At 42.1% G+C, this 126,710-nt stretch overlaps 8 protein-coding genes, 1 long non-coding RNA gene and 1 pseudogene across 17 annotated transcripts; 5 read left to right on the forward strand and 5 right to left on the reverse strand.

The window, feature by feature from the left end:
* Positions 1–24,794: 24,794 nt before the first annotated feature.
* gpt (glutamic--pyruvic transaminase) lies at positions 24,795–41,911 on the reverse strand. Of its 5 annotated transcripts, none has more exons than XM_064346601.1 (12): positions 41,684–41,911; positions 41,039–41,228; positions 30,535–30,624; positions 30,279–30,387; positions 29,906–30,039; positions 29,381–29,624; positions 28,970–29,049; positions 28,412–28,548; positions 27,950–28,124; positions 27,357–27,512; positions 26,959–27,071; positions 24,795–26,284 (listed from the first exon to the last, which is right to left on the reverse strand). In XM_064346601.1, the coding sequence occupies exons 2-12, from the start codon at positions 41,177–41,179 to the stop codon at positions 26,194–26,196; spliced, it is 1,470 nt and encodes a 489-aa protein (XP_064202671.1). In that variant the 5' UTR covers positions 41,180–41,228; positions 41,684–41,911; the 3' UTR covers positions 24,795–26,193. The 5 variants fall into 5 exon arrangements, with proteins under 5 accessions (XP_064202671.1, XP_064202672.1, XP_064202673.1 ...); XM_064346602.1 differs by lacking the exon at positions 41,684–41,911 and adding an exon at positions 41,484–41,649; XM_064346603.1 differs by lacking the exon at positions 41,684–41,911 and adding an exon at positions 41,596–41,616.
* A 2,474-nt stretch (positions 41,912–44,385) lies between these two features.
* fuz (fuzzy planar cell polarity protein) lies at positions 44,386–47,188 on the reverse strand. The gene is made up of 2 exons (XM_064346607.1): positions 46,944–47,188; positions 44,386–46,517 (listed from the first exon to the last, which is right to left on the reverse strand). The coding sequence occupies exon 2, from the start codon at positions 46,188–46,190 to the stop codon at positions 44,928–44,930; it is 1,263 nt and encodes a 420-aa protein (XP_064202677.1). The 5' UTR covers positions 46,191–46,517; positions 46,944–47,188; the 3' UTR covers positions 44,386–44,927.
* A 141-nt stretch (positions 47,189–47,329) lies between these two features.
* exosc4 (exosome component 4) lies at positions 47,330–49,806 on the forward strand. The gene is made up of 3 exons (XM_064346608.1): positions 47,330–47,609; positions 48,160–48,366; positions 48,786–49,806. Exons 1-3 carry the CDS (start codon positions 47,439–47,441, stop codon positions 49,143–49,145), a joined length of 738 nt encoding a protein of 245 aa, XP_064202678.1. The 5' UTR covers positions 47,330–47,438; the 3' UTR covers positions 49,146–49,806.
* A 448-nt stretch (positions 49,807–50,254) lies between these two features.
* gpaa1 (glycosylphosphatidylinositol anchor attachment 1) lies at positions 50,255–56,516 on the forward strand. 2 transcript variants are annotated; one of them, XM_064346597.1, is made up of 13 exons: positions 50,255–50,400; positions 51,078–51,187; positions 51,466–51,645; positions 51,914–52,025; positions 52,244–52,391; positions 52,495–52,596; positions 52,854–53,050; positions 53,632–53,828; positions 54,183–54,336; positions 54,631–54,702; positions 54,971–55,167; positions 55,250–55,420; positions 55,694–56,516. In XM_064346597.1, the coding sequence occupies exons 2-13, from the start codon at positions 51,114–51,116 to the stop codon at positions 55,935–55,937; spliced, it is 1,848 nt and encodes a 615-aa protein (XP_064202667.1). In that variant the 5' UTR covers positions 50,255–50,400; positions 51,078–51,113; the 3' UTR covers positions 55,938–56,516. The 2 variants fall into 2 exon arrangements, with proteins under 2 accessions (XP_064202667.1, XP_064202668.1); XM_064346598.1 differs by lacking the exon at positions 50,255–50,400 and adding an exon at positions 50,437–50,550.
* Positions 56,517–57,032: 516 nt separating this feature from the next.
* LOC135260894 (ranBP-type and C3HC4-type zinc finger-containing protein 1-like) lies at positions 57,033–65,502 on the reverse strand. 2 transcript variants are annotated; one of them, XM_064346605.1, is made up of 9 exons: positions 64,801–65,502; positions 63,588–63,762; positions 63,123–63,212; positions 62,563–62,704; positions 62,218–62,308; positions 61,784–62,066; positions 61,222–61,334; positions 59,063–59,188; positions 57,033–58,456 (listed from the first exon to the last, which is right to left on the reverse strand). In XM_064346605.1, the coding sequence occupies exons 1-9, from the start codon at positions 65,059–65,061 to the stop codon at positions 58,364–58,366; spliced, it is 1,374 nt and encodes a 457-aa protein (XP_064202675.1). In that variant the 5' UTR covers positions 65,062–65,502; the 3' UTR covers positions 57,033–58,363. The 2 variants fall into 2 exon arrangements, with proteins under 2 accessions (XP_064202675.1, XP_064202676.1); XM_064346606.1 differs by having other exon boundaries at positions 65,099–65,493.
* Positions 65,503–73,400: 7,898 nt separating this feature from the next.
* Positions 73,401–76,244, forward strand: LOC135260346 (uncharacterized). Its single transcript, XR_010331537.1, has 2 exons — positions 73,401–75,666; positions 76,103–76,244. It is a non-coding gene; the product is annotated as an uncharacterized LOC135260346 (long non-coding RNA).
* Positions 76,245–83,962: 7,718 nt separating this feature from the next.
* LOC135260899 (lactose-binding lectin l-2-like) lies at positions 83,963–95,776 on the reverse strand. Of its 2 annotated transcripts, none has more exons than XM_064346611.1 (6): positions 95,651–95,776; positions 95,406–95,479; positions 94,814–94,929; positions 93,999–94,133; positions 84,201–84,321; positions 83,963–84,115 (listed from the first exon to the last, which is right to left on the reverse strand). In XM_064346611.1, exons 2-6 carry the CDS (start codon positions 95,464–95,466, stop codon positions 84,042–84,044), a joined length of 507 nt encoding a protein of 168 aa, XP_064202681.1. In that variant the 5' UTR covers positions 95,467–95,479; positions 95,651–95,776; the 3' UTR covers positions 83,963–84,041. The 2 variants fall into 2 exon arrangements, with proteins under 2 accessions (XP_064202681.1, XP_064202683.1); XM_064346613.1 differs by lacking the exons at positions 93,999–94,133; positions 94,814–94,929; positions 95,406–95,479; positions 95,651–95,776 and adding exons at positions 85,217–85,351; positions 85,728–85,843; positions 86,388–86,461; positions 86,621–86,703.
* A 4,148-nt stretch (positions 95,777–99,924) lies between these two features.
* Positions 99,925–102,053, forward strand: LOC135260315 (uncharacterized; annotated as a pseudogene).
* Positions 102,054–110,585: 8,532 nt separating this feature from the next.
* On the forward strand, positions 110,586–115,149 carry LOC135260901 (lactose-binding lectin l-2-like). Its single transcript, XM_064346616.1, has 6 exons — positions 110,586–110,712; positions 111,027–111,104; positions 111,590–111,690; positions 113,337–113,471; positions 114,740–114,848; positions 114,934–115,149. Exons 2-6 carry the CDS (start codon positions 111,044–111,046, stop codon positions 115,011–115,013), a joined length of 486 nt encoding a protein of 161 aa, XP_064202686.1. The 5' UTR covers positions 110,586–110,712; positions 111,027–111,043; the 3' UTR covers positions 115,014–115,149.
* A 5,099-nt stretch (positions 115,150–120,248) lies between these two features.
* Positions 120,249–124,185, reverse strand: LOC135260898 (lactose-binding lectin l-2-like). 2 transcript variants are annotated; one of them, XM_064346609.1, is made up of 6 exons: positions 124,043–124,185; positions 123,809–123,882; positions 123,100–123,215; positions 121,138–121,272; positions 120,781–120,913; positions 120,249–120,698 (listed from the first exon to the last, which is right to left on the reverse strand). In XM_064346609.1, exons 2-6 carry the CDS (start codon positions 123,867–123,869, stop codon positions 120,580–120,582), a joined length of 564 nt encoding a protein of 187 aa, XP_064202679.1. In that variant the 5' UTR covers positions 123,870–123,882; positions 124,043–124,185; the 3' UTR covers positions 120,249–120,579. The 2 variants fall into 2 exon arrangements, with proteins under 2 accessions (XP_064202679.1, XP_064202680.1); XM_064346610.1 differs by having other exon boundaries at positions 120,790–120,913; positions 124,043–124,184.
* Positions 124,186–126,710: the final 2,525 nt, after the last annotated feature.

Below are 126,710 nucleotides of genomic sequence, written 5' to 3' on the forward strand. Positions count from 1 at the left end.
GTCATTCAGTGATTCATGTCATCCCGCATTGGAGTCCACTATACAGGCCTGTACGAACAATAGTTATTTAAACTGACAGTCCTGGTATTCTGGTTTGCCTGCTACAGCACAGAGAACATTTCGCTACTAATAAAACTTAGAAATGACAAGCAGAGGGAAAATAAATAGCCCAATTAAATCAAGGGAAGATACGTGAATATTTTCATATTTAGCATAACAATCAGTTATGAAAATGTTCGAATGTCTCCGAGAAGGATCGGCGATTAATAATTCATGGTGGAACCGGCGGGAGTGCGTCGTGCTCCGCTTGGTTTTGGGGGCCTTCGGAGGATGGAGAGGCAGGTCGCATCATCTGGGCTCCCAGCTGCCCTTGCGGTGCAGTGCGACACAGCTTTATGTCCTGTGATCAATCAGCATTCGTCCTTACCTCTGACCTACAAGGCGAGTTTGTTTTCGTGGTTGCTCAGCTCGCCGAACTGAGAATGAACAAAAAAAAAACGTCCAAATTTTTCGACTGAACGTGTTTAAGCAGGAGCTGTCAATTGGCTTTTAGCCGATTAACAATGTTGTATGCAGAGTATTTACCATGTCTGAATCTAGTGACTTGACATTTCTCGGATTTCAGTTTGGTTTTCGGCAATAAACGGTTGGGGATAAACTGAAGGGGTTTCCAAGGGGGAACATTGCTATATCTAAAAGCACGAGCATTTGTAAGACATCAAAGAGGTGCTGATGGCTTATTCATAATACTCAACCATTTCAACCCGGTTACGAAATCCCGCTACGCCTCCGGGGTCCTGTTACGCCATAACAAGTCAATACATTTCCGCCGCCGGGGAGAGATCCATCTTCGGTCCGCGCTACCTCTCTTCTGCTATAGGCTACCGTCTGGCCTGCGGAGCGTAAAATAATCAGCGGCTCGCAGGTAAATGTGTTGGAGGAGTGCACGCAATTCAGCTGCGGCCTTCCGTACGTGAATGCGGGGGGCTCTATGACCCCTCGAGAGGCACAGTTAGAGAAATAAAAGGGGAAACGCTTTAAAGAAAACAACAAACAAACAAACAAACAAACAAAAAGAAACGACACCTGATACGATTTGCACTTCAGTTTCCCTCGTCCTTAAAAGTAAGACCCACCCATCCTTAGTAAGAAAAGTAACTCCCTGTGCCCAGGAAGGACATTGGTTAGGAAGGAGAGCTAGCTGGGAGAAGCGCGCGCGTGGTTCATTTTCACTCGGCGGACAGCTCTGACGAGAGCCCTGATACTTGACAAGCGTATCAGCACGCGTTTAAGGGGCATGAATAAAACATGGCCGCCGCTTGTCCAGAAACGAGGTTTACAATATGTTAATGTGTTATGAGCATGGCATCGCTTCCCCCCTTGTCAATCCGCCTCAGATCTTTCTGTCAGTCTAACAAGCTGCCCATGAAATATGGATGGCTGGTGCTTCGTCTGACGAGGCTGGGCAAACTGAAATTAATGCAAGGCAGTTACAACCCAACATAACCCAGCATAACCCAACATAACCCACCCTAGTCTAAGGAGAGAAAGAATAAATGAGCAATTTAGCACTGAATTTTCCCTTTTTTGTTGCCGATATTAATCCTGCCTGAGGAACACTCAAAGATATTTTCTTATTTCAGGAGACACATACACGATACTGTAAACCTGTGCACTGCAGCCCATAAAACGCTTTGTGCATCTGTGAATGCATAGGTTTGAGGCGTGCTCTTCACACGTGTCGATGTACAGTAATCACACATGTAAGTTTGGGAGTCTCAGAATCCTTCTGCATGAAGATGAGGCCATTCTGAGTGGTTAGGTCTGAGTGTGTAGGTTAGGTCAGAGTAATGTTTACTGAGTGAACTGTGTGTAGGTTAGGTCTGAGTGTGTAGGTTAGGTCAGAGTAATGTCCACTGTGTGAACTATGTGTAGGTTAGGTCAGAGTAATGTTTACTGAGTGAACTGTGTGTAGGTTAGGTCTGAGTGTGTAGGTTAGGTCAGAGTAATGTCCACTGTGTGAACTATGTGTACGTTAGGTCTGAGTGTGTAGGTTAGGTCACAGTAATGTCCACTTTGTGAACGTCACTTAATGTGTTCATGGCTATGAATAACTACAAAATGTGTATTGTACCTTATCGGGCCTGTGTTTGTAGTTGTTCCAATGACCTGCACTATGCACTTATTGTACTTTTTTTTGATAAAAGCTGCCAAATAAATATGTCTCTCCCTTACAAACAGCTAATTACAGCAGAGTGGGGAAAAACTTCATGTTTTTCATCACTTGCTGAGTAGGCTAATAAGCTGTGTGGTTTTCCGTGCAAAATTTGCTTAAAACATTTTGCTTTCCACTCCAAACCTAGCAGAACACACCTCATTCAGCAGCTAGAGATCTCGGTGAGCTGCTAATTAGTAGAATCAGGTGTGCCAAATTAGGTTTGAAATTCAAACGCACAGTACATCTTCAGTATTGGGAACGACTGCCTTAAATTATACTCTTGATGTTTCCTTGCCAAGAACAGTACAACCTGCAAGGTTTATTCATTTATTTAGTCATTTTCCCCCCCACAAGTTCAGCGTTTTCATCTGGGCTACCTGCAAACATTTTAGTGTTAGTGGTGACCTTACTAGTGAAAATAAAACCCAGGGAATGTGTTTCTTTGGGCAAGCCAAGAATTATATAATGCAGCCTTTTTTGAGAATTTTCTTGGTCGGCCATGACACCTATTGCTGGCAGTGTATGAAGCGAGGACAAAATCTGACCTCAACATTTTTATTCACCCGTGGCCATGACCATGTGATTGAAAAGGGCGCTTCACTGCATTGCAGGTAGTCAGGCTTAGAACACATTCAAAATTTGGCAGGGGTGACACCACATATTGGTGTAGACTAAAACAGAGGTCTCCAGTAAAAAAAATTTCACTGGTTGTTTTTCCCCATTCATAGGAAAATGGTAGCTGCAACTGTTGACATACTGTGTATCATATCAGACGATTAATGAATGTGTGAAAGTCCCACTTCATTGCTAGTGTAAAATGTCACAGAAAAGTGGATCATAGAATTGTTGCACATGCGTTCGTACAGGCATTAAATTGTGACATTACATAATGTTGCATTATGACGGCATTAAAAATTCTGTTTGAATGAAAAATACTCCATGATGACTAATTCAATCAACATGTATGATACTGTAAAACATAGGATGCAAGACACCTCGTACAATTAGCCTGGCCATTACCTGTGTACATAAGACACTGTAAAATGTAGAAAATGTCAATTTCATGCTGGGTCATAAAACAGGTACAGTCTGTTCTGGTGCACGCACTTGTCATTTAAAGCACACAGTGAGTTTAATACACTTCTGCCAGAAATGACATCTAATGGAGACGCACGATAGATCAGAAAAGCTTATCAACACCACCCCCTCAAAATCTGTACCATGCTGAGAAGAAAAGAATGAGCAAAATTTCTCAAGGACCTAAGTTGCCTGAGGCGATGTTGCAGAGATAAGGTTATGTTAAGTGGTATAGCGGGAAGTCCGAGGTGATAGTACCCAGTAGGGGAGGGGCCCGTATCGGCTGATCCCAAGATTGAGGATAGGCTTTATTGTGGAGGGAAGTGGAAGAGCAAGACCAGTGAAATAAGAGGCCTAGGTTGTCCCGAATATAGGTCCCCGGCGATATGAACTGGAGTATCGTAGAGAACCCACGGACCAAGTAGCCATGTCACTAGTCCTCATTGTTGCCACCTACTGGCAGTGATGAAGACAACAATATATTGTCAGCCTCAACTTTGGTTTTCAAACTTTCAGTAGCGATTTTCGCAAGGTCCACTTCGTGAAATGTTGCGTGTTGGTGGACATATTCAAACACTGACCTTTCTCACTGGGATGGTTTTCCCAGTGAGCTGCACACAATACAATCCAACAAGTTGTGAAATACGAAAAACAATCAAAACCAACACTCAGCAACATTTCAGTTTAGTGGCAAACAGTCCAAAAGAGCAGTCAATTTTGAATAATTAGATTAATGAAACCACTTTGGGACTTCAGTCCTTACCATTCATATGTCTCCTCATCAGTCAGCCAATCGAGTTCGATTTATGAGACGCTGAATTTTTGTTGACAACCCAAAATTTTAAATGATCGCCGAAGTTGATGCCATTGACTGAACATCGATGAAGCTCTCATTTGTCAAACAGCTCGACTGTATTGGCAAAACACTCAAAGACCAAAAAAGTGCAACCTTTCACTTTACGGCATGGGCCAACACATCAGGAAGCAGCTTTCAAACTCCAATTCATACAATAAGGAAATCAACAGTACTGAGGGAAGAGGTGGTGGTGCGGGTATCTAGCTGGCTTCCACTGCTTCCCTGGAGATGATAGCATAGATCTGCAGGTCATTACTGTGAGATACAAATGGAAACACTGCTGAGTGCTTAGCCTGTGAGCAAAGACTATTTGCCAACTGTGTGGTGTGTGTATTGTGAGAGAAGCCATTTTGAATTTGCAGTTTGTCTCTGTGCCTGTCCAATTTGTTCCGTGTCTCTTGTGAGTTCAGTTCTTTTCGCCCGCGTGCGCATACCCCCTCGTAAGTCTTTTGCGCTCTCGGTCACCGGTGAGCCGTCGCGCCTGTTTGTCTGTCCAGCGCGCGCACGTGCCTGTGTCCGCTCTCCAGCGGGAGCGCGCGGCGTTTGAGTCAGCGCACCAGCCGGGCGCCTCGGCGCGCTGGCGGAGCGGGGTGCGAACGCCCCGCCGAGCGCGCAGTCGGTCCGCGGGGGCGGTGCTCCGCCGCGCTCACAGTCAAGCATCTCGCCAGGTGACATGAATGGCACGCGCAGCGGAGGGCTTCATTGACAACAGCAACAGCGCCAGCGCCCGCTCTCCTTCGCTCGCGAGCTCCGACGGAAAGGCAGGCAGGCAGGCAGGCAGGCAGGCAGGCCGCGGAACGCCGGGTCGATGCAGAGCGGGAGCGCAGTGGGATTAGCAGCGGGATTAGCAGCGCGACCCCTGCTACAACCCCTTAACACCCCCTAACCGGAGCGCTGCTTCTACACTGACCTGACCAGTTCCACTATAGCCAGTGTACTGGGACACAGTGACACTGCATGACAGCCTAACCTGGACAGCAAGCAATGACCACACCCAGGACAGGAGTCTCGTTCTGCATGGGGGACACATACACACATACACACACATCACATGCATGCTTCACAAGCCCATCAAATGCAGACACACAAACATGCCAGCGCACTGTATACACACACACACACATACACACCTTTTGACATTGTCTGTCTTTAATCTAAGATACTCAGTAAATCAATCAATCATTTTACAACAAATTTATCATAATAAGCTTCGCAGCATATCCCTGGCCTAAACCCCCACAAAAAGTAAGCCAAAAGTGAGGTAAAACCTCCCAGGTAAACCAGCGCATATCAAACATGTACACCTGGAACCTACAATAATCATTAGAACACCAGTTTTAAAACTGACTATCCATCCTGAGCCGGGTCATTTCAGTTAGGCTATCCCAAGTCCGAGCAGGCCATGGAGTTAAATAAGAGGTGTGTTTGACGAACGAATCCTAAAGACAGGCCTGACACAAAGGCCACCGAATGCATTGAGCATTCCTCTGGCTTCCACATTCCATTCAGAGCCACTGCAATGCAGGTAATGAGAAGTTCAGGCATGCAGTCCCAAAGTACAGCCCAAAATTACAATAAGGCCTGGAGAAAGCCTGCAGGCTAGTCAGCGGCCACTGCTTCTTCACTGCCTCTTTTACATAATTAATAAAAATAACACTTTGGCGAGTAATATGAGTCTAACTTAAGATTACCCCTGTTTTTAAGTCATCCTGGGTTCAATCCACATATGCGACAGACCATCTGTCATCGTTTTAGCAGCCCTGAAGCTGTGCAGTCCTGGCAGAGCCAGGTCTCAGTCCCAGCCACATGAGGGCTGAGAACACCTGACCTGGGGTCAGTTTCATTCAGCAGTTGGGGATGATTATTTTGAGTGAGGCAGATCAGTGGCATTGGCCCAGTCCTCTCAGATCCTAAAGTAAACAAATGCCTTAGTTGCACATAAGTCCAAACAGCCTTTAAGCTTTACATAGGGGAAAATGCTGACAGTAAAATAATAACAGGTTGTGAATACATAAGCAAAATAATTGAGATTTGTGTTGAAGATGTGGATGGAGGTGATCAGTGATTTGCTTCTCCTGGTGCAGTAACTGTGCTGGGTTGGCACTGCTGAGAGGTAGAGCAGCTGAATTTTCTGAAAGGTTACAGAGATGCAGGAGGAATCCAAGCTTAGCAAGTCGCCTTAATGAGAGCCAAAGGTTTCACTGGAGATGAAGGTGCTGGAGTCATCCCACACCAGCAAATGTCTGTGAGGTTTTTATAAAACATGACCTCGTCACACCATCACAGTCACCTTAACTACATGAGAAAGCTAAACCCAAACTTGCATGCAAACACGCACACACACACACACACATGCAGGCATGCACACAATCACACTCGCACATACGTGGAGACACACATACCTGCACATGCACACCAGTGTGCACACACACATATACACACACACACTCACACATTCACAGATGCTTGCATAAACACACGCAAACACATGGATTATTCAGACCTGCTGCATTTTGTACTGTACATGCGTTTACAGAACATGCATCAAAGAAATACCATACAATAGAATGTTCTGTACAATAGCGAAAGCAGCCATTTATTAATATCGGTTGAAGATCTACTTTATGGTTCTGCCTTTACTGGTTCCTTAACGTAATGCTATGCATCCTAAAATAACCAGGACTCTTAATGTAAAACTAACCCATCCTTAGTCTTGTAGGTAGAGAAGCATAAACATTATATAATCAGCAGACACACGACACAAGATAAAAAGTGATGATTTTCCCCCCATTTGATTTCAAAAATCCCTTCAAATGCCTTTCTAAGAAATATCTCAGTTTAGCTATGACCCTCAAATCGTCACTCAAGCAATTATTTCAACAACAGCCTTCGACAGAATTACAGTGGTCATACAGAGGCCATTTGGAAGTTGAAGAGGCCTACAGTTCCCGCCTCTGCCATTTCACCTTGTTTAAAAAACTGGAAGTCGTGTGCTCATTCACTACTTCTAGGTCCCAGAGAAAAAGTAGACAAATTATGGGAGGTGTTGGGCAAATTGTCAGCAAATGGGGTCCTCAAGGGGTATTGCTCCACCTTAAACACCTGTTCAGGGCTTCTGCCACCCAGGTTACTTCAGTTCAGCCAGAGAAATGGAGTGGAAGGCAAATAGCAAGAGGCCAGATGGAGTGAGAGACAGAGGGAAAGATAAACGGAAGGGAGGAGAAGGGGAGGACGGGAGAGAAACTGGAGGGCAGTAGAGGGAGAATGGGGAGAGAGAAGAAAAGAAGAGGGGGAGAGGGATGCAGAAATTAAAGTTCTGACAATGCTCTCCACTGGAGGTCATTGTGTTACAGTACAGCTCCACACTCAGGGGGCTAATTAAACAGCTTTAGGATTAAAAAGTGTTGAAAAGACTGTCAAAAAAGGGCTAAAGTACAGCCAAGCCCCGGCACTCTGCACTACGCCTCACAAACCTAGCAGACAAGCACATTACTCTGATTCACATGCTAACTCAACTTCTCTCCTGCTACTCTAGCTTTGCTTTCAAACGTCGGCAAGTCTAACTTTTTTTTTCAAACACACAGCAAATTCAGCAAGTTGCCTGAAGCTGTTTAAAAGCAATGCCAAATGACACACTAATCCGTGCACAGGCCAATGCTGTCCTAGGAACACTACATAGGTGTCCTTTAGAATGCCTGTGGAAAAAGTCAATGAAGGACCCTACATTGATTTAACTTTTGGGATGAGAGCTGTGGAGGAATGCCACCAAGTAGAAATTTCTTCATTTTTAATAAGAACTCACTGAAGTATGGAAATGTGAAATTAAGAAAAATAAACAAAAACATTCCAGGCAAATCAAAAGCATTAGGCCTACATCACAACAGCAGATATTTACAATGAGAAGGGGCTTTAATTGAAGGGAATTGCAATAGAGCTCATTTTAACATGGACATAAAAAGAAGCTCAAACAAAAAAAGTGATGTAATCTTCTGGACAGCCAAATTTCTGGAAGGGACTGGCAGTTGATGCCTTGGCAGGGCTCAACACAAATCCCCCCTCTTTCTCTCTGTAGAAGACAGCTCCTCTTGAGATCTCTCTTCCACACAGCCTCATTTCCCCCTTTTCTCTCCTGTGTTCATGCTTTACTGCAGACCCTCTTCCTTTCCCCTCTCTCCACTCAGGCTCTCTCTTTCCTTCCTTCTCTCCCCCTCTTTCACATCCTTTGCCCCACTCCTGTCTTCATCCCCTTGGCTCCATCTCTTTTATCAACCTCTGTCCATGCATCTCTCTCTCTCTCTCTCTGAGTAGTACTTCATGTAATTCCAGACAAATGGAGATTTCAGCCTTGTGTTGGTCGCTGTCTGAGAAGGCACTTGGTGAAGGCCCGGCTGATCCTGGTTCAGTGCCTGGCGCTCAATCTCTTTTAGACCCCTCTTCTACCCCCTCCCTCTCTTTCTCCCTCTCCCTCTATCCCTTACTCTCTGTCTCTGTCTCTCTCTCCCTCTCTCTTTCTCTGCAGAACTGAGGTGTGGTGTAGGAGTGTGACTCTGCCGTGTCAGACAGTTTAGGCTCCAGCTATGCCCCCCCTGGCCTCCTCCCCTCAGTCTGCGATCAGCTCTTCATTTCTCTTTATTAAGAGTGCTGAGGAACCAGCCTGAGGTCAGATGTTCCACAGTTCAACCCCCAACACACACACACACACCTGCAATATTTTGGTACCAGACAAAGGTCAGTACTGTACTGTCCACAGAGTGATCGCACTACTGATCCGCACCCATAGGACAGAAGAATTGCATTACATCTCATTTTTAGTGAAGGTCAAAAAGTCACAGAGTATGTAGTATGTGAAATGACTACATGTAAATATGTAATCAATGGAAGGACAAGTGTTCTTAATCAAAATGGGACCTCTCCCCCTTCTCGGTATATAATGGAATCTATAAGGTGACATCAGCAGACCCTGCATGTGTCTCTATTAGGAAGGAAAGTGAATATGGATGAAAGGAAGCCTTTTTGATACATCACTATTGATTGGACAGAACAAAACTAGCACAATTACGCACGCAGAAACAGACGCGTAGTGCTGGATATGCACACAGAGAGCATCAATACAAGCTCTCACACACATACACACGCACACACGCACACGCACGAACATATATAATATGTCCTCATAAAAAAAAAAATCAGGTGCAACCATCACCAAATGAAACTAAATCTCTAGGCTCTAATGTGCAAAACTTGTAAAGGTCAGCAAATAAGAAAAAGAAGAGCAAAAGGAGGAGCTCCATGCGGATTGATTCGGGAGGAGCCGACGACCTGCCCACGGCTGCTGCCCGTCGCCATGGCGCAGGCAGGGAGCGCTGTCAGGCAGCTGCAAATTAAAGGCCGCTGTGCAGACCGGCAGGTGCGGAGGCCGGCCCGATTGATGTGGCTGGTCTGGAGTTGATTAATAGCCGGGGTGGATTGACCCTGGCCAGGCCTAGATTTAGAGGCTCACTCTCTCTTTCCCTCTCCCCCTTTCTCCCTCCCTCCCTCCCTCCCTCCCTCTCCCCTCCTCCCCCCTCCCTGTCTGTGCACATGCACGGGGCGCACCCTGACAGCACCAGGCAGTGTGTGCATCGGGATTCTGTGGCAAAGCGATATAAGGCTTTCAAACGGGGTGTGCAGGTTTAACTCCAGAGCTCTGCTGTTTAACCCTTGAGCGTGCTACTTTACACAAAATGCATTAGCAAGTAAACAGCCGGATGATTCGATTCCATGTTGACTGTTAAGCGTTTGCACACGTCTGATTCATGGATAAAGCTTGTGGTCTTGCCCGGGGCTGGCCACCCTTAGTATTAGTCTTCTTGTGCCTTTTGGTTTATGTATAAACTGCAAATGCGCACATATATGTAATATTTCCAAGTATCTCATGATTTTGAAAAGCGAACATTTTCACACCCTTTGCTGTGGCTGTCCTGGCTGCCTGACAGAAAGCTCTCTGGTATGAGGCAGTGTTGTCATTCTTGTTCTCACTTTATGGTAAGAGATAAAATAACAATCCTCTGCAGTCATTAAGGGTCCAAAGAGTTGTAAGGCCAACAGCAGACTGGTGGACCTTGCAGCTGAAGCCAGAGCCAAGATAATATTCCCAATCAAATCTGTAATCAACGACTCCCCTGATCTAACTGGCCAATCAAACCTGTGATTAACAACCTCCCTGATCGATTCAGCGAATCAGATCTGTGATCAGTGAAACCCCTGATCTAATAAACCAATCATATCTGTGGTCAATGAACCCCCATACATAACTGGGCAATCAGATCTGTAATCAACAAATCCCCTGAGTGGCTCAATGAGTCCCTCTTAACCCACAGTTACGGCACGGCTGTAGTGAGCAGTCCAACTCTCTATTGTGGGTTCAAAATGGTTGTGGAGGATGAGGTGAAGGTGAGTTCCTCTCACTGTCCTGTCTCAACACTGGTTGGCTGGCACCAGTGAAGTGCGCTGGGTCTTTCTATGGTCTGCAGAGGACTGACACAGGCTGGCACGTGGCATGGTGGGAATGCAGTTGCCAAAGCAAATGGATTAAAGAAATGGAAAAGAGAAAAAAGTTTGAGGATTTGAGGACGCCATTTGAAAGACGTGATAGACAGCCTGCGACCCGCCGCGGATTACGCTGCTCGGTCTCCCCCCCCATCCCCCAACCCCCCACCCCCTTTTCCCTCCCTCACTTTTCTTCCTTTGATTGCTTTTCCTGTTCATTAATCAGATCGCTTTAATCTGCCTGCAGAATCAGAGGCAATATCGGAGCGCGCCCGTCATCGCCGTCCTCGAGACGGCCTTGATAAACAGGGAGGCGTGAGGAGGAATATCAAACGAGCGTTGATTACGTTTGAATTGTGATTTCATTATGTCATCGGCATTAAAGTAGCACTCCATTAAATGCGCTCATTTTTCACTTGAGAGCTTGTTGGTGATTGTCAAAGGATTTAAAAAAAAAAAAAACCAAATTCGTTTGCCTACCGCAGAATTGGTGGTGCTGTTATGTTTAGATTGTAGTATTCAGTCGTTTTTAATATGCAAGTGTTAGGAGTCGTGCAAGATATCCTGGAGATCGGAGTTCCCCTTGTCTCGATAAAGCATACATTTTCCTCAGTTGTAGATTATTCCGCAGCTGATATGCAATCAAAAATAAGTTGCATTGTGGAAACGCAACTTGACGGGGGTGTGTTGTTGTGTTTTCTCTGTATTTGACACAAACTGTGATTGTTTTGAGGAGGTTGTGCGTTTCTTGGTGAACTACCCACGCCTGTCAGGAGTGCAGAGAAAACATGACAACAGCAGTTTTGAACATACTACTGAGCAGAGGCAGACAGTTCAATCACAACTGAACACAGACGGTGAGTCTATTGCATTTAATTACTCTGCTTTCGACAATTGGCAGTAAAATAACACCAACGCAGTCACTTTGCTCTTTTATTGAACAGAGAGAGGGGGATATGAGATATATCTGAAGATTGATATTATTTTTCATTATTTGCTCTTGGGTGATATGTACCTTTGGAGCATGCTTTATTTCATGTACACATGGGGATATGACATCTGTGTTGAACAGAGAGAGAGAGAGATTGAGGAGAGATTGAGGGGAGAGGGAGAGAGAGAGAGAGAGTGTGTATGGGTTTTTGTTGGTGTTATCATCAGTATTGCTGCAACTGTCTAATAAGTCTTTCCAGTAAAGCACAGCTAAATGGAACTAAGAGAAAAAGAGATAAATAGTGGCTCCTACGGACTTCAGAAAGAAAGACAGACGCAACCACTCATTTCTCCTGAGCGCACAGAGTGACACTAAACAGCATCACAGCTTATTATGACTGTTTACAAAGTGGAATCGCACCTGTTGTTTGGCTTCAGTCAGAGGCTGGTGACTTCAAACGTGCCACTTCCTCCCCCCTGTCAGGTGGTGACTTGTTTGTCAGTGTAACAGTTGGTGAAAAAAAGGGCTTGAGTTCTGTCAGCAGAAGAGGGGATGTGTAACAATTAGTCCAATGTGAATGTTGCTCTGATACTATAATTAATATATTTTCTGCACAATCCCTAATGCATGGGATAGCTCATCGGTACTGGTAACAGAATCTGAGACCTTCTTGGGTGCTAAACACCAGGCTTGTCAATGCTGAAAACCCTAAGACTAGCCAAGAACTACCCAGTTAATAATAATAATGTTCAGCCTGTCCCTGTAATGAAATGTTTTAATTCCTAATAAAATAAGGGATTTTTCTGGTAAAGAAAGACGAGGCCAGTCTGTAGTTAAACACCTTCCAAGGACCCTTTGCCATTTCAGACCTTCCTGCATCTTTCAATGCAAGACTGAGCTAAAGTGTAGGGACTCCACAGAACAGTCTGAGACACACTGACTAAAATTAAATTCCTACTCCTATTTTCAGCCTACTACATTCACAATTATAATCCAAATAATTGTCAGCTATGTGTCAATTGAAATCGGCTGTACAAGGTCTATAGTTTTGAAAGCCTGAACTGACTTCACGCCAAGGAAAAAATGAAAGATTTGACAAATACAAACAGGTACACAAATATCCGAGGAGATGTGGCCTTTTGAATGCGATGGCAAAGCTTATGTGTTCAGATTAATGCTGGAAATGGCACGTCAGACAACAAATCAATAAAAAGCCCGGGTGCCAAATGTATTCCTGTTTGTACGACTGAGAGAGAACAAAACATTCCTTAATCCTGCATGGCATTGAGGTGAGCTCTTGTCTCCTGTTTCTTGGAGAATGTCATTCTGCTGTTTATTGGTGTGATTAAAAAAATAATGCCAAGGCATATGAAGTGAAAAAGGAAATTTTTTCATACTTGCAATTTTGCATACAACAAGGAAACGTTCTGATCGGACGTATGCAGATTTGAGTGGAAAATTTGACCTGTTCTAAAAATGAAATATGATATACAATATATTTTGACATAATATCCTGTTGGTTAAATGTGTTTCATATGTCAGTGTCAGTATATATATATATATATATATATATATATATCTGTATAAAGTACTTATCTCCTGTTAAAGATAACATATAGGCTAGATTTCAACAGATGGCCAACGCATGTCTTAAACACAAATTACAAATACAAATCTGTGTTACTTCAGATTTGGGTTAAACAAGAATTATGAAATAAAAAATAATCAATCAGTTACACATGCATGTTATTATCAGGTCTGAATGTAATGCATTAAATGGGAATGGCACACAATGCAGGAAACTTGAGATATTGGAATTTGATCAGACAAGGAATTTACAGCGAAAATCAAAAGATTTTACAATCAACTCCACATGCTACTGTTTGGCCTGCAACAGGAACCCCAAATCTGTTTGAAACCAGACGGCGACCCGGCTCATACCTTCTTCGCTCACTCAAGCACGTTCACCAGGGCTGCAATTAGCATCAAGCCGCCTCGACGTCAGCAAGGCTGGCGCAGACACTTGTTTGGCGTTACGAGCTGTTCTTGCTTTGATAAAAAAAGAAAAATCTCCGCGCTGGGGCGACGGGGACTGACCCGTCACCCGGGCGATCAGACGCAGCCTCGCGGGCGACGTGTCGTCCCTAGCCCCGGGGAGGGGATTGGCCCAGGGACGGCGGGGAGAACGCGCGTGCGGGGAGAACAATAGAGGCCCTGATTGGCGATGGAAGCGCTCCGCAGGGAGAGCGGGGGATCGGCGCGGAGCCACGCTGGCACCAGAGCGGCCCTTCCTCTCCCCGCGCGCGGCGCAATTACAGCGCGATGTCATAACACGCAGAGAGGGAGGAAATTACAGGGGATCTGATTACGGTCATCAGGGAGAGAGCGCGCGAGAGAGAGAGTCTCCGCAAGAAAGATGGGGAGGGACAGGGAAACGGCGAGAAAGAGGGACAGGAAGAGCGTAGGAAACATAAAAGGACGAAAACAAAGAGAAGGAGGGAGCTAGACAAATGGAAAGGGGGGGGATGCTCTCATCTGGTTCTTTATCTGAAACTACCTGGTAATCAGTGCCTTGAGTGTCATCAGACCAATGATGACCGAAGGTGTGGCTGCGGTTAGATAGAACACACCTAATTGTATTTAACGTATTACATTTCCCCAGTAGTGAAACTCCAAGAGACTGCAAGGAAATAGGGCCTCACTACAGGCCAACAAAATGCATTAATTAGTCTGTATGTTCAGTTACCAGATACCATCTAAAACAACGGATGAAAAATAATTATTTGCTGCAGCAGTAAGGCTGGATCCTACTGACGCAGTAATTAGAGGGAAAATTTGCAACCTTCAGAGCCTCTCTCGCACTTTTTTCCTCACCGCTATCCAGATCGCATTGAGTTTCTCATCGCGGAAGGGGTGCCTTTCTTATCTATCAACAGCACGATGCTTAACGAGAAAGCGGCGAGAACAATTTGCTGGCTCATATCCAGCGGCTTCATTACGAGGTAATCGCGATGCCGAAGGCTTGGCGTAGGCTACGTACGATCAAACCGTTTACCACGGTAACATTTTTATTCCATAGAGGCAGAATCGCCGACGATGGAAAAAAAAGAAAAAAACATATTGGATGGGATAACAAGATCTCCACTCCAGCAGACACGCGGATCAATGCACGCTCGTTAGCGGCAGTGCATTGGATACAGTGCGAGTACGCGGCGCTGGAATCTTCTGCCTCTGACTGAGGCAGAACGGATTCAGGGCTGAAGCCATATCAGCTTTCTCAGCTGAGCTGAAATGATAGTTTACACACGTCGCGCCAACACTGTCGCTTCCTCCCCCCTGCAGATCCCTGGTGGGGCACTTTTGCAGGCTTGTTTCAAAACTTTATCACTCTGACCGCTGGTAATCCACAACAATGAAACTCTCAGAATTGATTTTCCTCCTTGCCAAACATATCGGAGGCACCTTGTTCCATTCAATGCTCTGCACAATATATTGCTGAGCTTTACACAAACAGTACATGGAGGGGCACCGTCTGCCCACAGAGCTATGGGGAGATGGAGGGGTGTGATATGATGCTATCCACAGGCCTTGGTTGCACCTGGCCTCAAAGAAAAAAAGGCAGCCGTGTTTGTGGCAGAAACTCAATGATTTGGGCTTCGAGTGCGAGATCTCGGTTTCAGGATCATAGAATTGGGTAGTACAGTTATAATAACCTTTACTTTCACACTCTCTCTCAACTGCAGATATTCCCCTTTCATTCCCACTTGCCCAATACCCCCACCATGCTTTGCTGTTCAATCAGAAGGGATTTGGCCCTTACCTTTAAATAATGAAAACAAGCAGGCATTGTTATTTCTTATTCAAAAATATCAGATTCACTACCACAACCACCAAGCCCTTAATATTCCAGAAAAATTAAAACAGCTGAAAGTGAAGGCACCATGTAAACCATCATAAACCATGTTCAGATATTAAGATAATTTTGGGGAAAAAATTAAATGGTATAATGAGAGTAAAAAAACTACAGCTGTAAGACATGAGATGCATCTTCTTTTCTTACAATGCTAGTTCCTTGGAAAAATGGGGTTAAGGGAAAATTAACCAGGCTGACATCCCACTGAAAATCTTTGTGGTGAAATGTCAATGAAAGGTTGGTGAAATGCCACCTAGGTGCTCAAGGTGAAAGCCCAACTACGTTTAGTTGAAAAGTGAAAGTTTTCCGACCAACTAGTACATAGCCAGGCTATACCCAGGTGAAACCTGAGCTATATTGCAGGTATCCTAGCCCATTTGTGTCCAAATGTTTCTCAAACTTGACAGCCCCGTATGAACGTCCGGATTCCCGCCTTTTCTCACTGGGATGCTCTGCCCTGCGAAAGCTGCCCAGGGCGCGCGGGGGTTAAAGCCGCAAGCGGAGAACGCACCCCCGACCACGAAGGATGGACATCTGCTGAGCAAGAGAACAGCGGGAGACGAAGGCACCGCTTCCCATCTGCGCCGAATCACGCACCGGGACACGAGCCTACTGGCGGCGTGCGCTGACTCAGACCGGCACCCGCCGCGCCGCGAGAGCCGCGCGCCCCGCCGGACCTCAAGTGCGGCTCACGAGCCGGGCAGCTGGCGGCCGCTCGGCGCGGAAGCGAGCGCGTACCGAGCCGCGCGGCTCTGCGCTTAAGGAGGCGCTGCCTCTCTGTTCAGTTCTAGCCCGGTGGTGTTTGCATCCTGCTAAATGACGGGTTCGGTTTCACACTCCCAAACCCCCCCCCGCGCCCCCACACATGCGAAAGAGAGGTGCGCCCTAACACCCTGACAACCCGGGTAAGTGTCACACCCCTAGCCCGGCTTGTGTGCTTCTCTCCATTTCATGACTCAGACAGAGGCTAAACTTCTCGGATGTGCAAAGTTAGAGCAGTGCTGCGTCGTGCAAATAATTTTAGACCGAGATCAAGCCATATATATTTTTTTCTCCTTTTGTTTCATGTGTTATCTCGGCCCCACGATCGTGCCGCTGGGAGTGCCACTCATATGTCATGGCTGGCCTGGGAAACAGATATTTTTCCCAGGTTTTACTGCCATCTTTGGGTAGATTTTTCGGTTTGCTGCTGAGACTTTGCTTCTGCTAAAAAAAAAAATGATAAGAATTTTTTTTTTTTAAACGGCCAAACATTACTCAGCGTTTAATCTGTGAAATTTAACAGATGTTTCGAACAAAATGCATCATAGTCGCTAGATATTGGCCAGTATTCAATCAACATTTCTGCTTAATTTTAGCTTGCAAGTAAATGCAAGCCTTAGACTTTTTCTTCACAAACTCAGTTTTGTGATTGCTCAACTTGCCAGCTGTGCTTGTGCATAAAAAAAAAGAATAATGCTTTTAATTGTTAGTCAAAGTTAAGGACAAATGTTGATTGAGTCCCAGCCATTGTTTCAACTGACAGTCTATTACTTGGGTATTCCTTTTAGCTTTGGCAAGCTATCACTTGAACACAACAGGAGGCTGTATATATTGGAAGATGAAAAAGTATTGTACTGCATTCATTTCTAAAGAACTGTAATAACAACAGAAAACTGTGGTGTGTGAAGACATGCAAAAATAAATAAAATAAATAAAGGCCTGAGCCTCAAAGGAATAGAAGGAGAGCATGTTGGTAAAAGTGAAGAGAATTTGATTGATTATGTTTGTTTAAAAAAGTGTTAAATTCAGCACCCTAGCCACCTCCCGGCCCGTTCTTGACTCAGGAGCCAAGGGAAGCACCATAATATGACCAACATTTTGGATTCATTCATTCTTTTGTCTAAACCTGCGATTTAGCAGATAGCCTTCACTGCTCCCAGCACAGGCATTTACCTATTTTCAAAGCTGGCTTAATACGGCTTGTCTTTTCATTAACTGATGCACATAGGTAATTGCTCTTGCACACATGCTTGTATGCACCAGGCATACAACAACAATTCTCATATAGGCTTGCATGGTTTCTGTATACTGCATGACAGGGACAACAATGATCACGTGATAATCAACACTGGAGCTAGAAATCCTATTCGGACTTGAAGGAATATATTTATAATATTAGTTTGGTCTGCTTTTAAAAAATCATGATTCTTAATGGACTGCTTTCTCATATGAAGGCAAGGGGCACAGGACTTCAGCTGTGTCCAGATTTCTCTTCTGTTAGGCAATCAAACCTTCAGCCTTGAATTCCAGGGGTGTCAAATTCCTCCGTTCACTACTGCGGACAAGCAGACAACCTCCGGGAAAGGAGAGACAGGGGTGATATGAAATCACGCCTAAAACAGGCACTTAATTAGAAGAAGAAAGCTGCCATGTCACGGCTAATCAGAGTGGGCACTTCCGAGCGCTAGACCCTGCTCGGGGGATGGGATCAGCCTCGGACTCCGGCTAATTCAGAAGCAGTTCAATGAAACAGTGAGGAGAAGCATGAGATTCAGCCCTAACAAGTCGCGTGCTTCCAAATAGCCCATCAGCCTATTTACAGAGATCAGACACGGTGACAACCGAACAGTGAGATAGCATCAGAAGTAGGCCCGTCAGTATCTTAGGAAACACATCCACATAAACAACCTGATTAGAGGCATGAATTGCCTGCATCATGTGGGGGACTTTCAGAAACATATTATGGTCATTCAGTGGATGTGGAAAACTTCCGTAGTCACCCCACAAGCTAAGTTTCCACGTCCACAGTTGTGCTACCCAAAGAGCAAAAAATACAGCCAGGTGCAAGAAAATATTTGCCTACCTCTGAAAAGCATATTAGACAATATACCTGAAACAGAAAAAGTTGTCATCATCCTGCCTTACTGGCTAAACCTCAGTATGTCCATTTTTTTCTGACCTTTGTGGTTGGGTTTTGAGAGAACTTTGGGTTTGATTTTTTTTTCTAACCTAGCAACACTGAGCCCAGTTACCACATAATCACAGCTCTCACAACAAGAACGAAGGTGCAACAATTAATTTGTGATGGCAGCAGCTGTCACACGTGTTAACAATCACCTCCTGAATGTAACAGATACATGGCTAATCTATGCTGTTTTACTTGCTAAGAATCCTAATACTGTAAAGGTTCATAGAAGTTATTTTTACATTTGAAAGATAGAGGCCTAGTCCACAAAAACCATATTACCACCAATAGTGGCTTGTGAGCTTTGGAAGTCTCACATCAGAGAAACCTGAAGCCATAGCCAAGCACGCCAGACCAATTCAAAGCGTTAATGATGTCCTGGTGAACGAGCTGGTGAACACCCATTTGCTTTTCTTTAATTCCAGTCGGCAGTGGCATGGATTGGATTCGATCTAAGATCATGGTGCTTACCCATGTACCACAAAAACCCAGATTTTATGAGTAAGCAACCCAACAGTCACCTAATTTCAGTACTTTGAGCCTTAGAGAATATATATACAGTGTTAGCATGTTTATTCTCCACATAGAAAACTATTCATTACCTCTACTCACTCAGCTCTGTACCTCTTCAAGCACATGCCTTTACTTTTCTTCCTGTCTCATGTGCACTTTGTCTGACCAAGATAACTATTCATGAGTCAGTTAAAAAACTGATAGTTTAACTCTGATACACCAGATAGGACAGACAGCATGTCCTACTACATTGCTGGGTGTGTGTGTGTGTGTGTTTGTGTGTGCATGCGTGTTTGTGTGTATGCGTGTGTGTGCATGCATGCTTATGTATGTGTGCGTGTGCATGTAAGCTTGTGTATGTGTGTGTGTGTGTGTGTTTACTGTGTAACAAAATAGTGTAGTGTCACATTTTGTTTCCAATTACTCTGAAATACAAATTGAAGTTTTTTTTGTTTTTTTTTCTCAAGATCACGAGTTTCTCTCTATAATTCATTTTCACTGTACAGGTCTCAGAGGGGCCACAAACGAGCACAGGAAAGAACATTTGCATAAACGCGCCACACAAAAGCCCCGTGGTGACCAAAATGAATTTCAGCGCAGAACAACACAGAAAGCGCTTTGTGAGGGGGAAAAAATGATGCTTCGAGGCTAACTTTTAATTCCCCCTGCAGGAGTCTGTATTGATCCCGTTTTCTGTCTTCAGTTTAATATTCTCAGCCTCACATTCAAAACAAAGGCAGTCCTTTTGTATATTTTATATACTGACCAGTACACCACCACCACCACCACCACCACCACCCCCACCCCTGCCTTGCCCCTCAGCCCAGTAGGATTAGGGTGCCCTCCAACCACAGCCCTGGATGGTATGTTGGGGGGAGGCTGCACTCCTCAATGTCTATGTCTTTAGACCTGGGCCTTTAAACAGGGTGCACGCTGGCTCTAATAAGCAAGAGCAGAGGTATCACAAGAGGAAAGGCTTCCACCTTCAGTAAAGCCAGTGCTTCTCCGTCTCCCTCATTACCCAGGCTAGCAGCCTGATCCCGTTCGGTCTAATGAGAGAGTTCGGAAATGTCACCTTGAGTCCTGGATTACCTTGAACGTCTCCGAAAAGGCGGCAGACGTTATTTCTCTCGGGGGGTGCAGGATGAGGGGGGTTGGGGTTGGGGTTGGGGGTGCCGCGTCTGTGCAGCAGTTAGGCTGCGGAGCTGGGAGCAGCCAGCGCTCAGATCTGGCTTTATGAATCCTTCATAGACACCCGCAGATTATGAAACATACCGGGGGATTCAAAAAAATAGCTCGTTTCACATCCAAAGTAATCTCCTCGAGAATTTTTTGTGTAAACATGAGGATAAAGGTGACAGACTCAAGGCATCAGTTATTGATAATTTCATGTAATTCACAAAATTGTATGCACGCTGTGTAATGCATGTAAATGATTTATGTTATAAAATGTGTCCTACACATGTAGGCATGCAGGTGGCAACAACATAATTCCCGCAATGTGTTGCATAATGTGACATATGTATATTCCTGACTTTGTAATAATTCCTGTTTTTTCCCCCCTCCAAAGAATATATTACTTACATATATTATAAATAACTGAATAATTCCAGATTTTACTGGATAATGACAGTTAACGTGAATGTTGGTAGGTTAACATTACCAAAGAAATACATTTACTTTCAGCGTATTGCATGCTCAGAAATACACATGAACATAACAGAGTGAAGGGCTACAGTAATTATGCAAAAACAGTGGATGAGGGCTTAGATAGGCAAAGTGGAGATCAGAAAGAGGCAAAGAGAGAAAAATATCCGGTCTAATCAAGGTGTAGCCATCCTGTTCAAATTTATGCAATTCATACCTACACACACTGACTGACATCAGCTGCAAATGGGAAAGTTTTGAGCTGAATGTTGCTGTCTGCATCAGGGATGGTCAACTCTGCAGGAATTGTAGGGCTGTAAAGCTCACAGGATCTGCTGGTCTCCTGCTTGCTGAAGTCATTTTTGTGATCAGACATCATCTCACTTGCACCGAGAACAAAGCAGTCCCTTTTTGCCTCGTTTATTTATTTATTTATTTATTTTTGCTCCAGCCAAACTGAATGGCCCGCACACATTTCAGAGCACTGCACACAAGGAGCGCTGCAGCTCGAAGCACGAGCACTCTTACAAAGCATGAGCCAGCGACTGCGTTTCACATGCCAGGCCACACAGGAAGAGCTAATACTGCAACAGCCAAAGTAAGCCCAGCAGGCTTAAACCCATCCTACCCCCCCGGCAGGACCGAGACTGTGCTCTACCCCTGCACACCCCCGGTCACACCTGACTTATGAAACAGCCCAGACTCAACCCTCTGATGTCAAAGCTGTAGGGGTCAGCCAGAACTCAAGATGAGTGCCTCTACTGTCTGAGCCCTCGGAAATATAATGAAATTATGTCTTAAATCTTAAAAATCTAAAGGTTGCCTTTCCCCTTTACTAAAATATAAACCCATACCACAAAACCCTTTCTGACAACAAAACTCTTTCTTACTGATTAAACTAATTTGAAGGTGGAGTGGCAGGGAAGTATTATGGTCAGGGAACATGGCTCCTAACCTCAGAGGGTGAAGATTTGAGGCACTATTGATGCACCCTTGAGCAAGGAACTTAATCCGCATTGCTTCAATATTCCTGCATCTCCTACTGTGCAAATGGATACTACAGAATGTAAAAATTAAAGCTGTGTAAGTTGCTCTGGATAGTAGTTCCTGATAAATTCCTAAGTCTACATTGCATTGGAACTACAATAATCAAATTCTCTTGCAAACCCTGGAGTGTGGTTCACAATCTCCTTACCTCGATTAAATAACCTAACTGCACATGCTTGGGGGCAGAGTGGTGATTCTCAAGAGACACCAATCCTCTGCAAATTAATTGTTCAATATGAAAACATCCCTTTAAATATACTCCTGGGCATAAAAATGGACCAAGCCCAAAATGGCAAAATATTAAGCTTTTAATGGTCTTAACAACAAATAATTGGTCAGAAAATGACCAAGAATTAAACAAATGCACTCCTGAGACCTCCTGTGCCACCATTTGCTCATTTACTTTTGCTGCAGTGAACTGTTTGGGGTAAAGCTAGAAACAGGGAAATTCACTTATACGGTAGACAAATTAACATAATGTCAAATAAAAGAGTCATGTTTTGTATTTGGTTGCATATCATTTGCATGCCATGACTTAGTGATGTCTGTGACCTATCAACGTCATCAGAGTCTGGATATCTTATTTTCAGGTTGTCCTACAAGTGATACAAAACCTCTTTACATTTGAATGGATCTCTATGGGAATTGGGGGATGGGACTAGATTCAGCTGTAAATTATGCTGATACAGTATTGTTTCTCCTGAATATTTTTTCCATTGAGTTCAACAGGAAAATTAATCAGGAGATACAATGCTTGTAGTATCTACTGCATATCTGCCATATCTGGTTTGAGGCTCATTTGATACCTTGGACCCTTGATGACTTAAAGTCATTTAGCCAACAAATGTGTTCCATACTGTATCAGCATAGTTTACAGCTGAATCTAGTCCCACCCCCCAATTCCCATAGAGATCCATTCAAATGCAAAGACTTTTTGTATCACTTGTAGGACAACCTGAAAATAAGATATCCAGACTCTGATGATGTTGATAGGTCACAGATATCAGGAAGTCATGGCATGCAAATGATATGCAACCAAATACAAAACATGACTCTTTTATTTGACGTTATGTTAATTTGTCTACTGTATAAGTGAATTTCTCTGTTTCTAGCTTTCCCCAAACAGTTCACTGCAGCAAAAGTAAACGAGCAAATGGTGGCACAGGAGGTCTCAGGAGTGCATTTGTTTAATTCTTGATAATTTTCTGACCAATTATTTGTTGTTAAGACCATTGAAAGCTTTTTTTTTTTGCCATTTTGGGCTTGGCCCTTTTTTTTGCCCAGGAGTGTATATAAATGGCTTAACTGGTCTTGCGGAGGCACGGGGACATTGTCAAAATTGACTCATTGAAATCTGAAGACAAGCATTCATTGACTTCTAATTTATAGGATAGGAGTAATGTAATGTTGATATTTTAAAACAAGTAAAATTCTGCAACAGAACCCCTTAACTGATTTAGACCATCTCACTTGGATATCTACAAAATTATAAGGAACAACATGAAATGCATTTGTGGTTTTATGTCACTCTAAAATCTCTAAGGAAACATAGTCTGCCATTTTAAAATCTTTATTTGATTTCACAGAGGTGTGAAACTAACGATGTGCTTCTGCCTTGCACCTAATCAGAGCCATGAAATACCAAAGCCATTTGTCTCTGGAAAAGGATTTGACATATATGGACTCTTCAAGCTTCATCTACATATGAGACAAATGTACAATTGGAGCTGGTTGACTTTCCGCAGTGCTACTGAACCACACACACACACACGCACACACGCACACACACACACACACACACACACTGTTTTCTGTTGCTAACACTCCCTCATGCACACACACATGACCCATACACCTGAACACACATATATAAATATATAAGTAAGAACTGACATGTACACAGGTCATTATTTGTCTCCATGGAATCACTTATAGCTACTGTTGCTAAGAAGCCACAGCGGATACAAGTGTACCAGACACTGATAGCTAGATTGCCATAAGCCAGTGAAATGTCCTTTTAGAAACCTGTAGTAGAACGATACTGTGGCAAGAGTGCATTCTAGTGGCTAAAGGTGGTATAACATATAGCGGCTTTGCAAAAGTTTATCTTTGATCATCAGATCTAAGAGAACGGTGAGACTCCGTTGATCATGAATCCTACTGTGAATTTTAATTCAAAATGAATAAATAAAACATACACCAGCTGCCCAAACATTATAACCTGACATATGATCTCACATGTAATTGTGAGGTTAAAAAGCTTGAAATAACAGGTAATATAACCTGGTAACATCACAGAGAAACTAGCCACACGTGAACTGTGTAACAAAAAGCTTTCAAAAAGACACAATCCCAAAAACTCCACCCGTAAACCCTGCTGATTAATACCACCCACCAAGGCCACCCCCACCCAGTAAGGCAAAACAGTAAACCATCTCACTCTCCAACTTTCTGTCTCAGCTTGATGTGCTGTTCCAATAGACTTGCAACTTCCAGACCCCTCAACATTTATAGCATACCAAGCAACCTGGGATGACCTGTCTCACATGGTATGAGTTAGTCAGTACTGTACCGACGGGGAGGAGAATGAGAGAAGGACCATACAGGTCCCTGTAGGGGCATAGGGACTGCCACAGGTTGTGATCCCCAGTGCTGACACACATCGGTGACTCAGGGAAATATTTGTTTCTTGAGTTCATAACACATTAGGATGTGTGGGGTTCACTGTCCTGAAAGTTGCAGCAAAAATTCATACAAACAGGTCATTAGCAACGGACACTCTGCCTGATTCCTGCTGCCAAGTGTGGCTGTTGGCACAGTTGGGGTGACAAAGAAAAAAAAAGTCACTAATTAGTGAGTGGTATTGACATTCCCTCCACTTTGATCCTCCAGCACTGCTCCAGAGATAGCACCGTACTCCCAATAGCCAAAGGTATTTATTCAGTGGATGTCTGCACGCACACACATACACACACACAAGCTACATTCATCAAGGTGTACATTTATTAAAAATCACACGGTGGTTGTTGAACACTTTTAAATGAACATTCAATTTAGTTGGCCCCTAATACATTTTCATAATTGAATAAATACCTGGAAAATCACCACTAACCAAACTGACTTTGATACTTTGGTTTATTTGAATTACAAAACAGAGCACGTCCGTTGCTGTCAGTCACAGGATATTGGCAGATTTGAATGATTAAATAAAAAATGAAGACAATAATAATCTGATGATTTATGTTACATTATTTGTACACTCATTGAAATCAATATTTGTTGATTGAAAACCGCTGCAGTGGGTGTCACAAGTCACAAGTTCACAACACACACCGCAATTAGACAGTTACTCCAATCACTTCCAGTTCATGTAGCCAGGTTGTGTAGTCATATCAGTCCCTTTCAAGCACGAGTAGGTGTCCTTGTATGCATGCCAGTACACACCCCTTATAGCATTACAATATCAATGCAATATAAAACTTTCTCACGTGTTAGCTCAAAGTTCATTCCAAGGACCCATCCAAAAATGAGGTTGAATTATTATAGGTTTTATCCTGAGTGGAATGTAGTGTACTGTAAAAATAAAATATTGCTATGAACTCACCTACGCTTCTTTTTTCAATGGCTTGTCTTAAAGGTTAAAAAGTGCAGTTTAACTTTACAAAAAAACTGCTAAACACTTCGACAAAATTAGCTTTAAAATACTATTATTATTATTATTATTAGATAATTGTTGCTGAGATGATCTGTGATAACAGAACCATTGCTCTTGGTTTCCTATCTTGTAGTAACATAACTGTGGATCAGACTGACATGGCATTTGTCTCCTGCTTATACACTCCTCCTACAAAGTTTCCATGACAACCCTGATGCATTATAATGCTTTCTCTACTCATCTAAAGTGTGTTCAGAGGCAGGACAGAGACTGAGGTATAAGGCGTGGTTTTTTTAAAAAACCGTTCTGGTCCTGGGGGTGGATTGGGAGCGGGGGTTGGGGTTGGGGTTTGGGGTGGGGGTTGAAGAGATCAAAAGGCACATTGGAATTGCTGAACAACAGCTGTTTTTTTTTTTTTTTGCTCTTTCAAAGTTTAGGATGGCAGGGCTGATATAGCTAAGAATGCATGCATATGTTCGTCAGTGTGACTGTGTTGTGTATTTGTCTACAAATGTGTCCCTTGCATACAGACAAACACAATCTTATTGCTTTCTCTCTCACTCTCTCTCTCAAAGGTACTTCATATAATTCCAGACAAATGGAGGTTTCAGCCTTGTGTTGGTCACTGTCTGGGAAGGCACTTGGTGAAGGCCTGGCTGATCCTGGTTCAGTGCTTGCCGCTCAATCTCTTTTATCCCCCTCTTCCACCCTCACCACCTCCCTCTTTCTCCCTCTCCCTTGATCCCTGCCTCTCTCTCTCTCGCTCTCTCTCTCTCTCACACACACACACACACACACACACGCACACACACGCACACACACACATGTGGTAGGACTGTGGGAGTTGGGTGACAGAGGGTGTTAAGAGTACTGCTGGGTAAAGTGCTGGTGGAATTCCTTCACCTTGTCCAGCAAGACCTTCAGCTTGTCAGTCGGTGGTAAGATGGTCATTCTAGAATAGAGAACAGGATGTGGTGGAGACCGGGGCTACTCAACAGTCACACAGGGCTACTCAACTGTCATGCCAAGTAGCTCATTACAAAAATGAAAAGAAAACAGCTTATCTGACTCATGAATAGTCCTGAAATGTGAATTCTGGACATTTATTCTTCATGGCAGGTATAGCTATTTCCTAAAATAATGTGACGAGTGAAAATAACCCATCAATAGCCATATAAATATGTCTCATTACTGTAAGGACAATTCACAGCTCCTTACAATTGAGGGCATTCAATTATAGTTGGAACAAAACCAGCAAAAACAGGGGGCCCCAGGACCGGTTTCATGCAACGCTGATTTAAAACAAAGCATCACTGTTGGCAACTGCAACCTTAGAAAGAGGAAACTGGAAAAATGTTTTTGTTTGAGTTGTGAAAATACTATCAGTAATCTCGAGAGCCGGTACTGTGCAATATTTCTCAAGGGTGCTCTTCAACCACATATTCACAAGTTGCACAGCAACATTATCATTACTAAATAAGCTAATAGAGTAAAACAGGCCCCACGTGTACTCAGAGTTAAAAGTACTCTAACAGAGTTGATTTTACACTGAGCATCCTGCTGCGTAGATGAGGGCTAAAAGAGCAGCATGGAGTGCTACTCTACGGGGCACTTAGAATCGCATACCTGAAGTGGTAGGTTCCGTCTCTCTGTCCAAACCCACTTCCTGGGACCAGGCAAATTCCAGTCTCCTCCAGGAGCTTCATACAGTACAGCATGTCGGGGGCCACACCCTTTTCCTAGACAGAGTCATCGAGAGAATAGAACTTTAAAAAGCACTTTCAAGGATTTCAACCACGTTTCAAAAAAATATTCAAAAGACAAGAACCACAACCTTTTGTTTTTCTGTCAATTCATAATAAGCAGGAGAGAAATGTCACAAATTACCCTGCAGTTTAAAACATTTATGAAGGGAAAAAAAGAGAGAGAGAGATGGATGACAGGATAGAAAGAGAAATTCGCTGAATGACTGCCGAAGCGAATGCTTTAGTGAGTGGCAGAGAGCGGGGGGTGAGAGGGCCGACCTTAGCCTCTTGGACGGCGCGCTCGGGGATGGATATTTTGGGAAAGGAGTACATGGCCCCCTGTACAGGGTTGCAGGTGATCCCGGGGACTGTGTTGAGGATCTTCTCTGTGAGCTTGGCCTTCTCCGCTAGGACATTGAGGGTGGCACTGCGTTCCTAGAGGGGTTATTAATGACAAGCATGGGAATCGCTTAAGCATTAGTAACCCTCTTACTGTGGAAGGCATCCCTTCCAACATTTAATATCCCAAACCTATGGAACTCATTTTAAAGTTATTTAAGAAAATATTACACCTCATATGAACAAATATATTCTTCATTGAAACATTAAAATGTATAGTATTGCAGAATATATTGCAAAATGACACAATAAAATGTATTATATAGTACTTGTTACAAACATTATTTTTCTCTTGTGCATTTGATAGAATGATTTTGTAGTCTGAAATTGACATACATATACTCTTTTATATAGTGGTAGGTTTTATATAAATCCATTTTTTTCTTTTTAACTTTATATTATTACAGAAGCTAATTATTATGAAATGGAAACTGAATAAGTTGAGTCTAAAGTTAAGGTGGCTTTCTCCAGACCTTGAGGAAGGTGGTGTAGGATGGCTCGCCAGGTTGGGGCGGATTCACCACCAGGTCCATGAGAGCCTGACCTGTGACGGGGGGGCACAGGCGGACCGACACCAGTTTGGTGAGCTGCTCCTTCACAGCCGGGTCCATGTTGATCACCTCCATGTAGCCTCCGCGGAAGCCACACCTGTGGGGTGGGGCAGACACTGTAGATTTTATCTGTGCTCCTCCCCCATTACATTCAAAAAGCAAAATGGTCACATAAGCAGGAGAGCTGTAACTAGTAGGAGGGATGAATGTAAGGATCATTCAGTACTTCAAATCCATCCCTTTCTCCAACATGTGTGTTGGTGCATGTGTATGTGCGCATGAGTGTGTGTGCACATATTTGTATGTTTGTCTGTGTGTATGTGTGTTTGTATGTGTGTGTGTGTAAGAATTTAGAGAGCGAGAGAGAGCAGATTAAATACTCACTCTCCCATGTAGCACTTGGATGTGGAGTGAAAGGACACCAGCTCCACAGTGTTGGAGTACTCCGGCCCCATGTCAAACAGGACCTTCTTAAAAGAGTGAAACTGGCAGCCATCTGCATACACGTTATCCTGGTACACCTGCCAGAAACAGCGCACGTGAGACAGGAAGGGACAGAAGTAAAGGTGTCTGCATGAGGAAATGAAAACTGAGAGCTGGATGTATGGGTGGCAATAGAAGTAATACAAGGGAGAGGAAGTGAATACAATTTTCTGCACACTGAATATATTTCTCTCAGTTAAACACAAGTTCCCTCAGGGCTCAAATCGCTGAAATTAGATGGCTGATGGGTAAAAGCAGCGCTTGCGGCACATGGGTTGATTAACAGGACCGTGCTCTAAATGTGCATGTGTAACCAGTCAACCTACCCTGTATAAATAAAGGTTTATTGGCTAATTGCTTGTACATAGCTCACAGATTTTTTAAAATTGATTTCATATTAGTGCTGTAATTATGCAGAGACAGGACATCTCCACCCACTGTGACATCACAAAGTGTTACCTCATCAGCCATGAGGACGAGGTGTTCCTCAGCGGCAAATTGGATCACATCCTCAATGCACTGCCTGCTCTGGACCTGACCTATCACACACAAGCAAGAAAAAATATCATTGGGGATGCGGACAAATTTCTGTTATATGAATTTGTAGTCTTTTTATCATTAAATTTTTAAATTACATTATACATTACTGTCTGAATTTGTCAGGATGGTTCCTTAAACTAGTATTCTGGGACCTACTGGCAATACCCCTTTATGCCTTAGGATATACTGTATGTGTACTACACATATTGGTTGGTATCAATGGGGATTTATTAGTGATGGACTTCTTAAGGGTTTCAGTGTGTTTGATTGGTCAGTGGCAGGCATAAACAGGATTTGATTTGTCAATCAGAGAAAGGGAGCAGACGGTACCGGTGGGGTTGCCGGGGTTGATGATGCAGAGGGCGCGGGGGTTGCAGTGCTGCCGAGCGGCAGCCAGGGAGCGCCGCAGCTCGCTGATGTCCAGGCTCCAGCAGCTGTCCTCGTTCAGGTAGTAGCTGATCTGCGTGGCGTCCAGCTCCATCAGTGCCGCCGAGTACAGGGGGTACTGCGGGATGGGGATCATCACCCCCGTGCGCGTCCGACCCTCCCCGCACACCAGCAGCTTCAGTATTGTCTGGCGGACAAAGAGAAAGAACAGGAAGAGGGGAGGGAAGGGGAGAGGGAAGGAAAGAGGTGGAGAGACGTCAGGAGAATTGAAGGGAAATAAAAAGAAATGGAAAGAAACAGAGAAAAATAAAATAAATAGCAAGCCTTGTGGACGATATACTGCGCTTGACATATGCAGCTCTCAGAAACACACAGACACACGAACAGACAGATCGACAGACAGGGAGAAAAGACTGCAGGAGGTAACTGTGACAGACACACGGGGCTGCTAGTGAAAGCAACGCGTACCACAATACCATCGCTGGCCCCGGTGGTCAGGTAGATGTTGTCAGGGTTACTGGCGATACCACCGTCCCGTCGCTCAATGTAGCGAGCGACATCTTGGCGCACACAGTCGATACCCTGACTGGCACTGTAGGCCCCTGAAAGTGGGATCGCAGAAGTCAAACTCTAAACATAACAAACACAACATCACGTTTCCAATAGCATCAACTGCAGTAATGCCAGTGTATGATTATGCAATGCTTGTTTATAGACCCATTAAGATACACATCACTGCAGTCACAGCCATTGGGATGGACAATAATACAATGCAAACTGCTTAAACACACTATATAGTCTCACACACAAACAGGTATTTTTCAGAGGGATGTCTCCTCACCAATGCTTCTACCTCCACAGGACTGGAGGATTCGACGTGCCCGACTTTTAGCATCTTCTGGAAAACTGGGGTCATCCAGGAGTGCTGGATAGGAGCATAGTGCTAACACCTGAGAGACAGACATTGAGAGAGAGAGAGAGAGAGAGAGAGAGAGAGATTAATGGGGTAGAAAGGGGCGGAAAGAAGTGGAGAAAGGTCCACTGGGTGTCTTCCTATTGGGAGTTGTCCCAAATTAAAGAGGCAAAGAAATCCTTACCTGTCGGAAGAAGGTAATTGGCTGCTGGCCCATTGCATGAGCATCACCAATGTTAGCCTTGATAACCTCTGTGAAAGGCTTTTTAGCTCCCTAAAAAAGAGAAATGACAGAGGAAGAGACACATGGAAATAAGAGATCATAATGGATGACAGATCATAAAAATCTGTGAATCACTTAACACTGCTTGTCACTGTCTTAGGGAGAGTGAACTCAGATGCAGGGCCAAACAGTCCTTCTTTCTATCAGTAAATGTATTAAATGTTGTCATTGAATTCTACTATGATCCATTTAAAAATACTGTATTTAGACCCTTTGTCAGTTTTCCAGGGGAAAATATCAAGTTCAAAGGAACCAATCAAGAAAGCATTGTTACAACACTGTTCTGCTCAAGCCACTGTCATGTTTTTGCCAATCAGTTACAGACCTGGCTCTCCTGCTCCCCCAGGAGATATATCTCAGCCAGAGCCCACATCAAAGAGCAAAAGCTAACGGTAAGGGACCTCAGGAAATAAGTAGGATTTTACAAATGACCGCATCACAATATTTCACAATAATCCTTCTGTTGGGGCCAGCTGAGTGTATAATCACTTAGAATAACACGACAGCAGCACTGTGTTTACCTCAGTAATTTGCTCAGTACTAGGGCACACCCCTGTGCTCAGGCTGTGTGTTTAATCTTTACAAACTCGAACAGATTGAATGGATACTGCTGGGAAACCGCTCATATTATCAGGAGAGTAAACACTATGGTGGAAAAACAGTTTCAGTCAGCATTTAAAAAAAATCTTCTGTTGTTTTTACTGATGAAGGCAGAAGGCAGTTCATTTTTGGCCAACCCGACTCTGATATCAGCAAACCTGTTCCTTTCTCTGTCACTCCTACACACGCTTTCTCTTTCACTCCCTCTCACAAATGTTCAAAGTCACAAAACACTAAATACTGACTATATTTGCTGGTCAACAGCACAACAATTATTCATTAACTCCCTCTCTTATTGATTCTATTTTTTCTACTTTTCTGCAGCCAATATCTCTCAGATAAAATAAAACTGTAAATAAAAAATTCAGAAAAGACCATTTTTTTCTGACCTATTTTCATGAAGGAAAATGTTGCCATTCCATATTTTTTCAATCATATTAAAAACGTAATCTACAATACATTCTCATTGCAGTTGATTCAATAAATGTTTCAGAATATCTATTTCATTTATTGTTTACAGTACAAAGCCATACATTTCTCATGCTCAGTAAATATCAGATAACATCTATAAAGAAAAAAAACTAGCTGGCATTTGCAGATTTTCATTCCACATTTCATTCTCACATTTGAAACAGTGCAGTATGCCTCCAAAGAATGGGACATGTATCCAGAAAGTCAATATCTCCGGTAGAGCACTGCTGTTGTACCCTTGCTAGATAATTGGCTTGAATTGTCCCCTGAAGCATCAGGTTACATGACTGAATAATAAGAAAGAAGCAAGATGTAATTTACAAATAACAAATTCAATTTAATGGTGACACGCTGTCCCGTATGGTCCTCATACTAAATTCATATGTTGAAAAAAAAGATCTGCTTATTTTCCATTTGCTTATTTTCTATATACCCATGGGCCTTTGCATGCAAACATTCAGTATGACTGTGAGGTGTGATGTGTGTCAGTTGTAGCAGGCACAGGGGTGTTGCAGTCACTGAGCTGAAAAGGCCAGCTCATATGGGAGACAGATAAGACAGCGCAGCCCCCTGATGGCACCGAGCCAGCAGCCAAGCTCCTGCACGAGGGGCGAACCTGCTACAGACTACAAACATCCAGCAGGGCTGCTCACTGATGCTTCCATAATGCCCTTCCTCCCCCCAAGAGTTCAGGACAGAGAAGCTACAATGAGGCGATAATGGCTCCACAGCTTTACACAGAATGCACCACTCACTCTTTTTCACACTAAACACTGGTGGGGAGAAAAAAAAACAGACAGAAGGCCTGTTATATGAGCAACTGCTCAAGACAGTTTATTTTGCTATGTTCACTCATTTGTAAAACAGTGTGGGCGAAGACAAGCATTGCTGAGTTTAAATGACTTATCTGCCTTTCCCTCACTCCTCAACCCTCCGCCTCCCTCTTTTTGTTTCTCACTCGTTTTCTATATTTACTTGCTTCTAAAATACACAGAGGACATCCAGATTATGGTCAGGTCACAGTTGTTTTTTCCTGAAGCACGTGGCAATTTAGAGCTCTGTGGCCAGTGTTGAGACACATTACAGAGAGTTCAATTTCTGGTATCTTATATTGTATATTATATCAGTTCTTATATTATATATTATATACAGCAAGTTTTAGTGCATAGGTTTGATTGCCCCAGTGTGCATGTACCACAAAGGGCATTTTAGATATTTACAGAAGTTTCTGATGGCCTGCTGGCTTTATGATGGGTAATCTATGGCATTCGAAGGTTCATTATCTAAAGATAAAAATAAATACAGATAAAAAATACAGTTCAAGTTTCTCAAAAGCAGATTATACAGCAATGCTATGCCTCCAGTGGTTGTGCATATGGACAGATAAATTGTATATTAATTCACAATTATAAACATCAGTTTTTATATTGTGTTGGTACTTTGCTTGAGCACTGCAGTCTCAGCTGCCATGCACCATAGGAAATACATCCAACCAAAAATAATATTAAAAAATAATGCTTTGAACAATAGGGTAATAATACATACATACAGCCTCTGGAGGAAAAATATCACTGTGCAAGCTGCTTTGCAGTTACCTGAAGAGTATTTCTCGCTTTAGATCACAAACTGCCCAAATGCCCCAAACCCAGCAGTGTAAAGCAGGCAGGTTGTCAGAAACTTCTGTATCTGAAGTATACTTCACTGCAGACTAAATCTGTCAGGTGCCAATCTAAACACACACTAAGAATTAAATGGCACAAATTCCAGAAAGTGAACTATCTCTTTAAAGAGCTAAAGTGATCCAGATGTATCCTGGAGGCAGTGGAGGGGTAAGGGGTTTACCCACTACCACCACCCCCACTGACAACCGATGTCAGCAATGACAAGGGCATCCTGTCCATGTCTCACATAAACCCCTCACCCCACAAGAAACCTTCCTCCGCTGCCATTGGCTGGATATCAGAGGTGTTCTTCATTCTCAGCCAATCAAAGAGAAGACAGAAGCTGACACCCACTTGCAGGGTTCAATGTAGACCTGAGTCTACATTTTTTGAGAGGCTGTTTTGTTATCAACAAGAGAGCACAAAAGCTGCAGAAGAGCTTACAGTGCGAAATGCTTTGTTTTCTCTGTATTCCTCCCTATGGGTAGTGCTGGCTTGTAACCCTTCCAAAGAACAGCTGCAACTTCCAAGGTGTATTTGAAACCCATGTTACAATCAAACAACAGGGACTACAACCCCCTTACCCCACCTCTTCGACACACAGCTCAAGAAAATAATAATTCCTACCAAATGCCAGATAACTGTAGGCCTAAATTTTATTGATGATGCATGCCCCATATTATTACTGCTATACTGTGGTTAAGGTTATGACATGATTTACACAGTAATAGTCAGTGATGACTATAACAGAATGTGTATGTTTGTATGAGATTTTATTTGAGCCACTCACAAGCCATGTTTGTCCTGCGCCCCTCCTGTCTTGTTTTGATTGGATAAATAAAAGTCAAAATAGCACTTTGCAAATCATCATACTAAAGTTACGGTAACAGGGTGGATAAAGGTCACCTGTTTCGATCATAAATTAAAAAAGCAATGCTAGCATAGCCAGCAAATTGTTGGCTATACTAGCATTATAAACCTTTAAAAATATAACTATTACTTGCTGATATTTGTCCTCTTTATGTAGCAATATAAAAATAATGTGTTCTTGCATTATGTAATAAGAAACCTGAATATGAGTAAATATGTTTTTGTTTAAGTTTTCTTTGTGGCCGATGCTATTTTCATTGATGTACGTTTATATTCGATGAACCCAAAGGTAATGAGTAGCAGTAAAAAAATATAGACAAACGAATACGCTGAAAGAACCAGATGGCCTGTTGAAGAAAATCCTGCATCAACTCCTCACAGCTCACATAAATATTCAGTGCCATCGTAATTCATAAATCTTCCGTACTTTACCTTTGGTTCTTTATCTGCTTCACGCTGCACCTGAGAGAGGTGTTCCCAGGAAACATCTATGCGACTTTTCACTTTGGTTCTGTACTCTGTAAGTCCAGGCTTACTCAAACTCCACTCCCACAAACCTCAAATTACTTTACCCACACGGCACACTGGGTAACCAGCACCCATTATCCCACTAATGTTGTTCACGTCATAGCAAAATAGCAACAGAATATTCTTGGTAGTGCATTAAATTAATGTGTTTTTGGCCCAGGTAATGTGGTACAATACATGCTATTTATATGGAGCAAAAAAAAAACTTACATAAAATTGGTGACAAGAGATGTGAATGCTATATTTTTGTATTTCTTCTTCAAAGTGTAACTTCGAGAAGAAACACACAACAATCACTAAGTGTGTGTAAATGTGTGTGCATTGTCTGTAACTCCCAACCAGCCAGCTAGACTTCCCATGTGTGCAACTGGGTTCAGACCAGACAGACTGACCTGAAATCTGGTGAATTCCAGAAACAAAACACATATTAACAGTTTTCAGGGCATGAATAAATGCCAGAGAGTCCAGGTTCTCTGGCTAAGCGCAGTGAGAACTCTAAAGTAATTAATTTACCCTACAGGACAGGAACCTGTATAAGAAGATTTTACAAGGTATCGCTTGAACTGCAGGTAATCCTTTCACACTGTGGCCAAAGAGAAAAAAGAGAATGCCAAAATGGCTCTCCTACAAAACATAAAGTAAAATATAGAGCAACTGACAAACCACATTGTGACAAGAAGGCATATCAGGTAACAGGAAGGAGATGACTACACTCAAAGTGCCCAGACTGTCTGTGATTCAGATTCTTTGCCAGGTTCCACATAATGTATGCTTTTTTTTCCTAAGAGAAAGGTGGTGAAAGAATGCATTGTGCTTGACTACCTGCACAGAAATGATACTCTCTGGGAGTTCACAATGGAAGCAGTCAGGTATAAACACCGGCAGAACATTTATACCCCTTTTGCACTCGCACATTTGAGCAAAGCCATATTTGACTGGAGTAGATACAACCCCTGTGGGCAATGGCTTGGAGTGCTTTTACAGTATACTCTGTTGGCCTCCAGCAGCCATACATGTCTATGGCTATAATGACCTGATTTTAATTCTGGTGCTGGTGTTTGGTGACACCAACATTCAGTTTTGATTGATTGAGACTATGTAGGCTCTAAATGATAATCAGACAACAGAAGGAAAGGGTGTTAGTTTTACGGTAAAAGTATGCCTTGTGTTCATTCATGCTGACTGTGCTATCTCCAAGCCTGTAAATATAATCCAGTCTTGTGGAACAAATTATCAATTCAGTTCAAGATTAATCAAGGATAAGAATTGCCATGGTAAGAAAAAATAACCTGTTGTGCCCTTGAGTCAGACATTTAAGTAAAACTCCAAACGCAAAAGAAAAAGCTACCAAACTCCTGATTTAGGAGACTGACAGAGCTCATGAATAAAATAATCTATAATGATTACCCATTCTTTTAGTCTTTTCCCAATAGTCTTTTCACCTGGGTTAACAGCTGGTGTTTTAACAGCTGAGAATTTCTATCAGGTCCTTACAGGACAAACCCAGCCCAACGCAGGAGTTTCATAGCTCACAACTGCAGGTGCACAGTGATACCAACTGCATCAGTCTGACCCAAATTTTCTGGTCTTGTGTAGCCATAACGCGAACACCATTACCAAAACCACACCAATGTGGCTTTAGAATAATTAATCAATAGCAACAGACTCTGTTACATTTCACTTTGATGAATGCACTTAGCTGAATGAACACTGTTCTAAACATCAGTCTGCACCACGGCCTGGGTTTATTTCAGCCGTGCCCTGCACGTATCTCACTATTCAACATCCCGAATGAATTCACTTTGCATCCTTCTGCAGTTACAAGGCTGTACTGGCTAAAAGTTCTGGGAAAGCAAGATGCCACAGTCTTGCAACCCTATTTCACACAATCAGAGTTCAAACATAATTTCATTTAAGGTGTGGTTACCGCACCAGAGAAAGCCTGGCATCAAAGTCTGAATAGACCTGTCTCGGCATCAAGTTTGAGTGACAGGGTTATGGGGGCACACTTGGGCCCAACTGGTTATGCAGAGCACCAATTCGGCACTGCAGAACCATCTGGTGGGTGCCATTCACTACCCCCCCTCCCCCCTTTTCTCCGTCTCTTAAAGTGGCTCAGCCTCATGCACACACTGGACATGACTCTTCCAGGAAACCGCACTCACCGAGGGCACCCATTAACAAGGGCATGTGATTCCACAAACAACTCCGCTCTGAAGTTTCCATGACAACTCTGAACTATCCTGACGCATGGGGTGCTGGGGGGAAGAGGGGGTGGGGCTGGGGTCATCTTGTCTGCTAATGATTTATACCACTAACCCCTTCCACCCCGGCACAGTAAAGGAAGGAGGGCCATGACCCTAGAGTAGAGCAAGCTCTCCTTGCCAAAAGTCTGGTTGTCAGTATATTATTACTCAACATGCCCATCTTCCCATGCATATTTATAAACAAGGAACATTCTAGCACAGACAGTAATAACTAAAATGGGGATTTATTCATTACATATTCAACGTGCAAACACTTGAATGCTATAGAGGTTTACATCTGGGAGTTCTACAGGAGGTAATTAATGGGGTCAAGCACATAAATGGCTGTTCCAGGAAGCTCCTTCAGTGTAAAGAAACATGTACTCCTCATAGGTGGCCAGTACTGGCAGAAACAACTACTTCGCCTATTCGCCATTTTTGCACAGCTCTTTAAGACAGCCATGCAATCACTACAAGAAGGAAGAAGACGGCAAAAAAGGAAACATCCTGCAAGTTTCATGCTCCCAAAGTGAATTTATTAACTGCAATGCAAAGACAATATTTTTTTTCTTTTGCAATATTGTTTCATTATTTTAATGCAAATAATGTCCATAGGATTTAACTAAATTGGCTATGTTCAAACCATGCAGAGTGGAAACTGTGTGCAGGATATTTTAATGTTTTAACTTTTGCTCAGTATCAGTGCTAACTTGTGGATGAGAACATTGAATGTCCTGATAGGGAGAAGTACCGCAAATGCCTCTTTAACTTTCAGATCGTAAAGGAGGGCAAGAAGGGAGGGGAAACCGAAGATGCATTTGAGACAGCAGGCAAAATGATGTGTCCGTATGATGGGCTCAATGGCCGTTCCACTCATCAAACATTCCAGTAATCGAACATTTTGTTCCACCGCAAACTACACAGCTCACAACAGCTGTGGTAAAATGTGGCGGAGGGAGTCAGGATTGCTCAGAAATGAGGACGACCTGAACGTTCACCTGACCGGACAGGACTTTTCCCTCTTGACACAGTTCAAATACTTCACCATTGGCCCAGAAAATTGAGCCTTCTGACGGCCTCTGTGAAACTTCAACTTGGACTTAAACCGTCTCTCTCTACGGCAAAGCGGACTTTCACCTCAGAAGCAGTGACGGCTGGAGAGTGGTGCCGCACGTAGACAGGAAGGTGATAACGACAGGGACAAGGGCGACCTTCAGACCCTACCAAGCGCTCCACAACTCCGCGCACCAAACACACGGAATTCTGCAACTTACGCAGCTGTGTTTGAACAGACGCAACATGAACTTATCTTTGCCTGCAGTGTTATCCCTGGACATTGCTGGAACACTTTTCTGTTCATCTGGCCCACAAGCACACTAGAACAGCAGACCACACTTTGGATCCTGTTTTTTTTGTATCATATTTACTATTCTAACTATACATGTTGTGGTGCTGATTCTTTCATTAATTCTGTCATTCATTTATTTGTTCAATCCTTCATTAATTTAGTTGCTTGAGAATAATCCCACATCCTCTTCCCCGTACAAAAACAGTCCCTTGGCTGGACTGCGTGAGGACAAAGACAATGCACACATGGACTTTGAAACCGGGATGGGTAAACAAATGCATTGATAATGGCTGTCTGCCAAGAGGAGTAGCTGCTTTCAGGCAGGGAGAAACATGGGGGTTTGGGACACACAAACACGTAACATGGTTCACTTGATTCAAATCACCAGAAACTCATCAAGCTTCCACCACAAATTAGGCTCACGAGATGGCCTGCTAACACAACAAAGTGTTTTAACTAAATTCAGACTGTGCAGCCTGCAAGCACAACTCCTGTACATACTGAAAAGAGCACTTAGAAACTTATCACCACTGAATCAAAGACTGTAATCATACCAGCAGCAGCTTTATCCAAATGCAAGGACTTTTCTATTTCTCTATAGATGAAAGATTCTTTTTTACACCATAGGCTACAAGAAGGAAAATAGTGAAGTATTACATTACATTACATTACAGGCATTTAGCAGACGCTCTTATCCAGAGCGACTTACATTGTATTCATTTATACAGCTGGACATATACTGGAGCAATGCAGGTTAAGTAGTGTACCTTGCTCAAGGGTACAACGGCAGTGTCCTCCGAAGTAGGTGAGGGAGTTATTAAAATTCCAATTTTTTGTTAACAGGAGTATGATTAAAAAGCCTATCAAACTCTGTGGAGGAAAAAAGTTTAAAACCAAGAATATGGACCTTCATGTTTAAGGATATCATGAACAGGCCACGACCGATATGTAAGGGCAAACAGCCTTGAGGCTGTTTTGCCGCTACAACAAAGTAGGTTGATCTTAAACGCCCCACAACTTTCAGTGTATGTGTTTGCTAACTCTCTATGAAAGTGAAATGGTTTGTTTGAAGGTCATCGGATTTTACCCAGGAATCAGGGGAAACGTCAGAGACCGGATAATGATTTAACGCACATTACACTGCGCAAGCTGGCCATGAACACGCAAACAGCTTGGATTGCAATTTTCGTTATCCAAGAAAAATAAAAATGTAGGCTACTGAGTGATAAATAATGTTTAACGCTTCCCTTGTCTTGCTGATTCAAGACATTCCATTCCTGAACTACGTGACAGCATCCAAAAATAAAAAAATGAGCACGTGAGATCTGCCTAATTTGCCTGCCCAAGTTATAAAAGAATATGCCATTTAATATCAGTAGCTTGTGATATAAGGTATGATATATATTTGACAAGTAGCCCACAAAAATAACGCTTATTTTGGAATTAATGTGTAGCCACATAGGCTACTCTATCAAAGCGAATGCAACAGCTTTGTCATAAGTAGCTACAGGAGTGTGGGTATAAATATTACATCATAAATGTAATACGCACAATTAAGTCATCTACGCTGTGCCAAAAAAAACGGAGCAATTCGACAACCTTCGCGGGAAATATTTTTAGGGGAAAAAACTGTTTTTGAGCGAGAAAGTAGGCTAGAAATCTGTTACGGAAGTAATTTTCGGATATAAGACAATATTTTTATTGACAATAAATGAAATTATACATAAGTTTAAGCAGTCATCTGTCCTTGAAAAGTTTATGACTTTCTGAATCCATTTAGCATTTGCTGGATGACCAAAATCACGATGTCCCCGTTCCCCCTCTGAGTTGCTATAACAAATAACGCGCTTTTTGATGTTATATGTTTACAGAATACCATTTAAAGAGAAAACGAGAGGGCTGGTACCCAGGGACGTTATGGAGAGGGCTTGATTTGGAGATTAGGGACATTATGGTATCGAAAACCATCTAGGCCTGCATTTAGTCCTTCTGGGGATACGTTGGGCATTTTAAATGGTGCTAATATTTGTTAAAGAAATACATTGTAGGCATACTCATGAACGTGTTTGAATTTTTTTGTTCAGTGTTCAATGTTAAATGTGTTCCGATAATTTGCTCGCGGTGTTGTCATAGCCTCATCTTCTGGATGCTCCAAGTGATTAACAGAAAAGAAACAGCCATTTATAATAAGCATACTAGATTGGTCTGTATAGTAGCCTACTCGCTTTGTAAAAGCTTACCTGAGTATTAAGAAACAAACAAAATCAGCATTCCTCATCCATTTGGGTAAGTCACAGGCTGATCTCACGTTACCACAGGACATGTGATTCTTTAATTAATATTAGTATGCGCAGAAAGGGTGTTTCCATTTATTGTTACAAATATGTTGTCCCTATGTTACTATTATATCGACTAGTTTGTATGACTGTAACATCGGACTGCTTGTACTTGTACTTGGTTTAAACTGATCGACCCGAGCGTAATGAGCGTAATTGACACGGGCCATGACTACCGACATGTCAAAGCTATTCGAAGTCAAATGTATTAGTTCTAGGCTAAATATTTCTGAGTAAATTAGCAAAATCCAAACAAGGTTACATTTATAGTGATTCTCCCCTATTGGTAGGTCACGTGCCCATGTGCAGGTTCCAAAGAAAGAATCCCATTTATTGCGTGCATACCTCTTTGAGTTCTTTCTCGATCTGCACCGCACGTTGCACGATTGGACCCCTCACTGCGTATTCAACCTTTTTGACACTGGGGTTTATAGTGTCTATGGTCAGCACCTTCCCTCGTCGGGAAGTCACGCCGTTCTCGGTCATCTTCCGTTGAATGAGTCCGCACCTTGTAGCGGATAGCCCGCAAACAGTTCTGCGGGAGAAGGAGAGGGGGGAGAGTCGAAGTGGGTTGAGCATCACACGGCCAGCGGACTTGTGAAGCCAAAAAGCAGAAACAAGCGCACAGCCACCCAGGTCTTCCTGTCGCAGCAGGCCAGCAAGCGCGCTTCGGAGTGGCAGCATTTGTGCGCTCGAAGTTGGAGCGAAGTTCGGAGAAACAAAAATGTAAAGCGAAAGCAATAGCCAGCCAGCCTAGTGTTTTGCAACTCCAGGATACGGCTAAACAGACCTTTGTACCCGCAGACGACAGAAGCAGATGTTTCAGGAGATGAAAGCGAGAGTGTAAATCAATTGGAAGCGATAGGGTAGCGCTCGCGCTTATGCGAAAGGCAATCACCCACTCTCATCAACTATTTTCCAACATCTGGACAACTGCATACATTGCCGTCGTTTCAAATTTCGCCCTCCCCCTCTTTCCCTCCTACGCACCAATAGGCTAGTAGTAGCCTATTCTGAGTCCAATCTCCGGATGGATGACACGGGCGATGCAAGCCCCGTAATCGGCGAGTGGTCAGAATTCACAGAAAACTTGTCCGCCTCTCGCAGCCAGATGAAGTCGCCTATTCTATATGGGAGGGGACTGCAGGCTAAACATTGCTGAAGAAGTGCAAGGAGCTCCTCCTCTCGGAAAGTTCATATAGGCAGATCCTACCCCTCAACACTGGATCGGTTTCAGCTTGTCCCTCACAATAGCCAAGGTTAACATGGGGGATGGGAAAGATGTTCCTGGGTCGGTTGTTAGTGGCAGAGGAGTCAGGCAGCAGATACAAAACGTTCTGTCGTGAAAGTTTAAGCACTAACGTTTATAGAGTGTGGAGGTCGAAAACGGGAGCGCATTGAGGAACACATTTCCCTTGGCAACGCAAACGCATGGAAAGATGAAAACTCGAAGTGTATTTTGTGTATTTTTCTTAAATGCCAAAACAGTATTCGATTTTACTCAAGGTCAAACCATTCCTGGTATCAGAATACACTGGATATATTTAAAATAATAATATGACGCCCAACTGAATTTCCACACCATATCCCACTACAAACATTAGAAAATAATAACACTCAGAAATAAAAATCAAAACATTGATTTTAAAAATGTTCGGTTCAGCCAAGCAAATATTCTTCCTGAGTCCTTCTCTCTCACATATTCTACCAGTCTTACAAATGCACCTACTGAAGTTTAGTGTTCTGTTATGGTGTCTGGAAGGGTGGTTTGAAAGTGCCATTGCCATACTCTGTGGTTGCCGGCAGAAATGACTCTATAATATGCATTGTAGAAGATATACTTGGGGTTCTCCCTGGGCAGCAATGCTATCCGGTGAGTAGGCTTCAGTAGCCCTCACCCCAGAGCCTGCTGGGTTCTGGAATGCCAGGAATTCTGGAGAGCAGGGTTCTCAGTCTTTGAGGTCACACTACAGCTGTCAAAGTGTTTGTTGAAGACACTGAACACCTGGCAACTCTCAGGGGTGACTGCTGACTTCAGTAGTAATGCAGTGCACCACTCACACACAAATACTTCAGGAATGACAAGCCATCTCACTGTCATATGAGAGAAGTCTCATATTCTCAGCTGTGAGGGGTATTGTTAGTGTTCAAACCAAATGTCCTATCCCAGAAAGTGCAGTAACAGTCACACTCTCGAGCATGAATGGAAATTGCTTCAGTAATTGTTGAGCAAAATCAATGGATAATATAATTTAATCCTTCTGTTGAGCTCTGGTCAAAATTGATGTCATAGAATGACCCATAAACTTTTGCAGCATGCAATAAGGACATCCTCAACAGTGTGGACATGGAAAATTGACAATTAATCTGATGTTTTTACAACATTGTTAAACCATCTGGATGCAAATTTACTGCTCCAGGACATATGTGACCCAGTGGTACATAATTTTAATTGCAAATGCAGCAAGAACAATGTACAGAAAAAGTTTTTGACTACCGGTAAGGTTTGCATGGAGACACACACACACAGCATTAGAACTACTGGGCAACATATGGTTAATGCACAGATCCTTTCTTATGTTTCATTTCTTCATAATCCCCCTGCTTCTTTAGCTGATACATTATTGCATAAAGTATTCTATAATATTTGCACAAAATTGCATTGCATTTGCAGGAGTAACTGATGTTAGTTCTACTTTACACAATGACTATATGAACTACATGACTTCAGGTCTAAAGTCAGAGGGGAAAATTGCTTTTCAGCATGTTAAGTACCAAGACAACGCTCATAAAAGTTGAATCATTAAACTTGAATCAATTAGCCTTGCTTTTCACATCATGAGACTTGCGTCTGGCACTCTGGCATTCTGAATATCCATTCTTAGCTCGGTAGAATCTGCTCCATAATCAAAAATTCAAATGATCAGATGGAACAGGTTCGCAGCTGCCAGATCCAGAACTGGGACTGCATTCTGAATAATAATTAAAAGAGGGACTGCATGCAAGGTTTAGACTAATAAATGTCTTTTTTTTTTCTTTTCTTTTTTAAAGAGCAAATGAGCTTGAAAAATGAAAAACAGCCACTTCAAAGAAAAACAGTTTTCATTTGAGAAACTGTTAAACTAAAATGTTCACATTTTATCAGTTAAGAGAATTTTATAGCATGTTTAAAGACATGTGGGTGAAATTCCACTGTGTTCTTTACGGGTTTACCATTATATCAATAGCCATGCCACGTGTTGCTTTTACCCTTATCTGTAATCTCAAATCAAAAGTCCTGACCTCTAAATGTAGGTTTTGTCAAATTGCAAAGGACAATTTTTCAATATAAAGTTAAACACTCTAATCAGGCCACAACATTAGCTGAAATAGGAATTAAATGTGTACCCTCCTGCTAGCAAGTCCAGTTTCCTAACCATGCAACTTGCTAGCAGGAAGGTACACATATGCAACACTGAACTTCAGTTATGAAATTAGCTATGAACTGCACACAATCTTAGTATTAATTCTGCTTTCTCAGAAAAACATTTCCAAACCACAAAATAACTCAAACATTAAAACATTTCCATACTTACCCAGAAGAGGGAGACATGCCATGACAACCCAATCAAGTGCAGTATAAAGAATATAACTTCTGTCATGGAGTTTACTTCTTCTTTTCCAAACACAGACGGATGGATCAGGTCTCGATGCAAGGTGTAAATCATTTCTCTTTTTATTTACCTAAGTTCAAACATTGTTCACAAATATCAAAACAGAGAATAACTGATTGATTAAAGTTAATTTATAACATTATTACAAATACTTTGAAATAGGACAAAGCATTACATTCATCCAAAATATTCCATTAAGTCACAGATTCAGACCCGCTATAAATAACATCCACAATTACTGCAGATCCCACTGAAATAAATGCTATAAAAAAAACAGAAATGTATAGTCCTGTGTTTTTCCTTTAATTGGTAGCCACGATGAACAACAGTGTTCTGACAAAAATCATTACTTTCCAATAGCTCCTCACTTTCCTCAAAGAGCAGCTGTTATAGCCTACCTGTCATAATTTGTTATAAGCTGTTATGAGCACTGAGCTTTTTCCCTGCCCAAATACTGACACTGCACTTACAGTGTCTGTAACTGGGTTGCATTGTGGTCATGTGAGTTCCCACATCTGCAAGTCATTTCTGATTCAAGTATTAGAAGAGGGCCCCACATGCTTATCAGTGCCATCGTTGCCCTAAAAGCCGGTGCTGCTGGTGATGGCGGAGAGGGTGCGGGTGGCCAGGGAGCGCAGGGCGAATGTTGGCACGGAGATGGGCATCAGCAGGTAGAGCTGGTGCTGAGGGGTCTGAAGGCCGAAGAGCTTACACTCCTCCGTCACCAGGTAACACTGCACAGGCTGATGGGAGAAGCCCAGGGAGAAGTCCTCCTTGAGCGGGTCGCCCCGCCGCCTCTCTCCCAGTGCCCCCACCTCCTCGGGCCCAAAGTACCGCGTCGCGGCGAAAACGTAGAAGAGCCGGAGCAGTTCCCGGCACCGGGCGGGGCGGGGCCGGCCGGGGGGCATGTCCCCAGACCGCACGGTGGAGACGGCCCTGCTGGACTCCCGATTGATGAGCAGCAGGCCCAGGACGTCTCCGTGGAGCGCAACCGAGCCCGGCAGGCACCGCCCTCCGAGCGTCAGGCAACCGCGCAGTGTCTCCACCAGGGGGCACCAGAAGCGCGCCACCAGCTCGCTCTCGGCTGTCTGCAGGGAGGGGGCGGGGCCGCACAGCACACACAGGTCCGCCCCCGGCAGCAGCTGGAACCGGAGGAGGCGGAGGGGCACCGTGGGGCTGCCCTGGGGCAGGAACACGGGGTGATCGCAGGAGGCTGACCCGCTGAAGGTGCGCACCAGGGCGGACAGGAGGACCACCTCCTGGGGTGCCAGGCGCCACCACTTCTCCGTAGCCACCACGACCTTGCCGTGGACCAGCAAGCAGCCAAACTCGCTCTCGGCGGCGTGGGTGAAGGCGTCCAAAGCCTCCTGCAGTGGGCTGGGCTGCGGGGCCAGCAGGCAGTCAGCGCAGTGCGTCAGGTCCCCCATCCCGTCGCCAGCGCCCTCCAGGAAGAGGTCAATGAGCCGGTAGCAGGACCGCAGGTCCCTTTTCAGGCGCTCCACATTGCGCACGGTCACCAGCTCATCTTGCCCCAGGACCAGCACCATGCAGTTCCACGTGTTCTCCAGCTGGCGGCGCAGCTGGAGGTCGTCCACGGCGCCGCCCTGCTCGCCGCTCACCGCGATGAGCATCACGCTCTCCTGGAAGACCTTCCAGACCACGCGGCCGCCGCTGTCCGTTTCGCAGCAGGACAGCGTGGCCCCCTGGCCCCCGCCGAACATGTGCACCCCGTTCAGAGACCCGATGACAGAGAAAGGGAGCTGCCTGGAGACGCCCCGGGAGAAGAGAGGCACGCCGCTGCTGGCCGTGAGGCACAGGAGCTGCACAGATCCCGCCTGGAGCATCGCGCACTGACATACAGCGCACAGCGGAGCAAAATGAAAAAAACACTACTCGGACCCACACCCATGTGCGTGCAGCTATCAGTGCAAGAACATCAGCAGAGATGTTCAGAAAACCAATGTGCAGAACAAATGTCTACATCACTGCACTTCATATAGCTGATGATCATTTGGGTTCCCCAAAAGAATGTGTATGTTTCAGAACCCTGGCGTCTCCAATTTTGGGTCAGCACACTCCAAGCAGATAAGAATCAAAAAATAAAGTTACCATACCAAGGCTGAGAATCATTAAACCAGGATAACTGCAGAGTAGTCTTCAAACGCGAATTCCTGTCATGGAGAGGGAAAAAAATAATTAGGGCCGTTATGAATGAATGAAATGCGTTCACTGAAGTGAGTGTAATATTAAGGTAAACGGACATGCCCTTAACCATGTCTGAACCTAGTAGCAGCTATGACAATTAGTGGTCACTAACGTTAAATTTGTCTTCCTTACTCACAAACAAGCTAGCTATGATATGGCCTCATTATCAGGTAACGAGTTAACTTGCTGAGTGGTGGTGTCAATCTAAATTAACTAGCGCTAGCTAGACTAGCTAACTAAGCGATAGTATGATGAAACTTTCAGAAGCTTAAAAATTCAGCAGCTAACAATCTGACGTTTATTTTCTCAACTGCATGCTGCGAACCAGTGGTTTTATTTTATATATGTATTTGATCTACATCCGTGGAAAATGACTGTAAAGCAGTTTTTACCTTTTCTCTGCTCTTCCGCGTCACTCCACTGTATGATTCGTTTCCACAGTAACCAGGATTTCTCTCCAGTATTTCCGTTTCCGTTGCAACAAATTTTTCAGCTGCATTTCAGAGATACTTGATACCACTGAGCTTTACTGTAGTTTACAAGTTATTCCTTTATTTAAAGTGGTTATTTTAAGGTAACACTGTGTTCCAAAATAAATTTTTGTAACTTCATCTTAATTTTTAACGAAAAAATAAATTTACCCATATTATAAACAAATCAAACTATTATTTGTACTTGTTAGCTAATTGTTGAAATATGTTTGCTATAAAAACAACATTCCAATATGTATTTATTCTAAAAGTATAGTTTTATTGTTTTGTGCTCCGAAGTTAACGGCGAGTACGAAAACGACAACCGCTGTGCCGTAGGCTATTGTATTATGGGTATTGTAGTTTACAACCACACGTGCGCATGTGAAAGTCTGACTCGTTGATCTCAAAGCAAACATGGCTGGCTTGGAGTTGTTGTCGGACCAAGGGTACCGACTGGACGGGAGGAAACCATCCGAACTTCGAAAAGTGCAAGCCCGCATGGGCGTTTTTGCACAAGCGGATGGGTCAGCCTACATCGAGCAGGGGAACACCAAAGCCTTGGCGGTGGTATATGGCCCTCACGAGGTGAGATGCCGGATAAGGGAACGGGCGACTGGCGTTGTAATTAACCTGGCTGTCTAGATAGCAAACAATTGTGTACCGTTGTTGCAAATATGTGCTAGTTAGAAAGCTACACATGGATAACTTAAACTTGCCAGTTACCTAACCTGTATAGCTAGTGTATAGAATATTACCATCCGCGATGTTTTTATATTAGATAGCTAAATTAGCTGACGAGATAGCCTGCTAGCATGTAGCCAATAAACCTTTTCAACATGTCAGAAAAGTGACATGCATCTTGAGATAAGTTACCTGCCCCAGATATCTACCCTGGGTAGCTTGATTTTGATATCTAGAAGAAAATAACAGGGGAGTGGCAGGTAGACATGAAATCCACATTGGCATATATAAAATTATTTTAAAAAATAGCCATAATTGCACGAGTGGCATTAAGTTATGGGGGGTAAGAAGTGAAAGCACTAATTAGCCCAGCAGTTGCGTTAACCTAATAACTGACTTATGAGATATACAAGGTTCAGAAGGTATCCTCTTGACTCTCTATGCTGTTTCTCAGGTGCGTGGTTCACGCAGTAAGACTCTGCACGACCGCGCTGTCATCAACTGCCAGTACAGCATGGCCACCTTCAGCACAGCAGAGAGGAAGAGGAGGCCTCACGGTGATCGCAAGTCAAGTGAGATGAGCCTTCACCTCAAGCAGACCTTTGAGGCAGCTGTACTGACTCAACTGTACCCTCGCTCCCAGATTGATATCTACGTCAAGGTTAATAGTAATGCCAATAGTATTGAGATGAACTCACTGGTGTAATGAGCTGCTTTACTGGATATTATTCTATTCTACTTAAGATGTAGTAGTTATGTCCTAGTCTGTGCAACCTTTTAGGCCTCTTAACCCTCTAGCACCATAAATTTTTTTTACAGTTCTTGGTTTTTAGTAAACTGTTACACAGATAACTATTTGTGGCCTCCACCTGCTCAAAATTGTTATGCCTTAAATTTAATAATGAAGTGATCACTGTGAAATGTTGCCTGTTGGAAGACATGAATCTGAGGACAGTTGCTACGTATGCCCTACCTGTGTACAGTATGATGAATCAGTTTTTTGCCAGATGTGTTGTGTAATTGCAGTGAGAACTAGAACACAGCAAGCCATGATGCCTGAAGCTATTCTCCCTCTCTCAGATCCTGCAGTCAGATGGGGGGAACTACAGTGCATGTGTGAATGCTGCTACCCTGGCGGTGATTGATGCAGGCATCCCAATGCGAGACTACGTGTGTGCGTGCAGCGCTGGCTTCGTGGAGGACACGCCCCTGGCGGACCTGTGCCACGCGGAAGAGAGCGGCGGGGGTACCTCTCTTGCCCTTGCTCTGCTTCCCCGAAGCGGCCAGATCGCCCTCCTGCAGATGGACGCTCGCCTGCACCAAGACCACCTGGACACGCTCATCGAGGCAGCCATGACTGCCTGCAAGGGTCTGAGTGATGTGCTGGACAGCGTTGTCAGGCAGCATCTACAGGAGGTCTCTGTTCTGACCAGGGACTGAGGGGAAGTCTGGAGAGAGTAGGAAGAGTTAAAGCTTAGAGATAGAACAGGGATAATGAGAGGGGTATGTGTTAAGGAAAGATAGAGAAACAAAGTGAGAGAATGAGCAACTGCTATGAAAGAGAAGTTTAGATATAAATGTAAAGGGTAGTAAGAGCTTTTGTTTGCTCCCATACACTTCAGAGTGGATAAAGATCGTCTAGGCCTAGGCACAAAGAAAATAAGGCATTATTTTTAATTTCTGTATTTGAAACATCACTGATGCACACAGTTGTTAATGACTGGGTGACTTGCTGTGCTTGTATTTCATGGCTTGTTCTGGTGAGGGATTCAGGCAGTTATTAATGTGAATGTAACTAGCAAAAGGGCAGAGGACCAGACCCCAACTGGAGGTTGAGTGTTGATCATATATACTACTAGTCCTGAAAATTCTTCCTCTGTTTAACTTATGGACACATGCCCATACTTGCAAGTCAAGAAGCCAAATATCAGGAAATTCATATGAGCATAGACTTACTCCAAATGTTCATTTCAAAATGCAGCCGTGTCATTCGGTTAAAAAAAAGTGGTCTTGTCGAGTCCACTTGTTTATCATAAGGCTAGTAGTTTTAGTGTTCTGTAGTTTTTTTTTTTTGTTTATTTGATAAACTATACTTACATAACTTCTGTTTTGTGTATTTGTTCAGCACCCGTGTCAGTTAATTAACAAAAATTGTATGTGCATTTGATAGTAAATCAGATGAACCACTAGTGTGAATCTCGCAGAGCATCTCATAAGTATAGGTGCACAGCATATTGTACATCAAAAATACTGTGTTGGAGTTATGCTCATGTAGTCCAGTTTTCCATTTAAGTTTAGAAGTAATATCCCTGTCATACACCCCGTTCAAAACATCGATAGCATACCGATGTGGGCAGTCAGCCCATACGGTATACTAAGGTATCGTAACAGAAAAAACGACACGTTGGCTAAAAGCGAAACGTAAAACTAGGTGAAACAAAAAAAGTTCCAGTTTAAAAAGAACGAGAAACTGGTAGGGCAAGAAAGTGCACCTAGTATATTCCTCCAGTCCAACAGATAGCGTAACATCAAGCCACTGAACTGTATAAGAACATTGCATCAAGCATATTTTCGGTATTTACCGGAAGTGGGTCCGAAGCGTTACTTAGCCGGCTGGAAACCAGGAACAAGAACAGTAGCTGCACTTGCTGCAGTCTGGGTGTTTTCTGCTTCGGCGTGCATTTTGCTTGGGAAGGTAAGACGTTTAGGAAAATGTTTGCGTTTTGTATTAGATTCACAAACACGTAATGCGTTCGATATTATAACAAGTTGCATTTTATGATTAGCTGATGTAGCACGACACTGTTAGCTGGCGAGCTAGCTTCCAACGAAACCAATCAATAGGGTAAGCCAGGACGTTCCCATCACCTATTCATTGAAATTCACCTGCTTTGCTGAATTTTTAATTCTCGAATAATTAAAATTTTGTTCTTGTTGCTGGAGATTTATACTACACAATGTATACCTTGTGTGACTTTACCTCCAAATGTCACCCTTTTAATAAATTATGCCATCCCAATGAACGCATTCGTCTCGTCACAGGCGTGGCTTGAGAACATTCGTTTGAATGTGTGTATGAATTCTTTCATACACTTACTACTTTAATTGCTTCTCATTTGTGCTAAAGCTATTACCGTACGGGATCATTGATGCGTTAAGAATATTGATAACTTTCCTCCTGCTCTAAATGATTTTCTTGCTACTCTAATTGACAAGGCGGTAAGTAGGCTTGACGTGATAAATTATGCGCGTGATGAAACACTAGATAGAAGAAGCTGAAGAGCAAGGTAGGGTGGACGTTCACACAATTTCCACACAATGGAAGGTGCTTCAGCTGGACTGATGAGGTGAGGTGTGTTTCGGTGTCTCCAGGCTCCTGCTCTGCGCCTGCTCAGAAAGGCCAGTGAGATGGGTCTGCTGTCAGATCCCAATCGCAGGAGGGCCCTGACCAACCTCCTTACTCGGCTCAACACCCCACTTTGGTGAGTCTGGTTAGGTCACCTGGAGAAGGCTCCATTATGTACAATTCAAATGACTTTTTCTTTACGGGTATTCCTGTGTGAAACCATTTGGTCCATAACTCTGTCTGATATCTCCCTCTCTGCACTATTCTGTCTAGCTTCTCTTTATTTTGTTATCACGCTGTGGAAAGGATGTCAGTTGGGCATTACTAGGGTAATTTAATTGAAAATGATAACTTGTCTTTTCTCTCCATCGCTCTCTCTTTCCCCCAACCCTGTCTCCTCTCTGTTCCTTTCAGCGTGGTGTGCTACCTGGCAGGTGTGGCATGGTTCATGGGCCTTGCGTTCGAACCTTTCACCCTGCGCACCTACATGTCTGAGAATGCCATGGGGTCCACTATGGTGGAGGAGAAGTTTGGGACGGGCGAGAGGGCCCTGGCAACTGCCAGAGAGTTTGCTGCTCACAAGAAGAAGGCAGAGTGAGTATCCTTTTTTACCCACTTCCTAATGAGAGAGACGGGCAGGAACTCTCCTGCCTCTTTCTCTCCTTCTACCTTCTCTATTCTCTCTCTGCATCTTTGCCCACACCCCAAATTCAAATTTATATTCAAACTGAATATGCTCAATGGTAAATTAATCTGTAAATCTATTAATTCCATGTTCATCAGAATATAACTATCAATGAGAAGGGCACATAAAAGTCAATGTTTCTTTCCTATTGTTTTCATGTCTCTCTCTCTCTCTCAGTGGGATGCCAGTAGACTGGCTGGTGAAGGCTATGCAGTCAAGGGGTCTGGAGGTTTTCACACAGAGCTTCTCTCGCACCCTGCCTTTCCCTGATGAGGACAAGGAGAGATACGTGAGTACACCTGAAGAAACACACACACGCATTGCTGAATAAAAAACTGAGTTAGGAATATTTCACATTGTCTTTATTGCCAATTGCCAAAATTACCATTTTGATTGTATTTCAAAGTTTTTTTTTACCATCTATTTAAATTTCTTTTATATTTTCACGTCTCATTCTGGTACTAACTGGTGTTCCTTTTCTCCTTCAAATGGACACCCTACCCCCAGATGGTGCGTGGGACTAATGTGTATGGAATCCTCCGGGCCCCACGAGCCCCACGTACTGAAGCGCTGGTTTTGAGCGCCCCCTGCAGTCCAGGCAACAGCAACAACCAGGCTGTGGGGCTCCTGCTGGGTCTGGCACAGTACTTCAGGGGTGAGAGCGACTGACTGGAACACTGCTTCTATTCTCCCATACACATGCTGTGTATGTGATCAGTGTATACAGATGTGTGTGTGTGCGCCTGTTGCTTTTGCAGGTCAGATTTACTGGGCCAAGGACATCATCTTCCTGGTGAATGAGCATGACCTGATAGGGATGCAGGCTTGGCTTGAGGGCTACCATCACACCAACACTACCGGTGGGTTCCACAGCACTCCTACCCTGTGTATATCTATTGTAATATATGTGGCTTTGCTGATTCTTTCTCTACTGTATAAGTTCTGTCATATGTTCTTTTGTAAGGACGCTGTGCTGTTCTACTTGGTAACAGCTGTAACTGAAAGCAGTGTGTTTTGTGTGTGTGTTTGTATCGTGTGTGGGTGCGCGCTCGTGTGTGTGATCGTGTGTGTGTGTGTGTGTGTGTGTGTGCGTTTGTGTGTTTGTGTATGTACTCAGGGATGAGCTGGACTCCACTACATGGCAGGGCGGGCTCCATCCAGGCAGCTATGTCATTGGAGCTCAGCAGTGATGTGGTCACCAGTTTGGACCTGGTGCTGGAGGGGCTGAACGGGCAGCTGCCCAACCTGGACCTGGCCAACCTGTTCTACGCCTTCTGCCAGAAGATCGGCGTGCTGTGTACTATCCAGGGGAAGGTAAAGACTGAGCACCTTACACATCACCAATGTTTACTCCACAAGGGGACAAAACCCAGGGAAATTTTGGATTGTACTTACCAAGCTTTGATATGACAGATGCCTATAGAATGTCCAACTAAACACTTTCCCCTGGTCAATTTTCAAATCATGTACAGCCCTTTTCTAGAAATTACCAGTACAAATAAATACCATTTCCAATTAGACTTATATTCTACATTATATTTCTGAAGTAATGAAATGGGATGCTGACAATTATCTGTGCATGAGCTAAGAGTGCACGACACATGAGATGGAAGAGTGCAAAGAGCAGGGTTGTAATTCAACTGAATTTCCATGAAGTGGGGATATTTTAACCAAAACCTGCTCAATATCTAGAATCACCTTATGTGTATCTCACCTCAAAAATGATTCATTACTAGAAGCTAACATTGTATATTGCGATTGGGCAAAATTTATTAAATTCCCAAGCTTAACTTCACATGGAAAGTTTCTGGAAAGTTTCCAGGAATTTACTGGAAATTTTCCAACCCTTTGCTATACTGGACCACTGTAGACTTACCCTGCCCCCTGCCCTCCAGCTCCAGAGAAACGACTGGGACTCCTCCTCAGGGTACAACCACGCTGTGCAGACCATGCTGCTCATGGTGCTGAAGCAGGCCAGCGGGCGGCCCTGGGGCGACCACGGCCTCTTCCTGCGCTACCACATCGAGGCAGTCTCCGTCCGCGGCATCAACAGCTTCCGCCAGTACAAGACCGATGTCACCACCGTTGGGAAGTGAGTGTCCATTAGGTGGGCCAGCCCTGTTCAGAGTGGGCGTGTCCTTGCGTGATGCACTGACACTAAATAGTTGTGATCTGAATGGCCCTAGTGACACACTCAAACCCATGTACACTTGTTAGTTTCCAACGTTTCCAGTCTGTTAATTGGTCCATAGAGACCGAGTTTCCCCCTGTTCTTCATACAGGTTCAGACATTTGGCACACACCACTAATATACTGTATGTATCCAAAACTTACACACATACATTATGTTCACAAACTAATTGACACTGATACACATCTGAGACATATGAATTAATTTAATGTAGATTTATAACTGTGTGTGTGTGTGTGTGTGTTTCTTTCTCAGGCTGCTGGAAGGAATGTTCCGGAAGCTGAACAACCTCCTGGAGCGGCTGCATCAGTCCTACTTCTTCTACCTGCTGCCATCGCTGTCGCGCTTCGTCTCCATCGGTTACTACATGCCGGCCTTTGGACTGCTGACCCTGATTCTGCTGCTTCGAGTATCCTCTAAATTTTTCTGGGTTCTTCAGCTCAACTCATGGGAACATTCTGGACTAAGGAGATTGGAATGTGTGTGTGTGTGCTGCAGGTCAAAGTGCTGATGGCGGCTGAGCCCGGAAAGCTCAAGAGGAGGGGGAAGTAGATTCAGGATAGCTGGGAAGGGCTGGAATGAACAGATGGTGAGAGTGGGACAGTGTAGAGGAATGAGAGGGAGAGATTGAAGGTACAGAGGAGGATGTTGGGTAGTGGTGTTCTTCTCAAGTTGGTCAGCGTTGTTCTTGACTGCAGTGTATGCACTGGACCTGTGGGTTCAGCTGGGGACTCTGGCCACAGGCATGGAAGATGGACTTGCTGAGGGGGAGCAGGTTAGTCACTCAATGAATATCACTGTGACTGCCTTACACTGCTACTGCATGTAACCTTGACTCTATTACACTGCTACTTCATGTAACCTTGACTGCATTACACTACTACAGCATATTGACGACTGCCTTGCACTGCTACTGCATATAACTGCCGTAGATGAGATCAAGCGTGTGTGTATGTGTATGTGTGCTTGTGCACCAGCCATTATAACTTTGTAGACTTGGAGTGGCTTGTCTTTTCACCCCCCCCCCTCCCCTCTCGTGTCAGGCATCCAGCACCGGAGTTCTCTCAGTCCTGACCCCGGTGGTGATCAGTCACCTGACGGGCGGGGCTCTGTACATGCTGCCCGTCCTGTCCCAGGAGACGGCCGTGGAGCACTTCCCTGTGTCCGAGACCGAGGCCGTCGTCCTGACCGCCATCGCCATCTACACAGCTGGCCTGGCCCTGCCCCACAACACACACAGGTACGCGCACGCACACCCACACACCGATACGCACACACACGTACACACACATGCACACACGCATGCTCTCTCTCCCCCTCAGGGTGCTGTCGGGCGAGGGCACTGAACAGGGCTGGAGGGTGCTGAAGCTGGTGGCGGTGCTGTACATGGCCGTCCTGCTGGGATGCACCGCCCTCATCAACTTCTCCCTGGGATTCATCCTGGCCCTCACGCTGGTGCCCATCGCTGCCTTCGTCACCCCACACGTGCCCAGGTAACACACTCCCTCATTCTCTCACACAAGCACAACTCTGCTTTCATCACCCACACCTGCCCAGGTAACACACTCCCTCATTCCCCCAAGTGGGGGCTACAACTGTAATGTGTTTAGTAGTATTCCACATTCTCTCTGGCCTGTTGAGGTGCTCTGTCTAAGTGTAGTAATGTTCTTATCTGTCATTACAGTCACTCTGCAGTGAAGGTGCTGTCCAGTAGAAGATGCTCTTTGTGAATGTAGTAACATTGTCTCTCTCCCTGTCCCATCCAGGGTGCTGTATGCCTTCCTGATGGTGGCTCTGAGCCCTGGCTTCACGCTGCTCTACTGTGTGTTCGTGTACCAGGAGCTTCAGGAGACTCCGGTGTCCCTGCTGGACGGCTGGAACATCTTCCTGTCCGTCATCTCCCAGGGCATCCTGGACCACAGCCTGTACGGCTCCCTGGTCTACCCCCTGCTCTCCCTGTTTGTCTACCCCTGCTGGCTTCTACTGTGGAACATCCTGTTCTGGAAGTAGACCTGACAGGGGAGGAGTCAGCGGGAGGGGCCCGGCTTCAAATGGGTCAGGGCGGGAAGGGGAGAGGGGTGTCTGGCTGGAGTACCACATGCTCAGATCACCTGGGTTAGGAAACTAATTACAGCAGTGAGTTCTGTGGGACTACCGAGGCTGAGGATTGGGTGAATTTTGAGGGTAGGGGCCTAGACTGAGGGTGATGGCTGTGGAGGAGATCAGGGGAGAGGAGTGATGGCTGTGTGTGGGGGTGAGGTCAGAGGTCGCCCGTGTGGTGGCAGTGTTAGGCTGTGTTAAGACTGGCAGCAGAGGGCCATTGTGCAAGCTTTTACACTACAACCAAAACCGGAGTCAGGCCTGGCTTTGATGAGCATCTCATTAAGTCAAGGCTATGTAACTGATCATGGGAAATACATCGCCTAATCCCCGTCCTTTACCAAACACCGGACTGCCGATCGCCTGGGAGACAGCCACTGTGGCAACTACTGATCACGAGTTTTAATGTTTTTATACATTTTTGTTTTAACATTTTCTGTATCCCCATGATAATTTATAAATAAAAATTGTTTTTTTTCCCCCCTGTAACAGTGTGTTGTAATTTTATCACAACCGGACTGGTCATGTTAAGAGACTGGTCCCTCCCACCATGTACTCCATGATTTTTAGATTAATGTTCCAGGGGAGATTTAGTCAGTTATATTTAGCCAGTTAATGCATAGCCTAAATTAGTCTTCACTCCAGATGTTAAATTGCTGATAGTCTGGAAGTTGACCTTTAATAGCCTAATCTTCCTGCAGTCTGGCTTGCACATGCAAACCCAATGAGTGGTGCAGAACAAATACCATGACCAATCATAACGTTTTGCACATGCTAAGGTCTCAGTAAATCAGGCCTTTGGTTGGGTTGAAAGTGAATAAAGCAATGCTGCTTGGCTGCCTAGAGGACATGGTAAAAGGTTCTATTAAGCCTTACCTGCAGTATACCCTTTCTTCTTAAATAATTATTTCAGCAATTAATTTACGTTGGGGATAAGGATAAGAGTGTTCTGGAAGAGGTGAACAGTAACATAAGGCATAAAAAAGGCAGGATAATGCATTTACATAAATTTTAAACATTTTAATAGGTCTTTTACAATAATACATGTTATCTGCATTTCTCCTAAGGAACTCAACAGATGATGCATCGTCATTTCTTTACACGCATTTACATACTTTTGCTCGTTTTGAAAGCCACAGGCCTTTTCCGATTGCTCCAGAACTACCCTGCAATGACTGGCGCTCACAGAACTATGCCAGTGATTCGTGCACACGACTCACCGGGCATGTCCTTGACTCATATTTACATAATACAACACTTAATACAATGCCATTTAAAATAAAAGCACTTTAAAACACTGGCAATGAGCTGTTGGTCCTTTGGACCAACCACCCCTCCTCCCCTCAGATGAGCTGGCACCAGTACACATGACATCACCGGGAGGGTGGGAGGAGCTTTCAGCACACACGTTCACAGTAAATTTAGACAGAATGACAAACAGAAACAATACATCTCGTATATTACATATCCACATATTATTTTTTCTTGCACAAATAAAACAACCAGTCCTTACACAACTGACAATACTCCCATGCTGAAAAGAAATCTGTTGCCCGCTCTACAGCATGAGTGTTATCAGTCAGTACAGGGACTATCGTAGCACAGTATAAACCGCGGTTCCTGCTTTGGGCTGCAGGGGGTACCTATGCTTCAGTTTGCTTCGGTCTCTGCACCAGAATGCAAGTCAACCAACTACTGGCGATGGTTAGTACACCAAGTACGTATTTGCAGTACAAGGCATGAGTCTGTATATGTTTGTGTATACATACCTGTGTGGTGTGTTGTATGCCAGTCCTGTCTTTGGGCAGATTCATGGTATCCAGTCTGTGTGTGAGTGTGGTCAGTAGTCCTGTCTATGGGCAGATTCATGGTATGCAGTCTGTGTGAGGGTGTGGTCAGTAATCCTGTCTATGGACAGGTTCATGGTATGAAGTCTGTTGTGTGGGTGTGGTCAGTAGTCCTGTCTGTGGGCAGATTCATGGTATGCAGTCTGTGTGTGGGTGTGGTCAGTAGTCCTGTCTGTGGACAGGTTCATGGTGTGCAGTCTGTGTGTGGGTGTGGTCAGTAGTCCTGTCTGTGGGCAGATTCATGGTATGCAGTCTGTGTGTGGGTGTGGTCAGTAGTCCTGTCTGTGGACAGGTTCATGGTGTGCAGTCTGTGTGTGGGTGTGGTCAGTAGTCCTGTCTGTGGGCAGGTTCATGGTATGCAGTCTGTGTGTGGATGTGGTCAGTAGTCCTGTCTGTGGGCAGGTTCATGGTATGCAGTCTGTGTGTGGATGTGGTCAGTAGTCCTGTCTGTGGGCAGGTTCATGGTATGCAGTCTGTGTGTGGGTGTGGTCAGTAGTCCTGGTCGTGCGGCGGGTTTTGGTTATACTGCAGCGATCCGTTCAGTGCTGCCGCCCCACCCAGCTCTTCCCTCCTCCCTTTCTCCTTGGAAACGGACAGACAGGAGCGAAGCAGAGGTAAGTATGTGGGACTCTGCTTCAGCCCTAGGAAATCTGTACAATCTCACAGGACAAACAATGCCGGCTACAGACCAATGCATACTTCCACCTGAATGACTGACAGCATTCATTTTATATTCTTAGTTTCGAATGGACATGCACATATGCCATTGTGTCTTTGAATATTTTAACCTTTCAATGAGGTCATCCATTATTAAAACATATTGTCCTTTGCCCTTGTTTTATGAAATACGGACACAATTTATAGAAGGAAATGTGTTGGTTTTAAGAAGAAATTACTTCCTTCCTTCAAGTGTAGTAGGAGTATTTACTCCGATCCCCCCAGCTAGACGGGATAAATCTAGACCTCAGTGCAGGGTTGTAAGCCCAGAATTCTGGGCCCTTTGCATATGCAGTCTCTACGGGCCCCTTTCAAAGCAAACCTTTCAGTCCCAGACTTCTGAGCCCCACCCCCCCCTCATTCCAGGCCTCCCTGTTTGGGGCCCTCCCCTGCCCACATCCAAGCCTGATGCACTACCATCCGAAAGGCTACGCTGATCCTGGATCAGCACGCCTGCAGGTGAGTCCCTACCTGGTGCAGGCGGTGTGGGTCCGGCGGGTCCTGTCTGTAGCTCGGGGGCCGGTCAGTGCTGCAGATCTCACAGCCGGGACGAGTGGGCTTGTTTATGAAGGTACACGAGGGACACGACCATCCCAGCTGGAGAGAGGGAGGGAGGGAGAGAAGGACAGAGAGAGAGGGAGGAAGAGTGCGACAGAAAGAAGTAGGAAGAGAAGGACAGAGACAGAGGAGAGGAGAAAAGACGGACAGAGAGACAAAGGGAAGGAGAGAGGCAGGGAGGAAGGGAAGGACAGAAAGACAGAAGGGATAGGCAGAGAAAGCAAAAGATGGAGAAAGAAAAGAAGGAGAGCAATGAGAGACAGAAAGAGAGGAACACAAAATAATTAAGATGACAAGAGTGCGAGAGATAAGAACACGTAGGTGTGTTTTGGTGTGTTAGTTAATATCTGTGTTTGTGTACTGTATCTAGGGACAAGGGGAAATGTTATATGTTTTTATGCTAAAGGTGAGCTGCTATCAAGCCTGCATTTCATGACATTTAACTTCCTGTATGGGTACTGAACATCAGTGCTTTGGTGTATACAAGAAGTAGCTGCGTATCTGTAACTATAAGACAACTAAAAAACTACCTTGGCGTTTAGGTAAATGGTACCCATGTATCATATTGAACAGTTATTACCTGGATAAGCATGCCATAGGGTGGACTTCTTGTTTAATAAGAGCAGAAGTGTGGCAATGTGTAATGTAGACAGGTGTGTTTTGGTTGTGTTTACAGTATGTAGGTATTTTTGTGTGATACTGGAGTGTGTGTTTCAGTATAGCCGCGTTTCCACCAAAATTACCCGGAACTTTCAGTCCCAGGAACTACTTTACCAGGAACTAAAAGGTTCCTTCAGCCAATGGTTGTCTGCGTTTCCACCGGGGTCTAAAGTACCGCGAAGATTAGGCAAATTAGCCCACTGACGTTGTCGTCGGTCCATCTGTCATATGATTTCTTCTGTAACCCCATATTACCACCGAAGTAGCCTACATTATTTTCTAATAACCGGGACAGCCCGGAGGGGTTTATTCCACTTATATACAACGGATTACCAACAATGACTATATATGGTTACTTTTGTATTTATTGATTTTCATATATCCTCTCAAACACATTCATTAACAGCAGAAAACATGCACACGTTGTAAACAATTTGCTGTTTTATTACTTTCTCGTCGTCAATTCCATATAGGCTAATCGCAAAATGACAAGAATAGAACGAAAACTCGGACTTGCGTGAAAATGTAAATTAGTAGTGGTACAGCCACCGTTTGCCTTCCTTCGAAGTTAGGCTACTGCTAGCCGAGCAGCGAAGTGTGCCCTCCAGATGCGAACCATGCACCATAAACGAGTCCATAGTCTTCCTGGTCTTTTCGTGCAATTGAAAAATGGCAGTAAAATTGAGTAAAATTACGGCAGTCTGAAAAAGCTAAAGGGAAGATTACTAGAATTAACCTGTTATTTTACCCGGATAAAAAGTGCGGAAGGTGATTTCCAGTTTGCTTGTACTGTATCACCAATGTTAATTATGCAGAACTACCGCATACCTCACATAACTGTATCAAACGTTTTGAGTCAATTACAACGGGCTAACAAAGAAAATCAGGAAGAAAATATTCAGCAACCGAATTAATCCGTTTGAATGTTTTGGTAGCCTACGTAATCTGCTGTCCCAGCACGAATGCTTAGCATTTTATAAAAGGAATACTAAAGCAAGAAAAGAACAGAAGAGCACACGTTATAATTCCAAGACGTTGACAGGCTATAACCAAAAGTAGCCTACTGCGCCGCATAACATACAAGTTTGATTTGAAGTTATTATGAAAATAAATTGGTTTGCCGCTGCATATTTTCAAACATGGCGGGTAATGGCGGAAAATAAATACAACACAAATGCTACGAGTACTCGACCAATCAGAAATGTTCAGCGCTGCAAGCTCCACCCAAAAGGTTCCTGTACTTTCGGAAAGTACTACCCCCCGAGCAGGAACGTTTTGGGGGGTAAAACAAAGCCCCCAGAACTAAATTTAGACCCTAGTTCCTGCGGTGGAAACGCACTGAGTTCCTCAAAAGGTTCCTAGTTCCGGGGTATAGTTCCTGCGGTGGAAACGCGGCTTATGTATGTAGGTACCTGTGTTTTTGGATTATTTGGGACTGGGGCTTCATTCAGATGTAGCTGGTCAAGGTTCAGGAGGTCCCGGATTTCACCAACACCAAGTCTCTCAGACCCGCCCCCACTATTGCCTAAACAACCAATCACAAGACATAAATACAACAAAGAAACGTAAGCACGAATCAGCAAATTTCGTACCTGCAGCTCACTCAATGTGTGCCTCTCCACTGCTTGTGTGTTAGTTGCTGTGCAACAGCGTGTTATGGTGCAACAGAGCATCAGGCTGTTACAAGGTGTTGCAATGCATCAGGGTGTTACAGTGTTACAATACATAAGTGTGTTACAGGGAGTTAGAATGCAAAATTATGTTACAGTTTCACAGAATATTAGTGTGTTACAGGGTGTTACAGTGTTAAAATGCATCAGGGTGGCACAGGGTGTTACAATGAATCAGTGTGCTACAGGGAGTTACAATGCAAAATGGTGTTACAGAGTCACAGGGCACTGGTGTGTTACAGGGTGTTACAGTGCTAAAATGCTTCAGGGTGTTACAGTATTACAGTGCATCAGTGTGGCTCACCCGTGGTGCCGTGGGACAGTCTGGAGGGCAAGGTGCTGTAGCCCCTCCAGTCCTGGGACGCGGGCCCGTTGCTGGGCGGTGGGGGGGCCAGCAGGGCGCTCTCCTGGTCCTGCTGGCACATCTGGCGGCTCAGACGGGCCTGGCGCGCCGAGAGGAGGTACAGGAAGGCCGTGTCCCGGTCCCGCCGCACCCCGTAGGACGCCAGCGAGCGCGGCTCCGCGCACAGGCACTGCCCGATCACCCAGCGCTGCACCCGCGGGTGGAACCCGTACTCCAGGAACACCTGAGACAGCGAGACGCGCGTCACCCAACCGCTCACTGAGCTCATCCCACATCCGGCCAATCAAAACACTGGAACCCAACAGCGGCGAAAGCCTTTTTCACCACAGGCACATTTAACGTAGGTAAGCCCTGGCTGGAGAATTTGGCCGAACCTGCTGCTTGAGCGACGCAATGGTCATGTGGGGGAAGACTTTCACCGTGATGCAACAGGAAGAGGAAGCGTCCTCCACCGCCACAGCCAGACTAAAAGAGAGAGAGAGAGGTCGGTCACACAGTGCTCTCCCATTGGCCGAAACCCCAGCGATTCTGATGACCACACAAATTGGGCCGCAACCATTGATTACTTTGGAGGAATGCTGCGCTGAGCACTTGTAGATTCCATTCTTACAGTTCCTCCTCAGGACTTCAATCCTTGGTCATCAAAGGGCTTCAGTCATTAGCATTTTACAGAATCCGGCAGTGGGTTCGGTGTAGTGACTCGGGCACCCTTATCTCACCTTATCTCTGTGTCCATGTAGTTCTTCTCAGAGAGCTGCATCTTGAGCGCCACCTGCTGGCGGGCCAGGGTTGTGGCCAGCTGTGAAGCAGCCTGCGTGTCCCCTGCTTCGATGGCTCGCGTCAGCTCCACACACAGCTCCTCTGGAGGAATGGAGAGAGGCAAAAAAAAAAAAAAAAAAGGGCCAGAGAGCAAAGGGAAGTGGGATAGCATGAGGCATCAAGGCACATGACTAAGACAAAGGCGCTGAGCATAGCCATATAGTCCGGTAAACTCAAATCTGGCCCTGGAGGCCCGTGATATAGTTGGTTTTCACTCATCCCCTCTAATCAGGACCGATTTAAACCTGGGACACCAGCAGTACTACTGACCTCGAGGGCCAGATTTGAGTATCCCTGCAGCAGGTCAGTCAGGAGCGTAGATGGGCTGAATGGCCTGTTCTTGTCATTGCATGTTCTTGTGCGCTAAATGCGACAAAGCACAGGGGGGAGAGGCAGGAAGGGGCCGACAGGAAGTGGGCAGCAGAGACAGAGCAGGGAAAGAGAGAGGGCCACAGCTGACCTGTGCTGTATAAGGGGAGAGAACCATGCTGTTCTGCAGGCTCCGGGTTGGGCTGTTTCTCATCGACCAGCAGGGGGGAGCTGTCTGCCACTGAGAGAGAGAGACAGAGAGAGAGCGAAGAAACAACGTGGCTGGGATTGTCAACTTGAGGGAATGTGGGGTAAGTGACAGTGGTGGATGTGCAGCTATTGTGCAAAACGCGTTACCAGAGGCAGAATCAAACTAACTCAGCCTCGCAACAAACAGACAAACAGACAAAGGGGACCCAGGGTACTACAGAACAACTCTGGTGAAAAGTGATGTGTGTATTTAGTCAAGAAGGATGGTGCGAAACATGAACACTAGAAGGGACCAAACAGCAACAAAGGTCAATGGCGAGGTAGCAGCTGGACTCCCAAGAGAACAAAATAAAAGCAACATGAACTACCTTGTCTTTGTCCACCCTTGCACCCGCAACAAACATACCTCTGTGGGCCTCCCTCAGGGATGACATCACCACGGTGGCCCACTCCTGCGCCTCCTTCTCACAGCAGAAGTTGAAGCTGATGCGGTCGTGGGGGGGTGTGTCCAGACACAGCTCGTGACAACGCGGGGACTTGACCTCGTAACGCACAGAGCGCAGATCGAACTCCACGATAGGCTGAGAGAGAGAGAGATGAAAAAAAGTGTTAGGGAGCAAGAGGAAACAGGGAGTGATAGAAGACAGACAGGGAATGCGAAAGAATGGGGGATAGTGAGGAGGGAAAGTGGTTTTCACAAAGATGCTTCCCATTACTGACAACACTGAAGAGAATCTTTAGCATACCCTCTAAAACTATTTTGGCCATCCGTTACTTTTCCAGTGAAATAAAGGCATAAAGTTATCCGCCAATCATTTATACTTAATTGAGTTTTGGGATAATAAATCTGACTCACCCACAATTAACAAGTCTTTTGTCAGAAATAATTGCACCTAAAGAACATTTTTGGCAATACAAGTTTTTAAACGGTGTCAGTTTGAGATATACTTACTGGTATAACCCTCCAACAAAATAACCTACTACATAAAAATTCATTGGCAAGGGAAATGTCTACGCATGTGGGAATCACAATTATGCATCAGATGAAATGTCAAGACTTCTAGTTTGCTGAGTGCATGCAGAAGACCTCAGAACATCACACGAAGAAACGAACACCTAAGGTGACAGTCGTAACAATACCAATGGTCACTCTGAATGACGTGTAGATGGAACACATCGTCTCAACAAACACAGACTCAAACAGCATGCCACAGCAAAGATGATGACGATATGCAGTCATTTTAACTCACTGATCTACCATATTATCCAAACTGGTAAAATAACACTGGCGAGAGTCGTACCAGCTCTCAGGGTCTCCAGTGGTTTATAGTCCACTGAATTCTGGTCGATGTCACACAGATCTTACTTCGTGAGCGTATTGGTGGCAAACTATCACGACACGAACCGCCGAAGGGAACTGTTGGCCCAATTGCTAAAAACAACACATGATTTACCGTTGCTGTGTTTCGGTTAGTCTAACCGTGTTCACTTTTACTAAATGTCGACTGCGACAACGTTACGCACATAGAGGCATACTTGTGAACACGCCACGAGCTACAAATTACACTCGACCGAAAACACGCTAGCAACACAACAACCACTGCACGACAGTCTCTTACCACACTCCTACGGGTACCGTTAGCGTCCCTCAGGGCAAGGCGGAATTCCCCGGCCCGGCCCGGGTCCATGCTAAGCTGAAGGCGGAGGCACTCATCTCCGGCTCCAGGAAGACATAACGGACGGATCCCTGAATGGCACACTGACACCCGCACCGACATTAACACGGTGTGGCAGCTGGCCTGCGAAGGCATGGCCCGGGGTACAGGCGGGGATGGTGCCGGTGGAGGCGTGTGAGCCCACCCGCCCGAGCTCAGCGCCATGACGCTGGCCCTCCAGGCGGGGGAGGGGACGTCTTACCACGGCGTTTAAATGATGACTTTCTCCACCGCGGTGACCCAGCACGTCTGACGGTATCCTTTGTTTATGTGAGCGAAGAAATGTGCAGGCTCCTCCACTTCATTTCCCCAGTCAGATATCACACAGGGCGTCCCAAAACAACAGGAAACCAGTCCGCCCTTTCTCTGCCTCCCATGAAACTCCGTCCTCGAAGATACGGTCCTAACTTGGTGCAGCGTAAGCACTCGGCCCCACCTGCTTGTACTAGGGGGAAATTAAGTCATTAGTTGACACTAGACTGAACTACACATCGCGCTCCTCTTCCTCATACAATGCAAGAAGAAAACCTTGTATCCAACGAGCGAGTTTGCCGTGAAGAACGCGTCCTCTTATTTCACATGGATAGTGCATCGTATTATATGCAAATGCTTCTTTTTTTCATTTTACCATCTGAAGAGAATGTTAAAATTCAAACTCTACATCGAAGTGTCAAATAATTAAAATTTCCTCATGGATCCCTCAGAGTCAGAGCAGTGTGGGGACTCCTGTCCCGAAGGCTAGAAAGGCTTCTCCTGCAAGTATTTTGGTATCAAGTATTTTGGACTTCAGAGTGTGCGCAAGTTCAGAGAGTGCAGCCTGAACACTGAGTCTGTACCACTTGTGGTCCGTTTCAGAAACAATACTGACCACACACACACACACACACACACACACACACACACACCTAGCAAAAAACATGAATTGTCAAGCTAGTTCTGCAGAACAACTAAGAGCATAGAATATGTACATTCACATGTTAACAGCTAACTAGTGGACCTGGAACATGTAGTATGATTCTCTTTGATATTTCAGATTGGGGGCAAAATACAAATACAAGGTAAAATTTGGTTTAAAAAACCTTGTGTCCCTGTATAAAAACCTCAAATACACACCTATATGTCACCAAGGCCTGACCATTTTCCATGGAGCATGGCTGCACATGAAGAGTGTTGAGACAGTGAGGACTGAGTAAATGTTTTTATGTTCTGAATCCAGCAAATTTAATGGGTAACGCCCTCCACTAACTTCCGGCACGCTGTATACTGAACAAAAGTGCATCAACAGTTAAAACTTCTCACTTATCCAACATATTAAATATTTGTGTTAGATTTAATTTGGTCTTTATTATGAAAAATATTTTCAATTAAATTGCTGAATTTGTTGATTGGAAAAGCAACCTGTTGAATCAACCTTTATCAAAATGTACAACTCACGACCAGATTACCAAACCACAGCCTGTTTCTCCCAAAATAGTCCTAAGGAAACCAAAATTAAAGCTCAAAAACCAAAAGACAGCCAAATATTCTAGAAAGCCAGATGAAAATGTAAAAATTCTAGATGAGCTGTAAGACAAAAATGTCAGACCCTGCACACACCAACACCAATAAAACAACAGGCCCACGGGCATGGTTAAACAGCAGATATGAACGCCCAAATGTCCACCGCAACTGGATGAACGACCCCCAAAAACGCCTAGTCACCAGTAAAAAAGTAAAAAAGGAAGTTTCACATTTTATCTATGCAAGAGGGGAGATGGATTGGTTGAGAGAGAGGGGGGCAACATGGCTGTGCTGATTGGCTGAGGTATTGGAAGGGTGGTGTGAGAACAGGGTCATCTGAAAGGGGAAACATTTATATTTAAAAGTTGCCTTATGTAGTTGGAAGCAGGGCTAAGCACTATATTATCAAAAGATTCACTGTGTCATTGTCTTATATGTATAAAGAACCAAACATGATTATGTTAGGAGATAATCCAGCTCAGCTTTAGCATATCTCTTTAAAAAATGGAACTTTACTTCTGCTTCTAACAAGGGATGATATTTGTCAACAAATAATTGTGAAATCTTGCCATTTGCAATCGCCACCTTGAGGCAAAAGAATTTCCATGTAACAAAACTAAATTGTACCATTGCTTTCCTCTTGAAACTGGAACTGCTCCAAAAAATGCAGATTTCAGATATCAGGCCTCAACAAGCATCTATTTTGACTCAATGATTTTCAATCAATGATTTCAATCAAATATCAGAGATTGCATTCAAAGGAAGATGATCCTTTTTAAGAGGATTCTTTTGCCAGCTGGGTTGCTGAGTCCATAGTTTGGGTGTCCTGTGTCATTTTGTGTTGGTGTGGGTGCACTCTCTCTCTGTCCATGTGGAAACCAACAGTGTTTTTCATGGAACTGCAGCATCTTCCCCCAGGGGTGTCACACCGGTGTGTGGCAATAGACTAAGGGAAAATGTATCGAGGCGTATTACAGGAACACTGAGAAAAGCACTAAAATGCGCATGAGTTAAAGAAATACAATGTTCAATATTTTTAAAAATAATTTCTTCGGTCATTCAGCATATTTCTCCCTCCCTTCTCGTGGGAGTGCGCTTTTACATAGCTTTTACATAGCCTATGCACTGTCGCTCTCCTTATCAATTCCACAGAGAACGCACAGCTGTCGTGTAGCTATTCTGTTCAGTTTGTTCAAACTCTCGGTTTCAGTGAAAACCTGAAAATTTGTTGGTGGTGTTATGTCCGCAGATTTCTAAGCCCATCCTTTCTATAACTACAGCATCCACAATTATTCATCCCCAGCCTAAAGGCTTTATCAACTTCATCACAATTGCAGTGAATGAATTTAATCTGATTATATGTGCTAAAATAGTTTTGATAGTACTTCAATTCATATCAAAGCACTGGTCATTCAATTGTTGAATTGTCGGCCGGAGTAGACAGTGACATGTTCGCACTTGGGTAAAAGCACTTGTTGTTGTCTATTGTCTGGTGGAGGGTTTTGTGGAAAAAACAGCACAGAATGCCTGTATTTCTTTACTGAGTCGATTTTTTTTGTTGTTGTTGGAATTTTTACACAAAAAATACAGTTATTTTAAGCCCAAATATTTAGGAAAGTGGTGGAAGGAGGAGGATATAACATTTATACCACTGGAGTAATTTTAATTTTAAAGTCCCCAAAGCCCCATGGCGTCGCTCAGGCCTATATAGTGTTAAGGGAAACTGTCACTCACTGTCTCTATGCAGGTGTGTGTGTGTGTGTGTCTAATTGAGCGAATGGCATCGAAGTGGTGGGATGAAAAGATTGGAATCTGAATGATACTGGCCAAATTTGGAGGGAAACTTGTCGAATATGTTATTTGTATTTGGCGCAATTCCTACATTAAGCTCAGAAGAGCCTTTCTGTTTACGCTGAATGCTGATATCCAGATTCACTATTTCTTTTCTGTTCAGCCATGATAATGTGCTTCTTTAAGCATTTCCTCCTTGTATTATCGTTTTTGTCTTGTTATCATGGGGTGAATTCCTACACAGCACCTTTGTGAAGATTGTTTTCAATATTGCTATCTAATCCTTTTATAAGGCAGAGTGAAGCAATGTGAGTGAGCTGGGTTCATGGCACAGCAGAATAGAACTACAGCTAGGCCGACCTGTCTATCTCCTTCCAGGTTGTATTGACAGATAAGAGAAGAAACAGACCTTCTGGCCTCATACAGATTTTCTTTTTCTTGTTGCCTTTTTCTTTTGTTGGGAGACTGAGCTTGTAACTGATAGATTGCTGGTGTCATTTCTAGCTACCTTGATTGTACCCCTGAACAAGGTATTTAACCTGAATTGAATGCCAAAATGCAATGTATTGTAACTATCTCTGTGTGTACTACTTAAATGTCGGGGGAAACAATTAGAAACATTTTTGGCAGAAATTAGTCATATAGTTGTCCTCTTGGATTGGTGTATGTCTTTTTTGGGGAAGCTGTTGTTTGAAATGGAAAAATAACAACTGTGTGTCTGTGGTGTTTTTGGCTTTGTATCTGTGTACTGAACCATTTACCTTACATTATGGCTGATATGGAGATCTCTTAATCCTCTACCTCTCTCGACTCTTGAAGATCCATCATTGTCTCCTCCCAATAATATCAGTTCACTGTGCCACTGGAGATAAAAAGCCTTTGATTAAATAATAAAAGAAAGAGGGGATGGAAATTTAACTGTTGTCTAGACGTCTGTTTTTCAAATTTTTTTTTTTTTACATAATTCAGAAAGCCTTCAAGGCATTGTAACATTGTGAGAATGAAACTAAAAGCATTTAAATGGGAAATCAGGAACATTGTAGAACAACTCTCTTACACAAATGTGTCACAATGTTGCACCACAGTAATGATCTTATCCTGCTGTCTGGCAGAGGAACATGTTAGACCATTCATCCATTTTCTAACCCGCTTATTCCAGGTCAGGATCATGGGGGGCTCGAGCTTATCCCAGCACGCACTGAGCGAGAGGCGGGAATACACCCTGGACAGTTCGCAAATCCATCTGAGGACACACATACCATGCACTCACATGCTCATACCTACTCATACACACAGAGCATGCAAACTCCATACAGAAAGGTCATGGCCAGGATTCGAATCCAGGCCCTTCTTGCTGTGAGGTGACAGTGCTAGTCGCTGCTCCACCGTGTCACCACTATGTGCTGCCCAATAATTCTGAACTGAAGACCAACTAAATGAGAAAGTGAATGTTCTGGAACCCCCCACATTTTAATATCTAAAACAAAAAATTAATTTAACTAATGGGTGTATACCTTTCAAAGCAAAATAAAGAAAAACCACAATACTGTTATGATATTATTTAACAATTACAATAATTTAGTTAATAACATGATTTATGTGCACATTTTCACAAAATAGCTTATTTTAATAAATTTCTATTTGTGTGTGTGTGTGTGTGTGCGTGTGTGTGTTTTTAAAGCAGTTTGTCACCTGTGACAAATATCACAATGCGCAGATTCCACAGATTCATATCCAGTATGTCTCAAGGTAGACAATCGATGTGATAAATTACCCTTGACTGTCAAATCTCATCTCCCATGTTCCATTGGAGAGCTATGTGTCACTCAAGGAAGAAGCCTGGCCTCAGTGCACAGCCCTTCAGTCAGTTTCTCAGGAATCTCGCTAAGGCCTCAGATACATGTGAGGATAGGGTTGACAGACTGTCAGAAGGTACGCGACTCGAGTGGCATGCCATCCACTGGTACGCGACTCGAGAATTTCCGGAAGTGAATCAAAGGAATCAGGAGTTGAAGGAGTCAACTCCGTCCCTATTTAAAAATGAAAAAATAAAAAATAAATAAAAGAATCAGCTGGTGCCACTGTGCGTTAACAGACTGGTAATAGACCATTCATTTGGCAATATAAGAAGGAATCATCAAATGATGATTTATCGAAGAACACTGAAGACTATTTTAACATGATTGAATTATTGTACAATCAAGATTGTGGTACCCATTAATGTTAGCGAATATAATTACATTAATATCCCTCTTTTGAGAACATCATTATGAACGATATGGAATTGAAGTACATAATCTTTTTGTTATGTTCAAAATTATTTCATGTCATTCTGTCATTCCTGAACACAACTAATTTACTAGTAATAATACACATTCACACGCAAATCACCTTAAAAACAAGGTGTTCTTTATTGCAAATAAAATATGCTGTTTTACATGACAGTAAGAATGGCCAATTCGAAAAAAAGTGGGGCAATTGAAATAAGACCACTAAGATAATTACTTGATTTACATCATGACAGTGCTTTCCAACAGACAGTACCTTTTAAAATGGTACTGCACTGTACATGACTCAATTTAAATAACAGTGAGGAAACAAATAGTGATTTACGATTACACATAGTTAAAATACAACTAAGTTCACAAAAGCCATCTTTGTAGAAGGGGCAAATGCATACTGGACTGTGTTATTGGCACAAAATGGTTCCTAGAATATTTAGTGTGGTTACACATATAATAAATGACAGAAGATATTGAATTGACCCTCACAGAACACTGTTATTTAGAAAAAGTGGTCAACGGTGTCAAAGGCTTTTGAAACCTTTTGATAATTTTGCCTTAAATGGTAACAAATAAATTAATTATGTTATAGAATTCTGAGTAGAGGGACTCCATTCAAACAGGAATTTATTGCCATTTATTGTCTTTTGCCATAATTGCCTTTGGCAAAGGAGTCATCAAAGGAATAAAATAGAACATTTTGAATTAGAATTTGTGCAATCAATTACTGCCAATACTGTCAGCACTGCCAGCATCTATTTTGCCAAATTTGCTTCGTCCCTATTCAGGAGGGTAAATGGATTTGGTCAGATGGCTCTAAAGTGAACCTCATGCACTGGACCTATTGAGGTGGATTCAACTGGATTTTACTGACTCTACAGCACAGAGAAAGAGGTATGATGTCCCCTGCCCATGGCAGCTACAGATTTGTCTGTGCTTTGAGTTCAGGTGCAGCTGGGTGGCTCTGAAGTGGAAAGCAGCTCTCCGACCTATCAGAAGGATGTGAGTTTGAAGCTCTGATTTCTCACCCTCTATTACAGTTACTTCTGTCACCTCTGGCCCTCAAATAAAGCCTTCCTAGGCACAGGAGGGGCCCAGCCCAAACAATATAAACCAGCCTCACACCATTATTCCTCCTTATCCAAACTTTGCAGATGATACCATGCACTCGGGCAGGTAGCATTCTCCTGGCATTCGCTAAAACCAGGTTCGTCCATCAGACTGCCAGAAAGAGACACATGATTCACCACTCCAGAGAACCTATTTCCACTGCTCATGAGTCCAATGGTGGTATGATTTACATAACACTAACCGACACTTGGCATTGCGCATAGTGATCTTAGGCATGTGTGGTTGCTCGGCCATGGAAACCCATTTTGTGAGGCTCCTAAAAACTTTTAGTGCTGACATTGCTTTCAGAGGCAGTTTGGAACTCGGTAGTGAGTTTTGCATTTTTGCAAATTTTGCCATTGTTCTTTTATGTTCTGTCACCAAGGCCCCTTGTATTATCATGAATTAAAACTTATGCATTGCTAATCATATGAGGTAAAAACAAATTAATTAAAAATAAGAAAATACTCACCCATAGAAATAATAGCAATACAGAGGATTACTGACAATGTGAAGGAGGCCATGATGGCTCTTCAGCTACCAGGAGAGACAAACAGATTCACGTCATCTATAAAGCAATGCATCAGTCAGTAAAAAGAAACAAGGTCAACGGCACTATGAATGGAGGGGCTGTTTTTACAGCTTCTCTGGTGCTTTACAATGTATCAAAATAACCCAACAATAAGCGCTCTGTTACCTTTTGACAACACGTTGAGTTTGGTGATTACGAGAGAGGTTTCCTTCTTTTGGTTCTGACTGAACCAATGCTGGTCTTTTAAATCTTTTGGGAAACTACCCCTGACTGGAGGGGTTGGGCTTAGGTATGGGTGGGGCAAAAACTGCCCGGGAGCACAGATGTATTGGATGTGCTCTTCAGACCAGCTCAAGAGCCACATACGCTGTTGAATAAGGAAATTCAAGGCCTGCTGGTGTCAAGCAGTTTGCGCCAATTGGCAAACATTAGTCAAAGGATAAAACATGCTGGAACATGCTGGATCTTTGCTACACGTTGGACTAAAATAAAATGAAATATAAAAAATACATTAGTAGAGATTAATACAGATGAATGTATGTCATTGGCAAGGCCTTTTCTAATTAATTATTTGAATTGATGAAATGAAAACAGGGTTAACATTAATTTTTAATTAATTTTAGAATTTAAAAAATGTGGTGATTTTCTGACCTTCACATATTGTATGTTTGGTTTAGGGTGATCATCAGCATACTAACATGAGCTGTGCCTTTTAAAAATTATTTTTACTTACTTATGTACACTTCATAGTCAAAAGTATGTGGAGACCCATTTTAATTGGCCATACCTATTGCTAACAGGTGCATAAAATCAAGCAAAGAGCCATGCAATCTCCAAACACTGGCAATAGAATGGGTCAAACATTGGCAATAAAATGGGTCGTACTGAAGAGCTCAGTGACTTTCAACGTGGCACTGTCATAGGATGCCACCCTTTCCAATAAGTCAGTTTGTCAAATTTCTGCCCTCCTAGAGCTGCCTCAGGCAACTGTATGTGCTGTTATTGTGAAGTGAAAACATCTAGAAGAAATAACAGCTCAGCCACGAAGTGGTAGGCCACACAAGCTCACAGAATATTACCGCAGAGTGCAGAAGCATGCAGCATGCAGCATGTAGAAATAAAAAAAATGGTGCCTATGGTTTGTCTCAGGGCAGGGGGCACTTGCTTCAGCATATGTTAGTGTCCATCTGTGCATGTCCCAGTGTTTTTTGAATTTTTCACTATATTTAATCTTTTTTTTTTTTTTTGGTTTCAACTGTTTCATATAGCCATTACAACTGTGGCACCGGGTTCTCTGTCATGGGTCACTGGGAGCGAAGAGCTTGGGGTAGGGCTGGCTCAAGGGCAGTCACCTGGGGTACAATCTGTCTGGGTGATGTGCCAAACAAAGGGAAAGATTTTAAAAAGTCCATGTGTTCTGTCCATGGTATTTGGCATATATATCTAATCGCTTAACTAATTTCTCATATTTTACACTATTTATATATGTTAAAACTGCAGTGATCTCTATAAATCTCTGAAATTCTATACAATTTAAAACTGTATGATACATGTGAAAAATATTGTTTGTAAACACTTAATTAACAATACTGTATTATAAAACTTCACTCAATTCAGTTCAATTTAAATGCTTCACTGGCATGCTGCATACTGCAAAATACATATTGCCAAAGCATAGTGATAAATGATCAATCATAGTAACAATACATCAAAAAGAACAAATATACAAAGCTGCAACAAAAACAGTATAAATAACAGTAATATTATATTTATTAACTGTTAAATATTATGTGATTCAGTTTATTATTATGTTTCCAATATGCACTGATGCATTATTGATAGATGTTAACTCATTGTCCCTCAGATTGTGGCACACCAAAACATACAGTTTTGAGCTGGGAGTGAGGTTGTTGGTCATTCCTGAAAGAACTCAGTTTTTGTTCACCTTCTCAGGGAGGGAATTTTGTTTTGGAATTTTGATGCCTTATTAAAGTATGTTTTTCTTATATTTTAATATTTTTCTCAATACAGAAGGAAGTGCATCTCTGTATCTACGTCTCCTGTCTTACAGTAAACACATATGTGTGATTTGTGTAACCATGTTTTTTTTGCATCTACCTTTTTCAGTTGCTAAGGTGTGGTCACTGAGCCTATGGTCTCTCTCTCTCTCTATTTCTCTCAGTTAAACTGTTTGTCTCTTGGAGGAAATCTGGCTTCAGTGTGGAGTGAAGAAGATGATCAGTTTCTTAAGGACCTCCAAAGGCAAACGGGCCATGACAAACCATTCTGCATTGGTCTGTCTGACACACGGTATTGTCATAATAATCAGCACAATTTGTAGAATCTTCACTTTTTACAATATGGTAAACACATCTTTTCTTTTGTTGTCATAGGAGGGAGAGCAGTTTATCTTGGGCATGTGACCCAAAAATTGTCCCAATTATCAGAAAAATGGTACAATCAGTGATCAGTTGTGACCATCATTAAAGCAGTTGTTTGAGATGGAACACTGAGCGGGAGGAAGGAATGTCTGACTGGGTGCAACAGTACCCTCCTGGTAAACTGTGCACTGACAGAGTCAATTTAGAGGTACAGTCATGTTGTTCATGGAATATGGCAGTCTGGTGGGAAAGATCAATTTGTTTGAGAGTAGAGAGATCAGAATACATGAAACATACAATTAGATTTAACAGCTGAAAAAAAATGACAAAAAATTGTTTTAACAGGCACACAGCACCACATTGCTTCAAAGCAATCTGCTTCATTCAAGTTACTGAAAAATGAACAACATACATTCCAAAAGAAACCATCATTATGTTTGGCATAAGACAAGGCACTGATATTGATATGATATAAGTTTTGCAACAGAGCTGAAGAAATCAAGAAAAAAACATTGTGCAGAAGGAAGTGTATTCATAATGTTTGAATCTTGCATTTATATTTAATCTGTGTCAGCCTTTCAATGTTTAAGCCTACACTGCTGCAAACTATTTAATTGTAATGATCAGTGTTATTTTTTTTAAAAACTATTTTTGTCCAAGTCATAGAATTTACATTTTGCTTAGAAAGAAGGAAGGTGACTGCTCAGCAGAATAAAATATCTGCTGTCTGTGCTTCTATGTACTGAAAGTAGAACCTGACAGTGTGGGAATATTACTGTCAATTATCACACATGCTTAATTAGTGGCGATTAAGGAAGATTACTTGGGAGGGGAAATGACCTCTTGGTGAGTGATGACTATTGCAGGTGAGAAAACTACCCAAGATAAGCTGTGTCCCTAGACATAGCCTTTTCGTACTCATCTGTGTGTGTGTGTGTGTGCCTGTGTCTGTGTCTGTGTATGTTGTTTTGATGCATTAATTGACTGATATTTTATGTGTATCTGATTTTTTTTTTTTTAGACAAATGTATATTGTGTTACTGCATTTTCCTCTCCCTTGTTCAGGAGGGAACATGGCTGTGGTTTGATGGTAGTCGTGTGGAATTTACAAGCTGGAATTCTGAAGAACCCAACAACTTGAATGGAGAGCACTGTGTTGTTGCAAACTATGGAAGTAAGCATTGCCTCCTTCTACCTATCATAACCTAGAAATAGTGGGTAGCACTGTCACCTCACAGCAAGAAGGTTGTGAGTTCGAATCTTGGCTTGGGGCCTTTCTGTGTGGCGTTTGCATGTTCTCCCTGTGTCCGCGTGGGTTTCCTCCGGGTACTCTGGTTTCCTCCCACAGTCCAAAGACATGCAGGTAGGCTAATTGAAGACTCTAAATTGCCCATAGGTATGAGTGTGTGAGTGAATGAATGGTGTGTGTGCCTGTGATAGATTGGCGGCCTGTCCAGGGTGTATTCCTGCCTCTCGCTCAATGCACGCTGCCTCTCGCTCAATGCACCCTGGGATAGGCTCCAGCACCCCGACCATGCTCAGAATAAATGGGTGTAGATAATGGATGGATGATAGAAATGCACGGATTCCTCTCATTTGTTTATCCACAGAAGAGAAGGGTTGGAATGATGTGCCATGTGACACAAGTACTCATGCTTCCATGTGTTCTTTGCGGTTGTTCTGATTTGGGCCTGAGCCGAGGATAATCAGCTCACTGATACCCTCTTTTAATAAAGTTCTCCAAGCATTCAATACTTTCTGTCCATGTGTTTGGTTTATATTATATTACATTTGGCTTGTATTAGAAGACAAAAAGTTAAGCTGTGGTTTGTGAATATATAGGTAATTGTTGTGGACAGAGTGTGGGCGGAGTGTAGCGCAGTGGGTAAGGAACTGGGCTTGTAACCGAAAGGTTGCAGGTTCAATTCCCAGGTAAGGACACTGCCGTTGTACCCTTGAGCAAGGTACTTAGCTGGAATTTCTTCAGTATATATCCAGCTGTATAAATGGATACAATGTAAAAATGCTATGTAAAAGTTGTGTAAGTCGCTCTGGATAAGAGCGTCTGCTAAATGCCTGTAATGTAATAATGTAATGTTGTGTTAGCTTATTGCACAAAGGAGACAATGCATACTTAATGGCAATTAACTACTTTGTACATTGAAAAGAAATAGATGACATACCATTATTTATTCAATAAAGTTGGTTACAGTACAATGGTGCCATGGTGGTAAGAGGTGACAGCATAGCAAAATGTGCAACTACCGCATGGCAACTACCGCATTTGTGGAGTTAACATTGTATTTGAGTTGCTTTTCTACCCACAGGAGGTGGTGAACCTTGCGACAGTTTCACTGCATTCCTTTTCGCGTACGTAATTTTCATAAGTGACTGTAGAACGGGGCTGTTTATTTACTACTGATATTTAGTTTATTTAGTTTATGTCCGTGAGACAAATGCAGTGACATGATTGGACTGAGGCTTAAGTGGCTTGTTATTGTATGCTGAAAAAGAAAATGGACCATGGCCTGTCACTGTATAATAAAAAGTAGGGTTCCCAGGGGAGGAGCTATTGCCATATTTCCACTAAAGTCCACCCACATTCTTCCTTTGCCAGTGCTCAGTCTTTCACAGAGCTTTCCCATTTTCATTTACAGGTACTGGCAGTCAGAGCTAATTAAACTGAGTTAACTCTTATCTAACATACGTTAAAAAAAAAGACCCAGGTCGCCCAATATCTTTACCCAATAGAACAAATAAAATAGGCATTAAAGATACAAGACACAGGGCTAAAGAAGGTAGATAAGGTCAATAATATTTCAGTCAATTTAACTAGCCCTCCACCTCCCTCCAACCCCAATTTGAAAAATGATTGGATAGACTACAAATAATTTAATTGTAATTAATGCAAAGGAGGCTATTTTAAGAAAAGTTGTGTCTAAGATTGAGTAAAATGTATCTTTTTTGGGTAATTGTAGGTAGAATTAAGTTTTTAAAAGTTTATACTTTGGATTGTTATTCAATAAATGGTAAATGGACTGCGTTTATATAGCGCTTTACAATTGATGCCTCTCATTCGCCAGAGCAGTTAGGGGTTAGGGGTTAGGTGTCTTGCTCAAGCACACTTCGACATGCCCAGGGCGGGGTTTGAACCGGCAACCCTCCGACTGCCCGACAATCGGTCTCACCTCCTGAGCTAAATCGCCCCGCCTGAGCTAAGTCAATGTGCATATATTGAATGAATTCTTCTCTACCTAAAGTTAAAAAAAAATGCCACATGTGGCCTAATACATTTGGCCTGTATATCTTTGAGGTGGAAGAGGAGAAGGGGGTTTGATGAGTCGAGGGCCAAAAATCATTTTTAGGTTAGGAAAATAAGAAAATTCAGGCCTGGGGGTCTGTGCTGACCTCCATGTGGTTTTTGAAAGAAATGTGGAGATGAAAAGCAATAAAAGGTTTCTTGTGCATAGAAGCTGAAAGTTTTTTTTCATAACATAACATAAAATGTATTCAAGGATGGAGTATATTTTTTATTTTTCATTGCTTTATTCTGACAGAAAACATGTACTGCATTAAATTCTCAGGGCTTTCACAAGGGCCTCTGGTTCCAAGCACCAAACTTCCCGAAGACAACAACAAGGTGTAAAATAATGCATGCATGTGTGTGTGTGTGTGTGTGTTTCTCTCTCTCTCCCATACATTCTAAGGAGACCAGATGGGTGAGATTGACCCTTCCCTTATCCTCCCTCTTGCATACCTGGGAGGAACCTTCTCACATAATGTGGCTTAAGAGGGAAAATAGTCACTCTAAACATGAAAAGCATAATTTAGAAAAATGAACAGCGTGTTAAAATCCTGGGATCACATCGGTGGTCGCAATGAATACCAGAATACCAGAACACAGTGGTTTCCCAGGTCCAAGTTTGGGAACCCCTGAACTACACTGGCACGTGAAAGGAAATTTTGTGTCGCCAAACAAAACATCTTACAAAAAACCAGACTTGACAAGCTGGCTTCCGTAGAACAACAAAGAGCCCAAAAGAATGTGCATTCACCTGTTAACAGCCAGATGGTGGGCTTGGAACATGTAGTATGGGTCTCTGTCTCTCCCAGGTGGCCAATGTAGTGAACAGCAGCCTATTCTCATTCACGAGGGAGGAGTTCTTAGGGGTTGCAGCTGAAAGTGCCATTGATCAAGAGATCAATGTGACATATACAGGTATAGTTGTGTGTGTATGTGTGTGTATGTGTGTGTGTGTGTGTGTGTGTGAGTCTGTGTATTCTCAGGTGCGCCTGTGTGTATATGTGTGTGTGTGTGTGTGTGTATACATCTGCAGGGTATATGAAGGTGTAAATGGATTCAATGTTCCTGACTGGTGTACTGTCTTTGAGTTAATCCTTTTCTGTCCACTGTGTGCACTCAGTGTGTGGTATTTCCTATATTACTCCAACAATTATTTTCTGCAATAAGAAGCTGAAAGGGATCACGATTTTCAAATGCCATTCTCTCAGGGCAGGACTGCACCACAAAGACAGAGTGCGCTATGCACACATCTTTTTATTTATTTATTTATTTTTATTTTTTTGATGCGAAACACCTCATGGACCTGGCTTGTAACTCATTCACTCATGTTTAGAAAACTGGAGATTCTCCACCAGGGGAAGCTATTATCACTCATGGTGCTTTGCATCAATGACACTGTGCCCTTGTTTTACAGTACTACTGTTTGGCCACCAGGGGGGATTTTATTCAGAAGTCAGGTGCCGCTATGTTACACAATTGTCTCTCACGCTGTGGCAGGCAATGCGTGGCAAATGTTTTGTGATTCCAGGGCCACACAACTTTCTTTCTTTGAAGAGAGCCTCATAATTTGCCTTGCATTTTGATACAATTTGGTTGACTTTAATTGACTAAATGAAATCTCTCCCTCTTTCCCACACTACTGTTGTCAGAGGTTACAGCCACAGAAACCTGGAGATAGAACTGGCCGACAAAGAGGACTCTGATGGGTTGTCACATGACAGATGTGGGCATGGGACTTCCTGCTCCTGTAGGAAATGCATAAGCCAAAGACCACAGAATAGGCACATTGGGACAATCATGGGCCTGAAATTTGTCCTCAGAAGCAATGAGGAAGTGGGCTGCTGAATAAAAGTGGCTGGCAGTGTGACCTGTGACCTTTAGGTGACAAGACCAGATCCTTACCCAAGGCAAAATGCTTTCCCATAGAGCATAGCAGCACATATAATTTATGTCTGTTTCTGGAATATGTAGATATAAATGGGGAAAAACAAGTAAATTGTGAAATTCAGGAAAGGCTGACAGTGTTCTTCTAATTCTCTTGTTGATTTTCTCTGCAGATTCCAAAAGCCTTTGTGTGTTTAAGCCTTTCTCTAAGCCATGATCTTGCTGCTGTCGGCTGAGTGATTAGCGCAAGTTTTATTAGTAACCTGTCAGGGTTCTGTTCCTGTTTTTTTCTTTTTGGGCTGCCAGAGGGCAGTAGTTCTGTGCCTCCTCCCTGTGTAATTGTATTATTGGTTCCTATTATTCTATTATTGTTTTTCAGTTGTGTCTAGTTGTCCCTTCCCTCTGTGGTCTGATTGTGCATTGTGCCCTCCTGTGTCTCATTAGTGTCTGGTCTATTTAAGTTCTTGTTCTCCCTGATTCGGGTGTTGGATCCTTGTGTGTTTCTGATTGTGTTCCACCCTGTGTGTTTCCACCCATGTTCTGCTTTCTACACATTTTTGGATTTTTTAGTTTTGCGTTTTGAAGTTTTATTTTTGTGTTTTTTGAGACTTACCCTGCGTGGCTTTGTTTTTGTATTCCTTGGTGTTTGTTCTTATTAAGAGTAAAGTCTTGTTTTGGATTTACCCCTTTTGGATTTTGAGTTTTTTTTATTTTTTTATTCTACGTTTGGGTCCATTCCCTCGCCTTACCTGACATAACCTAGGGATGAAGGAAAGAGTGCATCTATTGACAACCGTGATGAGGAACCACACTTAACTCCACAAGCCACTACAGGTAAATATTGGCTGTCTTACCAGGGTCATGTACACACAGGCACACTCCAAAAATGTATCATCCCACAATAGTGTGCGTGGATAGATGAACAGAATACAAACAGGGAAAGTTTCCTGTTTGCAGTGTCAAATGTTTGCGCACAATGTTACAACTTATTTCCTGTTTCATGTTGCCATCTTCAGTTAAGTAGAACAAAAGGTGCAGCAACAAAAACCCATCCTTGCTTACTTAGCTTTTATTTGTTCCTGATAATCCAGGAACACATGTTTTCTTTTGGATTAAAGGTTTAAACATTTCTGCTGTCAGTTTGAATCTTGTGGTACATTAATAAGCAACAGGGGAATAAGGCCCAGAAGATATTTCCTGTTCATGAGCTTGCCAGTGAATCTCCACCTATCTCTAACCATGAAATTAATTATGAAACAAATTTTACACTTGTTTTTCTGAACTACTTATATCCACAGTTTTGAACACATGTCATTGAGAAACTGAAAAACTAAGGACATCTGCGGTCAAACAGCCGTGTTCTTAAAAGAACATTATGACATGTCATGTTTTGTATTTTGTTTGTCACCCTTTTTGCCGCCAGACGGCAGCACTTCAGTTTTGTTTCAGTTCATCCCTGTGTTAATTGTATTGGTTTTCATTATTCTATTATTGTTCCCACCTGTCTTATCCCCTCCCTTTCTGGTTTGATTGTTCTTTGAGTTCACCTGTGTCTTGTTACCCATGTCTATTTAAGTTCTTTGTTCCCTGACTCGGGTGCTGGTTCATTGCGTTTCATGTGTGTTTCTGCCTGCCCGTGTTTTGACCTGCTTGTGTTTCTGACTATTTCTGCCTGTGTTTCTGTGCCTTTCTGCCTTTGTCTCTGCCTGTGCTTCTGCTGTTTGTTTTCTGTACTTTGAAGTTCTGTTGTCCTGAAGTTTTTTTGTATTCTTTTTTTAGTGTTCGTTATGTCCCTCGTGGCTCTGTTCTGTTTTCCTTTTATATTAAATTCTTGGTTTGAATTTTCTCCGCACCTGGGTCCTTTCACAAAACCCGACATAACTTCCTCCCTTTGTTTCATACTGTGAGTAACTTGTACATTCAAAAACCAGTTTTTCCTCAATACTGGAGATGTTCCCTAATATCCAATTGTTCAATCCGGTGATGCAGAATTAGTATCTAATTATAGATCCATTAGCATTTTACTTTCCTTCAAAGGCTCTTAGATTTTTACAGTAATTCGCTAGCTTGAAAATCAACATCTTCTAAATCTAAAAGACCATCAGTTTGAATTCCAAAAGCAACTCTCAACTGTATCTGCTGCTTAGCTATTCACTGCACACATCCACTTTTCTCTTAACAATGGTCACATCTCACAGCAAGCATTTTTCCTTTCTTCCTCCCTGTTCGTGAGGGTACATAGATTTGGCCAGATGGCTCTAAAGTCGACTTCATGCACTGGAATTATAGGGAGCCCTACAATGCGTGTGACAAGGACAGTGTGGAATGTGGCTACAAAGCATAAGCGCACACTCCTTAATACTACTGGGTGGACTGGATAAACTGGATCTTTATTGACTTCACTCTAATGTTGTAATGAAAGCACAGAGCAAAAGGAATGATATCTCTTGCGCATGGCTCTTCAGATTCATCTGCACTATGCATTCTGATGCAGCAGTTCTCCAACCCAGCAGTGGCCAACTGCAATAAGCTTTGCATCCTTTGGCAAGGGCTTATTACCTGTATATACAGTGAGGTGTGGGGCATAGAAGATAGAATCTCAATTTGTTTCATACTGCCCATTTAGTGAGAAATGCAAGCTTTGGGCCGTGCCAGTGATAATTCAGCTCAGCTGATGTCAATCTTCTTGTCCTGTTGCCAGTATAGGACAGCCCTGAGCCCCTGCTCTAACACACAGGCGTGAAACGCAATTTGTAAGTCAAAGTTTGGGTTTGGTAGCAGTAGTGGATTTGCATGCATGTTCACAAGTCACTCAAAGGTGTCCGGGTGTTTACTTGTTCATTCCACAGGGGTCCTGGAAGACAGCAGCAGGCCTTGTATCTTTTCTCTGTGCAGCTGAACTCGAGACTTTCCTGATTTTACTTGGAGCAGCAATCCGTGAGTCCTGGATGTACGACCAGTAGTAACTGAGGAAGCTGGCGATCCTTCTGACATCACTATCTATGGTGCCTTGGTTTTCAGGAACATCACAGCCTCTAGGTCCTTGGGGTCAATCTTCACCCCTTAAACTAACACTAGATGCCTCACATATTGAGCCTCCCAGCAGAAGGGTTCATACATCCCTGGTCGCAATTTCACACCATGTTGTTAGAGAGCCTGGAGGACTTGCATAGCACAGGACTGCATATTCCATTCACATGCTTGTCGAAGGACCTTACATAGCACGGGACATCCAAGAGTGTCATGCAACATTTGTCCCTGAGGGCACCCAGCATCACTATACTTCGCTTGAATGCTGCTGGTGTATTGGATAGTTCGAAGGGGATCCTCACTCATTCATTCAAGCCCCAGGATTGGGTAAAGGCAGTACAATGTGAGGAGCCCTCAGCCACGTAGCTCTGATGATAAGCTTTCCCCAGGGCTAAAATGCTGAACACAAATCCCACTTTCATGACAGCAGGTCACATCTATACACCAAGGACAACTGGTTTAGCTGGATGTGACCTCCAGGAAGATAACCCTCCATTTTTTTGCCCTGTCTGTGTAGATTCTCTGGTTTTTCTGGAAAAAAGGAGTTACATAGGGACCTGTATCTCAGGCTAAAATAGAAATACACCAATCTCAAGACCCAAAAAAGCAAGAAAGGTTGTTAAGTACCATCAAAGTTTGAGATTTATAATAAAATAAATAGCCTAATACAAAATAAGCCAATTTCTACAGTCAGTAGAGGGCTGCCAATGTCCCAGATAAATATAGTTTCCCCCAGAATAACCTGAACGTTTTCAAACACAGCCCCATGCAAGAATATCATGGCTTGACCACGCCTCTTCTGATGTGTCCCATGGCACTTTTGCCGAAGGCAGAAGCCATAGTAGTGTTTTGCAATGGAAATGAACTAAATATTGAAATTACGGCAAAAAGTATCCTGACATGTTATTTGTCAAGTCTTTGATGTACGATCACTTCAATAGCTTCATTGAAACATGCTGGGGGGCACAATTAGAGGCATATGCAAGAGCCCAGCCTTTCTACAGGATAATATACATGTTTTTGTGATTCAGGTGCAGTCGGCAGGTTTGAGTATGTTTTGAATTTCGGTAATTTGTAAATTAAATATTCTCTCAATTCTTTCTCATTATCACATATATAGAGGAGATACAGCTGTTTCAATCAAATGTAAGTTCCAGCGCAGCCTCTATTCTCTGGTGAACTCTGCTGTACTTCATAAAAGGTTTCTGAGTTTTCTGTTTTAATATAAACATAAAAAAACCCAGACAGAAAGTATTGCATTCTTAAGGAACTTTATTAAGAGACACACAGCAGCCTCTTCATGAGCTGATTCGCCTTCATGCAGGGCCAAATCAGTTATTGGATCTCAAGGAACAGATGGACGGATACTTTCGGTCACATTTAACATCGTTCCAGTTTTTCTTGCCTATGGGTAAAAAATAAGAGAGAGGAATCAGGTTACGCCCATCATATTTCTCCTGCAGCGATGGAGATAAGGAGAGAATGCCTACCTCCATAGTTTGAGTGCACACAGTCCTCTTTGCCCCCAAAGTTGTTTGGCTCTGCCGGATTCCACCTTGTATAGTCTTTACCGCTTGCTCTTGTACCATCGGACCACAGCCATGTTTTCTCCTGAACAAGGCAGAGGCACATCAAGATGCATCAGCAAAATGTGCATTTTTCACAGAAAAGCATTTACATGTAAAGTGTCAGTGTATTTATTAAGGGTGGGTACAGGCAATGGATTTATCGATTACTCGTCGGATACGCGCCTACTTAATATTCTCATGAAGCTTATGCATGTACAGATATCTATAAATGAACTTGGTTGCATTTATTCATTTATCATACAGTATGTAAAAAAGAAACAGGATATTCATCTAATATGAACAGACCAAAGCAAATACATATTTTTAAACGCATGTTTTGATTGAAATTATACTTTCTGTGGGAAAGCCATGACATATGTGGCTTGAGGTCTGAGGGTCTGAGCATTATACAGTTTGAATGCCCTGTGCTGAGGAAAATTGCCCCAGGCATATTTACTACCCCCATCAATTGTAGTAAAAACTCACATTTCAAAATATGTGATTCCATTGCAATGGAATAGTTACTAACTGTAAGTATTCCAGCAAATATCTCATAGCCTATATCACTTAGCAATGGATATATTGTTCTATTACCTCAACTGGTTTACCTAATATTAAAGTTCTGTTTTGTTTTAAGTCAAAATGGTCTCAATGCTTGTTTATCACAGATGGCTAGCAGGCCAATATTTGAAACAGAGCCTAAACTTTAAGAAAGAAGAAAACTGATTTGGAATCAAGTGCATTATGAGATCACTCGATCTGTGAAATAACTGAAAATCACCATCCCTGGTATTTGTGCATCACATTTAACAGCACACGCAAACACAGATTTAGTAAGTAATTAAATACTATTAAAGACAAGACAGAATACAAGATGTCTTTACCATATTCTAAACAGCGAGGATTCAATAAATTGAGCAGAAGCCCTCCCACAGTACCTTGTGGGCATCTGACAGTCCAATCCAGAATGGGCCATTTTTATCATCCAGAGTCTTATGGAGATGCTTAAGAAACTCATGTTCATCTTCATTGTGCTCTGAGACCAGATTTCCCCCAAGATGCAGACAGTTTAGCTGAGAGAGGGAGAAAATTGTGTTTGTTTTCTGTTTCTTGTCATTTTCATAAAATTGCAAGTGGCCAATATCTAATGCATGTGTAGCTTTAATGATAAAAATCTTTTGGGAAATGCGTAGTGAAAACAAACTCTTTGTTCACGTCATTTAGGCTACATTGAATCATTCAATCAAACAGTAGAAACTAAGCTGTAAGCTATTTTTTTTTAAATTTTACTCAAACATTGATCGTCATTGCAATATGCAGACATCAGGGAGAGGGTAGAGGGGAGAGAATGGCAGCACTGCAGTGACTGGGCCAACATATAGCCCACAGCACAGCAAGAACAGCATCTTTAAACACCGCAGAAAGTGAACTGCTCCTTTAAGATTTTACCTCAGCATCAAGCCATGTCTTCTTTTCAGCCACGTGATGGAAACAGCGGTCTTCGTAGTTAAACCAACCTTCAGGGCAGGAACCCTGACAAAATTCTATCGCAGCACCTTGACACACTGAGAGCACACACACAATATAACATCACTGGTCTGCTGGCTAGTTTGCTGGGAACATCTCTGACATAAAAACCACAATAAGGATCCATGCCTTGTTGAAGAGTCTCATATTTCTTTCATACAGTGTGCCCTCGCAAAACTGCTATAATGTCCAATGAATGTAGTTGCCAATGACCATGTTATGCACTTTTGTACGTTGTTTGGATAAAAGGGTCTGCTAAATAAATAAGTAATTTAATGTAATAATGTCAGGGAAAACTGTCATGTCCAAACATGTCATAAGAACCATTGACTAAGAACTGACATTATGCATGTTACAATAAATCAGCAAGCACTCAAAACATTTGAATCCAGGAAGGCCAGGTTTCGCCACTCCCACATAGAATGTGGCTTACAGCTAGAACATCAAAGAGATGAGTATTAGAGTATTAGCCGTTTGTTGTTTTATATTTTGTGACCAAGTCCTTTCGTTTTTTGTGAAATACATTGTGACAATATTAGACTCTAACACTTTCACCTGGAAAGAATGTAAGTCAGAACTCACCCAAAGTCATGCTGGACACAACAGCAAGAAAGAGGAATGCGGACAGTGTGAAGGAGCCCATGATGACTCTTTAGCTGCCAGAAGAGATAGATACATCGACATCATCCATAATGCAATGCAAGGTCAATAAAGAGACACAAGATCAATAGAACAATGATAAGATGGGCTGTTTTTACAGCTCATCTGATTTTTTATATTGTATCAAAATAAGCCAAGAATAAGTGTTTCGTTACCATATGACAGCACGTTGAGATTTTGCGTTTTCTTCTTCTTGTCCTGACTGAGCCGATCCTGACCCTTTATATATTTTGAGTGGGGGGCCTGACTGGGGTGATGGGGTTAGATATGGATGGGGAAAAAACCATACAAATATGCATTTTATTCAAACCATCCACACAGCCAGATCCGCTGTTCATAAAATAAGAAAATCCAGGGACCTGAGGGTGTCTTCCTCAGGCCTTGAGTTTCAGGCTGTGTTGCTGCTTTGCAAACAAGTGTCTGAAAATTTTCTGGTGGAGAAACTTTCTATTGTGGTGTTGTATTCAGGAAATGTGTTGTGACTGACTTAGCAATGTGCAACTTTATTTGAGTGTATATCATTGATTGGTTAACACTAAAGTTTTTTCCTGCATTTATGTTTTTGTTTTCTTGCCTTGCTCATGCAATCAAAGAATGGGAGCTGATAGTGTTACCTAGCAACTCAATTCCAGCTTGGAAAAAAAAAGAAAAATGACAGGCTAGTTTTCATATCAATTACCTCTTTAAAATCTGCTGTTATGCAGCAATAGAGTAACTTTGACAATAATAATAATAATAATTTGAAAGTAATTTTCACAATGATGCATTACCCTTATCTCAAGCAGCTGTCAAGTCTTTCCAAGTTGATTTTCATACCGTACAGAAATGAATGGAAATCGATGGCTGTCTGGAAGGCACCAAGCCTAATTTTAAAGACAAAGTGTGAACAAATGTGCTTGCATTTGATAAATTTTACTGTTAGATCAACCAAAACAAATAAGAGAGCCAAGATGAAGTAATGATGTCACTGCATAAGTATGTGTATATGCTCACGTTCACTATTTTTTTATCATGGCAGGCTGGCAGCTATTCACTAGGATGTAGAGTTGCACATTGTGTCGTCATACCTGCTGTGGCAGCTATTGTGTGTTTTTCCTTTTTGCTTCTTGTTTTGTCATGCTCGTTGTTGTAACTAGCTCTGAAAAGTGAGTGAATTGATGCTATAGGGCGTGCATGAAGCCTTAGTATGGTATTTGATTATTGGGGCTTGTTGTCAGTGCAGATGATTATGTTAATTGTGTACATCTTGGTGCGTCTTTGGGTGTTGTGGGGCACAACACCCAAAGATTGGGATACACATATATTTTAGTATCCCAATCTGACCCTGCTAAACACATGAACTCCTACTGTGTTACTGGGCAAATTACTGAAAGATATTTTGCACAGTGTGTCTGAGAGAGAGAAAAAATTAACCTGCACAAAGCATTATAGTCAGATTTGCAACAGGCTATAAATTCTAACTTCAGGGTTATTATTAAATCATATCTGCTGAGGAAATATAATTAGGCTTTAAATTGCATTGTAAGATATTCTTTTGTAATAAAATATAGACTGGTGAAATATAATGCCACTATATACTCAAATAAGTTTACAAATAAGCAAAAGAGTTACCATTAATACCTTCTTGTGGTAAAAAAACAAAAAACAAAGACAGTGTAGATAGGGAATCTAATTATGCCTTCACTATATTTGAAAATTCAGGTCATTTTAGGTTGAAGTCAGTGAACAGGTTACAGAAATACTAAGAGCAACATTTACAGAAATGCTATTTGGTCAATAACACATTAATGTTGGAGCAGGAATGAGAGAAGAAGTAGGCAGGGTTGCAAACTTGTGAAAGTTGAAAAAGGTGGCAGGTTTGGAAACCTGACTGTGTAGGGGGGTTGGCGGCATCATCAACCGGATGAAAATTTTAACAATTTTAACAGTCAAATGCAGCATTCTGAGGGGGGAAATGGGGGTTGGGGGGCTGACATAATTCAGGTCTAAAACTTGTTTTAAAATTACATTTAACATTTATAACTGGCAGACACAGATAGAAACTAAGTCGGTAAGTTCGTATTGGTATCCCTAAACGAAATTCAAGGATATTCAAGCACTTTTTTTTTGCAGAACTATTCGTAAACAATATGGGAGACAATATGAATGCATCACTACCTTCAAATAAGTGTTTCAAATGCCTGAGTGGAAAGTTAAAAGATATAATTTCAAACTGACAGTTAATTAAACCACAACCACGATCCCTAGCATGTCTGAAACTCATCTGATTAATGTTTTAGACACTCCAAGGAACCCATTTCTCCTTACGTTTATTCAGTCAGAATAATTTGCTTTTGCAAGATTTGCATGGAGATTTGTATTACCTTATGTTCAAATAATGGCAATTTTTTGCCGTTCCTGTAATATTTACAATCCAGCAACAATTTGAATTATAATACAACAATGTGACACTTACTTGATTCAGAAATTAGACATTTAGAAAAATCTGATTCATCACATTCCAAATCATTTAGTATCTGTTTTGGTTACACTATTTTAAATTCCCCACTGCCTATGAGCACATATGGGAATTGTATTTTTTCCCATTCGCTAGTTTAGCAATGTTTGTTCACGGTGCATAATTTGCTAATTTAATAATTCTATTTTATTCTACTGGAGCTCCATAAAGCATTTATATATTTGTATTTAAATTAGTACCACTGGTTGTACCAGCTTACTCCTACCCTCGAAACAATGAGTAAAGAATTCGGAATATATTATTTTTAATAGTTGACTATAAAAATAATAAACAGAAAACATTAATTCATGCAGGAACTTTAAAAAATGTGCTCCCCCCCCCCCCCCCCCAAAAAGGGATGTAATAACATTGCACCTATCAATACATATAACACTTTCATTGGCTGTAGTAGTAGCCTTTTACTGTTTTTATAATATCTCAGGTAGCAAAAGAACGTTGAATCAAAACTGAATTTAGATCGTATGGGTTTTTATTAGTTATCGATTAATATTCACATTTGAATCAACATTGTTTTTTGGGTGGATATGTCAGTATTGTTCTTCGTTGAAAAAACTGTATTGAATCAACATTGATTTTATGTTTGGTTCGTCAACATCTAACTTTGGTTAAACACATGTTATTGAATCAACATTGAGAGTTATTAGGTTGATTAGGTCATTAGGTTGAGAGTTTCTTGGCATATCGAATGGAACTGCACAGTAGATGTAATCATGGCATTTTTCAGTTTGAACATCATCTCATCTAAACAAGAAGAATTTACATGACTGGGATAAGTGGGCTGTTTTTTATATTGACCTAAATTTATTTCATATAGCTCATTAATTCCCTGATAAAAATACTTCTGGTTTCCTATAGGATCAGATTCCCATAATACAAATCCTATAGTCATGTATATGACTGTAATATAATATAATAATGTGCATATTGCAACAATACAGTTTAGAATTTGCAACATAAACTTAAGGTGAATTGTCTGTTTTGAATGAAACTCTGTACTCTGTAAATAATAGATGCAGAGAAATGTCTGGAAATGTGCACATGGGGTAACTGCATCGAAGGAAATTCATCTACAAAAAAACCAATGCTATATTTTGTGGCAATGTGTGAATCCTTGTGGGTTGAGATAAAACTAACCCCTCTGAACTAAATTAATATAACTAGCTACACAGTGGCAAGCTTGCAAGCAGAATTACATCTCTTACCTTTAAAAGTACCTTATTGATGGCAACTGAAATTAAATTCCTGTATACTGTAATACATTACAGTGCAAGCTTCTCACAAAAATCTCAGTTTCACTCAAGTTGAGTCCTGAGCAACAAACCCAGCCACGTTTCAGGCTATACTGAAACACTGGCTTTTAGATAACGTACCCCTGTAAAGAAAGTTGTATAGGCAGGGTTGTATGTAGCTCACTCTATGGACCTTTTTTAGTATAATAGGAAGTGTGTATTTTAACCTTTTGTCAGAACAAAGCCTGTTAATGCCCAATGTGAATGTTTACAGTATATTGACGTTTTTTGTGCTTTTATAATGCGCTAATGCCGTACTCCACCATCTTGTACGCGCACGCACATACACACCTCCATGACATCTAGCTACAGCAAGGACCACAATGGAAATAAGTCTTGTGACTTTTTGTGTTATCCTTGATGCTCTTTTAATTGTGCATGTACATTGGTGTTAGCAACCATGTAATTGTCCTTTAAAGTGAATCGTAAAATAAATAAACTAAACTAAAAAGCTAGCATGACAGGGTAGCTACATGAAAATGCATGATTCTTTTACTGTCATAAACCAAACATCTTTTAACAATGTATGAATTTGCATGTTTAAGTACTGTCATGATGGAGACAGGTTATGCCAAAACCTGGCTGGAGGTACCAAATGTGGTAAATGAAGTCACATGCGTCACTCATGGGGGAGACCGGGGATGATTGAACACTTTCTGTTCCAGCTTGTATATGTAATGATTGTGCTAGAGCTCTCAATATTTACTGTAAGCTGTTGCATCCATCAAGACACCAGAGATGGCACTAAGATAAGAAGTAGGTTTTTACTGAACATTAGGAATTAACTTCCATGCTTGAACAACACCACTTTCTCCTCCAGTTCTCTACCAGCTTCCTGGTTACATGTCACAGTGACATATTATGTGCGTTATTTGAAACCATTACACCCCTTTCCCCCAGTTCACAAAGTCCTCAAAGCCCCATGGATGGTGGAGCTCCCTTGTAGTGGGGTAGTGGGCACAGGTGCAACCATGGCCCCAGAAGGCCCTCATCAGGACCAAGGGGAATGGCTACCTCCAGTGCTTTGGACATTGGCAACGTGGGCAGAGCTGACTCGGGATGATCTGTGAGGTGATGGGTCTGTAGGAACATAAGGCTCCCGTGAAGCAAAACAGGCATGGGGTGCCACACAACCACACAGCTGATCCATGTGGCGATGATCCCCTTGCCATGTGATGTCTTTCCTCTATATGACACTGGGCCAGTAGCATCCACAATGACGGCTGGGACCCATTTGTGGCCACCTGTATAACTTCTCATGTAAAACTTTTCCTCTGGCTGAACGTTCCTGGTCGTACTCTGAGTTTTCTCAGTATTATATTTTGATGCAGCTTATCTGTGAAGTCGGGGTCCAGTCTATCCAGGGCAGTGGCCATTTCCTCAGAAGTTTAGCAGGGCTTTTTCCAGTTTAAGAATTATGGGTGACATGCTTTGACATTAGGAACCTGGCAGGGCACAACTGCCAATCACCAACAGTGATTTTGGATAAGGCCTTATAAATAGACTAGAGGATGGCAAAATCACGCAAGTGAATGGGACCAGAGGAAGCACTGGAATTACTGATGAATGACTATCATGGACGTGGCATGCGAACTATTTGAAAATTACATGAAATTGAAGACAGCAGCAAGCAGCAAGAAAGAAAATAGTTTTGCAACATAATGTTTTACGATCTTTATGAAATTAGGTCGATGTGGGTGCTGAAATTGGTACTGTGATGCTTGATGAGCCTGCCGCCACTGGGCGCCAGGCTTGGCAGTTTAAGACCGTAAAAAACATGGCATTTCATTGTCAGAGACGATCATGTCTGGCAACCCATGGGTCATAAATAGGAGCTCCTACATTTCAGAATTAAGTGTTACAACCAGACCCGTACCAAGCAGCCATTACATAGCCAACTATTTTGGCATGTGGTTTTGAAGCTAGCATGAATTTTTAAGCGTCACATTTGACTAGAGAAACTGCTTATCACTGTCATAGAAGTTGAAGCATTTTACCTATAATACTATACTATACTATGCAAACCAAAAAATGTGCAAGTGCTTTATTTTCAAAGTAAGTTTTTTGGTGTAAAAAAAACCCCAATATTTCAGAGTCATCAAAATTCTCCTGTGAGCTCAAGGGGGATATCTGATGTCTTCAGCAGTTTCTTTTGGCCTCCATAATTTGCTCTTGCCATCACTCTGATACAAGTGAATCTTGGTCTCATCTGTACACAATACATTTTTCCAGAACTCTGCAGGTTCTTCTAGGTACTTGGCAAGCTGTAACCTGGCCATCCTGTTTTTGCAGCTAACTAGTGGTTGCATCTTGCAGTGTAGCCTCTATAGTTCTATATGTGTAGTCTTCTATACACAGTAGTCTCTGACACATTCTGGCCCGCCTCCTGAAGAGGTTTTTTTTTTTTCAAGATGGTGAGAATTCTTCAGCCAGAAACTATAAAGGTCTTCCTAGGCCGATAAGGGCCTTTGCGATTACTGAGCTCACCAGTGCCCTCTTCTGAATGATGTTCCAAACAGCTGATTTTTGTAAGTCTGTCTCTGCGTTTTTTTGTTTTCTTTTTCATATTTCTCAGCCTCATCATGGCTTCCTTGACTTTCATTGGCACAACTCCTCATGACAAATGTCAATAACAGACTCCAAAGGCAACCAAAAACCTTGAATCAAGATTAGGTGCTGAATTTTCTCATATGTTTGCACTAAGGAAGCAATTGAACACACCCAACTAATTAGAAACTCCTGTGAAGCCAATTGTCCTTCACTAGTTGGTTCCCTGAAATGGGATAAGGGAAATTAAAGTGTCTTTTCTCTGGTGTTGGTCAGTCTGTACTTCATAAAGAGAATCTGTGTTTTTTTAATACCAAAAAGAAGAAGAAGAAAAAATATATACACACACACACACATATATATATATATATATATATATATATATATATACACACACACAGAAATTATTCAATGCATCAGGAACTTTATTAAACCATAATCCCAGAGATTTCATTTTAAAGCATCTATAGTCATCCAGAAAATATTCACAGATGGAAAAAGAGTGGTGGAGACTTTGGCAACTTTAGTTGCCACAACTTAAATGGGTGTAATGTCACCACAAGAGGCCAACGTGACAGAATAGAAAGCAAGCTTCTGTATTACGAGCTACATGGTATTATGTGACAATAGTAGCAAGGCCAGTGGATAAAATTTCAAATCTCATTCCAGATGGTTGGTCGCTAGGTGGTATTCTGCTGGACCTGCTGGATGTCAAGACAAGATGGATTTACGTACTTGCGTCACATACAGTCTTCCAGTGGTTTTGCTATGGGTAAAAATGAGTGAATTAATCAGTACATTTCCACCAGTCTCTGTGGTGATGGGAGAAGAAGAGAATGCCTACTCCATATCCAAATTATCGCACACAGTCCTCTTGCCCACGCTTGTTGGGCTCTCCGAATCCCATTGAAAAGTCCCCTTCAACGCTTGCACTTGTACCATCAGACCACAAGCCATGATCTCCTGAACAAGGCAGAGGCAAATCACAATGCATTACACAATTTGTATTGTCTAAATGCACTCAGTGTAAGTATCATGGATTGCTACATCACATTTAGCAACACACACAAACACAGACTAAAGACTATTAAAGACAATTTACAACAGAAAACAATATGCCTTTACCATGTTCTAAACAGGAAGAATTATACAAATTATTCAAATCCCCTTCCAGAGTACCTCGTGCACAGCTGACAGTCCTATCCAGAATGGGCTGTCTGAACTGTCAAGACCCTTATGGAGCTCTTTAAGAAACTGATGGTCGTCTTCACTGTGCTCTGAGGCCAGGTTTCCCCCAAGATGTAAACAGTTTAGCTGAGGGAGGGAGAGGGGGAAGGAAAATGTATGTTAATGGTAGAAGGTCCTGGGTTCAAAACCAGGCTGGGCCTTTCTGTGTGGAGTTTGCATGTACTCCAGTTTCCTCCCACAGGTAGGCTAACTGGAGACTCTAAAGTGAGTGAGTGAATGGTGTGTGTGCCCTGCGATCGATTGGTGGCCTGTCCAAGGTGTATTCCTGCCTCTCGCCCAATGCATTCTGGGATTGGCTTCAGCACCCCTGGCGACTCTGCCCAGGATAAGTGGGTATAGATAATGGGTGGACATAATATCTTATTTTTGCAACCCGTGCTCAAGGAAATTGTGGAGTGGGGCATTACGACTCGAGTCCTCGGGATTGAACAGTTTGGTGCTTGATATAGATTGCAATATAAATACAGAGTTTTATGTTCATACATGTGAATAGATGATACAAATGAATCTGCTGTTATGTATAACCTCTGGAACCATAACAATGTACAGGCTGGTGTGAAGTCAATTTGCGTGTATTTTCTTGCTTTAAATTACAAATCCAAAACAGACACTCAAGTGCCTTTAGGTCTTCAGACACTTATGTAAGTCTCGAGAATACCCTGCGTTGCGCAAAAAAGTGGGACAATAGACACTTCAATGGAAACAATATCTTTAAAAGCTCAAGGAAGTGAACTTTAAGATTTTACCTCAGCAACAATCCATGTCTTCTTCTCAGCGACATGCAAGAAGCATCGGTTATTATGTTTTGCCCAACCTTTAGGGCAGGCACCCTGACACAATCCAATCACAGCCCCGTGAGATACTGAGGAGCACATACATACAATATAACACTGTTGGATTGCCGGTCGGTTTTTTGGTCACATCTCTCAAACCCACAATAAGGATCAATGCCTTGTGGATCATATTCATTTTACACAGTGTGCCCTCGCAAAACTGCTATAAATGTAAGGGCAAACTATCACGTCCAAACAGTTCATCCAAACTATTGACTAAGAACTGACACGATTCTCGTTACAATAAATCAGCAACAACTCAAAGTAGTTGATTTTGGGGAGGCCAGGTTCCACCATTCTCTGTGATTTAGCAACTGGCTTATACCTAGAAAATCTACTTCCTGTCCATTTATTGACTTCAGCTAAACAGAGAGGTGAGCATTAGAGTATTAGCCAATTGGTGATTTATATTTTGTGACCAAGGCTTTTATATTTTTATGATATACATTGTGACAATATTATAGTATGACACTCTCATCTGAAAACAACATGAATCAGGACTCACCCAAAGCCATGCTAGAGAGAACAGCAACACAGAGGAATGCTGGTAATTTGAAAGAAGCCATGATGGGTCTTTAGCTGCCAGGAGAGTCAGATACATCATCATCACATAATGCAATGCATCGGTCAATAAACAGACACAAGATCAACAGAACAAAAAGGAGGGGGCTGGTTTTTTTTTTTTTTTTTTACAGCTCATTCAATGTTTTATATTGTAGAAAAGTAAATAAAGAACAAGTATTCAGTTACCGTATGATGACACGTTGAAATTGTGTGAGTTTTCTTCTTGTTATCTTGACTGAGCCGATCCTGGCCTTTTATATATCTTGATTGGGGGACTTGACTAGGGAGATGGGTTTAGGTATGGGTGGGGCCATCAGTGACTATGGATATATGCCTTATTCAAACCAGTCACATTCAGTGTTCATCCACTAAGCAAATTCAGGGCCTGAGGGTGTCTTCAGTCACAGGCAGTCGGTGCTAATTTTCATGCAAGTGTCTAACGATGGAATTCAAGAATGTCCTGTATTTAAATTACTAATTTGTCTTAAAATAAGTGATCTTAAAAAAAAAACTTCATAAGGAATTCAGGGAATTAAATAAATTCTGTTTATACAATGAAAACCAGCCCTTATGTTCTGTGGTGATTTTTCAGTTAATTAATTGGAATTCTAGTTAATGTCCTGATTTCACTGAAATGATATTCTCCCCAACCCTGTGATGTCTGACTCTGCCAAACCCTGTAAAATAGCTTTCTTTGACAATGTAATATAGGTGCTTTCACTCATCCACACACAATAAATGGGGTTAAGACATTTTGTAGTGAAACATTAAGCAGACATAGGTCACAGCATCATCTGCACAAGGTAATCAAAATCATAAATACGACGTAGTATTTACAGCATTTGCTCACTGACCCTACATCCCTGCAACGTCGGGCCATTGTGTAAATGCTCAAAATTGTCAGGAAACGTGGGACCAGGACCCAAACGCAGAGTAAAAAACTCAAACTCCAAACTGAGAATTTACTTTTAATAAGAACAAAACCGAGGGACACAAAAACAAAGCCACGCAGGGCAAGTCTCAAAAAAGACAAAGCAAAAAGTCCTTCAAACACAAAAACAAAGAAAATCCAAGAATGCAAAACAAATAGAAAACGTAACTCGGGCAGGGCAAAAACAGGCAGGAGCGCGGATAGAAACACTCAGGACACAAAACACAGAGTTAAAGGCACACGCAGAAACACATAAGCCGTGTTTCCACCGCAGGAACTATACCCCGGAACTAGGAACCTTTTGAGGAACTCAGTGCGTTTCCACCGCAGGAACTAGGGTCTAAATTTAGTTCTGGGGGATTTGTTTTACCCCCCAAAACGTTCCTGCTCGGGGGGTAGTACTTTCCGAAAGTACAGGAACCTTTTGGGTGGAGCTTGCAGCGCTGAACATTTCTGATTGGTCGAGTACTCGTAGCATTTGTGTTGTATTTATTTTCCGCCATTACCCGCCATGTTTGAAAATATGCAGCGGCAAACCAATTTATTTTCATAATAACTTCAAATCAAACTTGTATGTTATGCGGCGCAGTAGCCTACTTTTGGTTATAGCCTGTCAACGTCTTGGAATTATAACGTGTGCTCTTCTGTTCTTTTCTTGCTTTAGTATTCGTTTTATAAAATGCTAAGCATTCGTGCTGGGACAGCATATTACGTAGGCTACCAAAACATTCAAACGGATTAATTCGGTTGCTGAATATTTTCTTCCGGATTTTCTTTGTTAGCCTGTTGTAATTGACTCAAAACGTTTGATACAGTTATGTGAGGTATGCGGTAGTTCTGCATAATTAACATTGGTGATACAGTACAAGCAAACTGGAAATCACCTTCCGCACTTTTTATCCGGGTAAAATAACAGGTTAATTCTAGTAATCTTCCCTTTAGCTTTTTCAGACTGCCGTAATTTCACTCAATTTTACTGCCATTTTTCAATTCCACGAAAAGACCAGGAAGACTATGGACTCATTTATGGTGCATGGTTCGCATCTGGAGGGCACACTTCGCTGCTCGGCTAGCAGTAACTTCGAAGGAAAGCAAACGGTGGCTGTACCACTACTAATTTACATTTTCACGCAAGTCCGAGTTTTCGTTCTATTCTTGTCATTTTGCGATTAGCCTATATGGAATTGACGACGAGAAAGTAATAAAACAGCAAATTGTTTACAAGGTGTGCATGTTTTCTGCTGTTAATGAATGTGTTTGAGAGGATATTTGAAAATCAATAAATACAAAAGCAACCATATATAGTCATTGTTGGTAACCCGTTGTATATAAGTGGAATAAACCCCTCCGGGCTGTCCCGGTTATTAGAAAATAATGTAGGCTACTTCGGTGGTAGTATGGGGTTACAGAAGAAATCATATGACAGATGGACCGACGACAACGTCAGTGGGCTAATTTGCCTAATCTTCGCGGTACTTTAGACCCCGGTGGAAACGCAGACAACCATTGGCTGAAGGAACCTTTTAGTTCCTGGTAAAGTAGTTCCTGGGACTGAAAGTTCCGGGTAATTTTGGTGGAAACGCGGCTATAGGGAAACACAAGGACCCAGCACACGAGTCAGGGAAGCAAAGAACTTAAATAGACACAACACTAACAAGACACAGGAGGGCACAATGCACAATCAGACCACAGAGAGGGAAGGGAAAACGAGACATAACCAAAAAACAATAATTGAATAATTGAAAACAATAATACAATTAAACAGGGAAAAGGAACAGAACTGCAAACTGAGGTGCCGCCAATTGGCGGCCCAAAAAAGGAAACGCAGACAAACACAGAACCATGACACAAAATACTAGGCATTCAAACAGTGATGCAGTGGCGACCATGTGTGCTTACTGGAAAAAAATTCCAAAGATTCACTTTAAATGGGGATTCTTAGAACCCATGGAGTAAATTACTCAATGGAATGGAAACATGAATAAATGCTCTTGTACACTGATTGAAGGCTTTCCAGGAAAAAAGATGTCAACAAGTGTCTGCAATTTTCACTGCATGATATGAATTTAGTTAATTTCCTGAATTTCTTATAAAAAGTGTTTTTGTCTTTATTTAACTTCTTTTAATACCAATGTGTAATTTTAATTCTGGATGTTCATGTATTCCATTTTAGACACTTTCAAACAAATCTGCACAGAACTCAGGAAGAGACCCCAGGCCCTGAATTATTTTATTGGACTGTGGCTGTGTGGCTGGTTATGCATTGTGGTCCATAAGTATTTGGATATCTATTAAATCTATATAAAATTAAAACTAAGGGGGCTGGTTAGTTTTATTTATTATTATTGCAGAATTCTAAATAATCTCAAGGAGTGTTGATTTTGGTGAATTTTGTGAAACCATGCTTGTAAAACACACATTGTTATGTGCAAATTAGTTTCTTTGTTACAGTTAAAATCTACTGTGCCTTACTGAAACACAAAGCAGCAAGAAACTGAAAACAAAGGTATGTAAGAGAAATTGTGCCAACACCTCCTTTTCATAAGAAAATTGCCAGACATTAGTAACACCAGTTACATGGATACACAGAAATGCCTCTTACAACTTAGTAAAATGTGCTATATAAATACATTATAATTGATTTGACTGGCTGAGAACAGCTGGTGGGTGTTTGCAGTTCTCAGTGAGTGAAACTGTGTTATTAGGGTGCTTTTAGGATAGTCTGTAACCATCCATGTTTGCATGTTGGATTGCACTATTAATAACAGTCACATAAAATTGTCTTGGAAAAGCTTCACAGGAGCCATTGTAAACCACTGATTGATCAACGATACTGGCAAACTTGCTGACCTGACGTCACTTCTGGGTGAAGACGCGAAGACTGGTAACTGGTACTGGCACCCTGTTTTACTAACTGTTCTTTTGTCATTTGTTTTGAACAATGTCTCTTGAAGGGGAACTGCAGGAACTGAGAGAAATGTTGAAAGCTGATAATGACTGTTTGTTACGGGAGCGTACAGCACCCCCGGCTCCTAATGATGACCCTAGGCCCTCTACTAGTGCTCCCCCTACAGGTGCTTTCCTGACAGAACGGCTCTTCTATATCCCTAGAGAGAGGAAGTGTCCGGAGTAATTCTGGAATGGGCATACTGGTTGTTATGGATCCCCCGGTCCCCTGTCCAAGCCTGATGTGCCTGGTGTGCTGGGCATGAACATCATACGCGAGTGCTATGATGAACTCTTTGGACAGCATAGCCGTGCCCTTTTTGACCTCCCCTTAGTGCAGCAAGCCCTTAAACCCTGGCAGCAAGCCCTGCAATACTGTCATCAGGCTCATCTTAAGGCAGCGCAGGATAGGGCAGGCATAGTCACAGTACGTGGTAGGAGGTCAATACATGTCCCCGGGGGCACCGCAAAATTAGTGCCCACAACATGCTCCCAGAACTACTTTGACCCCGCTAGCGCTGGGTTCTTTGAACCTTTAAATTTGGAGTGTTCTCTTCCAGCTGGTCTACTAATCTTTCCTGCCATGGTAAAGGTGATTAGAGGCACAGCATACATTCCAGTAGCCAACGTAGGGGTCACCGATGCTACTCTCTACCCCCGCCTGCCAGTCGGCATGCTGAGCCAAGCGCAGGTAGTGAGCTTACCCGAGGGGGTCACTGAGGTGGTCGAGGGGCCACCCAAGCTTCGGGTTCTAGCCTCTACCCCCTCCCATACTGGTCAGGTGGGATCTGTACAAGACACTGTACAGTCCTTAGATCTGGCAGTGCTCATTGAGCAAGAGCAGGAGAAAGTCATGGCTCTTATTTATAAATATGAATCTGTTTTTTCTGCCCGTGAAGGTGATCTAGGGTGTACAAATCTCATTTCACATGACATCCCCTTACTTGATGACGTGCCAGCCCATAAAAGGTTCAGGCACATTCCTCCTTCAGATTATGATGCAGTTAAGGTTCATATCCGCCAGCTGTTGGATAGCCAGGTTATCTAGGAGAACAGTAGCCCCTATATCTCTCCTATCATCCTGGTCAAGAAGAAGGACGGCAGCCTTCGCATGTGTGTCGACTATCGACAGCTAAACAGCAAGACACGCCGAGATGCCTTTCCTCTCCCTAGGATTGAGGACTCCTTGGATGCGCTGTCAGGGGCCTGCTGGTTCTCCACCATGGACCTGGCAAGTGGTTACAATTGCCTACGCCAACTTTTCACTCCCTTTCATCCAGGAGTTTGACACCAGTCACAGCGGCTTGGGGCAGTGGCTCGCACGAACAGGATGGCAAGGTACGGCCCATCACTTACGCCAGTCACGGGCTGAGCCCTACTGAAAGAAATATGTCTAATTATAGCTCGATGAAGTTGGAATTTTTAGCCTTGAAATGGGCCATTACGGAAAGATTTTGTGAGTACCTGCTGGGCCAGAAGTGCATTGTCTGGACCGACAACAATCCACTCAGTTACTTAAACACTGCCCAATGCTGCTACTGAGCAGCATTGGGCAGCCCAGCTATCAGCCTTTGACTAACCATTAACCATTGATTTTACCCTCCTGGAGCCTTCTCAGGGTGGCAGAGAGAACGTTTTGATTATGACTGACATCTTCTCTAAGTTCACACAGGCCGTCCCCACCCGGGATCAGCGGGCATCCACAGTGGCCAACGTCCTGGTGAATGAGTGGTTTGGGGTCCCAGCACGCATTCATTCCAATCAAGGCCGGAGCTTTGAGAGTGCCCTAATTCGGCAGCTGTGTGACATCCGGGCAACCGGAAGACCCACACTACACCGTACCACCCCCAGGGGAATAGTCAATGTGAAAGATTCAATTGAACCTTGCACGACCTTCTGTGTACTTTGCCTTTGGAGAAGAAGAGGGATTGGTCCAAGTACCTGCCTCAATCACCTTCTTTTGTAATACAACAATTCATCAGTCCACGGGTGAGTCCCCTTACTTTTTAATGTTCGGGCAAGAGCCTCAGCTTTCTGTCGACTTCCTTTTAGGCTGAGTCAGTGCGCCCACCCATGGCAGCGTCAGTGACTGGGTTCAGGAGCACCAGCGGCAGCTCCAGACAGCCTTTTATGGAGCACGGGAGCGGTTGAAAGCGGCTGCAAGTCGTCGAAAGGAGCGGCATGATCAGACTGTAACCAACATCGACCTGAAAGCGCACCAGCTTGTCTACTTGCGGGACCATGGCGTGAGAGGGTGATGCAAAATTCAGGATGCTTGGAGCTCTAGGGTCTACAAGGTCGTGAAGGCACCCAACAATGGGGGTCCTGTTTTCTCGATTGCACCACTCGAAAATCCTGAGCAGGTAAAGCATGTACATAGGACGATGCTGAAACTGGTCCCGCCAAACCTCTACCCTGCCCTCCCTCCTAGGATGGAACCTGCAGAACAGGAGATTGTCCATGCTGGCACTGAAGAGGAGGAAGATGAGGTGAATGGAGCCCTCTCGAGAGGAGGCCCATCTATTGGTGGCCCCCTCAGGCCTTCCGGTCAACTATCCAACATCTGCTAATCCTGTAGTGACTTTGTCTGCGTCCCCTTCACCCCTGCCCTTTGTGGCTTCCACTGAGGATGGCCCCAGCACCAGCCGAGTGGTCCCAAGAAGAACTGCTTGTACCACGGCTGGCCATCATCCCAACCCACACCATCTACCAGAGACGGTATGGAGTAGAGTAAGTGGGGCCGCGATTCCCCGGGTACCTGGGTCCAGTAGCATGGCAACAGCTCTTTTTAGGCCTTGGAGTTAAAGTGTTATTTAATCTGTCTCTTTTCTTTTTCTATCGTCGGGCCACCGATGCAAAAGCTGGGGGTAGATTGTGACCGAGCCTTCAGTAATCCTGGTGAGTGCTTGTGCTACTTCACTCTTAAACGACTATTGAAACTTGTACTATTTTATAACTCAAACTAGGTGATTGACCCTGTTTCCATGCTTGATGGCAGACCGCTGTTCCTAGTTTTGCATCGCCATAGGTAGGTTCATGGTGGTTTGTTTACATCTTTTAATGCGGCGCACTGAGCGTCTCTTAATTGCCATTATGGTAACCACAAATTATAAAGACCATCTAAATCATTCTGTGCCATTGTTATCATTGCAGGGAAACTCCACTGCTGTTTTCCCTTTTTGTGTTGCCCTTACTCTTGCCTTGCAGCTTGCGCTTGGAGCGCGCTAGCTGTTATTGTCTTAAGCGTAGGAATGTGTCTACGGTTTTATGCTCCGCAATTGTTTGCTTTCTATTGCAGTTTGTCTGTATCTGCTATATGCATTCTTGCTGCGCTCCTGAAGACACCGCGTGCCCGGTGCGTGATTGGCTGAATTATCTCTGCACCCGCACTGAACCTTGCGCTGGAGCCTGATTGAAGAAATGTTGGTTTTCTTTATTTTGTTGTCCATTTAATTTGATAGTATTTTGTTCCTTTCTGGTTCAGCCAGGTCCAGTGCACCTTTAAGGGATATTGTAATCTTGAAGACAAACCAACTGTGTAACTGCCTGCTTTTGTTTTTGAAATACATTCCCTGTGTTCTAGATCTCCTTTGGAGCAGTGGGTAGCTGTGCTGTGGGTATTGCCAGTTTAGGGTCCCCCTCTTTCTCACACGCATGTGGCTGAGTATTGCACTACACCTTATATTCCTTCCGCCTGACTCCTATATCCATTTGCCGTAGCTGAGATCTTTCGACTAGTGATATACGACCCATGCCTGTATAGTATATATAGTATTAGAGCAATGGAGCATGTGTGCCGGTGTGGTTGTGAGTATGGTTAGCGTCTCCATGGTTTCCCATAGTAAGCTCCTACTCCCTGCGGTCAGCCTGCCTCTCTCCATAGTAGAGTATACTAGTAATTTTAGGTCCACCTCCTATTCAATGCATTTTGTAGCTGTTCTAGGCAAAAACCTATTTAAATAATGGATTTATCTACTTTTAATTAATTTTACTAAAATACATCATTGTGAATGAGAATAAAATGTTTTTTTTTTTTGAACTAACGTTTGTTTCTTCATAGCCTCCTTTTCTTCTCTTCACAGCAATAAATAAATTGATACTTATGTTTTGAACTTAAAATCACGTCTCTGTTCCTCTTTTACAAACTTACCTGAATGGGGTAAACATTGTGTGTGTAACAAGTGTTCACAACTAGTTCCTTGGGTGAAATCCCCAAAGTCGCGTAGTCGAGCTACTTAATCTTTCTGTGCTCTAGCCGGCCTGGTCACACATGGATGTTTTGATTTTGTGGCACTGAAAGACCACAAGCTGACAGCTCCATGGTCTTCACAGAGACCAGTCGCATCCACTGCAGACAAGGGCAAGAGAGAGATTTCATGGTCCCTAAATGATAACAGTGAAATTCTGTGAGCTAACCTATAAAGCCAGCAAGCTTTAATCAGACCAAATTTAGCTAATATCTATTCTATGTTAGTCCATTACCAGAGTCTGATTGGCCATTGGGAGAGGCGAGACATTTTCCTGTGGGCCACTGGTTTTTTAGTCCTTAAAACATGCCGTTAGTTTGATTATTTTCCATACTCAAAACCAATCATGCCTCTAGGAAGGACAGTGCTACCTCCAGGTTTCAGGAACTAAAATTGCAATCTCCACACTGTATGCCCTTTTATGCCAAAATGAATTATTAAAAATAGCATAGTAAATGGAAAAATGGCTATTTTTTATTTATCCTATTTTATTATAAACACAAAGCATAAACCCCTAAAATGTTTAATTTATCTCTTGCATGTGATGGTAGACCTAAGTCATAATAACCTTTGAACTTCAAACTTAAAGGACCATGGCCATAGCCCATTTATTACATATTTCCTGCTGACAATTATGTCGGGATTAAGAGAATTGCTGTCATGCCCCCGTGTTTCGGTTGTCTTATGGTTTCCCTTGTGTTCCAGTTATTTCTGTTCCGCGTGCCTTATTCCTCACCACGTCTTTGCTTTTCCCCACAGGGTGGGCGTGATCTTTCCCCATGCACTCCTTAATCACTTCCAGCCCTCAGCAATTTTCACACTCGTTTCAGATCACATTCCTCACACCCTCCCTGATTAATTCCTATCAGCACCAGGTTATAAAGCCACACTTTTTGTTTCTGTCTTTGCCAGATCGTTGATTTGTTGCCCAGCGTCACTCTTACTATTGTGTATATCCTAGCCTTGCACCATTTTCGATACCCTGTTTCCGCTGCACCTTCCCTGGTTTTCCTCCCCTCGCACTGTTTCCTTGGCAACAGATTGTTGTTTGTTCATGTACCTTGTTCAGTGTTTCCCCGTCTGTCGTGCCTGCGTGTTGTCTGCGTTGTGTCTTGTTCTGTGTTCCCTGTTCTTCCCTATTACCTCCCCAGCTCCAACCTCCCGATCCAGCCCGTCCTTCGCCGGCCTCCCAGTCCCCAAAGTTTACAGAATTAAAGTAAGCATGAGAGTGAAACATTAACTACAATAGCAGTATATAAAGCATGAAAGCTGCATTAAAGCTCAGTAGTATTCTCTCAACAATGATCACCAACAACATTTTTAAACTCCAAAAAAAAAAAAAAAAAAAAAAACACAGGGGTTGGAGGGTCCATTCTCAGGGCAGAGAATCTAATTGCAGGCCCTTGTCCCCTCCAGGCCCAGGTGCGACTGCACTGCCAGCACCCTGTCGTGCTCTACCAGTGTGCAGAATAGGCACATTGGGACAATCATGGACCTGAAATTCATCCTTAGAAGCAAAGAGGAAGTGGGCTGCTGAATGAAATTGCACAGAGAGGGTAAATTTGCTTTAATAAATTGCCATCTTATATTTCTATTTAAAAACTTCAGATGCAGACCTGCATGTCACTGAGGCCAAACTCTGTTTCATACAAAATGGCACAGATGGTACATAATATAAATTATGATTATTTCTACAATGTATAGTTATGAAGTAAATGGTGAAATTCAGCAATGCTAACAGTGTTCTTGTCTTTTTTTGTGGTTTTTCTCTGCCGATTCTCAAGACCTTTATGAGTTTAAACCTTTTTCTAGGATGAGTCATCAAGCCATCCCTAGCCTAGTGGCTACTGCAAGGTTTAGTAATAATGCCTAGGAATGAGGAAAAGAGTGGATCTGTTGACAAAAGTAGTGCAGAACCTCACCAAACTCCACTGGCTGTACAAAATAAATATTGGCTGACTTACCGGGATATGTACACACAAACACACACATGGTCACGCTCAAAAATAATAATCCATAAAATGAACATAAAACAAACAGCCAAATAATCCTGTTTGCATTGTTAAAATGTTTGCATGCAATGTTTTAAGTTGTCTGAAGTTTCACGTCCTTGTCTACCTTTTTTTGTTCTTTGTAGCTGATATTCTTGGTATACTAATAATCTTGTGGAACATTAATAAGCAACAGGGGTATAATACCCAGGAGGACATGCTAAATAACGTGAAGACACATTTCCTTTTTGCAAAGTCAGTGATCAAGGGTACCGAGAGTATTTTAATGTGAAAGAATCATGAAAATTAACTGATATTTTATATTTAAAACTGGAACATCTTTGCATGTTTAAGAACATCATGGTACCCGTTGTTCTATGTGTAATTAGGGAACTTTAAGCTGCATATGGGAATTAGATTTCATCCAATCTCGAGACTGAAAACAATCTACACTGCGTCATCTTGATGCCAATCAGGGAAAAGATGTGCTTTTATGACCAAATTTGAATATGGTGGCTACATGTACCCTTTTCCTTATTAGGTTTTACTCTTTGAGCCCGAAGGTGATTGACATTTTTTCACTACCCTCAGTTTTTTTTACAGATTAAAGAGGTTTAGTCAGTAGTTAAGCCCTCATTTAACCACTTATTTTATTCACAAGATTTGTCCCTATCATACGTCAAGGCCTGGATATGATAGGATATGATTAGTTGGTAGGCCCTAATATAGGAGGAAAGAAAATAATTTCCGCTTTGTTAAATAAATGTGCTCTTTTGATTATATCTTCAAAACAAAAAGTATCAGCTCTGGTATATCATCTTACATTTTGAGAATAGATTTTATGGATTGATATCATCATATCATTAGGACATACCATTGCTTTATAATCAATAAAAATATTGGCAGAGTACCAGGTGCTCAGAGAACCAAACTGGTTAAATAAGTTATTTTATTTTTATGAGACCGCAACTAATTCAAACAATAATAATTATATTTAACAATAATAAATTACAAAATAAATAATGTATCACTATATAACTATAAGATAAAGCAAAAATAAAAACCTCTATAAATAATTATGCATAAAACGGCTAATTATATTTTTTGTCATAAACTGAATGATTAGGCTACAAGCAACTGAGGCTGGTGACAGCCTACAAAATGGACACAAATCCCAATGTATCAAACACAGTTTGAACAGTAGGTTTTGTTCATAACAATGGGTATGATGCAATAGTTATTATTGTCAATATAGTCAAAGAATATATACATTGTATATATACACAAGCAGTAAAAACATGTAACCACTTAGAATAGCCTGCATATCTCATCATTTACAGTAAGGAAGATCATTTTTGATTTTAACAAATATTAAAATTTAAATTTATTTCTGATCGCCTACTTTAAATACTAATTATTTTATCCTCAAAGAACTGTGAGATTTGCCCCCACAATAAATGGGCTAATAGAATTTAAAGGATAAGTCCAGCGTATTTTTGTATTTTTCTTATGATCAAATTATTATATGAAAAAAATGTGAAAGATAGATCACAGGCTATATTTTGATGCATTAAAATTATCTGGGCTGCATTTCCCAGTTTTGATGAACATTAACGTTCTACGAAGGTTTCTAAGGTATACCTTTCAAAAGGAGCTCGCTTCTCTGCAAGTGTTTCCCAAACTATACCTTAGCAGTTGCCTAAAGGACAGTTTCAAAAGTACGTTGTAAGTTGGAGCTGTCCTTCACTGTCATGCTGAAAAGTGTATCAATCGATGCCACGCAAATTGAATGTCTCACTTGTAAAAGCTTATGAATGATGTTTTAATATAACAAGTGTTGTCATAATCATTGCACTTCAATCTAATATTGCAGAAGAGGAAGCTATGCCTACTAAAGATCATCTGCTAATCTCTTTAAGAGTCAAGACGAGACCTTGTGGTAGTTTCAATAAATACATAGGTTACAAAAGACAAAATAAAGAGCATCAATTGGGACATATAAGCCATAGTCTGGGACTTCTTGGAAGCCCAGGAAAAAGGATATATGGGTGAATTATTTTGTTCTTATTGAAACAAAGTTCTGATGTGTGGTGTGGGGATGGCTGGTTTAAGCAGCCACACCTGCCCTGGGTCAAGCTAATTAGACCTGGCCAATTGGATAATTGGTTAAGAATGAGATAATTGGCCAGGCTAATTAGACCCAGGAACAGGAGTGGCTGCCCCTGTGCGTAGTGAGGTAATCACTGCGCACAGGTTAAATCTGCCATCCCCACCCACATCAGGAGCTCTCTGTCATGACAGGGTTTAACATCTGCTCATTTGGCTATACCATCTTGCCAAACCCTCGTGGAATAAATGTGGACTGTTTTAACATCATCTCCCTGTGTCTCTGTGCTGGAGGGCCCCAAGGAAAGCCACTTCGGTGGCCTGTGGCAGGCGTGTTTGCCACATGATGTTAATTTGTTTTTGTCACACAATATATAGGCAACTGTAGCAGCATATCAGCTGATTCCTGCGGACTTTTCTCTGCAGTGCAAAAATTATCGTAGATGAAAGGAAAAAGTGCGTCTGTGGAAATTGATCATGATTAATTCTATACTGGGTATGCCTTATGAATAGGCCTACCTGTTAAAGTGATATGTTCATCCACCTTGATTTGCTGTTGGATAGTCTTAAGTTTAAACAAGAATATCATTATTGGGTTGTTTACTGAAAATCATAAAACAAGAAAGAAATGTCCTGTAATGTTGATATTCACCCAGTGCTATTTTGTTTTATATAGGAGGTGTGAGCTATAAGGAAAGGGATGTAGATCACTTGGCTAAATGATTGTCCTGTTTGTTCATTATGAGCCACCGTACCTGTATGTGTGCTTATTGCTAGGCCAATCAACGTGCTCTAGTTCCGTCTAGTTCGATCATGCAAGTAGACTCACTCAATGTCGGCTTTGCTCACACTGGTTTTATATTCTTAATAGACTGGCGGTTTGTTCCAAGTCAGTGTGATCATTGACTCACAACAAACAAACTAATTTATGCAGGTTATGCAGTCAGAGGCCATATCCTCAGTTAGCTCCACTACATAAAAATAACATATTTTTTCTCAAATTGGATTAGTATTATGGATAGGCCCTATACTTTATTACCATCATGACGGGAATAGGCAGGTGAAACGACAACATTCTCATGATGTGCTATGCACAGAAACGTTTGGATAATTCATTTTCATGAAGTTAATATTAAACTATCTATGTCATTTGTGCATGCAGTTGTAGGCTCTTCGATGCACACTGTAGTACAACTGTTGATTTGAAAAGCACAAATGTTGGCCTAATAAGGCTAAAATTGTGACAGGATGAGCGGAGCGCATCGCTAAGGGACAGCTACGAGTACCCCAGACCACCCTTCTAAAGGTATACCTTTCAAAAGGTATACCGTAGCTAAGGAGGCTCTGGAAAACATCTCAACATCTAAAGGAAGACCTTAAGGTAGACCTTACGATGCACGTAGCGCTAAGGAGGCTGTGGGAAATGCAGCCCTGATCAGTAGATATCTCCCTATAACCTCAGTTAAACCATGTGAGTAGCAGGTTTAACTTAAACCTCAGTTAACTGCGAGTAGAGGTCACTCTTAATAGATGTCAGCAGGACACAGCAACTGTGTCTAGAACACAGATGCGCATTAAATCACAGGTTCTGAGGACACAGCAACCAGGTTCACGAGACCACATGACCTGTTGTGGACAACACAGGTTTGAACTTGCTTTAAACCCTAAACTGCTGCCAAGCTAGACAGAGCAACATCCCCAAGAAGTTTAATCTACAGATGATGACTGGCCTATTACATTGCAGCTCTGTCATCACATGCCTGCTTTAAAATGATTTGACCGACTGGTGTCCCTAGTGAACACTCAAGAAATAAACCCATTTTCTGCACAATTCGCTTTAAAGCTTCACTGCTTCAGCTAAGCCTCATTTCCCCACCACTACAAATAAAGCATAAACACAAGAACACAAGACAAAATGAACAGGAGTGTACACAGAAGGTAACTAAACTGGAGAACATGAAACAGCAAACTGGAAAACTAGAGAACACAAGTGACGTGCAAACTGAGCAAAAGCAACTGAAAAAGCAAGCACAGTAGTACTTATTGAGTTTTATGATAGTTGGCAAACAACTTTAGTGTGCAATATCACCATCTTACCAAAATAATTATTGCCTTCTACATCTAATTATTGAAAGTAATGTGTTCATATGCCACAGACTAGACCTGCATTCTTTAGGAAGTGAAATTTGTACTTAAAAGCAATGATGCTGATGGCTTCTTTTGAGAATCTCAATACACTGCGCTTTGTTTTCTGACAACTTCTCAAACAGTTAACAAACAAAGACACTGGGGAAACAAGGAACGTAAATACACAGGGAAACAGATTCAGACAATGAATCTAACAAGCAGACACATGCAAACAGAACAACAACCAGTAATTTGAAGTTAAATTTTAACCAATTAACAAGACAAGGGAACAGAAACCCCAAGGGAAGGAAAGCAGGCTGCTTCTGGTAGATATCTAGGGGAATCATGACAAGAAAGGCTGACATGGCTGACTACAATTATAGGAAAATGTGCTTGATTATGAATCAGTTAAATGAAAATAAAAATAAAGAAGTTTAACATTTTAAATGTGATTTCTTCCTTAAATAGTCACCATCTTCATGTTATTTTTGGTTTGAAATACTCTATAAATATTAAATGCAAAACACAAAAGCAGCATTTTTTTTCTCTCTGCAGAGACACAGAATGATGACACCAGGATGGGATAAAGTGTATCTGGGGCAGATGTAAACTTACATTAAGCTCACACGAACCTTTCTGTTTACATTGAGTGCTGAGAGATGGATTCGCTATTTGCTTTCCATTCAGCCATGACAATGTGCTTCTCAAAGCAGCTCCTCTTTGTATGCTTTGATTAGCCTGACTAAGATGCAGTAATTTCTCATGAAACACTATTGTTTACAATATCACCGTGTAATCCCTTTATAAAGGTAGAGTGAAGCAATGTAAGACACGTTCATCACAGCAGAACAGAACCACGGATCACACACAGCTAGACCCACGCATCTATTTTACTTTCAGGTTGTATCTGATTTTCTTTTGTTTGGGAATAAGGTATTTAACCTGAATTTAACATCAAAATGTAATGCAATAATACTGTCCCTGTGTGTACTGCTCTATGTTAAATGTGGAGGGGCGGGGGGATATTTAGAAGCATTATATTGTTTCACAGAAATTAGTCATATGCCTTTTATGTATGGCTTTTTTGGGTAAGCTGTTGTATGTACTGGAAAGACGACAGCTGTGTGTCCGAGGTGTTTTTGGGGTTGTTACACTGAACCATTTTCCTTGCATTATGGCTGATATTGTGATCTTTTAATCCTCTGTCTCTCCAGACTCTCGAAGATCCATCATGGTCTCCTTCCCCATGGCAAAGCTCATTTTCATGGTTGTTCTTTCTGGCCTAATTTTGGGTGGGTGTTTTTTTCATCTCAGATGGCTAGCTATACACAGGTTATGATGTATTATTTGCAGGAAGCTCTATAGGTGTCTCATAATGACAGTTCACTGTGTGGGGGGTGAAAATGTAACTATTTAACTATTCTTTTTTATGTATATTTAAGTTCGTCCCCGGACAGGGGACAAAGGTAATTCAAAAAGCTACTGGGCATTGTAACACTGTGACCATACAACTAAACTAGCATTTAAATGGGAAATTAGGAGCAATCTGCTGATTGAAGAACACTTGGAACAACTATTTTACTCAAATGTGTAACAATGTTGCACCACTGTAATGAACTTATCCTGGGGTCTGTGACAGAGGAATATGTTAGCCCAGTGGTTCCCAAAAACTCTGAGCTGAGAACCAACTAAATGAGGAAATGCATTGTCTCTGAGTGAAAAATGATATGCCGTAATTTTATTGCTTTATGCATTTTTCTCTGTATTTTTCCATCAGCATCCGAACAGTGTCAGGACAGCTGCCCTGATGGCTGGAAAGGCTTCAATGACCGCTGCTTCAAGCATTTTCCACAGCAGTGGGACTGGGTCCAAGCTGAGGTAACACAAAACAGCACTAATATGTCCTTTAAAATTAAATTTTAACAGCAGCAGCAACAGCAAGACCAAGAATAAGAATAAGAATAAGAATTCAGTGAATATATTAATATATGTAGGAATTTCTTATAAGAAATTATGGTGTTGAATATAAAGATAAAAAAAACAAGTCAGGAGCTCCTTTTGATGTTTTAATAAAATGACAAAAGTATAAGCATAGTTTTTTACTTTCTACCTACAAGAAGCCAAAAAATTAGGTTTATCTTAGAATATATCCTAGACATAACTTTCCTCACAATAGCCTCCTCTGGCTTTAATTACCATTAAACAAATTATTGGAATTTTGTCCAGTCATTTTGCAATGTGGGAGGTGGAGGGTTGAGAGAGATGTGGAGGGGTATACATTACATTACATTACAGGCATTTAGCAGACGCTCTTATCCAGAGCGACTTAGACAACTTTTTACATAGCATTTTACATTGTATCCATTTATACAGCTGGATATATACTGAAGCAATGCAGGTTAAGTACCTTGCTCAAGGGTACAACGGCAGTGTCCTTATCCGGGAATCAAACCTGCGACCTTTCGGTTACAAGCCCAGTTCCTTACCCACTGTGCTACACTCCGTCCTAATTAAACTGAGTGAAATCTTATCTACCTTTTTTAAAACTTAAAAATCTTTTCAGGAATCTGATTTAAAGAAAACCCAATTACATTCAATTGTAAATGTGTTAATTCATGTGGCTGTCAGGATTCTGCCTTTGTCTCTGTTTTTCCTTTTTGAGCCGCCAGATGGCGGCACTTCTGTTTTGTGTTCCGCTCGTTCCCCTGTGGTTAATTGTATTATGGTTTTAAATTATTCAATTATTGTTTCTGTCCATGTCTTGTTATCCCCTCCCTCTTTGGATGATTGTTCTTTGAGTTCACCTGTGTCTTATTAGTTGCCCTGCCTATTTAAGTCCTCTCTTTGCCTGACTCAGGTGCTGGTTCTTTGTGTTTCTGCCTGTGTTGCTGTGTGTTTCTGCTTGTGAGTTTCCGCCTGTGTGTGTTCTGCCCTGCCCGACTTCTGTTCTGTGTGTTCTTGGATTTTGTGAAGTTTGGCTGTTTTTTATTTTATTTGCGGAAGTTTTTGAGTAATCTTGGTTTTGCCCCTCGTGGCCCCTTTGTTTCCAGGTTTTTTGTAATTAATGTCTTGTATTTTCCATTTGGAGTTCTTGGGTTTTTTCCCCCCCACTCTGCTTTTGGGTCCATTTCCCTGCAAACCCTGACAGTGGCATTACCATTCTCATCTTTTGATGAATGTCTTATTGCAATTTTGTTTTCCTAGTATGTTTTTATAGTTTTCTGTAAACTCAGCACTCTTCAAGAGGAGGACACTGATCCCTCAATGTGTCCCTGAGTACAAATAAAAATTAAGAATTATTTAAATAATAACAATTATTCAATTAATAAAATTATGTATCGGCACATTTTCAAAAAACGGGTGGTTTTAATGAATTTCTATCCGTGTCTTTTTAAATTCAGAAGAACACAGTTAATTTGTCTACTGCACTAACTGTCTAATGCACAGACTCATTTCAGTGTCGAGCAAAATAATCAATATAAATTATAATAAACTGACATCTCATGTCCTGTGTTCCATTGCAGTCATTCTGTGTGAGTCAAGGAGGAAACCTGGCCTCAGTGCACAGTGCTGAGGAATTTCAGTTTCTCAAGGACCTCTGCAAAGCCGCCGATCCACAGGAAAATCCATTCTGGATCGGGCTGACAGACTGCCAAAAGGTATTATGGAAAAAGATGGCAGGTGTGCACATGCCAGCCAGACTTGAGAATTTCCTGGAGGGACTCAAAGGAATCAGTTAGGAATTGATGGAGTCAATTCTCCATTGAATGAATGAATTGGATTGAATGGATCAATTTAAAATGGGAAAAAAAGGTTGATGCCACTCTGTGTTAACAGACTATCAGACCACTTATTTAACAAAATATAAAAAGCTATTAATCAACATATGATGATTCATGAAATAATATTGAAGACACATTTTCATGAGTAAGATTATTGAATTATTGTGCAATTAAGAATGTGAAAACATTTAATGTTATAAATAATATGATTACTTCAACATACCTCTTTTGAGAACATCATTATGAATGATATTAAAATTGATATATGATATGATATGAAGTACATAAGTGCCCACTTTCAAAATTAGTCAAAAATCTAAGTGTCATTCTGTAATTACTGAATACATTTTACTTGTTATCATTTAACAGAAGAAAATACATATTTAAACACAAACATAAATGAGACAATTACAGCAACTTAAAAAAAGACTTTCTGCATCACTGATAAAGTAAACTGCATTTTAAGAGGCAATAAGAATTGCCAATGCTGAAAAAGTGAATTATGCAAATGCGGTGTTGCCAAAAGCAGTCCCTTGAAATAGGGAAAATTACCTACAGTTCCTTATTATAAAATAAATTAACTTAATTTTTATCAGTCTACACTCAATACCACACAATGGCAAAGTTAAAACAGGTTTCAGTTTTTTAAAATTTTTAATAAATTAGCAAAAATTCAAAACACCTGTTTTCGCTTTGTCATTATGGGGTATTATGTGTAAATTGATGAGAATAACAATGAATTTTATCAATTTTAGAATAAGGCTGTAACGCAACACAATGTGGAAAAAGTGACGGGGTCTAAATACTTTATGAAGGCACTGTACCTATACTGTGTCATTGGTATAAAAATGGTTCCTGGAATATTTTTGGTTTGGTTACATAAGTAATAAAGGACAGAAGATGTAAAATTGACCCTTGTAGGACACCCTTATTTCAGTGGTCCACAGTGTCAAAGGCTTTTGAAAGCTTTCAATAATTTTGCCCATGTTACCTAAATTGGAACATTTAAATTCATTATGCTACAGAATTCTAAGCGGTGGGAGTCCATTCAACCAGGAATGTATTTGTATTTGACTCTGCTGTAGTGCACACTAGTACTGTCATCACCGCAAGCATTTTTCCTAACTTTCTTCCTTTCGGTTCAGGAGGGTACATGGATGTGGTCAGATGGCTCTAAAGTGGATTATCAGCGCTGGAATAGTGGGGAGCCCAACAATTTAAGTGATGAGGACTGTGTGCACTCAAACTGGTCTGGTAAGATTAAGCAAATTCTCCTTAATACTGCCTGCTGGATTCAACTGGATCTTACTGACCTTTCATTTTTATCTTGTATCTACAGTACAGAAAATGTGGAATGATATCCCCTGCACATATCAGTACAGATTCATCTGTGTTCAGCGTTCAGCAGGGAGAGCGTGAAGTGCTGGCATCAATGAAGACAAGCAGCTCTCTGACCTGTCAGAAGGATATGGGTTTTAAGCTTTGATTTCTCACTGTCCATTTGAATTATCTCTGTTACCTCTGTCTCTCAAATAAAGCCTTCCTAAGCATCTTATCGAGGTCTTGAGGTCATGTTTCTCTGGTCATTTGTGGTCAGTATCACCTCCTGTTTTGTCCAGACTCTCAAACAGGGACCACGGTCACAATACCTCATAAGTTCCTCCGCATGTATACATCTTATTAAAATAGCATGCTAGTCATCCCATTCAATAACAATCTGTGTCCAGGAGCATTAGGGATAACAGCATACATGTTGGCTACATGCACTGTATAGGTTTCACACATACAATTCATCAGAATGTCACTGAATATACATCCTCAAGGTACTGATAACACCAAGTTGGACATAACATTTATTATCAGAACCAAGTTATGACAGTTCATTTAAAAATGTGGTTTTAAATATCTACATAAGTAGAAATAACACAGTATTACAAAAAACCTTGCCCCACTGTTGATGGCCCTAAAGCAAACATACGGTATTTAATGGAAAGATAGCAGCTGTACTGATTTTAAATGAATGCCAACTCTTTTATGTCAATCAACAGATTGACATAAAAGAAATTAAAAATTAAAATTGAATAAACAGAAATTAAAATTATTTATTGGAAAAGGCTCCTGATTATATATATATATATATATATATATATATATATATATTGCTTACTGTCAGCTCAAATCTAAAATATGTCAGTCTCAAGAATCTGGAACCTCCAAAAAAATGAGAAAGGATGTTAAGTACCATCAAAGTTTATGAGATTTATGGCAAACAATTAAAAAAAAATAAATAAGCCCATCTCTCCCGTCAGCAGAAGGATGCCAATGTCCAAGATAAATATGGCTTCTCCCAGAATAATCAAAATGTGTTTTAAAACACAGTCCCATCAAAGAACATCTTGGCTTGGCCACGCGTCTTCTGATGTGTCCCATGACACCTGTGCCAAAGGCAGGAGCCACATCCCTGTTTTGCAATGGAAAGTCCTGAGACTAAATGCTGAAATGATGGCAAAAATAACCTGACATACCTGTTATTTGTCAAGTCATTGATTTAGGATGACTTCAACAGCTTCATTGAAACATGCTGGAGGGTACAGCTAGGAATTGATGCAAATACCGAGTCAGCCATTTGTTTAATTAATCCTTTGAAGTGTAGATTTTTTGGATTTTTTTTTCTTTTTCTTTCTAATATGTCCTATCCACCTTATTCCTAGCTCCCATGATACCTTGCATGAATTATGGGCGCGACTTCCACTTTGTTACACCACTGAACCGGAACCGGTGTTTGCGCCAGCGATAGCAAAATAACAAATCGATATGTGGGAGCAAAGCCTGTCAACCCTGAAACGCGACAATGTATTGGTTAATCTCGTAAAAAAACATGTTTTCAACGTACAAAAATGCCAAGTTACTCACACGTACAAGACATACACCGTCTATAACTCATTTATTCAGACTGCCAAAATCCAGACCTGCCATTAAAAGTATCGATATCTAAATGACGCCAAGTTACAGTACTACAAACAATATAGGCTATCTTGCCTCACCGAAATTAAATAAGATGTATTCCAAAGCAATGCTACCCAATATTTTCTCAATTCTTGCAAGTCACTTGGCCCTGTGTGTATAAGCATGCACTACATGGACAGGCCAAACATATGTGGATGGCTTTCTCACAGTCAAGATTGATTGAATAGGCGTCTATATGTCCAATTTGTATTGGTGTGTATGTATTTCGCTGTCCAGCCTTTCTGTTGCGTGAATGATTGTATGTTTCTTGGTATAAATGTCTGTTCGTAAATGTGAATGTAACATGCTGCCAGGGAAATGTCCCCATGAGGATAAAGAAGTTCTCTATGTATGTATTTGACATGCAGTATTTATTGTACGTAGAAGATATACAATAACTTGTACATTTACTAAAATTCAGTTCAGAAGCAAGTATAAACATATATTTTGTGGAGAAATATGCTGCCTGTAGTTACTCACCAGCAGTTTTCTACATGAATTTCAATGTGTTCCATGAGGCAATGCGAAATATTTGACACTTTGATCTGACACAAAGTTGGCATGACATTGTAAAATGGTAAGATTACAAAACACAGGGCCAAGTGACTTGCAAGAATTGAGGAAATATTAGGTAGCATTGCTTTGGAATACATCTTATTTAATTTCGGTGAGGCAAGATAGCCTATATTGTTTGTAGTACCCTAACTTGGCGTCATTTAGATATCAATACTTTTAATGGCAGGTGTGGATTTTGGCAGTCTGAATGAATGAGTTATAGACGGTGTATGTCTTGTATGTGTGAGTAACTTGGCATTTTTGTACGTTGAAAACATGTTTTTTATGAGATATCATTTATTTTTGCAAAGCGTTTTATTATGAGAGTTCGAAATGCGAAGTGACCCTGTAAGAAACGGTTGTGGATTATGGCTATTGTTGTGTGAATTTGTACAGACTGATGAGCGTGTACCGTTTAGCAGTTTCGGTTTGCTATTTATGTAAAACAGTGGCTGTGACAAAGGGTGCGGTGGCGTAAGCGTAAACGCATCAGAAACGCAGGTGAAATATGGCCAGTGTATATACTCACGGATTTGACGGCCATCCAATGAGCCTTGATTGACCAAAGAATCAGCAAGCCCGTAGAATTAGAACTCCCTAGGTCGCAACTTGTGTAGCCTTCTGTCCTGCTCCGTTGTCTGTTATTTCGTGGAGATGCACCTTTAGTGTTTGTAAGGTTTACAAGGCATTTTGATAGGCTTATCTGCAGGTAGGAATCCTCTTCGCTGTTTTGCTAAGCTAGAACCGGAAAACTTGATAGTGGAGAACAGGAGCTGACGCATATGTCCCAGCAGGCTTTGCATATGAGAAAATAACAACAGTCTGAGAGGAATTAGGAGAAATGATGAAATTACGCAGTTGAAACAATATGTTTTTAGCAGAATGGGCATGTAGGTGAAGGTTGACATGATGACAGACTATAGTGCGAAGTAAATGAAGTGACCATGAGCGAGCTTAGTTTCCTTGTGGAACGATATATTTAACAGTCTGTATAAAACAGTGATTGTTCAAAAGTGGAGGGTTAAGTAAGGTGAACTCTATTGTACTGATGTGCTTTTTCTCATGTTCAGTACTAGTTATATTATGAGTGAGTCATGATTTTGAATGTAATGTTTTAATGGGGAGTTGCAGAACATACATACGTAGTAATTGTTTGTATGTGGCTAGATAGAGAACAGGGTGAGGTAACATGAATGTAGAAACGTGGCGTTTCCCGATAAGAAGGTTTTGTACGGTAGCCAAGTGAAGAAATATAGTTAGTATAAATGGCACAGTGGTGAACTGGTGTAACTTTTTAATAAAAGGAATACATTTGCCGTCATGAAATGCATATAGGTGGCCGTGAGTGAGTTTTCGTAAAGCAAATATAAGCGTAAGGAAACATTAGTGTAAATGAGGAAATTATCTGCCTGAGGGCGAGGCGGGATTCAATCCTTAAACCGGACGTTTAGCAGTCTGTGACTTTGCTAGTGCAGCACCATGACATAGCTATGCAATGCGTGAAATATCATTAGCAAACCTGTCCGTGGTTTTGAAGAAGAACACAGACCAGTAAGCACAGAAGAGCTCCCGTTGAATCCATATGGCTTTGCAATATTGTAGCCGGTTAATAACTGAACGTGCAGATGGTACGTCATAATGCAGTGTATACGTTCAGTGAACGGCGGGTAGATATGGTGCAAAAGCAATAATTGAGAAGTAGCAGACTATTATTAGTGAGGGTAGAAGCAGGTTGAATAAACATGTTCCTAGCTGGGCTTGAACCTAGGACTCAGTGTTCCCAAGACTGTAACCTTGCCCACTAGGCCACAGCAGACTAGCTGTTAAAACTGGAAATGTTTCAGAGTAAAAAGTTATGGGTATTTTGCGTGTGTATGCGAGTTTTTGATTGGGTTGTGTAGGTGAAGATTTGGCTGGTGTTGGTAGAATGTCCAATGGGGAGACATGTTGTTAGTGGGATAGGCGGCAGGAAAAATAAGAAGAAGAAGAAGAAGAAGAAGAAGAAAACGCAAAATCCCCTTAGTTTGGGGCTTTATTGTGTGGACATGTGAAGTTGTTTATGATTCTGTCTGTTGAAATGGGGTGAGAATGTACAGAATTTAATGTTTTTAAGGGCTGAGTGTCAGTGGCTGTTGTGGTTATTTCTGTGGGGAACCCTGAAAAGTGCCAAACTCTCAGTGCTGTATAGGTATGGGGCATGCCCCCACCAAGGCGTAACTTCCCCAATATGAGGAAAGGTGGCCGCTAGCAGCACGTTTAGGAATCCGTACATATTCACTGTTGTAACCCAAGTCGCAGGACGCAAAATAGCCGTTCGGAAAGCGGTTTGAAATTATGAAGCGACGTCTGCGCCATTGGATTTAATGGGTCGCGATGAGATAATTCCAAGTGTGTTGCTTGTCTTAAAGTTGATATAGTAAATAAGGCTGTAATAATATAACTATATGTATGAAGTTGGTTTTTTACATTTAGACAGTTTATTATTTTACAGGACATACATTTCTGTAACGATGTCCAGTTCTCTCTGATAAATACAAAGTAAATACACTAGCGGTTAAAGTGGTTGATACACGTCCCATACCTATTTAGAGTCTCCAGTTAATCTACCTGCATGTCTTGGGACTGTGGTAGGAAACCGGAGTACCCAGAGGAAACCCATGCAAAAAACCAATGCAAACTCCACACAGAAATTCAAGATTCAAACTCAGGACCTTCTTTCTGTGAGGTCTTTCCACTGCACTACCAAGCTGCCCTAAATGATACTTTTAAAGGACAATAATAATGACTGGCATGTCATTAAGCATTATGTCACAAAATTCATAGAGTACTTTTTCTCCGGTGAATTTACATGTTTTTCTGAGTCAGGCACATTTGGCAAGTTTGAGTATGTTTTGAATTTCAGAAATTTGTAAGTGAAATCTTACCTCATTTCTTTATAATTATCACATTTAAAGAACAGATGTAGCTGTGTCAATTAGCTGTTAGTTGCAATGGGAGCACACCCTTTTATTGTCTGGCGGTGTTGGTCAGTCTGAACTTAAAAGGTTTCTGCATTTTATGTTTTAATACCAAAAAAAAAAAAAACATACAGTATTCAATGCTTGGGGAACTTTATTAAAAGAGGGAACAAAGCCATCTCATCAGTTGGTTGCTTCGCCTTGGTACACATCAATAATTCAAATAGATCCAGATATGATCATATAGCTGCTCTAGGGGAGATGAAAAAATGCCCCCCAAAACCATGATAAAATGAAAATAAAGAACAACAACACTAATAACCATTGGAGTGTCAATGTCCCACCACAAGAGGGCCAACGTGGACAGAAATAAGAAAATGCAAGACTTCTGTAATTTTCAAAACAGAAGCTACATGAAGGTACGCACACATAGTAGCTTAGGCCATTGGCATAAAAATTTCAAATCTCTATTCCACGTATGGTTGGTCGCTAGGTGGTATCTCGTGCTGGACGCATACTGGATGTCGCAAGGCACAGATGGATGCGTACTCTGCGTCACATACAACGTCGTTCCAGTGGTATTTGCCTATGGGTAAAAAATGAGTGAGATTAATCAGTACATTTCCACCAGTCTCCTGTGGTGATGGGGAGAAGAAGAGAATGCCTACCTCCATAACCTCCATAATTATCGTGCACACAGTCCTCTTTGCCCCCGGCGTCGTTGGGCTCTCCGGAATTCCACCTTGAAAAGTCCCCTTCAACGCTTGCACTTGTACCATCAGACCACAGCCATGATCTCCCCTGAACAAGGCAGAGGCAAATCACAATGCATTAACACAATTTGTATTTGTCTCAGAAATGCACTCACGTGTAAAGTATCAGTGGATTGCTACATCACATTTAGCAACACACACAAACACAGACTAAAGACTATTAAAGACAATTTACAACAGAAAACAATATGCCTTTACCATGTTCTAAACAGGAAGAATTATACAAATTATTCAAATCCCCTTCCAGAGTACCTCATGCACAGCTGACAGTCCTATCCAGAATGGGCTGTCTGAACTGTCAAGACCCTTATGGAGATCTTTAAGAAACTGATGGTCGTCTTCACTGTGCTCTGAGGCCAGGTTTCCCCCAAGATTCAAACAGTTTAGCTGAGGGAGGGAGAGAGGGAAAAAATGCCTGGTAAATGGTAAAATAAATGATTTTATGAAGAGCTTGAGATTAATGCAGGTTTGACAGCCATATATATATATATATAGCTGGGGAGATGCACAGTGATGTGGGTTTCTGTCTGCCACTTTTTGTTCCCTTTTATTTGAAGTTTTCATTGTCATATTAGCTATTCTTTTGTTCTTAAAGATTTATATTGTTTTGGTGTTTTTAGAAGAATAAAAGGAGTTTTCTTGTCTGTTCACCATGTGAGCCACCCCCAGCCCTGACTCACTGCCAGAACAGCTTCACTGCGCCTTCGTATAAATTATAAGTCTCTGGAACTCTGGAGGGACAGAACACCATTCTTCCGAAAGATACTCCCTTATTTGGTGTTTTTATGATGGTGCTGCAGAGCACTGTCTAACACGTCAGCCCAAAATCCCCCATAGGTGTTCAATTGGGTTGAGATCTGGTGACTGTGAAGGCCACAGCAAATGATTCACATCATTTTTATATTTATCAAACCAATAAGTGACCCCTTGTGCCTTGTGGATGGGGGCATTTTCATCCTGGAAGAGACTACTCCCATCAGGATAGAAATGTTTCACCATAGGATAAAGGTGATCACTCAATAACTTTGTATTGATTTGCAGTGACGCTTACCACTAAGGGGACAAGTGGATCCCCACAGCATAACAGAGGCAGCGGACACCCTCACTGTAGGGGTAAAACATTCAGGCCTATACAGTTCTCTTGGTTTACCGCACTCACCCACTTGTCAATAACTTAGATCTTATCCTCTTGCCATCTTGATCCAAAATCAAGGTCAACTGGGCCTGCTCAGCATTTTTATACATGCCACAGAGCATGATAGGATGTTAAGTGCTTAATTGTATCATGCAGCACACCTGTATGGAAGCATCTGCATTTGTTTCTCCGCTCATTTATTCAGGGTTTTCTATTCATTTGTCAGCCGTTTGTTTCTGGACATGTTTTCACGTAATTGACTAATGTAGGATATACTCGCAAACTGGTTGCACAAGTTACAAAATAATTTGCAATCAACAAAGGGTTCATTATAACAATATAATGTCGAAGCTATTTTAATAAAATAACACAATATTTATCAGCGTAGGGCAATGTCTAATGCATGTGTAGCTTTAATGGTACAGAATCCATTGTAAAATGCATACTTAAAACATACTCTTGTTCACGTTTTTTAGGCTACATTAAATCATGCAATCAAAGAGTAGAAATGATGCTGTAGGCTAATTTTACTGAAACATTGATCGTCATTGCAATATGAAGACTTTAGGGAGAGGGTAGAGGGGAGAGAATGGCAGCACTGCAGCGAGTGCAGAACTCATTGCTCACCCAGTTCCTTCCCAGACCTGGATGTGTTCCACCAACGCTTGCTTTCACTCGCACCGACAGGAGGGGCTCAGAGAGCACACCCCACTCACGCGGATCAATGCTGTCACTGGTTAATGGCTACTACAGAGCCCAACGGTGAAAACTGTTATCTAGGAGTAGCTGCAGCTTCAGCGAATTGCAATTTCGCAACTTACTCAGAGCTAACCAAAGGAACTAATCCCCACATGTAGGTCAGTAGGTTCCTTTTGTTCACTAAAAAGATTTATTCAAGAAGAACAAATCGCTCACGAATGACACACCATGAGCTGATAGCTCTTCAAACACTTTTGTCCATATGAAAAATACCATGCTTTGCACAGAAAAAACAGTCTGGGTCAACATATAGCACACACTACAGCTGAAACAGCATCTTTAAACGCTGCAGAAAGTGAACTGTTCCTTTAAGATGTTACCTCAGCATCAAGCCATGTCTTCTTATCAGCAACGTGCTGGTAGCAGTGGCCTCCGTGCTGAATCCAACCTTCAGGGCAGGAACCCTGACAAATTCCTTTCTGAAAGCCTTGACATACTGAGAGCACACACACAATATAACATAATTGGTCTGCTGGCTTGTTTGCTGGGCACATCTCTCAGACTTAAAACCCACGATAAGGATCAATGCCTTGTTGAAGAGTCTTCTCATGTTTATTTCACAGTGTGCCCTGGCAAAACTGCTATAATGTCCAATGAATGTAGTTGTCAATGACCATGTTATGCACTTTTGTACGTTATTTGGATAAAAGGGTCTGCTAAATAAATAATAAGTAATGTAATATAATAATGTCAACTTTGTCAGCAAACTGTCCTGTCCAAAAAGTTCATCAGAACCACTGACTAAGAACTGACATTATTCCTGTAACAGTAAATCAGAAAGCACTCAAAACATTTGTTTCGTGGAAAGTCAGGTTTCACCACTCTCTGTCAATTAGAAACTGGTTTACACCTAGAAAATCAATTTCCTGCCAGATACTGATTTTAGTCAGTCAAAGAGACGAGTATTAGAGTACTAGCCCTTTGTTGTTTTATATTTTATGACCAAGAACTTTTGTTTTTTGTGAAATATATTGCGACAATATTAGACTCTAACACTCCCACCTGGAGAGAATGTAAGTCAGAACTCACCTAAAGTTATGCTGGACACAACAGCAAGAAAGAGGAATGCAGGCAGTGTGAAGGAGCCCATGATGACTCTTTAGCTACCAGAAGAGATAGATACATCCACATCATCCATAATGCAATGCAAGGGTCAATAAAGAGACACAAGGTCAATAGAACAATGATAAGATGGGTTGTTTTTACAGCTCATCTGATGTTTTATGTTGTTTCAAAATAAGCCAAGAATAAATTTTTTGTTACCTTATGACAGCACGTTGAGATTATGCGTATTCTTCTTGTCCTGACTGAGCCGATCCTGACCCTTTATATATTTTGAGTGGGGGGCCTGACTGGGGTGATGGGGTTAGGTATGAATGGGGAAAAACCATCAGTGACTACAGATATGCATCTTATTCAAACCAGCCACACAGCCAGATCCGCTGTTCATAAAATAAGAAAATTTAGGACCTGAGGGTGTCAGGAGAGTTACAGGCAGTCTGAGCTGATTTGCATTCAAGTGTCAAAAGATGGAATTCAAGATTGTACTGGATTTAAATTACAAATTCATCTTAACAAAGTGATCTCTGAAAACTGTTTCTAAGGAATTCAGGGAATTAAATAAATTCAGTTCATAAAATGAAATATGGTGCTTATATTATGTGGTAATTGTTCATTTAATTAACTGGAATTTCAATTAATTCCCTGTATTGAGTCGACTGAAATGTTATTCACCCCAACCATGTAATGGCAGGCTCTGTCTAACTCTTTAAGATTGCCTGCCAATATGAGATGTAGGTGTCTTCACCCATTCACACAAAATTACAGGTTTAAACTAATTTGTACTAAACTTTCAAAAACGCGTAGTGGTAGTCAACGTTTCTATAAGGCAACTTAGAAATAGATCTCTGTCATCAGATTTAAAGAGGGAAAATACAATCAAAAGTGATATCATAACCCATTATCAAAAAAATTGGAGACCAGTTAAATAGTCTTTCTCAGTGAATCTGAAGACTAAGAATGGATTTGAACAGATGTGAACAGAGACAGCAGGTCTTCGAAAATACCAGTCCAATAGTACATCAAATTGTACACTAATGTAGGAGAGCGAATAATTATTTTCAACATGCAGAAATTCCACAATGATGAGAAATGTTGTACACATTAGCCACGTGCCACAACATTTAAATTGTGAAAGTTGTTTTTCCACAGGAACTAGGCTACTTGATTTTCAAAGAACCACTACCAGATGGCAAATGTGAGCACTTAAATCCATATCTGACTTTGACCGCGGGACTCACGAACAAACAGCGGCTTGCGGTCAAATTACCACTGCTCTTCTCTTACGGAAAATACATTTTAATAACGCGCTGTAAATAGGAACAGCCTATTCTTGCTACCCATAACATTTTTTGACTTTATTTGAGTGAAATTTACGTTCATAAACAGTTATTCACAGAACTTTGTGGTCAGACTGTGAAACTTAAAATCAGTTTTGAGTCTGTAGGCTGATGTCATCCATGTTAGTTTCACTTAGGATGTAGGGGACAGTCGCTATAAATGTAACGCATCATACATGCAACACGGTAAATAACTTTTTGCACGTTGCTGCTACAGCTGCCATTGTAGGATTGTAAACGCGCAATTCAGTCTGCTACCAAATGATTTATGAAAATCAAACAGCCACCTGGTCACATTCATTCATTATAATAAGAACACACCACATTTGTCTGTATAGTATGCTATTTGCTTTTGCTGTTTGGTTTTGTGTTTGTTTTCAATGCATAAATAAGGTCAAATTAATTTAACTTTTCATAGCCTATATTTCATGCAAGATGGCCTAATCTTGTTCAAAAGGAAATGGTCCGTTATCAATTAGATAAATGCCTGCTTTTGCAATGCTGTCGAACAATAAACATATCTTCAGTCACAGGTCAGTACAATTGACACCTTACAACAGTAGCTAAGATACTTGGAAGTTTCGATGTACATTATTTTACAGTAGCCTAAATCCAGCATAACTAACCCGACTCGATTAAGTCATAAACGTAATTGAAACGGATATTGACAACTGAGTAAATGATAAAACGGTTACATTTATACCGACTCTCACCTATGTCTGCAATAAGTACACAGTAAAATTGTTTTTAATTTTTAATTTATTCAAGATACATTTCTCGCAGTCATGTCTCTCCTGTCAGCATCTAGTTTCTCGTTTATCGAATAGAGGAAATAAACAATTATTAAAATTACTGAAGTATTGAAATGAACAATTATTATTATTTTTTAATATATTGATTTGTAGAAAATTGTTTTTTTTCGAGGCATCTTTGAGAGAGACCGGCAATGTGTGCAGACCAGAGACTGTAAAAAATGTGCAGACAAGAGACGCCAACAACAAGCGAACAACAGCAAAGTGAAACTTGACACCACGATATTTTGAATTAAAATTAGTTGCTAGATTTTGTATTCAACGTGTGTAATGATTTTAAAACGGCAATAAATTGCTTATCTTTTTGAAGTCAAAATGTGCCTAACATGTTAGCGATTCAGTTAAATCATCACCGAAAGTTAATAGACAGTATTGTCAATTTGAAAACGCTGTCATTCTTGAGCACGCGGTCTCTTAGCAATCACGTAAAAGACTGTAGGGCACAACCGACCCCAGTCTCCCCTACAATCGGATAGCAAATCGCCTACTTTAACACTAGATTATGGAGAGATCAGTGTCAACATTATTGACAAATGCGTGTCATGATCTATAAATAAGAGACAAGTGCACGTGTTTTACTGTCCACACAAATATCTTTCAACTCGAATCTCCTAAATTGTAATTTAAATTAATGTGCAATGATTTGTAGGCTACAAGTGCATTCCTTATCAGTGTCCTCTTCAGCGTTGCTGGATTAAAGTTTTTGACCAATCACCTCTC

The sequence above is a fragment of the Anguilla rostrata genome, chromosome 8 (genome assembly GCF_018555375.3).
Source record: "Anguilla rostrata isolate EN2019 chromosome 8, ASM1855537v3, whole genome shotgun sequence".
NCBI classification, from domain to species: domain Eukaryota; kingdom Metazoa; phylum Chordata; class Actinopteri; order Anguilliformes; family Anguillidae; genus Anguilla; species Anguilla rostrata.

What these genes read in the sequence shown, in the direction of transcription:
- gpt (XM_064346600.1), bottom strand. Translation starts at nt 41,377, where the DNA reads ATGCTGCCACTCCGAAGCGCGCTTGCTGGCCTGCTGCGACAGGAAGAC. An exon ending in GGGCCAGCGATGGTATTGTG is followed by an intron (nt 29,625 to 29,905) that starts GTACGCGTTGCT and finishes TTTGTCCGCCAG; the next exon opens with ACAATACTGAAGCTGCTGGT. An exon ending in GACGGAACCTACCACTTCAG is followed by an intron (nt 26,285 to 26,958) that starts GTATGCGATTCT and finishes TCTCTATTCTAG; the next exon opens with AATGACCATCTTACCACCGA.
- fuz (XM_064346607.1), bottom strand. Translation starts at nt 46,190, where the DNA reads ATGCTCCAGGCGGGATCTGTGCAGCTCCTGTGCCTCACGGCCAGCAGC.
- exosc4 (XM_064346608.1), top strand. Translation starts at nt 47,439, where the DNA reads ATGGCTGGCTTGGAGTTGTTGTCGGACCAAGGGTACCGACTGGACGGG. An exon ending in TGGTATATGGCCCTCACGAG is followed by an intron (nt 47,610 to 48,159) that starts GTGAGATGCCGG and finishes GCTGTTTCTCAG; the next exon opens with GTGCGTGGTTCACGCAGTAA. An exon ending in AGATTGATATCTACGTCAAG is followed by an intron (nt 48,367 to 48,785) that starts GTTAATAGTAAT and finishes TCCCTCTCTCAG; the next exon opens with ATCCTGCAGTCAGATGGGGG.
- gpaa1 (XM_064346597.1), top strand. Translation starts at nt 51,114, where the DNA reads ATGGGTCTGCTGTCAGATCCCAATCGCAGGAGGGCCCTGACCAACCTC. An exon ending in CGGCTCAACACCCCACTTTG is followed by an intron (nt 51,188 to 51,465) that starts GTGAGTCTGGTT and finishes TGTTCCTTTCAG; the next exon opens with CGTGGTGTGCTACCTGGCAG. An exon ending in GATGTCACCACCGTTGGGAA is followed by an intron (nt 53,829 to 54,182) that starts GTGAGTGTCCAT and finishes TTTCTTTCTCAG; the next exon opens with GCTGCTGGAAGGAATGTTCC.
- LOC135260894 (XM_064346605.1), bottom strand. Translation starts at nt 65,061, where the DNA reads ATGGCGCTGAGCTCGGGCGGGTGGGCTCACACGCCTCCACCGGCACCA. An exon ending in TACATGGACACAGAGATAAG is followed by an intron (nt 62,309 to 62,562) that starts GTGAGATAAGGG and finishes TCTCTCTTTTAG; the next exon opens with TCTGGCTGTGGCGGTGGAGG. An exon ending in ACTGTCCCACGGCACCACGG is followed by an intron (nt 61,335 to 61,783) that starts GTGAGCCACACT and finishes TTGGTTGTTTAG; the next exon opens with GCAATAGTGGGGGCGGGTCT.
- LOC135260899 (XM_064346611.1), bottom strand. Translation starts at nt 95,466, where the DNA reads ATGGCTTCTTTCAAATTACCAGCATTCCTCTGTGTTGCTGTTCTCTCT. An exon ending in TCTCTCTAGCATGGCTTTGG is followed by an intron (nt 94,930 to 95,405) that starts GTGAGTCCTGAT and finishes TGTGCTCCTCAG; the next exon opens with TATCTCACGGGGCTGTGATT. An exon ending in GACTGTCAGCTGTGCACGAG is followed by an intron (nt 84,322 to 93,998) that starts GTACTCTGGAAG and finishes TGCCTTGTTCAG; the next exon opens with GAGAAAACATGGCTGTGGTC.
- LOC135260901 (XM_064346616.1), top strand. Translation starts at nt 111,044, where the DNA reads ATGGTCTCCTTCCCCATGGCAAAGCTCATTTTCATGGTTGTTCTTTCT. An exon ending in TCTTTCTGGCCTAATTTTGG is followed by an intron (nt 111,105 to 111,589) that starts GTGGGTGTTTTT and finishes TTTTTCCATCAG; the next exon opens with CATCCGAACAGTGTCAGGAC. An exon ending in GGGACTGGGTCCAAGCTGAG is followed by an intron (nt 111,691 to 113,336) that starts GTAACACAAAAC and finishes GTTCCATTGCAG; the next exon opens with TCATTCTGTGTGAGTCAAGG.
- LOC135260898 (XM_064346609.1), bottom strand. Translation starts at nt 123,869, where the DNA reads ATGGGCTCCTTCACACTGCCTGCATTCCTCTTTCTTGCTGTTGTGTCC. An exon ending in GACTGTCAGCTGTGCATGAG is followed by an intron (nt 120,914 to 121,137) that starts GTACTCTGGAAG and finishes TGCCTTGTTCAG; the next exon opens with GGGAGATCATGGCTGTGGTC. An exon ending in TAATTATGGAGGTTATGGAG is followed by an intron (nt 120,699 to 120,780) that starts GTAGGCATTCTC and finishes TTTTACCCATAG; the next exon opens with GCAAATACCACTGGAACGAC.